Below are 144179 nucleotides of genomic sequence, written 5' to 3'. Positions count from 1 at the left end.
ACAGTGCATTAGGACAGACTCCAGCTCCCTGCTTACTAGCTGTGGGAATATAGGCAAGGCATTTACACTCATATCCTTAAAATAAGGCCAAGCAGTACCTAATCCCTTTAAAGAGGATTAAATGAGATAAAGCCTATGGAGCTTATAAAGCTCTTAGGTAATTTCTAAACCATTCTGTAAATGTTAGCTTTTGATGATTCCATAGGAAGCCAAGAATCTCTGCATCCACAGTGCTAAGAAGAGGCCTGCTCCATACTTTACAACCTTGTTTACTTGTGTATTAGAGAGAATACTACGGCCAAGAACGGTTACATATCTCTTCATGAGATGTTAATTATTACTGGAATTTATTGGGAAGAGTAACATGTTCCCATTTCTTGTAGTCAAAAGATACGAACTAAATAGACTGTAAGAACATGTCACTTATCTATAAAATACTTTTAATTTGGAAAACCTTTAGCCTAGGTAAGCATTTCACATTTAAACCATAGCATGTTTTTACATATGCACAATCACACACACACACATACACACACAGAAAAATATCACACACACCTACACACATACAATTGTGTTCATACATACTTCCTATTTTATTGCTTTTGGTCCAATACCACTATATAACTTTTCCTAATATTCAGCTTAAAGCAAGAGTTTTCATGAGTTTTCAGTTGCTTTTTCTTTGACAACAGAACCCTTTTATCAATGAACCACTGCCCACAGTACATCCCTGATATATCAGCAAATGAAAGAATTGTAAGTTCAAGAGCCAAGTGCTCTCTTCCCCTGGTCCCAGAGGCCCATCTTCAAAAACCTCAGGCTCCTCAGAACATCATGTAAAAATTCTTGGTCTGGATCATGTCATTCTCCATCCAAAGAAGTTCTACCATATTTTGGTGCTTGTGCAAAAGTTCCAAATACCATAACTTGGTATTTTAAGGTCTCCAAGATTTGCTCTGTATCAAATCACCTATCCTCTAGACAATAGGATTATTTCTTAATTTGTAAAAAGTCTCTGCTTCACATCCCCAACTTCATACCTGTTTTCAGAATGTTCTTTTGGATCCTCTGTGCATATCTGCCTACTAATACAAAACCATGCTTGATTTCCATCTCTTCCTAAATGTCTCCCATATCTCCCCATCTGGGGTACTCTTAGTTTCTCCTCTGTAACCTCACAGTAGCCTTCATGGAAATTTCAGTCATAGAATCTTATTATATTCTTTGCAATATATAAATTACTTTGAGAGACAGTTGTAGAGATGGGCAGTTATCCACCAAACCTAGTCTTCACCTCCCCCATACTCAGAAAGCAGTGGCTAGGTGCCTATAGGAACAACATTTCCCAAACTCCTTTGCATCTAAGTCTATGTGATTATGTTTTTCTGTGGAAAGTGAATTGAGTTGATGCCTGAAACTTCTAAACTTTGTTAAAATATGAGGTATGCTTTTCCACATTTTCTTTCCTCATCCTATGAGCTGGATCAAGGATGCATCTGCTTCCTAGATTCAACCATTAGTGAAGACAATATCCTAATTAGGGCAGAACAAAAAGACAGAAAGAACCTGATTCCCTGAATGACTCTTTGAGCAGAGCCTCTTTGCCAACGAGACCACTCACCTCAGAATTGGTTGTGAGAAAGAAATAAGCATCATTTTTCTTTCTTCACAGTATTTAGGTCTTCTTTGTATCCCAGGGCACATTGACCATGTCATACATATCTGTGAAGTGCCCCCATATCTATTATAAAGACTTATACAATAAAGTTGCTCTCATTAGTGTTTTGGGCTGAATTTCTCATCTAAAAATTTTATAGTAAGTCTAATTATATTAATTATAGATTAAACACAAAGTGCTGTTTATTATCATTTAACTGATATTATTCATCAATATAAAAATCTTAACATTTGTTATTGATGGCTTTGTTCTGCTGTATGTTATTCAGTTCCTAAAATGAGCAATTGATCTGATACATGAAGGTTCACATCTCATAAAGAGACTTGGATGAAATATATTAGACACAATGCTCCTAGGTTTCTTTTAATGTTCGGAGTTATCTCTGTGCCCTGTGTAGGTGCCTCAGTCAGTCTGGTTTTTATGCTCACATTATTGTTTCGCTTCCCTATAAACCAGAGAATGTTAGCACAAATGGAACGGGGTCCAGGAGTTACCTTTCCGGAAACCAGCTGTTGGAGCCAACAATACCTTTATTATAAATGACCCATGATGATAATAAAAAATGTCAGAAAGAAAAAAATAATCAGAAGTAAAAACCATTATGAACAATCAGCTAAAGTGAGAAAAATATAACTCATAAGGAAAGAAAATGAGTTTAAAAACTCAGAAGATATGTGCTAAATGCCTTCATTTAATCTGTTCTCTCTTTGGCTTCCAGGCACTGTGATCTCTTCTTGGTATTCCTCCTTACTGGTTCTCCTTCTCAGTCTCCCTGCTGGTGTCTTCTCTTTGCCCAGATTTCATACCATTGGAGTGAACCAGGACCCCAGCACTAGTCCCTCCACTTCCTGTATATACACAGTCAGTTGAAGTCATGTCTCTTGGCTTTAAAACCATCTACCCACTAAAATAGCTCACATCTTTAGCTCAACTCATTCTTCTAAATTGCAGACTCATATATCCAACTGCCTACTCAACGTCTCTACTTAGATGTCTAACAATCAACTCAAACTTAAGACATCCAGGTGAATCTTTTCATCTACATAACACAACACACTTGCTCTATATGCAGTTTCTCTGTCTCAAACCAATGGAAAAATTTATCCTCTCAGCTGTTCCACTTTGACTTCATCTACTAGTGTTTTCCCTCTGAGTTTTGTGTACCCACTGATCTTCTTGCTGTTTTCTGAATTTGTTAGGACCTTTGCCTAACTGTGTGTCTCACCCTGATAACTGATCCCTCCCTTCCTGCCAGTCTTTACTTAAACAGCACCTATTCTGGACCATCCTATTTATAATGGCAACTTCCAGCATTTTTAACTAGTTCCCTTGCTTTATTTTTTCAATAAAGCCATGCTTTAACATGCCATGTAACTTTTATTAAAATTAATAAGTAATTTTTATTAAAATTGTCTGTCTTAATGAGAATTTAAACTCCAAGAAAACAAGGACTTTTTCTTTTTCATTGACTGTTATGTTCCAAATATCTAAACTAATTCCTGACACATTGTAGGTAATCAACTTGCATTTGTTAAATTAATGAACAAACATTTACTAAATGCCTACTTTATGCTAGGCATAGTTAAGGCCTTGGGGACACACCATGAACAGCAGATATGAACTCTATTTTCCAGCAGCTTACAATATGATTGTGAGCTTCAAAAGGATTCCTCTGATAAACTCAGGCTTCTCTGTGGTGTTCAAGGAAACCAGAAAATGGATATATCAACAACTCCAATGAGATATAATGTAGGGACCTAGTACAGAGAGATTCTGAGGGGACCACCTTCCAGAATAGCCGAGGAAAATCTGAAATAATTATTCAGGGAGATGCAGAGGACAGAAACAGGTCTTCCATCCCCCCCCCAAAAATGAATGGTTTTCCACTCTGAGTACTTTATATTACAATGATTCTAAAATGTGTGACTTGTGCACAGAATCAAGAGCCTAAGAATTCTTGTCAGAAAGATAATTTAGCTCAGATAACACCGAGAGAGTATTATATTTTCCAACTTGGGGGGATATGGAGTATTATGGGTAGGAATGCACTCCAGAGATCCATGAAAATTCATGTGGTATTGAACTGGGAGGTTCCAGGGGTAGAGCTTGCAAGAAGAACTAAGATGTTGAAGGTTCAACATCAAAGCCAACACAGAATCAGGGTTTGTTGACAAGCTGATGGGTTTTACAGTTTCAACTGCCCACAAATCTCCAATACGTCCTAAGATGTCCCCTTATTTATTGCTGGACATACACATTATAGACTAATTTCTGTAACTGCAAGAGTTAATATAAGTTTTTGGAAGGAACACTGGTGTTTTCTCAGATAGTCCTAGGAGACCCATGAGAGAAGGTTCTGCTAACTTGAATGAAACTAATTACCTGGAGTAAGTTACTTAAACAAATGTACTGTTTAAAGTGCTGCACAATCCCAAAGGCAAGGGAGTGTCACATCCCTGCTGCAAGGATGACACAAGTTTTGGAAATCCAGGAGAGGTAGGAAAATGGACTTTTCCTTTTATACTCTTTCTTTAGAGAAGGCACCACCGTGGAAAAGACTGCACAAGGGACTTCCTCAGTTATGTTCAACACAGGCAATGAAAAAATACAGAATTGGCACACTGTTTCTTCTTGAGACAAGGGATATAATGCTTAATAGCCAAGAGGAAAAAAAATCTTCAACACTATTTTTCTTTCATCATTTCTGTCATAAAACAATTTGCAATCTGCAAAGATTAATACTGACACTGTACTTTAATTAAAAAGAATATTATGATGTGGCTGTGTCCCTGTAGTATGCTGTTTTTAAGTCCTTTGGGTATAGACTGAGGAGAGGGATAGCTGGGTCAAATGGTGGTTCCATTCCCAGATTTCCAAGGAATCTCCATACTGATTTCCATATTGGCTGCACCAATTTGCAGTCCCACCAGCAATGTATGAGTGTACCTTTTTCCCCACATCCTCACCAACATTTATTGTTGTTTGTCTTCATAATAGCTGCCATTCTGACTGGAGTGAGATAATATCTTAGAGTAGTTTTGATTTGCATTTCTACTACAGGGACACAGCCACATCAATGTTTACAGCAGCACAATTCACAATAACTAAACTGTGGAGCCAACCTAGATGCCCTTCAGTAGATGAATGGATAAAAAATGTGGCATATATATACAATGGAATTTTACTCAGCAATAAAAGAGAATAAAATCATGGCATTTGCAGGTTAACGGATGGCATTAGAGAAGATAATGCTAAGTGAAGTTAGCCAATCCCAAAAAACAAATGCCGAATGTTTTCTCTGATATAAGGAGGCTGACTCATAGTGGGTTAGGGAGGGGGAGCATGGGAGGAATAGACAAATTATAGATAGGGAAGAGGAATGGGAGGGGAAAGGAGGAGGCAGGGAATTAACAGGATGGTGGAATGTGATGGACATCATTATCCAAAGTACATGTATGAAGACACGAATTTGGTGTCAAACTACTTTATATACAGAGACATGAAAAATTATGGTATATATGTGTAATAAGAATTGTAATGCAAAAAAAGTACATGTATAAAGACATGAATTGGCGTGAAGACACTTTATATACAAAGATATGAAAAATTGTGCTTTATATGTGTAATGAGAATTATAATGCATTCTGCTGTTGTGTATTCAAAAAAATAAAATCAATTAAACAAAAAAAGAGTATTATGATATGAATTGTTCATTACTATCCCAATTTTTAAAATATAAACATGTAAACAGGTATGTATTTGCATGTGAAAGTTTGTGTGCACAGATATATGGGTGCAGTGGTATAAGGAAAACTAGAAATACATATCTCAAAATGCCGAAAGTAATCATCACTAGGTATTGGGAATAGGAGGTATTTTTTTCCTGATTTGGCATCTTTCTGTCTTATTACTTTTCTAATCAGAAAACTACATATAAAAGCACCTTAATAGGACAGCATTGTGCAAAGACAGATGAGGAGTGACAGAGTAAATAGCTGCAATGAATGAGCTGAGGTTTCCTGAACTGCACATCAAGGTCCCAGGATATAAAAAGAACATGCAGATGTGGCCACAGAATCAGTGTCAGTGATCCTAGAGGGATCCCAGAAAGAAGGCATGGTTCCAGAAGGTTGCAAACTTACAAATGCTGTCCAGATTCTCAAAAGAGGGGGACTAGTGAGTTTCAAAGACTGGATCCGGAGGCATATGACATCAACCCCTACATGGATTCAAGATTAGATTATTAAACAGATGGCTCTGAGCTCAGCACAGAGGAAGTAGTGGGCTCACTAGAAACACATCATGCCAAACTAAACTCATTTCTTTTTTGAGTGGACTAAGAGATTTCACAGGAGAGAGAGGCTGTTGTTTCAACAAGGCACCCAAAAGTCTATCCTGACATCTGGTAACTCTAGAGCTTTCTTCACCGGTGGAATCAGGCCAGTAGGAGAGAGAAGAGCAGACACACTCTCCAGGATGGAAGAGGCATTTGGGAAATTGAGCACGTGGCTGAGATGGGAATGGAAAGGAGAGGAAGGTTGGTCACAGCTCAGTTCTCTTTGCAAGAACATTTCCTGAGATGCTCACAAAACTGACTCATCACTCATATGGTGCCTCTGTAGGGAGGGCTCCCCAGACCACCTAATTTGAGGTCACCCTTACTTACCCCTCACTGGTCACTCTGTCCACTTGTTTTTCCTTTGAGGCCTCTCCCCCTCTCTGAAATTATCCGGGACTTGTTTGTAGTCTCCTTTCACTAGATTCTAAGTCCTACCTGACCAAGGACCATTTTGTTTAATGCTGAACGCCCAAGGCCCAGACACATAGGATTCAACAAATATCTGTTCAATGAATGAAATCTGCTTTTACTGTACATTCTGTTCCCTGGTAACATCCACAAAACTGAGTTATTTCAGAAAGCTGTTACCTATTTTGTCTCATCTGTGAGTGCCAAAGTTTACCTCCAGCATCACTATGCTGAATTCCTTTTCTTATTGCCCCTATCATTCTCCCTGATGTAAAGAAAGATATTTGGCCAAATTTCCAAACATCTAGATCCTTGTCCACCACTAATGACAATCACCTGTTTGTGAAACTGATAAAAGCAGGGGGACATTAGCAAATGGCATGCAGATTATGGTGAGCCAGATCTTTGGCCTCAAGCTCTAGTATGGAACATGTCGCTCTGGAGATCCAGGTTGGTCACAAGTTATTTGTATGGCACAGTGTAGGGTGGGCTTTCATCATCTCAGCAGCTAAACATAGCCATCCTTCTTCATGGAGATGAGCCAATTTGCAAGTTGTAGAAAAAGTAAATAGCTCTCCCTAGGAAAGGAACTGAGGTTCTCCCTTCCAGATACCAGGATGGCAAAGCAGGAGATGGGCACCCCCAGCAGCCTAAAATTCTGCCCTGCGCTGCGGATTCAAGTTCTCCAGGTTAAAGCTCAACCATCACAGTATACCCACTGCTTTGGCTTTACAGTTCATTAGACCAGATAGGAAGCAGACTGGTTTAGAAGTTGAGAGAACAGATTCTGGAGACAGGCTCACTATCTGTGTCACTATGAAAAGTCATTGAATCTCTCTGTGCTTCTGTTTCCACAACTTTGAACTGATTAGTTCACAGTGTCTACTTCACAGGGTTTTGGCAAAGATAACATGAATTAATAAATGTAAATTGCTTAGAATCATGGACACATATATTAAACACTGTAGAAAGATTTTGCCTACAAACATATGATAGTTCCATAAATAATCATAAGGGTCCATAACATGTATTAAGCACTGCATCTTTATTAATCACTGAGCTCAGCATTAAATTCCAGACACTACATTAAAAGAATAAGGACATGCAGGTACCACAGTGAAGGATACGAAAGAATACTAGTAAATGATCAAGATTCAAATTCTATTTCTGCCATGTTCTACATGCAAGACTTTGATCATGTCATTACTACTGTCTAATCATTTATCAAATTAAAAACTAGAGTTTGAATTTTCTCATGGGACTACTGTGGATCTCATTGAATACATGCATATTCTACTTTGCAAGGGAAAGTGTACTATTATTCAGACATAAAGTGTTCCCACTCACAATAGCACTTATAAACTAATCACCAAAAGGGGAAAGAAATGCAGTATATTAAATGCACAACAGATTAAGTAAGAATGTAGCAACTTTATTCATCCTCCTGGTTCTGGAACTAACTGGCTATGCAACCTTGTGACATTCTTTTAGGCTTTGGTTTACTCATCTGTGAAACATAGTAGAAAATTCCTAATGTTTCCTAGGAAAACTGCAAGGTAGGAACCTTTAATATATGGATCTTATGTATGACAGAGCATCAAACAGAAAATATTCACCTTTATAATTTAGCTAATAATCAATATGTTAGTGCATGATTACTGATTTGTACTAATAAATGTTTCTAAAAATGTCCTCACCAAACAGAGACATTGAGTTATTACTAAGCAGGAAGAATTTAATTCAAAGCATTCTCTGAAAGTAAGGAGCCTATTAAGATGGGTTTTATAAGTGCATTTGTCACAGAAAACAATCAGAAGTATAATTTATATAATGCCAAACTACTGTTGATGTAAAACTCATTCACTTCTCAAAATTTTTGCATACCTACAATTTGCTGGGTCCTGAGTAGGGGAGGAAAAAAAAAAAAAAAACAAGACCAGTAAAGTCCTGGGCTTAAGACACATTCTAATAGAGAAGACTTCCAGGACACTAGAGTGATAAATAGGCAAGATTATTACAAATAAGTGTTATGAACTTGATATATGGACAAGTGTGGTAAAAGGTAATTTCCAGAATTAGATGTGCCGTCTCAGAGAGGTATCATCAGGGAAGATGTCAGGGAAGAGGGTGACATTAAAATGCAAAACGTAAGAATTTCCACTTTGGAAAGGGATATGGGCAAGTATGTTAGGGAAAAGAGTAAGTGCCAAGAGGCTAAGTTAGAATGGAGCATGAAATGTCTGAGCACTTGAAATGGACCCATGTGAAAAAACCTAATGTGTGTGGGGAGAGAAGCAAGAGTTAAAAAGGAAAGGCCAGACTGGATAGAGCAGAACTTGGTACACCATGAAAGAAAATGAAGATATTATTCTAGAAGCCCTGAAGAATTTTGACTGCAGAACGTGCTATCAGTCCACCTCCCATGGGCTGAGTTCACATCATCTGTGATAATTCCCCCATTGTTCCTGTTACCCACCCTTGGGGCTCTCTTTTGTTCTACAGTTTACCAACAAGCTCCATTTGCTTTCTGGATGAATGTGTAGCATCTTGGATTATGCAAAAATATACCACTTATTCAAAAAGTGGGTCTAATGTTGGTGACAACTTTTATACCAGTCAGATGTTCAACCAACCTGGATGGGCTTATGACTAAATAATGCCAACTGTCTTCTGAGAATGCCCAAGGGTGATAGTGAACAGACATAAGACCAGCGAATAAAAGTTATATACAGGCAGATTTAGTACAAAATAAGAAAGGACTATTTATCAGCTACAAGTCTTACTCTTATCAGTATTGACCAGGAGTCCACAGACTCTTTCTTAAAGGTCCAGATAGTACATATTGCAGTTCTTGCAGGCCATGCCATCCCTGTGACAACATTGAACTCTGCCACTGTAGTGCAAAAGCGGCCACAGACAATACATAAATAAATGAGCAGGGCAGTGTTCCTAAAAATCTTGGTTTACAAAACAGGCACAAAGTACACTGAATTTGTCCTATTGGCCATAGTTTGCCCATTCTTGGAATAAGCCCAAAGAAGGCAAAATGGCAACTCGCAAATATCATGTAGCCACCAGACATGCTTTATTTGGCCCAAATTGTGTGCAAAAATAGAAAACATTCAACAGAGGATTTTACTAAAAATACAGGGTCTTTGCTTTCCTTGAGAAAGGGGAAGATTAGTAACCCAAGGCCCACATTCCTACATGTCAACAAATGTCAACAATTGTCTGGAACTGAGTAGCGAGTGCTGGCTTTATAAGGAGCACCAGCTCTGCAGATCACCACAGACACCTCCACACAGACCTACTGCCTGCCTGACATTGGAGCTTAGTATCAGTGACCACTCAGCTGCATGCTGACTCATTTTGTCCCTATGGTAGAGAATTATTTCCTAAACTGCATCTATATCAAATGTAGGAAAATAAAAGACAGATTGGGGGAAAAAAAATCCACATTTCGAGAAAAATGAGAGAAGGCATATGGGTTTAATATGCATACAAAGGATGTTGTGTTGAAAGAATCAATGTTTCTATTTTTCAATTTTGAATTTAAAATATTTACATATTTATATCATGTTACATTCTTATGCCACAGTTCAGTAACAATAAATATAGTTTGAATCTACTTCTGCATTTGATTTTCTTATTTCAGGCTTATTTTATTCATCTATGTGAACATGGCCAACTCCCATAGGTATTTGGGTTTGCACCCCTGGAATAGACCAGCACACAGTCAGTGAGCTTCCACCCCTGGAAGACTGAAAGCTGGTGAATGGCTCAATTGGAAACATTTGGGTTGTGGATCCCACCTTGGGCTAGAGCTGTGTTTGATCATCTCCAGTGCCTGTGATTCTAGATCACAGATTCTAGATCTGTGATTCTGGATCCCACTTATGTGGGGCAGAACAAGAAGTAGTGCAGTTATTCTCAGCACTGGACTCAGTAATTGATTGCCTCAATAGGACACCATCCGTTCTGCTAACGCAGGCATAGGTACTAGTTATGAATGCAGCTCACAGCAAAAGAGTTTCAGAAAATCTACTTAATGGAGCAGGAATGCCAAAACTAACTAGTTAGTCACAAGGCAGTTGAGGGCCACAAGGCAGTTGAGGGCCACAAGGCAGGCTGAGAAAATTCCTCATGCTAGGATATGGTGAAATGTTCACAGGCAAGGCCTTCTCCCTTTTCGTCTCCTAAGAATGCTCAGGTAAGATGCTTCCTTCCTTCTAGTATCTGGAGAGAGTACGTAGCCCAATTCATTTGCTTGGCTATAGCATTGTTCAATTTTATTCATTGGTCTTCTTTTTATTTCATGCTAAATGAGGGTACCAAAAAAGATGAAGTGAAAGAGGAAAGTTTGGGCACACATGTACACCTTTACAAGCATTCTTCAGCTTAAACAAATCCCAGTAAATGGAAAATTAATGATGGTGACAGCGACCATAAAAATTTACCCAATCCAAAACAATGATTCCAACTGTGTAACTCATATTTTTCACTGAGACATTGACTAGATACAACATGAGAAATGGAGACTAAAACCTTACAGGAGTTGAACATTGCTTTTAAATTCCCTATAATCTCACATTTTTTATTTTGTTACAATAAGCAAATAAAAGTTCAAGATGGCATAAAAAATATTAGAAGGAAAAATCATTTGTAACCAAGTAATGAGTAACCTCTATTGTGAATCTTGAATAACTGTGATGAGCATTTTAAAAAGACAAATTGAATAAGGACCTTGTTGTTGTTGTTTTGGGCAGTTAGAAACTGGGAAGGCAGTGGAAACGGCTGCTGTGGCAGTGGAGCACATCTGGTGAGGAAGCTTTGGGCAAGGCCTGTCACACAATTCAACAAGGGTTTGTGCTACAGCATAGGCTGGAATATTCTAAAGGAATTTCAGTTCACCTTTTCCTTGTCTAAAGATGCCACTGAATGTAACTATATTGCATGTGATTAAAGTGAGCATTCTCCAGACGATTTTTATAGGCCCAGACAAGCCTAATCATTTGATGAGCAAGAAAAAGCAAAAGAGGTGACAATCAAGTTTTGTCCTCCACTGACATAGCTTAAAGCATGAAGTTGCCCTCTCACCACTCATAAATGCACGGGCAACCCAGTCAGATGCAATATAAATAACTTACCTTGCACATTTCGCTTTGGATGGATGCTCATTAAATCTCTGTGACTCAGAATCATACGATTTTTATAAATTAAATAGAAATGGAAATGATCTAGATCAACTCATTGCCTTAACAGATCTCTGGGCTTGACTGACTGATTTGTAAGAGGTCATGCATATTCTTAGCACCAAAGTCAGGAATCTGGCCCTTTGTCTCCTTATTCAATTTCTGATGGAGCTCAGATATATCATCACCATTTAATAATGACAGTGATCATCAAAGACCACAGCAACTAGAACACAACATTGATTTTCATCAAACATGGATATATCTTCCTTATCCTCTTCTCATAGACAAAACAGTAACAATATTTACATTTTTTGTTTATCATTATTTGTTACATAATACATTAACTCTATAGAATATTATCAAATTATTTGGCATTTTGCAAAAACAGTTTAGATGTTTCTTGTAATACAGACAGAATCCTTGAAGAGGGCCTTTGCCTATGCAAGTGAGTAATTCACTCCACACCCCACAGAATCCAGAATGACTCATATGAGTAACACCAATGATACATTAATTACATTATAAAAATTATACCTGGGGCAACATTAGCCAGGGAAAATTTTAAATTAAGAGGTTATGCACACCTGGAAATTAATTTCTCATGCATGACTTTTCATCTGAAGCTCCATCAGCCAACTACCCTCAGTGAGTTTCTTGAAGTGCCCATGCCATGATTTCCCAAATAAACCACAATATCGACCACAGAAACCTCAATTTTTACACAACGAGCTTCTTCAGCCCTTCACGCCTCACCCCCACGCCCTTCCTTGTTATTTACTGCATTTGGCACATGTATTTTATTTCATGCCTTAATTATTCCAAGTCTTCCCTGCCCCCATTTCAGCAGTAACAAAAGAAGCTGTATCAAATCAATGAACTCCGAGCTGAGAAGCAGGGCCCAGCCCCTAGAACCCTTTCGACCCACCAGGCACGGGCTTGCCGAGTATAACCTGAAGTCTTATGACACCTTCTAGATCAGCCTGAAAGTACAATGGAGAGCTGGTTTGTCTCTCAAGTCAATGCTTAAAATGAAAAGTCTGGTGTTGTTTACGCTAGGGAAGAAAGCATGATAGACAGTAATCCTTCACCAAGGATTACTGGGAAAAGGAAAGAGGCATAGAAGTTCTGTTTTCACTTTCAAATTACAGAATTATGACAGGGAAGGAGGAAATGGGGAGGCTGGGCGTCTAGGAGGGAGCAGACAAGCTCAGTTTCGTGTGTTTGTCCTCTGGGCTCAGTTAACACACCTCACCATGGCTAAACTAAAAGGCCTGTGCTTTGCTGACAGATTGGCAGCAACCAATCTGTGTGGAACGTCAGCGACTCGGGGACCAAGAGGGCCAACTCAGCTCTGAAAGGTAGCTGACAACATGCATGGGCCATTCCACCTTTCTTCCAGAAACAAACTGAGTGATTTTCAAGGTAGACCCAGTTGGGCTGAGGCAGCAGTGTGTTCTTGATGTCTCTCAGTGGATGGTGGTTGATATATTAAACCAAATAACCACTGAGAAAGAAAGAAGCACCAGGAATCCTTTTCAGAGTGGAAACTCAGATTTCCATAGCAGAACATGCATGTGTTAGGGGTGTCACTCTCGTGCTCCAGAATTTATGTTCCATTGAGACTGCAACCCATGCATGATAGGTGAGGCCATGAGGCCTTGAGCCCCAACTTCCCACCCACTCTTCCCAGAGACAAGGTTTCTACTTCTGTAGAATAAAATTGCTAAGTTTTCTGGCCCTTGTTATGGATGGTCCTGGTCACTTGAGTGAAAAGGAATTAAGCTTAAGATGATACTTTATCCCATGCATGGTACAGAAGCAGCAGATGTATTCTAGCCCAAAGGGACACTGTGGCCAGTTCACTGAGTATTTTCATGGGGATGTGGGTAGAGAACTAAAGGGCAAGATCTCTAGGCATTTCAACATGTTTAGTATACAGAAAACTCCAAACAATAAGAAACACAAAGTACTCCATAGTATAAAAGTAAGGGGGCACAAATTAAAAGTTAAACTCATTTCTAGAAAATGCAGAGAAATCTCTATTTCTAGGAAATAGATTCTTGCTCTCTGCATGTGTGCATGTATACACACACACAAACACACACACACAGATTGGTTTCTATTTCCTTTATATCTCATCTCTAATATTATCTTTTGATTACTCTACAGGAGTTTCAAATCTATAGTGACTTTTTGCTTTTACCATTCTACGGATCTTTGCAGATATTCTGGGAATTCTAACTGATTTCTTACTTCCCCATGACACAGGGAATCATTTCATATGGGGTACCCAATGGGCATGACACTAAACAGCATACAGCATCCATGACTGCAAGGAGTGCAGCTGGGACTCTGGTTTCACAGAATTCAGGAGGTAGTTACTGTTTATGCACACCAACCTAAGTGCCATGGTGATTTTTTGATTGACTTGAGGTGGGTGCTCCTCTTCAGGCAACACAGCATAGCACCTGTCTACTTCAATCATGTGTGATTGTGTGAAGTTTCTTTGAAATACTTATAGCTAGTCCAATCTTCAAATACTGTTTTCCTCCTACCCAATTTTAATCAGTCAACCTGCAAACATTTAAGAAGTTCATGGTCCACAATCAAAGAATCCTAAGTTCAAATTCCAGCCCTGCTATTCACCATGTCATCCTGGGAAAGATAATTTCCTCCCTGAATACCAGACTTTTTCATTATAAAATGATAATTATAATACTTCCCTCACACATACTTTTGTAAGAATTAAAAATAAAGACTATATGATGACATCCATAGTGCTCATTGCATAGGAAATAGTTGGTAGAAGTTATTTTATACCATTTATAATTTTTAAAATTTTATATTCATAAACCTTAATTATATGCATATCATATAAATTATATAGAAGATATAAGTATATGTAAATATAATTTCTATACAATTATAAATGTTATATTCTATATAGTATTATTTTCCAGGTGCTAAGTAAAATTAATGGATAAAAAAGATATATATGCCCCTCCTTTCTAAGGAAAGAAATTCTATATACATGAAAAAACAATTCTCTATATAGTTTATATCAAGAAAAGAGATTTTAGGATTTTAGAGGCAAAAGTGGGCTTGGATCTTTTAATTCCCCCTTCAAGAGGGAATGTTTAGAATAGTTGCAACTTGGCTCTCAATCCTGTAACAAATAAGAATGGCATTGCTCTACTGGGAGTATTTTTCAAGAGAAAGAAATCAGAGGTGTGGGCTTAAGTGCCAGGAGTGTTTTTATAGCCCAGAGGCATGCAATTGTGGATCTGGGGACTACTCCAGGACTCATACACTCTTTTCCAGTGCCACAAAAACAAACAAACACAAAAATCACAGGTTCCTCCCTCCTGGAGATTTAGCATAATTCCTTTCCTACTGAGTATGGGATGGACTGGAGACTCACTTTTAACAACAGAATGTGAAAAGGAAGAAATCATAGCTATAGACAGAAGAAACCTGATAAACACCATTGCAACCAAGTGATAGGGTTAATCTCAGCAGAGGTTGAGTCCTGTTAATATCATGTGCCCTGGCTATGATGTAATAAGAGGGGAAGGAGGTATTTGTCTCCATGTTATGCTTCCAAAATCCATAACTCCAGTCTAAACTTGAGAAAACAACTGACAGTCTCAATTCAAATCCAGTCTATAAAACACCTGACAAGTACTCTTCAAAAGTATCAAGGTCATTAAGGTTTGGATAAGAGGTGTCCCCCAAAAGCTCCTATGTTATTCTGTTAATTCAGAAATATTTAGGAATATTCAGTGGTGAAATGTTTAGAATATGAGAGCTATAACCTAATCAATTCATCTTAGTTTGAATGGACAAACTGTGTGGTAACTGTAGGCAGATGGGCATAGCTGGAGGAGGTGGGTTACTGGGGGTGTGCCCTGGAAGGCTTCATCTTTCCTACAGCCCAGCCAGCCCCTTGTTCTCTTTCTCTACTCCAGGCTGCCATGAGCAGACCAGCATTTATCCACCACGACCTTCCACCATGCCATTCTGCCTCACCTCAGGCTCAGAGCAATGGAGTCAGCTGACCATGGACTGAACCTCTAAAACCATGAGTCAAACTAAACTTTCCTTCCTCTAAGTTGTTTTTGTCAGGTATTTATTCACAGTGATGAAAAGCTGACTAACACAAAGGCCATGAAAAACAAGAGATGACAGAGAAATAGTCACACACCAGAGAAGACTAGGAAGGCATAAGGACTGAATGCAATATGGCAAACCTGATTAGTCCTAGAGCAGAAACAAGCACTTTAGTAGGAAACGAACGGGAACTGCACGTAACAGTACTGTACCAATGTTAACTGCTGGTGCAGAGTGTTAACTTCAGGGGAAGATGGGCAAAGAGATATGAAGCTCTCTGTTATCATTGTAAATCTGTAATCTGTAAGTATTTCAAAATAAAATGGCATAAAATCAAATGATCAATAAATGTTGAAGAGTACAATTTTATGAGGCACAAATAAAACACATTTTTTATAGACTAACAAAAAATTAAATTTTCCACACAGATATTTTTATATACATGAGTATATATTTATAATAGAGTATATATAATTAATATATTTAATATATTATGTTTTGATATAATTATATATCATATATTTGCATATATATTTATTATGTATTACACATATATTATGTATTTATTATGTTTATTACATATATATGTACTCAGAATTATATATTTATAATAACATATAATATTATAATATATAAATTTATATCATCATTATTAAAAGTATAATAGAGGGGCTGGGGTTGTGGCTTAGTGGTAGAGTGCTTACTTAGCAGGTGCAAGGCTCTGAGTTCGATCCTCAGCACTACATAAAAATAAATAAAATAAAGGTATTGTGTACAACTATAACAAAAATAAATATAAAAAATAAATTCAGTTTTTAAAGAGTATAACAGATGCATGTATTCACACATAGTTATTTATATAATATATAGTATATGTTAATAATCATATTATTCATACTTTTATATTATACATATACATTATACATATGCATGTGCATACACACAAATATGAGCAGAGCATCTTAATTTATGATGTTGTGATTTTTTTTTAATCTCAGAAGATAATTTTTCAAAAGATATAACTGTCAATTATGTTACCATAGTCTATGTAATATAGAACATGGCTAAAATGGGATTAAATACTGACTGCAAATCCCATGTCCTTTGAAGCCTACAAAGTAAGGCAGAGTAGCACAGAAGGAAAAATGAAAGTTGTGGCATCAGAGAGAACTGCATTTAAATCCCACTTCTGCTAGCTGTTGTGCAATCTTAAACAAGTCATTGAACCCTCCTGAATCTGTGGTTCTTCATCTATAAATAACTGGTGATAATTGTATCCCAGAATTTTGACAAAAATTAAGTCAATGCTTAGAAAGCCCATTGTTGACAAAGTTCAGGCACAATACAATATCCATGCCTCCCTGAGTCATGTGCTTCTAAAGCATGAAGATAACATGACACGGTAGGCTGAGTCATGATGTTTGCTGAGCTGGGTGTTTCAGTTTGCTTTTTTGCTCCTGGGACCAAAAGACATAACAAGAACAATTTTAGAGGAGGAAAAGTTTATTTGGTGTTCATGGTTTCAAAGGTCTCAATTCATAAATGGCTTGCTTCATTGTTCTGGGCCCATACATGAGGCAGAATATCATGGTAGAAGAGTGTGGTAGAGGAACCAGCTCAGGACATGGCCACCAGGAAGCAGAAAAAGACTGATCCCTTCACCAGGTACAAAATATATACCCCAATGCCATGTCCCCAATGACATACTTCCTCAAGCCACACAGTTACTACTCTGTCAATCCCTATCAGGGGATTAATGCATTTATTAGGTTAAGACTCTCATAGCTCAATTATTTCACCTCTGAATTTCCTTGCATTATCTTACACATGAGCTTTGGGGGGACACCTAACATATAAACATAACAGTGCATTTAGGACTATCAATCAGTGAGAGTTATCCTAAACCACTTGAAAGACCTTATACAAATCCACATTGCTTACTTTATTTTGGGTTTCAGCTGCTGAGTTATCCAAGACTGTGTAACATCGGCCTAAAAGCTGGTGACTTAAAAAAAATAAGACTTATTTTGCTTTCACATCTGTGAATTGGGTCTGGATCAGTGAGGATGGTTCATCTCTGTTTCACATGGTATCATCAGGAGCAACTCCAAATCAGGGATTATCTCCAGCCTTGGTTCATTCACACATCTGGGGGCCTGACAACAGCTACTGATTAACAGCTCATCTGAAACCCTCAGCTGCAATGCTGTGGCTGGATTTTAAGGGCAAGCATGCCAAGAGAGTAAGAGGGAATGTGTACTTTCTACAACTTGGCATCAGAAGTCATGTAGCATGGGCTGGGGGTATAGCCTAGTGGTAGAGTGCTTACCTAGCATGCATGAGACTCTGGTTTGATTCCCAGTACTAGGTTGGGGGGTGGGGAAAGCATACAGCCACTTTCCACCATATTCTACCCATCAAGACAGTGGCAAAGGCTTACAAATGCTCAGGAGAAGGAAAGTAACATTCCTGACTTGGGATTGTTAAGATGTTCAAAGAGTATGAGAGATTGAAAATAACTGCTATGACCACTTCTGGAAAAATCATTTGACCACATCTTAAGAATGATGGACATTTAGGTTAGTAAAATTAAGAGGAGGAGAGTCAGGTGATTTCACATACTCTAGAACAGAAAAAAAGAAGCACAGCTGAGATCTGTGGCTCTGGGTGCCTTACCTGACCAAGTTCACCTTCACCACATTTCATGCCACATGTCTTCTCTATTTGTCTCTAGACACTTACCACATCCTTCAGCTTCTGTTCATTCATTAGTTTACATGAAACCTGAAACTTTGCCCTGGACTCTTCTTTTTAAATGTCTCACTGACAGCAAACCAACTCTATTAGGAGGCTCTGTCAGTGGCCTCCTTGCGGTCCCTCAGCCCCAAGGGTTTCCATACTGCCAGCCCATTTTTTTTTTCCATGCTAACATGTAACTCTGTATACCTGTGTTATTTCCAGTGCTTGGTTCTCCTCTGCCCATAGTTAGCTCATGTGAACTAAAACCCCCAGAGAGTGGCACTTAAGAAATAACCAAACCCAACTGACAAAAAATATCTTAGCTCCCTTGTCCCTTAGGGTGGAACCAGTCAGACACATTCCATACTGGGTGCCAGAGTCCACTAACTGGGTTAAGCCCTAGTTCTCAAGTGGTCACTAACTTGATAAGTTACCTCTTGTCAGCATCATTTCCTTCCCTATCTCACATTCTACTCCTTACAGGTGTTTCCGAGATCTCCTCTCTAATAAACAGCTGCACTCAAAGCCTTGCCTTGGAGTTTTGGAGAACACTAATTAAAACATTCAATCTCTCTCATTGGCTCAAATTAAACCTCTACAAGAAACAGAATGATTGGCCCAACCTTGGTCATGTTCCTCATCCAATCTTCTGTAATCAGGGGAATGAATCATGGAATAGCTTTTCAGACCTCATCAGGGACTATAAGGGGAGAAGTTCCCAAAGGAAAAGCTAAGAACCTAAAGTCACTCCGAGATACGGCCACCAAGTTCGCCATGGTAAAATTCTAATGTGCATTCAAAGTTCCTTTTATAGACAGACACTGCTACCCAAATTTTATCAAAGTAGTCTCCAAATTAAAACCAGAATGCCCAGACCTGAAATCCAGCCTTCACTATAAGTATAAAGTAAGGCCCTTAATTACTTCTGGACCTACCTGCTAGACATTTTACTTACAATCTATCATTTTATCCTCATGCAATTATACATTTTGAGAAGGTAAGACAGATAAGAAAAGGTCTTTAAATTGGAGAACTTTTAAAATTTAGCCAATGCATTTAAGCATGGTACAATATTATTTCAGACCACTAACCTCACTACAGATTACTATAAAGATTCATCACGATTTGAAAGGTCTTTTAAAAATACAATCAAACCCATAAAAAATATTATCTGGAAAGTTGTATGTGTTTGGCATCAACTGCTTTGTTATAAAATCTTACTTGTGAATATCAGTTAGAGAAACTCCCTGTGGGCTCCTAACTCTTCAGCCAAACCCTAGAATTCTTTAACACTTCAGTCTAAAGGGCTGCTTCCAAAGTGGTCACACTGATAAATTTCCCCTCAAAATATGTTTTATTATTAAAAGTTAAGTTCACAAAATAGAATTCAAAACCCCAAATTACACTAGTTTTAGCAGCCTCCACTCCCTGCCAATTAGATCTACCAGATGAGAACTGAGAAATTTCCTCAGTTTCTCTCAGTCGTTCCTGAGGTCCCCAATGTGAAACACTTTGTCAGCCACAATTCTTATTGGCCCCAATTCTTCCACTCCTTTCCAGCTGCACTTGAAGGAGCCTCCCTTATATCATGTGAACAGGTCCACATTGAACAGTGATGCTTAAAGCGATCAAGGAGCTGCTGCTTCCCCACAAGCTAGGACAGCACTGATTCCCAGCAGACTTGGGAAGACTGGCCTCTCTCACCTTGCCGTGCTCTACCTTCTGACCTCAGGCCACAACAGCATAACCTAAACCCAGCCTTTCCTATGATTTCAATTTCTTTCTCTCTCACTCTATCAAAAAGAAGGCTCAACTCCCAACCAAGGAGTCAGATGAGTAGCATATAACATATGAGGTTCTTTGTCCAACATTTCTTCCTCTATGCAAATAATGTTGGTTCTATGCATATTTATTGAGGCAAACAGACAGTGACAGGGTTGCGTACGTGGGCAAAGGTCATGAGGAGGATTTTCTCTATCAATGTCTGATCCCACTTTGCCAGACTTCTCACATCAAAAGCAATAGGATGTTATGCCCAAACATACTGGAATGTATTTAAGCAATGCTCTCTATGCCACTGGGGTGAACTCCCCATAGCACAGCAGACTATGAGACAACCCAAGAGGGACTATAGAGAAGTACTTGGAAGCAAAGAAAGCTGATGAAATGCTCCAAATACACAGTTAAGCAGAGCTGAAAATAATAGGACAAGCCTAAAGATGCCTGGGATTGAAATAGCAGCTCTGCCTGGTGGGTGACAATCATACTTAAGAAACAGAATTGCAAGTGACACCAGGTTCTGCATATAGTAACTGCCATTTCATACCCCAAAGCAACCTGTACATGCACACACCTTGGGATGCACAGATGCACCTTCAAGATGCACACACAGAGAATCCCACTTTTAAACCCCCTTTAAAATATGTGCAAGAACATTTTTTAAAAATCTCCATCTTTTCAAGGGCATATTATACATATATACTCTACACCTTGGTTACATTCCCCCTCATGCCCCTGCCATCCTGGTTAATTAAGTGCTCATGGTTATGAATATGGGATATGAACCTAATATTCACTCTCAGCTTCTTTCAAAACTAGTTTTTAAGCTAATATAAATTGAGTACTTTGTGCCAACACTCTTTAGTGTGCTACATATTTCACCTAAACTATCTCATTTAATCCCTTTAAAGACTTTATGAGGCACGTCATAGAATTCTGGGTTCAGAAAGGTTAGTGAGTTTCCCAATGTATTAATCCTAGGCACAACAGAGACAGGAATCAAATCCCAGCAAGCTAACTGCAGGTCCATCACACATGCTAGACCCCAGTGTGCTGCCTCTAGTTTTTTATGTTGTGCAGTGGGGCAAAGCCATGCAATGCAGAACACAGCCATCGTGCCTACCATGGCAAGGACCACTGTCCACTGCCCACTTCTTGTTTCTTCCTCCAACACATGAGCAGTGCCACTGGAGGAGGACAGGAGCCCATGTCCCTTGTTTAGGTATGTGCTGAGTATTCTTATCCACACATCTTATTGAGGCTTCACAAGAAGCTTCGGTGACTAATATCTCCCTCTATTTTACAAGTGGAAAAATGGAGATTTCAAGAAGATAAATATCGTGTTGAAGCTACACAATTCGTATCTAATTAGTGCCAAATTGACATAAGAACCCAAGTACAATGTTGAAGGTCAACTGTTCTTCCCAGGGACGAGGCAAGTTGTCAGACTTTTCTGACTTTGGTCTGTATATACTCAGGGGCCCTTCTGCGTTCATAAGGCATGTCATAAATATGCCATATGTAAAGAGTATGTCTGATTTAAGAACCAACTAAAAAGGAGAGGGAGAGAGAACCTAAGAGATGAGGAAACACACTTCTCCTGTCACCTCTCCACCCCAAATGTTTTCTTAGCTTTGACAACAACAAAGTAGATTTACTCCTAGTGTTGTCTGGGCTCTAAATATATTCAAATGTAAATCATATGGAAAAAATCATCCTTTTTGTAGCCTGAGAAGATGATGTTGTCTGTAGAACTAGCATCTCCTCCATTTCACCACTCCCTCAAGCCCACCTCTGACCCTAGAAATTAAGTCTGCAGACCTCTTACAGAGGCACTGCCGTTGCCTGGGAAATCTGGCAAAGAAAACAGTTGTTTCACACTGATCTGGAGGTGTAAAGTTTGAATGAGATCTCATATTTTAAAAATTGATTTTGTATACTCTTTGGGCCAACTTCCTGGGATTAGAAGTTTCTTTAACACTTCATGTTTTCTTCAGTCTTCTCAGATATCAGCAAAACTACAGAAAATGGAGACCATGGCAGAACAAAACCATAATTCAGAAGTTGGGTAATAGGTGAAAGATGCTAATCCCAGTTGAGAGGAGTTCATAAAAATGAATCCTGGCCCCCTTTGGGTAGCAGGAGTACTGCACCATGAATATTTATGGTGGAATATGGGAAGTGTTGGGAAACAAACCCAGCAGGGGCCAATCTACCCCAACAGCTGGGGATCATTTGGGTGTTAAAATGAAGTTTTAAGGGACACCATTCAGATAAAAATCATATTTGAAAAGAATTACGCCTGTGTTCCAAATATCATCGAGTGTAGAGCAATTTTGAATTTTATATGCTTTGCAAACATCTGCTTGCTTTTAAACTTTACTCATCTTGTACCATAAAGTTGGATTCAGTTTCAAAAATCTCCCATATTTTTATGATGGGGTGACCCAGCTAAAGGGGTTTATGAAACTGTTCAAAAGAAAAATATTGTATATACTGCTCTGTATATGTCATGAACTGACTTTTCAAACAGCATTAATTTTAAAGGGGTGATATGGATAGAGGTTAAGTGTACAGATTCTGCAGCCAGACTCCCTGAACCCAAGTCCCAGCTCCACTGCTCCCTACAGGCTGTGTGGCCCTAAGCAAGTTACCTAACTTCTCTGTGTTTTAGTTGCCCAGTCTATAACCATTAGGTCATAATAGTTCCTTCTCCCATGATACTTATAAAGATTAAATGAGTTTGTGATACATAATAAGCATTGTGATAGTATTAATTTTCATCAGTGTTATTAAATTTATTTATTAAAATTATTCTCATTTAATTGGAATACCTAGGTAAAGGGTGTATAATGGAAATTCTATACTTATCACAAAAAATTTTAAAATAATTAAAAGATAAAATGAGTACAGTACCTAGGCACATGCTATGTGCAGAGGCATTTGAGTGGAATTACTGGTTAGCCAAAACCCACTTTAAAAAATGAAGCAAACAAAAGCAAAAACCTACTTTCACCCTAACTCTTGTCATTGGGAGTTTTCAGAATGAATTTGACCTTTCTCCAACAAATGTAACTAAATCAAAGCCATCATTAATGGTTTAATACTGTGTCCATTTTCTCATGTTGACAATGTATTGGTGTTACCCGAGGGGATTGTTAGTATAGTAGAGACTGAGCAAAATTTCTTTTCACTCTAGGAGACACAAAATTTTCTCTTGCTCTCAAATGCTAATTTTGTTGTTTATATCCCATTCACTTACCCCCAAAAAAAAAGAAAAAGAAAGAAAGCCACTGATAGCTCCATTTAACTGGGATCCGATCGCTTACAGAATTATTATTGTTATTGTAGCTTAACTGTCAATTTCAGTGATGTAAAATTTCCAAATGTTGTGTGCATGATTAACAATCTCCATATACCCCTCTTCAGGAAACACCCCAAAGGAGGCCCACCAGTGTTTGAAATCCAGATTCCTGCAGGAATGAAGAATTCTGCATTTGGTCAGAGAGAAAATGATTCTCTCCCAACAGTCCGTTTGCTTTACAGCCGGAGCAAAAATGCAAATATGATCCTGTCATTTGACTGCCTAAACCCCTTTAATAACTGCCAAATTCCCTTAGGATGAAGATCAAAATCCCTCATGGGTGTTTGTGTTGTACCCTCAGACTGGCCTCCACCCCCAAACCCCGTATCTTCCACGTCACAGCTGTACCACCATTTACTTGGTTCTTCCAGCTGACCAACCTCCCTGCCTGGCAGACCCAGGCTCTGGGGCCCCTTCAAACAGTTACCCTCTAAATACTTGTTCTACCTGTATACTAATGAGAAGGGCTGAACCTGATTTTCTGTCACTATAGATTGTTTACATAAATAGCTTCTATACACCTTACTTCCCCTGGGCAAGGTGAAATCAATATTCAGAAAGATATGGCCTCTCTTCCTCTGTTCTCTAACTTTTGCTTCTACGGCTTTCTCGATTATTAAAGGGGAGGAGGGGACAATAAAAGAATTTTACGTTTTGATCCCAGAAACTGTCACTTACTCAACACTCTACGCTACACTACCACACTGTCACTATGCATGAGGTGGTCTTGGAATTCAGGTGAATGTCACTGCCAGGTCTAAACATATAGTTGTACCAAGAAGCCTTTGGAAATACACAGTAAAATCACTGAAGAGAAACAGACCAGTGGTGGTTTTATTTTATTTTCACTCAGAAGTGCCGCCAGCTTCTGTAAATGTGCATCCTACTCACATATCTCCAGGAAGGCAAGCCCTCACGTGCAGAAGCCAAGAGCCAGGTACCTCCTCTCATCTAATCTGGAGATGCTTGGGCAATCCTGCAGTTGGGTGCCCTGATAGGCCGTCCAGCCAACTGCCCCATAATCCAACCTACTTCTACCGGGATACACTCTTCCACCTCATCTTCTAAATAACTTCTTAGTTTTCAAATCTAAGCCTAAATGTCACCTCCTTCAAGAGAAAGCCACTGACCCTGAAGACCAAGCCAGATCATTGTGTGACTGTATTTTGTTGATTATTTTTATGCTCTCACATCACTGAAGTTAGGATATGACTTTCTAACTATGGGGTCTTCCAGCCTCGTTGGTCAGGTGCGTAACCTGACATGGTTCCTATTACATCATGAATGAGGATGTTAGCCCTGCCACAGCAAAGTCCTTGCCTTTCCGGTTAACAAGCCATTTGAGAGCCACTTGAGGAAAGATTATTAGTCCTTGCTGATGTTTGAAAAGCGCTGTGGGTACCATTGGTAAGATCAAGATGGTACCAGCCTCTAAACCCGGTGTCAGAGCTGGGAAGGAGACCTCACAGGGGATAGAGAGCACTCTTTATGAATTGCTGCTCCCTGAAAATCCTGATGGCCAGATGATGATGCTCTATAGAAAACTGCAGATATTGATGACACTCAGTCAAACAGTGATTCAAAAGAATACAGCTTTCAACATGAAAATGCTTTTAGAAATGCTTTATTTTACATTTTACTTTTTATGTAGGCACAAGGTGATTTATTATTTTAAAAACAATAAGTTGAAAATGAACACTTTCCATAAGTCTGAAATAAAATGTGTCAATACTAAGAATGCTTAGAGCTGTATCTTAATTGGCAGGGTTTTACCTTTCTTAGCAGTATAGTCCTGAACTTCATAACAACATTTTGGTTAATGGAAGACAATATATAAGGTAATAGTCCCACAGGATTCTGGTGAGGTTGCATCCTTCTTACTTTGTGTAAGAATATTTCATAGTCAGGTGTAGTGGCACACACCTATAATCCCAGAAGTTCAGGACGCTGAGGCAGGAGGATTTCAAGTTCAAAGCCAGCCTCACCAACTCAGTGAGACCCTGCCTCAAAGTAAAAAAAAAAAAAATTAAAAGGGCTGGGATGTGGATGACAACCCTGGATTCAATTCCCAGTACAAAAACAAAAAAACAAAAACAAAAACAAAAAAACACTATCTCATGATGTTCACATAGTTTCATGACAAAACTGCCTGATGATGCCTTTCTCAGAATGCATCCCTGTCATTAAAGGTTGCATGACTATTACTATGGTTTAGACATGAGATGTCTCTCAAAAGCTCATGTATGAGACAATGAAAGAATTTCAGAGGTGAAATGAGTTGGTCATGAGAGCCTTAACCTAAATAGTGGATCATTTCACTAATGTGGATTGACTGGGCAGTAACTGTAGACAGGTAAGGTGTGGCTGAAGGAGGTAAGTTACAGGTGACATGCCTTTGGGATTTCTATTTTGTCCCTGGTAAACAGCGCTCTCTCACTTTGCTTCCTTGTTGACATGCCTTGAACTGCTTTACTCTTTCATGCGTTTCCGCCATGATGTTTTGCCTCACCTTGGGGTCAGAGCTATGAAGTAGGCCATCTATGGACTGAGACCTCTGAAACTGTGAGCCAAAAATGAACTTCTCTGTGTTGCTCTTGTCAAGTTCTTTTGGTCAAAGTGTTGCAAAGCTAACTAAAGCAACTGGGTTTAAAATAGTGATGTGATTTACAAGCAAGCAAATTTTATGAACTGCAATGTACATTCTTACAGTTGATTGGGATTTTCATTCATTACAGTTTATCACAAATGTAATTCTATTTATGTGATTACTTGTTTAATATTCACTTTTCAGCTTCTCTATCAATATCTAGTGATACCTAGAATAAAAAAAGCACTCAAGAAATATTTTCAGTGAATAACTTGAATGTATACATTAATGAATGACTGAACAAAGTATGCTTGTACCTTTGTTCCTGGGTACACAAACATCTGCTAGGATTTTGCAGATTCACTTGCTGACCTCTGGCACAAGAGAGTTGCTAAATTGGAGCTACAAATATGTATTGCTTGATGGAATATACTCTTACTTTAAAAAAAAAATTGATGTCTCTAAAGTGGGGCATCATTCCTTCAGTTCAGAACCTCTATCACATTTTTTCCCTTTATATCTACATGATTTAATTGTCTCTTGAAGACTTTTGGGTTTAAGATATCTACTCTGTGTTTTTATATTAATACACAATAATCACATTCTTCATATGGTCTGAAGGATGGCTATTGATTTGTGGGAGAAGCCTCACCGAGGACAGGAATGTATCCATGAAACACTTTTTATTAGAAAATGTTTGGAATCTCAGACTCACCGGGTTGCCCAATGGTTGAACTAATAGCTTGAACTAATACCTCCCCTGGCCTGCAGCCTGCAGCATGTCAGCGCTAATGCTTGCAGCTGACTACAGGTGGCAGTGGTCCTTCACTATTGCAAAAGGTCCAAAATGCCAATGCTGCTTCAGGGCCTCCCAATCATGGGCTGGGAGATGATATCTGCACTGGGGCAGTGTGTCTGTCTTTATCCCTCCATCTCATTGGTTGTTGCCTGTTTGCAGTATTTAAATAGGCAAGCGATTCAGGCCCTGCGTGGTCATACAATGTACTTATATTGCTGAAAAATAATGGCAGTTTGCAACTGAAATGATATTTTTCCCATGTGGTTTATATTGAGTACATTTTCCAGGCTTTCTCCTCAAATAAGAGAGCAGAAAGGAAAAGCTGATTTTTGTTGTTTATTTTATTCCTTCCCTAGTTTCATCTTTCTTTTAGAATTATTCAAATGTATCTATGTATCTCAACTTTAGTTCTCAATATAAGGAACTGCAAAAATTAAGACATTTTTAAGAAAACATTATGCGTTTTTTCTTGGGAGTTTTACATTTTTAACATCACCCAAAGCTCAGATTTAAGGTGGATGAAATTAATACGTTAGGTCTAGCCAATTTTCACAGATAACTTAGCATTTGGTACATGTAAACTCTAAAAACACGGATTCTGTATTTTTTCTTTCTCTATTTAAATCTAGGCTGAATTTGTTCTGTTTATAACTCGGTTGCAAAAGTACTCAGGTTTTCTTAAGAACAGTCCCACAGTGTAAATATTCCTTAATGACACATGACAGTGTTTTAAATGCTTTTCTATTCCACCATGATATCACCTACAGCAAGGACTAAGTCACAGCAGATCATTTTCAATGGAATAACTCCCCCAGGGGAAAGTTAGACCCACTGTATATATGACCCTTACCAAGAGTATTTGTTGATGATGTCTGAATAAAATCATTTCTTGTAAGAGCAAAGAACTGTGTGGTTATAAAATCAATATTTGAATGCAGAGTCACCAACTCATTCCTTTTCAAGCAATGACCTTAAGAAATTCTTAACTATAGCCTTTTAAAAGGTATGCATTATTGAATAAATGGAACCTGTCTTAAACAGGCCACTTGAAATTGAAAAACCACCTGCAAAATTGTTCCTGTATTTCTCGATCAGGTGAAGCATGTTAAAGAAAAATGGTCCCACTTAGACTTTAAAATAAAGGGAAAGAAAAAGCTGATAAATAATAAATGTTAACAATTTTCTCCTTCTCTAATATGAGAGATTGACTTTCCCTTCAATCTCACTTGAAAGTAAAACAACCAGTGTGTGGTTTTTCCTGCTTTGGCTAAGTGGGCTTCCCCACCACAGCTGCATACATCTGAGCCCCACTTCAGGCCAACTGAATACCACCATGACACCAGTGAGAAACATTGTGTAGGAGACCCCTCTCCCCTCTCTTCAGGATCCTCCCATTATTTGTTTTTTTTTTTCATTTCACTATCATATTTACCCATTCTGCTCAACGCCAGTGGACTACCTTGCTGAACTTCCATAGAGTTAAATGTAGATTGCAGCTCTTTCAAGAAGGTATTGGATATGAGGAATGATACAATATAAAGCATGTTTTCTAACATGGAAACCAACACACTGCTTGAGTTAGATTTAAACTCAGCACGGGAGCAACACCTATAATAGCACTGTGTGGAGAGGCTGGGAAAGTGCTAATTTCCTTGAATTTAGGGACAGATCTTTCACCCAGCCCAATATCATTCTCTCAGGGATCCCAACTGGGTGAACAAGAACTCATAAACCTAAAAACAATATATTTTCTGTACACTGAACATGTTGAGATGCTTAGAGATCTCGACCTTGATTCTTCAACAAGGTCCCCATGGAAATACCCAGTGAGCTGGCCAAAGTGTCCCTTTAGGTTAAGATGCATCTGCTGCTTTACAATCATTCTCTCAATGAATTCTGAGAACAACAGTATGAAAAAAGTGTTATTAGTACCACTTCACAGGTGGCACATTTGAGATCCAGAGAAGTTCGCTAACTCACCTGCCAAGTCACCCACATTATTCCCTGCCAATTGTTAACCTAGTTTTATCGACTTCTGCATTCTGGAATCTTTCACTGCCCCACATCAAATGTCCCCTTATTCTGCTTAATTATCCCAAATCAATGTTTAATAATACCAACTTGGGAAATGATTATCCCAGTAGCTACAAAAGAATGAAACTATGAAATTTATTCCTTCCATTATTCTTTAAAGGAGCTTGGAGGTGGGTAGGAACTTGAAATCAACTATGGCTTTGAATATGGCAATTACCTTTACAATAAATATTATCCCCTTGAGTTCAGAAATAAGCATCCTTAACTTTACCGGAAAAGAGGGTCCTTTTCAGATTATAAGGATTGATTTCAGCATTATGATACATGTAAATTCAACCCCTACATTCTTAAATAATAATAATCATAGGTACTTAAGAGTCAGTCTATAACTATCACCAAAGCCCATCTCTTTCTGAAACCACTTTTTTTTAAATCTTCCTAGTGTCTGTAGCAAACAGCAATATTTTTCCCCCAAATAATTTTTAGGATGCGCAGCACTGTGGCAAAGCCTGAGATTCGTTTGGCTTCCATGTCCCAACTGATCAATGTAGAATTACAAAGAGATATGGAGAAGAAACGTGGAATTACAAAGAGCATAAGCTTTTCTACTGAGAGCTCTGGACAACTGAGCTACCAGGGTTCATACCTACTGAGTATAAAGCAGACTCCCTGACTTTCAAAGAGAATTTTAGATTGACAGCTTTCAAGGGGATGGGCATATATGTTAGTCTCTTAGATACAGCAATTAAACCAGAAATCTTCAGGTTTCTAGAACATTCTATTTGGCTTGGGGTTAGATATCAAAAGTGAAGTCTTCCTTATTCTGTTTGAACAAGGTTTCCAACTGCTAAAGACCTCCCTAGTCCAGTTTCAGCCCCTTACTCCCTCTGCTCAAAAAATACAGAAGCTCAAGAAACACCAAAATACTCATTGAACCACTCGCCTATAATTCTGAGCACCACAAAGGAAATTCACCCTCGTGATGTCTACTTTCTGAGACCTGGAGAATTCCATCCACCAAGAGCAGATATTTAAAAATAGATGAATTTGACAAATGCTGTGTGAGTTTTTGGACCGATAACTATATTGCATTTTTAGGACTTGGAACTTTATCAGAAAAAGAGACAGAATAATTTTCAGCCACCAAATCATTCCATATTCCTAAATGGAATATTCAGAGACTTGTAGACATCATCTCTATTTTCCTTATTCCTGTTCTCTGTCTCAAGTAGGAAATTTTGTGAAAGAAAATTAATTTATTTCCACCATCAATATTTTCTTTGAAGATGCCTGGCTATTATACAGATATATTTGTTGTTACAAAGACCACCAGTAGAATCTAAAAATCAGTTATACTCTGGGAGGATACTATGTAATCCAGATCAGATCGATTCCATTTGTTTATAGTGTGGACAAACCAATTTAATTAAATATTTTTTAAGAGCCCTGCTTCACTGAGATTATGACCTAAAACTTTCTATGATCACAAACATGTAAAGTTTCCTGGGGCACTCAAAAGGCCTGGAGTCCGAGAATGGAAAACACAAGCAGCCATCCACTTTTAGAATTATATCGTTATTGGATGATAGCCCCCAAAGTTGCAGTATTTCCAACCCTCAGTTTCCCTACCTATAAAGAAAACCCGGATGATCTCTAGGACCCTTTGAGTGTTAGTGTGTTTGTTTTAACCTATCAGGCACATTTTAAAATATACAGAATATGAAGAAAAAATTTTATCACTTTTTTTTAAAAACCCAGAACTAACATACCTAGATAAACATCACACCTAAATTATAAGGAAAGCAGAGTGGGGGTGCATGTGAGAGGTCATGGAGGGTAATTATTCTCACATTTTGAGAGTTCCCCTGAAAATCCACAATAACTAAGCAAGTGGAGATCCCTTTGCTTCCTCCAGCAAACGTCACAAGTGAGCCACAGGTTTGATCACTTTGATCCTCTGTCCCCAGCAGTGCCAAACAGAGAGGGTGTCTGTGCAGAGAGACGCTCAGATCCTAAGAGACCTTCTGTGCTTTGGTGGTTCTTTTCCAGTCCAGCAGATAGGGCATCCACCCAGCACAGCAGCTGAACAACACAGCCCTGGCTCCTATCCCACATGGATTACTGTGAAAATGGGGAGTGCAGAGACATTATTCCTCCTCACACTCAAGAGTTCAGTTACCCATGATCCTCTCTGGCATAGATAAGTGGAAACTCCAGTACTGAAGTGTACCCACCTGTCACAGGTGTTTATGAATGTAACTCAACCACGTTAACCATCAACACGGGCAGGCAAATGGAGGAGCAGGAGCTAGAAGTATTTGGGGGAGGCACCTTTTTTTCTCCAAAGGCTCCAACAACTTAGAGGAAAACAAAGTCCTTCTGTTAATTATTAGATGTTGCCTGCTAACAAACTTGAATGTCTCAATATCCAGTAAACACCTAAGAAATATGATTAAATGAAGCTATTTGACCAAATTAAATGAATTGGCTATTCCTATTTGGAGAGTTGAATTTCAGTAAAATCAAGTCCAACCCTCAGTTTTCCTACCTATAAAGGTAGGAAATTTCAGCCACTGTTTTACCAGCAATCTGGGTCTGCCTCTCTCTATACTCACTGTCACACACTAGTTCATGCCCGAATATGGAGATGCAGAGGGTCCTGTGACCTACTAGAAGTGGTGTTTGCACTGATGGAGAGTGCATACCAGGTGCATTTAAGGACAGATACCCTCCATCTGCCTGGTACAATTAGGGAAAATATGGAAAACTTAGTGCTCTGGGGCACAAGAGAAGGACAAGCAGGTATGTGTCTGCCAGACTGGCTTGGGGATATTAAGAGTGGCAGTGATATCTTAATAAAGTAAATGAGCAGAGACACAGAGAAAGTAGAGTCTGGTTTTATAGGTAAAGTTCAGAGACTGTGTAGCATTTTAGGATGATAACCAGGTAGGCAGGGTCAGATTATGCATCAGAAGTTAGCCCTGTGCTGATGGAGGGCTCCAGGCATCCCTAGCATTTGTTTTTAATAACTCTACCAGCTGCACCTTATAAGTAGGTAAAATTCAAGGTTAAAAAATCTGACACTGTGTCTTAGGTGTACCGTAAGAGGATGAAGAGTGTCCTCTTCACTAGGGCCTGGGGTGGAAAGGAACTTGGAGGTTCCAACAGCAGAGTTTACCTGTCACCCTTTAATGTGCCCTTATAGTGCTGCCTGATCCCCCTCATCTTAGGATCTCACTCTCCCTGATACATATTGCATATCCAACTCTCTGTGTCTTTTCAGGGCACTGACATGGATGAATGGAGCTATCCTGTAAAGTTTAAAATGGCATGGAATCAATTTCTTTCACCTAATTCAAGTTTTAGATGGAGTCATGCTGCTACTGATGATTTACCCTAACAAAAGGGAGCATGAGCAGCCAGTGGCAGATATATAGCAAAGGACAGCACCTGTGGTGCCACACACCCATTTGGCCATAATCACAATGCAGTGTTGCTGTCATGCATGTCAATACGTTGTGGAAATTATAGGAAGAATCCTTGTGGTCTCACAAAATTCATTCCAAGAAACACAGTGACAGAACCAGCATCAACTCAAATATTTGTTACATAAAAAAAAAACTTTTAATAATTTTCAGAATTATTAATTACTGTATTCCATATTCAAAGAAGCCAGAAGACCTAGTATATAAAAATTAGGACTTTTATATCTTCCCAAAGTCCAATTTTGAAGAAATAATATGTTCTCACAGAAGTTCTAATGCTATCCTTAAGCAGACATTCAGATTTCTGCTCAAGTACCCAGGAAAGCTATTACCTTATTACCTTGAATGGTCAAAAATATCAGGAATGAGAAGAAACCACTCCATGTGTGGTTGAATGGAGTCCCTGTCTTTCTACTTCTTTACATGTGTATGCACATACACGTATACACACACTCATTCACACATCCCAGGGCAAGTTATACTAAAAGACAGAATTAAAATTCCATTTTACTGAGACAATGAAATAGCTACAAAGTCAAGCCATAAGCTAAAATATCATATCTATGGAGAACACAGATCAAATGTGTCCCAAAGATGGTGAAGATCTGGGATTACTCTCTCTGACCTATAATTTCCTTCATGGAAGGAAGACTGTAGCCTACGGGAAAGAGAGGAATTAGACACACTCCCAATACTGGGACCCAGACAAGTCACTGTTATGGCTAGGAGAAGGAGTTGTGATACTCCTGCAGGGTCAGAGCTCTGACCCTGAGTAGGATCTGTTTCTAAGCTGGTATCCCTCAGGCCAGATGGAGACAACATGAAAATCCTCTGCCAGGAGGGGTGAGCAATCATAAGAAATAAATATAAAGAAAAGTCTACTGAAGATAATTATCCAACAAAAAATTGAAAAAAAAGCCTATTTTGGGGAAAGACAGCAAATAATAAAAAAACTGACAATCAAGAATATAGAAATAATAAGACATTTTGAAAGAACTAACAAATGTGTTTCTGAAAACTTCAAGAGGAAATTATTCATATCTATGAAACAAAGAAAGGAAGGTGTAGAACAAAAAGCATCTGGTAATAAATTCATGAATAGAAATTCCTGAAATCATTTTTAAAACTTCAATAGAGGGGGAAAATAATAAACTGGATATGATTAAAGAAATAATTAGTAAATTGGAAGATGAAATTGGTTAAATCACTCAGAACACAGCACAGAAAAATGAAGAGGATAAAATTAGGAAAGGGAAGTTGACAAAGAAAAGACATATCTGGAAGCTGATACAGGCGCTAATCAGTTTTGAGGAAATACAAAAAGTCAGAATGAAGTTTTGATTAAGGGTTAGTTGTTACACCATCTGTAATTTGCATAAACCAGAGAAGACTGGTATTGCATGTGGAATAACAGCATGTTGCCACATAACAGACCTGTGGTCTCACTGATAGTTTCCCCTTACTCATCCATTTCACAAGGCATGTTCAGTAGACACTATCTTTCTTTCATATTTGTCCCCTTGCTTGATGTGGTAAGGTACAGTGGTTCTACATTTGGCTTTCTGATCAGAAACGCCTTAGACCCAATTGAGCTCAATTTACCAGTTAACATAGTGCCTGTAAATCCTAGTTTTTAAAATAGTCAATGCAAAACAGTGTCCAGCAAAGCAGAGAACTGAGACAGAAGGGGTCATATTTAGAATCATTTTAAGATGATCTTCCTTTTTAACTGGTTCAGTAAAATTGCCACGAATTTCCCCTAGTGCTTTTAAAGCGCTAAACATCCTATAAAGACAACAAACACATTGTGGGGTCTGATATTTTGAGGCTACACACAGACCCTACATGGTAACTGATGCTCATATGGACAGTAAAGAATTCATCAGTGGTGGAAACAAAGGAAAGAACAAGAGTAGATCCCGGGAAGCCTCAGGAAGGCCTAAAGGGGTTGCAATGATCTTGGAATTGATTTCAAGAGGCTGAATCTACCTCACCTTGGAGATTAATTAATTCCAAAGTATTCTAGAGGTAGACCAAGAGGTTGGCACTGGAAGGTCCACTGGAAGGTTTCTGTGTCTGTTTTTTAACCCCAGTTAAGACTTCCTGCTCTTTTGAGAATTGTATTCTCTCCTGATATCATGTCATCAAAATACAGTCATGGTATCACTCCTGAAATCCTAAAAAAAAAAAAACCTCTATGTAAATGCCATAGGACAAAATAGTAATATAAAAATAAATAAATAAAATTCTAGTGGCATAAACAACACAAAACTTCCCAAAATGCCTTCACCAAAATTTGCCCCCTGCTTGTCTCTTGTAAACCACTAAAGAATTGACAGGCTGTAAGTAAGTCCTAGTTGTTATTATTTTGGCTAATTTGACTTCTTTATCATCCACATTTTTTTTGTACTGAGAATTGAATCCAGGGGTACTTTACCACTGAGCTTTATCCCCAATCCTTTTATTTTATTTTATTTTTTAAACTTTGAGACAGAGTCTCTCTGGGTTGTTGATGTTGGCCTTGAACTTGTGAACCTCCTGCCTCAACCTCCTGAGTAACAGGACAGGTACCACCACACCCAACCTCCATTCACTTTTTATCCCACTTTACCAATAAAATTTGGCTAGCCCACTGTGTAAGAATAATTACTTTCGGATCATTTTCTTTAATTACATTATCAAGCATTCCATAATATTTTTTCCTTACATATAAATTTACAACTTTCAAACTACTAGTATAATATACAAAAAAAAAACTACATAGAATTGCACAAACTCCCTTACAGAAAATTCTGATCTCTAAGAAAATGGAAATATCAAATTACATTGGCATGATGATAGCAATCTCTTGAATTCTGATTTTGAGTAGTAACATGTATTTCCTAATTAGGGCTTTTGTATTACCTCCCTGAAGTGATGTATGGTATTATGGCTTACAACTGCAATATCCTCCAAATATTCCCCTTTAACTCATTGTGTTGAAGTCTTGGTTCCCAATTCAGCACTGTTCAGAGTGGGGCTTTTAGGAAGTGATTAGATCATGAAGGTTCTGACCAGTGGATGAATCTGAATGGACTTCTGGGAGGTGGTGAAAACTGTAGACAGGTAGGGCATGGCTGGTGGAAGTATATCTTGCTCTGCCCCTTTCCTCTCTCTTTCTGCTTTCTTGCTGCCAGGAGCTGAGCTGCTTTCCTATGCTGCATCCTTCTACCATGATGTTTTACCTCACCTCTAGCCCAAAGCAAATGGAGCCCAACCAACCATGGACTGAAACCTTGAAACCATGAGCCAAAATAAACTTATCTTCTTTTTAAGTTGTTTGTGTCAGGTAATTTGGTTACAGTAAAAAAACAAAAACAAAAACAGCTGACTAACACGTATGGAATCTTATCCAGAACAGAAACACTGCTCATATTCACATGTAAGTTTCTAACTGTGCAACCCTTAAACACTCTTACTGCCATGTGACCCAGTTGGGACACAGATTTGCATTCAAAGTTCAATCTTCCCAGAATCCAAAAAATAATCATGGAGTTATGTGGTACAATACTGCAATCTCTTCAGAAAATGTCGAAAAATGATTCACTCATAATGTATGACCAAATTCTTAAAATTCTCTCTCCATACCTCCTTATCTTATTATCTTGCATTAACCGGAATTGTCCCCAAAGAACCTCTATTTCATCACTCTAAACCTCCCCCAAATCAGGCCACACTGACTTCTATGGCTTTTCTCCTTTTCATCCTTTTGGAATCCTTTCTCTCTCCATGATTTTCTAATTAAAATCAAATCAAGGCAGTCTCGATTCTCCTTAATTCTTCCCTGTATCCATTACCCAGAACATGTCCAACAGGGGTCTGGAGGACCCAGCAGACAATACCAGATTCTGGAAAAGGAGTTATGTTCCTGTAGTCAGTCATTAGATGGTATCTTTCTTGAATATTGACCAAATACTTGAGAACATGACTCCCATTTGGGTCACCAAGGAAGAATGGTCAATAATGCAGCACTCTGGAGTGTGTTTTCCTGAATTCAAAATGTGGCCAAACTCTGGGGCTGAAACCTTGAAACCATGAGCCAAAATAAACTTCTCTTCTTTTTAAGTTGTTTGTGTCAGGTAATTTGGTTACAGTAGCCATGAAAATAACCAGAGTCCTTAATATCAGTAATATAAACTCTGCCATAGGAGTTTATTATATCATTGAATAATATTGAATTGAATGATATAAAGTCAATGAACTTTATATCATTGACTATTGACTGACTTTTTCTCTCTTAGAATCTGAATTTCATATTCCTAGTGCCGCAGTCTGGCTGGGCACAATCAGGAGCCACTTGTCAAAAGAAACTAACTTTATTTTTAGAACCACACACGCCAAACTAAACAACCTCTCAGGAAAAACCCTCAGAGCCCCAACTGCCACCACCGGCTTTCCACAAGCCTCTCTCTCCAACACAAGCCTCTCTCCACCTCCCACAATCCTCCTGCTCTTGAGGCCGATTGGCTGGGTCACGTGGGCAGAGCCAAAAAAGTCCCCCAATGAGCAGCTCCATGGTCTGAAAGGGCAGGGAAACAGCCCAATGAGCATCACCGCAGAGGAGCCAATCAGCTAGATGTTGCTGGGGCCGCTGTGAGCCAATCATCAGCCGGCAGCTGAAAGTTTGCTGGCAGCTGGAAGTTTACTGGGGCCCCTTCGGCTGTGGCTCTCAACATCCTAGATGTTTAGGGAAAAAAACTGATGTAACTCCAACATCCTGCTGATGGGTTCACTCAGCTCTTCACATGCTACACTACTGTTTCCTGTGTTACACCCCACCCTGTTGGCAATGTTCTTGGCATGCATTCTGGGGGCAGCATACATAGTAGAAGCTTCCCTTTAATTCTCTGGTATATGAAAGGAGGCAGAATCACTTCTTGAATTACAGAAAGTACCTCTGTCAAAGGCAGGGGTTGGGGAGTTGAGTTTTGAACCTCACACAGAGAATGTTTCCATGAGACACCACTCAATCCCACAAAATTGCCACTTCAAGATAGATGTCACAATCTAACTCAATGGGGGCTCTTGTTTTTCAACTGTCTGTTTGGAAAGATATCATTTCCTGTCTTATGTGTGAGGGTGACAAACAGCTCGAAGCAGAGAATTGCTATTCAGTTTGTTTAAGGTTTTATTCACTGCTTCTTCTATTATTGTTTTTCTTCAAGGTAGAGGAAGCCTCTGGTCCTATTAACTCAAGGAACTGATTGACAACCAACTCCAGTATTTCTCTAAGTGGTCAGACATTCAGGCACAAAGTCTGTTTAATTCCAGGATGGAGTTACAGCCTGCTGTTGTCTACCAGTAACAACTGAAAGGAAGTTAGATGGCCTGTTCTTTTTATATGTATGTTTGGAACAATGAGTGGGGGTTAGTAAGAGAGATACTTTATTGTTTCTATAACAGGGAAACTTTTCTGAAGACATACTGTTATGCTTTGGATATGAAGTGTCCTCCAAAGACTCATACATGAGAGGCTTGATCCACAATGGACCAATGTGCAGAGGTGGGGATTTGGGGAAGTGACTGTATAATGAGGGTTCTGGCCTCATTGATGGATTAATCCATTGATAGGTTTGTAATTTGATGGCATTATTAGGAGATAGTAGAAACTGTAATAGGTGGGGCCTAATTAGAGGAAGTGGGTCACTGAAGCTGCACCCTAGAAGGGTTTATCTTGTTCCTGATCCCTTCCTTCTTCTCTCTCTACTTCACTGTTGCCATGAGGGGAGAAGCTTTCCTCCACCACACACTTCTGCCATGATGTTCTGCCTCATCTCAGCAATGGAGCTGCTGACCATGGACTGAAACCTCTGAAACCATGAACCAAAATAAACTTTTTCTCTGGGCTGGGGATGTGGCTCAAGTGGTAGCGCACTCGCCTGGCATGTGCAGGGCGCTGGGTTTGATCCTCAGCACAACATAAAAAATAAAAAAATAAAGATGTTGTGTCCAGCGAAAAACTAAAAAATAAATATTAAAAAATCCTCTCTCCCTCTCTCTCTCTCTCTCTAAAAAATAAATAAATAAAAAATAAATAAATCTTTTCTCCTCTCAAGCTGTTCCTCTCAGCTATTTTCTCTCTGCTGTGAAAAAACAAGCTGTTGTAAGGTGTTTTTAATAAACAATAATATAGATTTGAAACGCCAACTTACTGATGCCACAGTCTGGCTGGGCAATAATTCAGGAGCCACTTGTCAAAAGAAACAAACTTTATTTTTAGAACACACACACCACACCACACAGCTCCTCAGGAAAAACCTTCAGAGCCCAACTGCCACCACCGGCTTCCCACAAGCCTCTCCACCTCCCCCACTCCTCCTGCTCTTGAGGCCGATTGGCTGGGTCACATGGGCGGAGCCAAAAAGAGTCCCCCAATGAGCAGCTCCATGGTCTGAAAGGGTGGGAAAACAGCCCAATGAGCATCACCACAGAGGAGCCAATCAGTTGGCAGCTAGAAGTTTGCTGGGGCCGCTGTGAGCCAATCATCAGCTGGCAGCTGGAAGTTTGCTGGGGCCGCTGTGAGCCAATCATCAGCTGGCAGCTGGAAGTTGGCTGGCAGCTGGAAATTTGCTGGGGCCCCTTCAGCTATGGCTGTCAACATCTCCCCCTCTCTGTTTAAACAACAAGCATGTGGCTTAGGGACCGTGCCTGCCTTAGGTTGTCCATAGTACATATGGTCCTTACCCGTCATCGGATGAGCTGACCTCAAGGCGTCAGCCTCCTGTCTTAGGTTGGTGCCATTGCAATTGGATCTAACCCATCATTGACTACTGGTCCAGCATACAGCCACACCTGTGGATAGGTCTTTGTACCAGCAGGGGGGGTGAGGTTCTTTGCCTCACCTCTGTTGGCCCCCAAATTTTAGCTGAATGACCATGACAAGCAGAAGGGAGGAAGATACACCAAGCCAATTGACGGCTCCTTTTGGAAAAATTGTACCACTGATGACACCATCAGCAAAAATACCCCAACACTACCACAAGTCACTGCACCAACAGATAGTTCACAATGCATACAAGTGAGTTCACAATGCATACAAGTGATACATAGTCCAGGCAAGCAGACAATTGGGGAATCCCCGATTGAGTAAAATATCAGGGCACATACAGGATTGCCTGGAGCCCTTAGTTTGGGCAATGATTTAGCAGATAAAACTACACATGACATACATATTTTCTCTACACTAGAAGAAGCTACAAATTTTCATAAAAAGTTCCATGTCAATGCTAATACTTTATAAAAGCATTTTAAAATAACTAAGGAACAAGCTAGACAAATAATAAAACAATATCAAAATTGTGTGACCTTTTTACCACAAGTTAATCTTGGAGTCAATCCTAGAGGACTGATACCTAACCATATTTGGCAGATGGACATCACACACTTGCCAGAATTTGGAAAATTAAAATATTTGCATGTTACAGTTGATACTTCTTCTGGATTTTTGATGGGCTCCCTTCATGCTGGAGAAAAAACTAAAGATATTATAGCTCATTGCTTACAAAATTTTGCCACTGTGGGCGTTCCAAAACAGTTAAAAACAGATAATGCCCCTGGTTATACTTCTACCTCTTTTAAACAATTTTGCTCATCATTTGGCATTACTCATATAATAGGAATCCCATACAATCCACAGGGACAAGGCATAGTTGACAGAGCTCATCAAACTATTAAAATGTACTTATTAAAGCAAAAAGAGGGAATTGGGAAGGGGTATATATTCCCCAAAGATAAACTTAAAATAACCCTATCTAGAGATAGCAATAGATAAAGTACAATTAAATTTTCCAATTAATTATTTAGGAGTTCTATTATCCTCAACCATGGTCCGTCCACCAAAAATTCAAATACGAGTAGATCAACTCAAATCACTTAACAACTTTCAAAAGTTATTAGGAGACATAAATTGGATAAGGCCTTATGTAGGTATACCAACAGGAGAGTTGGGACCTTTATTTGATATCCTAAAAGGTCCATCAGATCCAAATTCACCCCGCATGCTAACGCCTGAAGCAAGAAAGGCATTAAAAATCATTGAAACATATATGGAAAATATGCATTTGGATAGAATTGATATAAGTTTGCCTTTATTATTTATTGTACTACCAACAAAAAATATTCCTACAGGAGTATTTTGGCAAGAAGGTCCATTATTATGGATACATTTATCTTATTCTCCTAACACTATTCTTACTAGGTATCCTGAGGCTGTAGGACAATTAATACTCAAAGGAATAAAAGCAGCAAAGGGAGTGTTTGAAATTTCTCCCAATAAAATTATTACTCCATATACTATGAATCAAATTGATGAGTTAGCTAATGAGTTAAATACTTGGGCAATAATCATGTGCAAATCTAATGTTTCATTTGATAACCACTTACCATCTAATCCTTTATTGTCTTTTTGGTCATCGCATCCTGTAATTCTTCCAAAAATGACAAGAAAAACACCTATCATGAATGCTCCAAATATATTCACTGATGGGTCAAATAATGGTACAGCAGCAATAGTTACACCTGATCAAACTTTTACATTTTTAGTACCCAAACAATCAGCTCAAAAGGTAGAGCTTAATGCGGTATTACAAGCTTTTGTGATGTTTAAAGATTCTGTATTTAATTTATTTTCCAATAGTCAGTATATAGTTAATGCTATAGTATCCCTTGAAGATGCTGGTAGGATTTCCCCTTCCTCTACTGTTGTCTCTTTGCTTTCCACTATACAAAATCTAATCTGGGACAGAAAAGATCCGTTCTTTATAGGACATATCTGGGCACAATTCAGGAGCCACTTGTCAAAAGAAACAAACTTTATTTTTAGAACACACACACCACACCACACAGCTCCTCAGGAAAAACCTTCAGGGCCCAACTGCCACCACCGGCTTCCCACAAGCCTCTCCACCTCCCCCACTCCTCCTGCTCTTGAGGCCAATTGGCTGGGTCATGTGGGCAGAGCCAAAAAGAGTCCCCCAATGAGCAGCTCCGTGGTCTGAAAGGGCGGGGAAACAGCCCAATGAGCATCACCACAGAGGAGCCAATCAGTTGGCAGTTAGAAGTTTGCTGGGGCCGCTGTGAGCCAATCATCAGCTGGCAGCTGGAAGTTTGCTGGCAGCTGGAAGTTTGCTGGGGCCCCTTCAGCTGTGGCTCTCAACATACTGATATTTTCTTACCTGGTTCCCCACATAAGCCATTGTGGGAACTTATACTTCAACAGGCAGGATGGGTAATGGAATTAGCAGCAGCTAATAACTCTGGGGCAGAAATCTTCACTGTACATTCAAAGCAACACCACCATACTGGTTTCGGGCCAACCCTGTTCACCGTTCTTTGCTGAGCGTTTGCTGTGTATCTGGTAATATATTCAGGGCTAAGGATACAAAGTGAATTAGAGAAACATGATCCCTACTCTCCTGAAGGAGAAACAGATCCAAAAATTTAAATGAAGAAATAAGATAATGACAAGTTTCAAGAAGTGCCATGAAGAAAATCAACAAATTGTAGATAATAGGAGAGACTAACTGTAAGTTAAGGGAATCAGAAAGGATCTTTCTAAGATGGATTTTTCTTTTCTGTAAAATTCTTTCAAATTTTTGAGACAGCAAATGCTTAAGAATAATCATATTCTTTTATGGGTAAAAGATGTGAAGGCCCCTTCCATACCTTCCTAGTCTACTTCTTGACATGGTTTTTCTATGCTAGGAAAAGAGTCCTAGAGTTTCCTGCTTAGAAGTCTTTTGGGGGAGGTACTATTGAAAGATATGCTAGAAAATTTTTGATCTTATGTCATTTCATGAGGAAAAAGCTCTAATTCAAAAATCTGACCTCCAAATTTTTGGTTGCCAACACTTCTAGGTCTCTAGAAAAAAAAGTATCTCTCTTAGCACAGTTGCAGGGCTAGCTGCTACCAGCTACCACCAGGAAGCCAAATACACGTTAATGTTTCCAAAGCTCTGATGTCTGAAAAGACTATCATCAAGTTGCTGTTCTCAAAACCATCATTTCTATCCACCTATCTTCTGCTCTTAACCTCTGTCCAGTTTACTTTCCACCTTCTCTTTAACCCCAGTGGGAAGGGATCACAAGGGTCTACTGAGATGTATGGAACACATGGAAAAGACAAGTACTGATTCTTGTTTATTCAACATTTGAGGTAGAACCTCATTCCCATTCCAAGATGTATAATATTTGACATTCTGAGTAAATAAAACCAATCTATTCAAAATGATGGAAACATTTTCAGTACAACAAAAAGATATTGATCATGCTATAAAAGAGGCATTAGTTTTATTTACTAAATACCTATTTCTGGGTTGGGTGGCAGCCAGGCAGAACTTCAAAAGATGTGAGCCCAACTGGTTTGCATATTGCCTTTTTAATTATAGTTTCTTCAATCTCCCAGGTCTGTAAACATTTACTCAATATTTTACTATGCTTCAAATTTAAGAATATAGTTGTCTCTTAACTAGTTTGTAAACCAAACAGAAAAAACAGTTCTTAAGATGGAGGAGATAGCATCTGATTGACACACTGAACCTGGATTACGTGTTAAATAAGAAATGCCCTCCTTGAGCCAAAATCATTGTGAAGTGAAAAACAAGTGAACTTCTCAGCCGACTATGCATCCATTAAATGTTTGGAAAGCTGCCCTGTTTGCACATGGAATCAGAAAATAAAGTGAAATAAAAAGAATCCATCCCATTCCTCTAATTTCATCGTCTTGCTACAGCCATCATCCCCAGGGCTTTCCTCTAACCCAGTTGCCAAGGAGGCGTGCGGGGTTATCCTCTCTGAAACACCATTAACCATTCAGCGGGTCCTCTTGGGGATGCTCCAAAAGCATTCTATAGGGAAACTGGCTGCTTCTCTGGGCTCATCATATGGAAAGTATATTTCTCAACACAGCTGGCAAACAAATCTCTTTGAAGGAGATAGCCAAGAGGCCTGAGATTGGCCCTCATATGATGAGTTCAGCATCTTTCACTCTCCCCAGCCTATAATATTCTTCCTCCCTTGTAGTTATTTATTATTGTTCAATATTTATGCAAGCTATAAATGTGCAGAGTACTGCACAATATCACAGAGAAGGCCAATAAAGACACCTTCTCCTAAGGAATAGAAAGGGACCCACAAGTCAAGTTCATGGGCAAAGGCTTCCCTGAAGAGTGGAAAGCAGGGAAACAGTGGAGAGCCAAAGTTATGTAGTGTCAGGGACCCAGGGTAGGATCGAGTATAATATGTTCTGCTGGATCAGAGCTCCTCTACCCCTGCAGAAGATTTAAGGAGGCAGGGACTTGACCTCTCCATGCCTTTGGCTATCCACACTTGTTTTGTAAATAGAGGTATAAATATTGGTTCAGAATTAAGACATGCACCATAAACTACAACTCATATTCCTAAGCCACACTGAAGGTAGTGGAAGCTATTCAAAGAGCAAGACTTTATCAAGTGGTGTTTCTAATCTGGGGTACATTAACCATGGAAAAGTCCCACCAATGCTTTCTGTATCATATTTGAAAATAAACTGCCATTCTGCCAGTCTCCAGCAAGCATGTCTTCTGTCTATCAGGAAAGGACTTCAATAAAGTCCAGGCCATGGAAAAACTATCCAAGATCACAATATCAGCAAATGACAGAGCTGAGGTCCACATTCCCTCCCTCAAGGTCACTGTTCCCCCTGGTGGAACTTCCACCTGTCTGCTCCTTCTTGGTTGCTCTAGGTCTTAGTTTCTCAGGTTTCTTTCTTTCTCATCAACTCTTTCCTCTGTTTTCCCCTAAATGGCTATCCATCTTTCACCTTAAACTTGAGGCTTTCTCTCGCCCCTGTGGATCTTTATTTCTCTATCTTGGAGCCTCTCTGATTTTTATTTCTATGTTCTTCCAGCCATTTTTTCTCACATCTCTATGTGGTGGACTCCACCATCTCTCCAGCCCTTCACCTAGGAGAGAGAAAAGCTTGTGAATCCTGAGTCAGACAAGCATGGAATGAAATATCAGCAATGAAACATACCACGTGTGAGGCCTTGTGAAGCTCTCCAGAACTATTTTTCATCTTTCACATGAGGATAATACTTACTGCATAGCTGAAGCAGAGATTCTGTTTGTGGTCTAATGTCTGTTCTCCTCTTTCTTACTAACAGAGCCCTAATTTATAGCTGAGTACAGTATAGCCAAGCTAAAATACCATTATAAACCTCTGTTTCAGTTTCATGTGACCACGCAATTATGTCTCAGCCAATGAGACATAAGCTGAGGTGTCAGCAGGATCATCCTTTATTCTACTTTCCTCCTTCCTAATCCTAGAATACACATATGATAGCTCCGCTTCATCAGCTGTTTTCTGTCTTGAGGAAAGCTTGAGAGTGGAAGCCATGTGCCAGAGATGGCTGAGCAGCAAGACACATAACTGGATCATTAAAGAGACTTCAAAGCTAATGAAGGTAGGGGAAGCTATTCAAAGAGCAAGTCCTTACAAATCTAGCTTAGACCACTACTTGTCAAGTTTTTCTCTCAAATACAGATGGAGCCAAATCTAGCCTATATATTGTAATTATTCCTCCTTTTTACTTGGAGAGGATGCTACAGAAGAGATAAAACAGCCACTGTTCCTGGGAAAGCAACTGTAAGCAGAAAGGAGAGAAATCTCTCTCTCTAACACTTTAATTTCCCATGCCTCCCAATGGCCCAAACCTAGCCAGAGGACATCTTCAAGGAAGCCTAGGAAATTCCTGGCAGGGGAAAGCCCCCTTCAAGGCAGAACAGAACAAATAAGGGCCAGACAACAGATCTGGGTACACACAGACAAATGACGTGGCCTTCCCAGAGACTGTGAGGTGAATGAAGACTTGTATGTGGAGAATTTAGCACAGTGCCTGTCACATATCGACTTTCTGTATATGCTGGCTCCTCCCCCTTCATTGACTTCGATTCCATCATAGATTCACAACATTCATCTCTACATCTCTCCAGACAGATGCTCCAGACCTACTCGCTCTGTCCAAGGCAGAACTCAATTCAACACCCTCTGCCTCTACAAAATTCCCTTACACCTGTGTTGCAACACAGGCAATAGGATCACTTGCATTTGAATCTCTCAGTGTTGAAATCTTCCAATCCTCTTAAACTCTTCCCCATATCCATCAACTTACCAAAACACATGTTCTGCCTCTATGGGTTCCCTAGATATCCCCTCCTATTTGTGGCCATGAATTGAAATCACCTTTAGTATCACTGTATCTTCTTCTCACATTCTTGGTCCTTCCCTGTTCTCATCTCTCTCTTCTTCATCACCAGTTACTTTTCTCCCCCCTTACATAAGGTTTTGAATTATTGTAGCTCAGACACAACCTCTTGGCCCCTTTTTGCCAAGAAGTTTTTTTTTTCAGTCAACTAGCAAATTGCTAATAAATCAAGTTTATGAAATAAAGAATTTGTTGTCCCCATTCATATTCTCTTGCTACACTCCATGTGTGACCTGTCTTCCATGGCTCATCCATTGGGGGCAGTGGGGAGAGGGTAGGCCATCACTAAAATCTCTGAAATAGTAATCCCACCACAGCTATGTCCACATGATCATAGTATCTTCCTGATCAAAACTCTACAGGTTTTTGATAACTAGTCACAACAGGAGGAAAAGAGCTTGCCTTATAAAATTTGTTTCCTTTATTCTAATTTGTTACATATGACAGCAGAATGCATTATAATTCATATTACATATATACAGCATAATTTTTCTTATCTCTGATTGTATATAAAATATATTCACACCATTGGTGTCTTCATACATGTACTTAGGGTAATGATGTCCATCTCATTCCACCATCTTTTTTACCTCCATGCCCCCTCCCTTTCCCTCCTACCCCTCTACCCTATCTAGTGTTTGTCTAATCCTCCCATGTTCCCCCTCCCAACCCCACTATTAATCATCATCCTTATATCAGAGAAAATATTCAGCATTTGGTTTTTTGAGATTGGCTAACTTCACTTAGCATTATATTCTCCAACTCCATCCATTTACCTGCAAAGGCCATGATTTTATTCTCTTTTTTATTCTCTTTTACTGCTGAGTAATGTTCTATTGTATGTATGTGTGTGTGTGTGTGTATGTATGTGTGTGTGTGTGTGTATGTGTGTATATATATATATATATATATATATATATATCACATTTTCTTTATCTATTTATCTACCGAGGGCACCAAGGTTGGTTCCACGGTTTAGCTATTGTGAATTGTGCTGCTATAAACATTGATGTGGCTGTGTCCCTGTGGTATGCTGTTTTTAAGTCCTTTGGGATAGACTGAGGAAGAGAGAGCTGGGTCAAATGGTGGTTCCTTTCCCAGATTTCCAAGGAATCTCCATACTGCTTTCCATATTGGTTGCACCAATTTGCAGTACCACCAGCAGTGTATGAGTGTGCCTTTTTCCCCACATCCTCACCAAAACTTTTTGTTTGTGTTATTAATAGCTGCCATTCTGACTAGAGTTAGATGAAATGTTAGAGTAGTTTTGATTTGCATTTCTCTAATTGCTAGAGATTTTAAACATTTTTTCATATATTTGTTGATTGATTATATATCATTTTCAGAGTTTAGTACCTTGGCCCATTTATTGATTGGGCTATTTGATAAAATGTAATTTTTAATGTTAATTTGTAATTTAATACTTCTAACAATAAGAAAAATATTTGTTGCCTCATGATTCATGAAATGGTAAGTGTGATAATAAGTGTGATAATTAATTTTGGCTATCAACCTGGCTAGATTGAAAAAAAGCCTAGAAATTTGGTAAATCATGACTTCTGGGTGTGTCTGTCAGAGTATTTCCAGTGATTCACGTGTAAATGAGCAAAGTGAGTAGGGAAGACTTACCCTCCGGGTGGCAGTCAGGCACGATCCAGTTGGCTACGGGCCTAGTTTCTTAGAGTGAGCCAAGCTACTACCCAGTTCTCAGGCCCTCCACCTTGCAGATGCCACCATGGAACTTTTCAGTTTCATTAACAACATGACCTAATAACATATTCACATTTTAAATATCTATCTATCTATGTACACACTATATACATACATACACATAAATACATATATATATATATATATATTGTTCCCCAACAGAAGACCTTAACTAAACTAGTAAATAAAGTGTCCTCACTGGGAATCTTACAGAACATGGAACAAATGATCAAAGAATCTTTCTACCCTCATTTTACACCCTAGCATATGGGATCCAATATTTGAGACTTACCCGGATTTAGCAAGTGCTCAACAATACTGGTGGCATAACCGTGTACCCTATTGTATCTCATCTCTCCCCGCATGTCTATTGTTTTGGTTACAGCCTGCCTTCAATTTCAGCATGTCAGTTCATGTTCCCAACCCCTAACAGGTAGTGAATAACAATATATCCTATTAATCTTGGCAGTTCCCATGTATCTAAGAGAGAACTTGAAATACACAGGTTCGTTAGAAATATTTGTGAAACTGAATAATTTATCTACTTCTTTGGTGGTCAAGAGAAAGATTTGAATATACTTTTCTTTCTTCCTAAAGAAAAAAATCAATACTTGAGGAGTCTGTGCTATGTATACAAGCCAGAAGTTCCTGACAGTCAAATCCAATCAAATTTGGATTTCTACATTCCTCAAGTACATTGTAAACTATAATAACTATTTCCATGGTTAGTGATGCATGTCACTAACTGCTTGCCTTTAGTACAAAAATGGGATATTCATAATGTCAAATTTTAGAAATAATACAAATATTTTTATTATGTGAGAAATAATCTTATTTAAGTCCTCTTTGCGAAGGATTCTTTTCAAAAACTAAATCAAAATTAATTTGGGGTATCATGTGATTAATGAATATAAGATGCTTGCAAAAACAATTATTGCTTTCAATATTTACTTTTTGGGGGGTGGGGGTACCGGGTACCAGGGGTTGAATTCAGGGGCAATTGACCACTGAGCTACATCCCCAGCCCTATTTTGTACTTTATTTAGAGACAGGGTCTCACTGAATTGCTTAGCATCTCACCTTTGCTGAGGCTGGCTTTGAAGAACCTGTGGTCCTCCTGCCTCCACCTCCCCAGCTGCTGGGTTTACCAGGTGTACACCACCGTGACCGGCTCAATATTCACATTTAATAATTTTAATAAATAAAAGTGAATGTGGAAAAAAAAAAGCCCTTTACTTAGTAACAATTTGGCCAATGGTAACATTGTGAGGAATTAAACTATACATTTTAGGATTTTGTTTTAAAGGTAAAAATGTACTCACTGCAGGAGAAATTAAGTTTTTTAAGAATGGAATGTTAATGTTAATGGAATGTTAATGGTGACGCATGCCTGTAATCCTAGTGACTCAATAGACTAATGCAGGAGAGGAGAGGATGGCAAGTTTGAGGCCAGCCTCAGCAGCTTAGTGAGACCCTGTCTCACAATAAAAAGTAAAAAAGGACTGGGGACGTCACTCAGTAATAAAGTATTACTGGATTCAACCCCCAGTACAAAAAAAAAAAAAAAAGAATCAAACAGGAGACCTATCCCTTGAAAATGATGATGAAGAATTAAAGAAAGTATTTATACTAATTTATATAAGATGAAGTTCAAGAAATAAGGAAGATATTTCTCTATTCTATCCATGCATCTTTGTCAACATAAAATCTGTCTTTCAAAGTTAAGTTCTGAAACTTTTGTCCCTCACTCCATCTTACACTCAGCTGCCTGCCCCTCTGACTTGCCTTCATGGTGCCACATCTCACCCTGAATGGTAATAATACTTCCCTGGTGGCCCCACCTTTCTCTGGAATTAAAACTCTAGGCTCTGCCTTGTGCTCGCTGGTTCTGTACAAAATGCAGACCCAGGAGGGTCTGCTTTGGGAGGTGCAGCCAGGGCCTGCTAGCTGCTCCTGCTCCCACTCTCCTCCTGAATAAGTCAAGTGGGACCAGCAGGCCAGCCTTTCCACTCAGCCTGTCTGCAGAGGGATTGGGGGGAGGCACCACATCGATTTCCATTTCATCTTTGCTGTTACAAAAGCTCATTGATATCCATCAGGGCCTCAAAACAGGCCTGTTAAAAGCATCTTTGGTGCATCAGTCTTCATTGTGTGAAACTGTTCTGAACATAATAGGATGTCTCACTTCTCTGCCTCCTCTCATTACATTCAAGGAATGCTCCCAGACATTAGTGGTAATGGACCCTTCCACACATTCCCCAACCCTCTACAAGGATGAGATAGGCCTTGTGACTAGGCCTCCTTTTGGTCAAAAATTAAAACTGGGGACAGCTGAATCTTAACATCCCACACAAATAGTAAATTATATATTTAAATAGTGGTATTGGTGCTGCTGCTGTCAATATGGCAGGAATGATTAAGAAAAATAAATCATTTTTACTTTTCTGGGACATAGAAGGCACAATTTAAAAATGACTCCTGTTCCACACCAAATTAAAAAAAAAAGTTCAAAGGAAAATATTATCTCTACTTAGGAGATTTACTGCTTCATAAACTCAAGAAATGGCAAGTGGAGTGTGCTCTTAGAGTCTTTTAGACCTCACCCCCATATTCCCCATCCCAAAAATGCACACGCAGAGGGAATGGTTTCCACTATAGATGAGTTATTTGCATTCATATGGACAATTTTGACAGTGGCAGAAAGGAAGGTTTTATTTGAGGGAAATGCATGCTGAAGACCAGCTTTTCAGGCAAATGCTTGTTAGTGTTGTGCTGCTCCTTGGGGGACAAGGAGGCATATCCTGAGGTTTAAGATTTAATGAGTATTCTTGGAGAACAGACCAAACTGTGGCCACAGAAGATAAATTACAGGCAATTAGGTCTACATATGATCCGTTATCCAGCATGCTAAGCCTCACTCACAACCTGTCTTCAGATTCACGTTTTTCTGCAAAAAGCAAACCTACTCTGCTTCTGAGAACATAGTTTACTGAAAAGAAATTTCTCTGAGTTGATACCCAGAAGTCCAGCCATAAACAAACCCAGATTATATTTGCAGGCAGCAAGGATTGGGTTACCGATTCCTTCCGGAGCATATTTGTTACAATCCTGTTGAAAGTCAGCTGGGCTGGCAAAGAAGCTCTCATTTGCAAAGTAGAAAACTGAGGGTTGTGCCAGTGGACAAGGCTACAGAGCCAGCAGGTGTTTTCAGCAATTACCAAACACTGACTCTCAACCTGGCTGCATCAACATCACCTGGAGAGAATGCTGGAAATACAGCTTTCCTGATTTCTATCTGTTTTAGACTGAATTATGTCCCCTACCTCTAATTTGTACCTTTGTATACCAGACACCAAGTACCTCAGAATGTGACTGTAAATGAAGACAGGATCTTTAAAGAGGAGCTTAAGGCTAAATGAGGTTATTGGGGTGGACCCTAAATATGACCAATGTCCTACCCAGAAGAGATTAGGACACAGATAACCTCAGAGGAAAGCTCATCTGAAGACAAACAGAAGACTGTGTCTTTTTCTTTTTTAATTGATTTTTTTAAAAATACACAACAGCAGAATGCTTTACAATTCTTATTACACATATAGAACACAATTTTTCATATCTTTGTATATAAGGCATGTTCACGCCAATTCATGTCTAACCTCCACGATCATACCTTGGGGGAGTGGCATGTCTAGGGACTGGAAGTCCAAGGCCACTCCCCAAGGTATGATCGTGGAGGATTACCATGCCCAGCTCAATTCAAGAAGACCAAGGCTATATTGCTCAGGAGTTTGCTCTGCATGGTCTAGTTGAACATTTGCTTTTGGTTAACCTGCAGAGATGTCTCATGTGAAAAGATCTTGAGTCTCCAGAATCCAAACATGCACAAGAGACAATTGTTTGGCTGGTCAAGTGCCTAAGCCTGGAAGGAAATTATGAACCCCCTCAATCCCCATTATTTGAATTATCCAGTTGGTTTCCTAACATCATGTTTCACGATTAGTGCTCCCTGCCCATAAGATTTGCAACTTTGCATTTTATTTGTCTAGAAGCAAATCTGACCAGTAATACCTCCTATCTGGGCACAGGTACAAGTGTTTCTGTGGCCCAACCCCACCCCAATTACCACCATCTAGTTACTACTCACCTACTGAATTTCCCAGTCCTGTATTTATTTGTTAAATCAATAAGTATTTATTGAATACCTATTATAAGTTAGGCACATTTCACATCCTAGACACACAGTAGTGACTATAGCTTACTAAATTCTTGGTCTCACAACCAATTTCTTGTGGTAAAAAGACAATAGTAAAATAAGTAAATATGAGAACAATTTAAGATAAATTCTGTAATAAAAATAAAGCAGGGTGAAGAAATAGAGCAGTGGACCCTGAATCCACAGAAGGAGCATCATGTGGGAACATGTAGAAAAGCAAATTCCCAGGCCTCATGCAACTCTTTTTGCATCAGATACTTAAGGGTGGGACCCAGCAATCTGGTGCATGCTGAAGTTTGAAAACCATGCTGCAGTAAAGAGTAATGAGGGGAGAATTCTCTAGAATGATAGTTAGGAATAACCCCATTATTGTGGAGAGATGACATCTGACTGAGACCTGAATGTCACATGAACCAGGATATATCTTAGTCTAAATTCTCCATCAATATCACTTAAGCTTTCCTAAAGTCTGTGGTCTTTACTTCATGCTTACCAAACACTTTCTGTTATACTTTCCCACTGACGCTGGCTTCATAGGTGTGTGACCAGTGCAGTTGCACAAGTCCCTGTGCTCAGCAGGGTCCCACACTTAGTTTAATGCTCTGGTTTTGCCACCTTGAAATTCTGTAATTTTACCTTTGAACTTGTATTTTATAAATGCAATCCAAAAAGCATGGAGCAGATATGGGCAGTACATGTGCCTTCCAATTCACAAAAATGCATTTGCATTCCCATGAGCACATGTCTGGAGGACCTGCAAAGTATGGACATTCAGGAAGAGTCAACATGCATTTAGTAAGTGTGCTACATCTATGGCTGAGTAAGCAGGGCAATGACAGTTCTCCATTCTGGCCTGAACTTTCTTCAAACACAGAAGGAATACAACAATATTCTAAGAAACAAGAACTACTCAGGAACCCCATTGTATTTTTTTCTTCTTCTGTTATTTTCCTGTGTTCACCAACCATGAATGATGGAAAAGAAAGTAAACAGGAAAACTAGTAGTTTATTTTCTTTTCAGTTCTTTCTTATCCTTCAGGGAGCCAAAGTGGGAAATCTTGGCACAATGTGAGTGGATCAAAAAATGAAGAAAAAACAATTGAGTTAGTTTTGTACAGTGATTCTACTCTCTGGTAAGAGCAAAATGTATATGTCAGCATGAGCTCTGAAATCATGATTTCAAAGATTCCCAGTATGAGTTACATCTTATTAAATTACACTTAAAACTATCATTGTATAATATAAATAGTAAAATATATATATATATATATATATATGTAGTAGTTTAAATTTATAATTTTTATTTAAAGTGACATTAAACAGCAAATTTAAAAGTATATGACAAGTTGAGAGAAAGACTATGGAAGAAAGGGAAGAGATTTATATTTTAATTCTCTCGGTGAAAAATTTTTTTCCAGGTTTTAAACAAGGAGTCTTACATTTTCATTCTTACTGGGCTCCAGAAACTCTGCAGCTGGCACTGTTTGCAATTAGAAATCTTCCATAAAGAAGCCGGCACTCACCCGCTGGCATGAGCATTCCAAGATATGCAGCAGCTGTATTTCCCTTTGTCACAATTGGGCCATCAAGTTGGGCATCCGCCCTGGGGAAGGTGCCAGGCAGTACTTCTTGTCAGAAGAGCACAGCTGCATCCATATCAGAGAGGAAGGTACAGTCTCTGTAAGTCAAAAAGGCAACTTTTCTCCCCAGCTCTACCTGTACCCCATGATAGTAGCAGCTTCTTTAGTCACAAGATAGTAGTTTCCAAGTCTGAATACAATTCTGAACCTCAAAAGAATTGACCTCTCTCGGGAGAGCCTGGGGCCACTTCTTTACAAGGCAAGGATGTAAATGGGACTAGCAACCCAGACACTGACTGGAAGAATAAACCCAGCATGAGAACATTAGCTAATTGACTAGGGCTTGTGAACACAGCCCAGTAAGATTTGAGGAGTGAGGATCCCATAGGTTTAAAATGATGAGGTTTGAGGCCCCTGTCATACTTCTACCTTCTCCTACAAACTTAAGTTGTACCCACATTTAATGGAAATGAGCTCCCCCTACTCTAATCCACTGCAACTTCCTGGCGTGCCTTTACCAACCATCCAATTCATGGTGGGGAGGAAAAGTTACCTTCACTTTGCCTGCTCAGGATTCAACATTGAACATTAAGGGGAAAATTCACTTACAGGCAGTTCCAAGACCTGGTGTGTGTCACCTCACACGATGGGATCCATCACCCCAGCCACTAGGATTCATGAGAAATCTGGAATCCTTCTCACACGTGGAGCCAGACAAGGCACAAAGGCTGTTTTCATGAACTTCAGCAGGTTTACGAGGCTAAAAGCGCCAAGATTTCAGGGTTACAGCACTATCCCACTCATTTCTTATTAAGATACTCCTTCATCATTGGAAATTCCTTTTAGTCCCAAATGACTTAAGTCCTGTTATTGAGCCATTAGTTAAAAGAAAAAAAAACTTAGAACCCAAATCCTTACCTCCCCCATCAAAACCATTAGCTTTTGGAGATCCATTTTTTACAAGTTGTCTAAATGCTGACTCCTGGGAATATGCTGTTCTATTAGGTGAAAACATGAGTAATGGATTTATTTTTCACCCTCAAAATAAAAAAAAAATAAATACCTTTAATTTAAATGTAATGTGAGGGAAACATTCTGGAAGAGTTCAAAGATACACTTTCTCCCCAACTCTGCTACAAAATACAGAGCTGCCTCTGGCATTGACCTTGCAAAGAGGTTGGAGGCCAGAGGAATGCCAGGAGCTGGAGTGCATGGCAGAGACAGGCTCTGCTCTTAGCCAGCCTTTTCTGCCCAACTAGCTTTCTCTGTCTGGCTCTCCATTTTTTCATCTTCAAATATGGACTAGGTCAGAGGTTTTCCAATTATGCTCCATGGAGTTCTTAATAAACAGGTTGTCAAACCTTACTTAGCAGAAAGAGTCACCTGGGAAGCTTGTTCACAGTCTGGATTCCTACCTCCAAGTCTCTGATTCAGCAGGTCAGGGAGGGAAGAGGACTCATTTGCCTAAATTACTAAGAAACTCTTTGGCTAATTCTTTTACTAGGATTATTGATGTGCCTCAAGTTGTGCAGAGAGAGGGTAGATATGAAAGGGTCTACCCCTCTCACCACCATATCAAGGAGAGCATCCCAGCTTTCCTGTGCATGATAACTAAGCACCTCATAAATTCTTGCCTGATAAGAGACTCAGAACCTAGCAAAAAGAATAAAAAAAACCAGGACTGAATGTCTTATAATGCTCTGTACAATGCCAATGTCTAGGACTCCAGAGGATGGGTTTAACTTGGGGCAGGTACATGTAGTACATTAGCAAACTCCTCTCTCCCAATGGGAAACTTCCAGAGTACATCAGAGGGAAATATTTCTCCTAGACTCCAGGGCATAAATCAAGCAAGTCTCCTTCCATAGTTGGAAAAATAATAATAGAGGCATTTCTCTTTAAAATAATTATTTCAAACAATTACTGTTGTGGATTGAAATATATTTCTCAAAAAAAAGTTATCCTAATCCCCAATATCTCAAAGTGAGACCTTACTTGCAGATGTGATAAGTTAAGATGAGGTCATGCTGGAGAAGGGTAAGCCCCTTAATCTGATTAATATGTCTATACCAAGACAATGTGGAGAAAAAGGGGAGAATGCCACATGACAGGGGAGGCAGATGTCTGTGACATCAGGAACAAAGAGAAAAATATGAAATATTCTCTTTCTGACACCTTGATTTCAACTTCCAGTCTCTGGCACTATGAGGATTAATTTCTGTTATTTATCTGCCCAGTTTATGGCATATCCTCATTGTGGTAATCACAAGGAAACTAACACAATTATTCAATTTGCAGATGATAAAAATGATTCTTGCAAAGGTCACTCTTTTATCTTAATTTGAGTTGTAGCACAGGAGTATGGCAGGTTATCCAAACTCTGCCCAGGCATCTATGAACCTTGTACTTACCATCATTCAAAAGCAACAAGGTCCATCTCTACACTGGCTCTCAATGGGTTGTTACAGCAATCTCCAGGTCACAGCAGGTTGTGTGGCCCCATCACCCTTGTATGTCTCATCCTTTCACAAAAAGAGGTCATTAATTACTTTTAGGCATGAAGTCTTTAAAAAAAACTGTATAAAAAGGAGTAAGTGTAGAAGTGCTCCAAAAAGTTCATGTTTCTCTGGGGGTGGGAAAACATTGTGCATTCTGAAAGTTCTGTGGAAATAGGCAACATTTCCATTTAGGGTATCAAAAAAAAAAAAAAAAAAAACTTTCCATTTTTAACTCATTGAATAACATTGGAATTAAAAATGCCCTGTCAAAATACCCCTTCACTGGTACTTATCAGCCACTATAGTCAAATAAACCTCTTATTATTAAAAAGCATAAAATGAATTTTAATATATTTTAAAAGTAGTATATGTTTGAATAGTGCCTTAATTTTTATAAAAGATTCAAAGGGAAACCTGTATTTCACACTTAAGACATTTATTTTTATTCTGAAAGAAAATACAATAAATAAGAATCCAATATTAGAAAAAAGATGTCCTAGTCCAATCTGATAAGTAAAACTAAGGGTGGCAGCTCTATTTTACATGTCAAAAATATACATGATCTAATGTAAAAGCTTTTTCATTCTGCTTTAAGATTTAAAACATTTTATCAAACATGTCATGCATATCTACAAATATATAAGATGAAAAATAAAAGGAACACTGGCATTCTTCCCATCTGGCTTGTGATATAGGTTGTTAACTGATCAATAAATCCCTGTGAAATATTCCCCTGCTGGATGAATCTCTTCCCTCCCTTGCTATTCTGAATTTCCTACTTTAATTTTTGGCAAGCACTAACCTGAGGTCTACAATCACATTCAGATAAGTTCCATTGTTTATACTAAGAAGTGTTTTCCCCTTGAACCTTGGCTTAAGCAAATTTGTTACATGGCAACTCAGACTCTCAGCAGTATAAGTTGGAGATAATAATCTCTAACAAAAAATAGTTCATATGAAACTCTTTTAAGTAACACCTGACATTAATATATTTAAATTCTGATTCAACAAACATAAATTCTGTTGTCATAAAACTTTCAGTACCTCTAGTAATATATAAATTGAAGTGCGAGGATTTGTATTTTCATGTACGTTCATTTGTTCCCCAAACTCTCAATGTATACCCACAGTGTGCCAAGAACCACTTGGCACAGGGAAACAGGAGAGTAAGATGCAAGCCTTAACATCAGAATACTTCATACAATCACATCTCATAAACAAGTACAATAGAAGTGAAGGAAATTGATACTCACTTTTGGAAAACAAAAACCTTGATAGCATACCGAGATTTTCCTAATGGCTGCATAAGAGTTAGCCTAGTTCTTGTACTTCTCTCCCCTCCTGTTTCCTGAACAAAAGGAAGGGACTGGGTCCGCCTGCATGCAGAGCAGGGAATCAACCCAACAGAAGAGTTGCGATTGCTGATTCAGAATGATCTGTAATATTGAAGAAATAAATGCATGTTTACCTTGCTGTGACCATTATACAATGTATACATGTACCCAAATATCACATGGTACTACTTAAAGTGTGTATAATATTTATGTTTTTGTGTTTCAGCAACAAATTTTTTTAAAAATGATTTAGGAAGGTCAAGGAACTACAGAGCTGAATTTTCTCCTTTACATGAAGTAAATCATAAATTTCAGCAAATGATAACTTTAAAATATTATTACTGGCACAGTTGTACAAAAGAACTAGATTCAGTTCTATGTTCTACACCATACTTTTTCAGTTCATCAGTATTTCCCAGTCACCCTATCCTTCGCATTCTCAACATGCACATTAAAATTAAAAACTGGTTATCTTGTATGTGTTTTTATCTCTGATAGTCTTGCATCTGCTATTGATGCCTTGGTTGCAAGAAACAGAAATAAATTCTAATTAATTTAAGAAGAAAAGTAGTAATTTATTGGAAACAAAGTTATTGAGAAAGACAGCTACTAAGACATCCCTAGATTCTCTATAACTGTTCAGTTCTCTACAAGGAGCTAATTTACTCCTAACTTGGCTCCAAGGATCCCTAAGCTCCTGACCATCCAGATTTTCAGAAGAAGAATCTAGTTGGCCTGGTCTGAATTAAGTGTCTGCCCTTACATCCATGGAGGATCAGTGTTCAACATACCTATTCACAAAGGGGGTAAAGGGCTGTGAACCTAGAAGCTGCTGTTACATTAAGCACATTTTAAAATATTCATATACTTTAAGGAGTTAAGTCTCTTGGTTTACCACACTGTTTCTTCTGTTAGACTTATTCTGGGTATAAGCCCAACAGCAATGAAGACTTACAAGAAGATGAACACACATAATCTGACGCTCTGCACTCGTCCCCACACATAAGAGTACTTTGTGATTTGTTCTTCATCCATGGACATGGGAGAGCCATTAACAGATTGGATGTTCCCAGTCGTTGAGACGGAATGAGGTTCCTCACTCAAAAGCACTACCTAAGGCATTCTGGTCCATTAAAATCTAAAAGAAAGGAACTGAACAGACACTTCACAGAAGAAATACAATCAATCCACGAATATATGAAAAAATGTTCAACATCTCTAACACTTGGAGAAATGCAAATTGAAACTACACTGAGATTTCATCTCATTCCTGTCAGAATGGCAATTATCAAGAATACAAGCAACAGGGGCTGGGGATGTGGCTCAAGCGGTAGCGCGCTCGCCTGGCATGCGTGCGGCCCGGGTTCGATCCTCAGCACCACATACAAACGAAGATGTTGTGTCCGCCAAATACTAAAAAAAATAAAGAATACAAGCAACAATAAGTGTGAGCAAGAATGTAGGGGTAAAGGTACACTCATATATTGCTGATGGGACTGAAAACTGGTGCTACCACTCTGGAAAGCATGGAGATTCCTCAGAAAACTTGGAATGGAACCACAATTTGACCCAGCTATCCTACTCCTCAGTTCAAACCCAGAGGACTTAAAATCAACATACTACAGTGACACAGCCACACTAATTTTACAGCAGCTCAATTCATAATAGCCAAACTATGGAACCAACATAGATGCCCTTCAACAGATGAATGGATAAAGAAAATGTGGTACATATACACAATGGAATATTACTTAGCCTTAGAGAAAAATGAAATTATGACATTGGCAGGCAAATGGATGGAGTTAGAGAATATCATGCTAAGCAAAATAAGTCAATCTCAAAAAACCAAAGGCCAGATATTTTCTCTAATATGTGGATGCTAATTCACAATAAAGCAGGGAAAAATATAAGTACTTTGGATTAGGCAGAGGGGAGTGAAGGGAGGGGAAGGGGTTTGTGGGTAGGAAAGATAGTGGAATGAATCAGCCATCATTACCCTATATACATATATGATTACACGGGTAGTATGATTCTACATTGTGTACAACCAGAAGAATGAGAAGTTATACTCGATTTATGTATGACGTGTTAAATGCATTCTACTGTCATGTATAACTAATTAGAACAATTAAAAAAAAGTTAGCAGAACCATCCTCCAAAATGTATCTGGTGAGATCCCCAATACGGCTCTGACAAGGAGACATGACCTTTCTATGTGATGGAGTATACATATAATATCTCTCTATATAGCTATATATTTATACATTATATATTGTATATATACAGTAATATATAAATATATATATTATATATATATATATATATATAGAGAGAGAGAGAGAGAGAGAGAGAAATCGACATATTTACTCTAAAAAATAGGATAAAGAGGAAGCAGGGATTCTGGATTGACATATGAAGACTGTCAAAATGTACAAATTTACTTCTTCAAGCAGCAAACGGGTCTACTGTTCCTTTATGTTGGGAAGGTTTCTTGATGAACTTGGTTTTGAATTACATGAAAAGACTCATACACAGTGAAAGCTTTGAGTCTAATGAGAAATGTCAAATGGAAAATGTAGGGAAAAAAGTCTTGTTCAAAAATCCCTGCTGATGAAACCTGAAATCAATATTGATGAATTTGGCTTGCCCAGATTTTGCTGAGTGGAATGAACTGGGTTGGGTGAAGTTATTTTAGCTGTATTTCCTCCACACGCCTATAGAGTTTTTTCCAGCGTTCTTCCAGCTACACATGTGGCATACATTTATTATTTACAATACACACACAGGAAGTGCTTGATTGATGAGATAACCCCTTTTTCAGAAAGATCTTTTCCAAATGGGCCTTTATACTGTATGTGTTAAATGAAGTACCATAAAGTCAGCAAGATATATTTTTTCACCGCTAGATTTTATTTCCGATAAAAATATTACAAGGGTGATTTTTTAGACAGTATGTGATATAAAATATGGTTACAGATAAATATAGATTGTGCCTCTAAATTTTTCTCTTACATGTTGTGTAGAGTGTGTACCTAGACTTATGCAAATTGAGAGAGGAGGAGAAAGAATGTGAATGAAAGAGAGGGGAGAGGTTGAGTGGGAACCGTTTCTGGAGAGAACACATTTATATAGTAGATCATTGCATTCATGTAGATTTTAATCCATACTCAGATATTTATATTTTGCTATGATGTTGAATGAGAACTATGAACATTTCAAGAGGCATCCGTGGAATTTCGTAAATGTTGTAAACTCAATGTTGAAATACTAGTATTGCCACAACAGGAATGTTCCCATTGAGTGTTCGAAAAAAAATTCTGTATTTGAATGAGGGAATAACTGTTAGGAAAATATCATATTTGTATCATTTGGTCTGCTATGAGCTATTAGTTTTAAATCTAAATACAGCTATGTCCTGCTTCAAACCTTACATATATATGTACATAACTATGCATGTATGTATATATGTGCATATATATGTATAAATTTTCTTTTTAAAAAATTCTTTCCCAAATCATTGCATTATGGACTTTCTCCCAACAGTACTCTCTCAGTATTACCTCATGGACAATTATATTGACAAAATACTCATATATTTACATGTATGTATGTGACACATACACACATGTAAATACATTTACATATGTACATATTTATTTATATGTAATATTTATTCATATATTCATTGACAAATAGAAACATGGGATATTATACATGAATATTTTTCACATATTTATACAGATAAATGTGTCTGGAATTTGTGATCTGACATAATAATATTTAACATACTTAACTACTAGCAATCATCATTCCAAATTACTACATGTATTCATTAATTTGCTATGCATGACAACGCCATAAAATAGGCATTATTATTGTTTCTATTTTATGAGTGATAAAACAAAGTCTCAGATTGGTTTTGTAAAGTGCCTTAAATCCCCTAGAAGACTCAGCCAAAGTGGTGACCCAGGGAACCAGAGGCAGGGCCTGCATGCTCACCCAGCGTGCCAGAGAGCAAGGTCGGCAAACTTGCTATAAAGGGCAGATGACACATATTTTAGGCTTTGTTAGCTACATGTGATTTGTCTTGCATTTTTTTAAACACTCATTTTTAAATGTCACTCAAGAATGATTACAAAAACAGGCCATGGGCCGGATTTGGCCCATAGAAGATAGCTTGCCAGACCTAGTTTATTGCCAAAATTTCTCATATAATAATTGTTAAAAAACATTTCTGCAATAAATATACAAACTGGCATTATTTTTATAGACATCTACTTTTTTTGACTACACAGTTTCATCCAAAGACCCTCCAGTCACCCTTTCTTGAGAACTGCCTTCTCATCATTTAACCACCCACATGGTTGGGCTTCTGATAGTCTAGTTCTTATAATGTCACCCCATGACACAGCCTCAGTTGATTGGTCAAGGGTGATCTGTGACCCAATTTGAGTCAGAGAATTACAAGTTTTACAATGTAAGTATTCTCCATCAATACTGAAGGTCCTTCTAAAAACCTAACTGGAGACTTTTCAACAATGGTGGTTTTTAACCACATGACTTGGAAAAGTAGGAAAAGCCAGTCTGAAAGGAGATAAAATATAGAGAAAGAAGATAAGAAATGACTGATGGAGAATGAATCCTGACAGTGAGTCTTTCATTCGGTTTGTTCCTTTTAGGAACTGAGAGCTTTTAGTAAACTGAGAGCTTATTTAAGTAAACAACAATTCATGAATTGGGCAGTTCCAAACCAGAAGGGGTTTAGGGAATGCAAAGGGGAGTCTTTTATAGTACGAACACAGAGGGAAAGAAAACATTTGATTGGTTATAGTCAGATAGTTACGTTACTGACAGGATCTATCCCATTGAGGAGTCTCTAGATGGTTGACTGTTTCTGATTGGCTAAGTCGGTTTTTCTTTAATAGAAGCATTTATAAGAAATGGCTCAAGTTAAGTTTTGCTAATATTTACAAATCAAGCAAGGTCATTGATGAGGCCTCATTGGCTTTCTCAATTCTCAGACCTCATCTCCATTTTCATTTACTTTAATAAGTAAAGATTCAATAAATGTATATTCTAGTGATTGTTTAAATTTTAGTAATACTCAAAAGGTGCCTGTTTATTTTGAAGAGGTTTTTAGTTCATGTAACTAGTTAGTTTAAAAATTCTTTATTTAAACCTGAAACTTTCCAAAAGGAAATAGATCACGGATAGAAATAAGGAAAAAAGGGAAATCATGTTGAAGAAAGGTTTTTTATTTTGGGTTTTTTTTTTTAGATGACTGTGCTTAAGTGAAGATGCAATGAATGTGACAACAAGGCTTTTATTTTTATTTTTTATGCTATTTAAAATAAATCAGGTTGCAACAATGCATATGGATAGAATTTTCAAATACTTTAAGAGCATGAAGTTGACATCCATGTATAGAATTAAACAAGGGCTATTTCTCCATCATACCTCCTTTGGAAGCCACAAAAAATAATCACACTTTCAGGAAAAATGTAAAAAATCACTGTTTTTCTAAATGTGTTTTGAAGAATGGACACGGGATCTGCCATCCTGGTGAGATGAGTCTCACTAGCTGCTTTCTTGAGTTTAGTTCCACCAGCCAAATGAATTGACTTGCATGGAGGGGATGTTGTATGGCAAAGTGATTTCTTTCTTTAAAAATTTCATAGGTGTAGTGTTTTTTTTTTTTTGTAAGCGAATAATCATATGGACTTTCCAGACTTTTGCCCTGTATCATCTTCCAAGGGCCAGCTTCATTACCTGTCCCCTTGAGCCCTCTAAATGGAACCAATGACATTGACGATAATTCACCCTCAAATATAGTTGGCCACAACACATTTGCTAGTGAATATTCTACATAGATGCCTGAGGACTTTTTATTTCAAACACAAAACACCAGAAGGCATATTCTGTCATTTCCGTAGCCAGTCTCACTTCATTTCCTGTACCACACAAGTGCCTTCGATTGCTCTTTAACTCTACCCTTTAAAGTCTAGAGGTTACTGGAAACAGTCCCATTTGAAAAGTTGGAATCCACATTTAAAATACAGAAACCCACTCTTCAAGGTTTGAAGGTATTTTTATTTGAGCATTCAGTCTATAATGACCATTGTCCATCAGTCACCAAACTACTTTTTTCTCCTGGGATCCTTATTCTTCCTTTCTTATTACATGGAATAACAGCTCTCCAGTACTCATTTCCTGAAGAAGATTACTTTTCAGGATCAGACGTCGCCAAAGAACCTTTTCCCAGTCAAGGACTACAAATCCACATAGTGGCTAGCTGTGGTGACTTTCCAGATGATACTAACTATAGGAGAAAATAAACAAGCAAGCAAGTCAACACGGAAGAGTGCAAGTGTTTGCCCAGCTTCTCCACTCAAATTTATGGCTGCTCATAAAGCAGCATTTTACTAGGTATCCTCATCTGAGAGTGAAAAGTTTAGCCAGAACAGTGATGCAACTCCCCAACCAGGATTTAGTTGCTCGCCAAAAAAAGAAAACAACATCTATGACTTAGAGAAAATTCATGTCAGTTAGAAGAGGGATGTGGAGTGTCTCAAAGGCTTTCAAGAGACCCCACTTGGTTGTAGGTGACTGCTTAACACAGAGAGTCACTCAGGCATGATCCAGACCCTAGATATAAATCCACACCCATGAAGTGGCTATCTTATGAAGGGGAGAAGGGATAAGGCAGTACATGACTTGGAGACAGTATCTGACTTTGAATCTGGAGTTTAGGAGTTAGATCTGGACTTGCTAGCTGATTGCACTGACAGGATATTCGACTGAGTGAGGGTCCATTTGTTCTATCTGTTAATGAAGTATCATATCTGGTTCATAGTCTTGATTCAAGAGCTAAATGAAAACAGTCTGGGAGGAAATGTGCAGCCAGTAAAATAGGCACACAGCAATGAATCAGATATTTCTCTAACAGCATCCATAGGGCAATGACAACTTGGGCCAACTCAAAGCAGCTGAAAAGCACAGCTGGCATGGCCACCAAGTCAGTCCATGGAAAAATGCAAATCCACACCAAGATGTCTTCCTCAGTGAACTTCTCCTGCAGCTGGGAATTAAAAGGATTTCTCTATCTTTAATTTATGTGCATTAAGGGGATAGAGAGATGCTATAATGCAGATGGTATACACTTAAAACCCAATGACATTATCAGGGAAAAGTCCCTCTATTAAAAACTGAAATTAATAAAACTCAATCCACAACAATCCAGAGCAGTGGGCATCCCTTGATTTGATTCAGATATCATTCATTTGCTGTAGTTGGGGTTTTGCAGGTGTCAGATTTTGAGGTGGAGATTTGCACAAAGGGAATTAAGTGGGAATAATCTTTTTGAGGGAATCGATGAATCATGACTGGACAAAAGAAAAATTAGACAATAGTGCAGGAGTACTAGCCTCTGCCAATTCCACAGGAGGCTCAGAAGGTAGAATGGCCCATCAGAGGTGTCCCAAATTGAGACAGAGGAGCCACACATCTGTCTCCATACCTTAACCAGTCATTTAATGTACACACACAGAGAGAGAGGGTAAAAACTGGGCTGAGATGGCTTTATTCTAAGGGGGTTTCCCCAGGGGGAACCCAGCTTTGAATAGTCTACAGCCATCACTGATGACACCTGGGGAAATAAGTATCTCTGTCCTAAAGTGGGACCTGGGTGTACCACAGAGTTACTTGAGACCAGGTCCTGCTTCTACAAACCACGTTCCTCTTATAATGAGTTCATTCCATCAGGAAAGAATCCCACAGGATCCTTTTTGGTTTATGTCTTTTCCTAAGGCAACTTCGAGGAAGACAGTTTTTAAGACAAATGAAATTTGTCCTTGCAGATGGTCATGAAAACATACCTGGTACTCACTGTATTCTGTTTTTCTACTACCCATTCTAGGCTCCTCCTACCCTGTGCTAGCACCTCCACAGCTTATCAAGTGGGGACCCAGGCCCTTGTCCCTGATCAATATACCATTTACAGAACATAACAACTACACTTGTCCAGTTACTATCAAAATTGTGTAGGAAAGAATAAGAAACATCCCCACTAGAGCACCTGGGTGCCAAAGGTACTCTTATCTGCCTCCATTTTATAAATGCAGCCCTGTCCTCTCCTAAAGATTATTATCAATTACTCCTGTTTGGATAATGACTCATTTCCTTACATGTTAATCTCTCAGAACAAGGATCCCATGTAAATTATGGCTGGTGGCAGCCAGAGTTACAATTATAATGGGATTCTGCAGGTCCCTAGATGGATGTGTTGTGCCTCTGAAAGCCTCTAAACCAACTGAAGAGCTTGGAGTTTCAAAACCATAAAACATAAATTCTTCCAGGTAAGTCACTAGAATAAAGATAAGGAAGGATACTTCTAACCCTTGGCTCCCAGACCCACGTGTTGGGCCTATTAGGGATACAGTCTATGTAAATTAATTTAGGGGGAGTATACCAATATGTAGGATGGTATTCCACCCCTTCAGGGTATCACATCCAAACTGGCACCTCAGATGTACCTTCAAAAAGCTGTCCCCACTTCCCATCTGAGTTGTAAATGATACAGGACTAGTGGATCCTATGGCCAAGTGACCTCTGCCACACCTCGTTTGATATATGTGAGCTCCATATCTGAAGCAATGTTACATGGCATCCTGTTTCAGTGAATGAAATGCTCTATCAGCATCAGATAGTGGTGTCTATTCTCTGCCATCAAGAAAGGCAATTCCCGTACCTGTAATCATATCAATTCCAATTAAGATGAATGCTCCCCATTTCAAAGTGAAAGGGGTCTACAGGGCCTGGCTTGTTTTGAGGGATGGTGCTATATCTGGTCTATAGGTTGGACAGATAGTAGGTTAAACATTCTGCAGCAACAAATTCCTAGGTCAGCATTGATGAGTAGAGTCCATGCTCCTGGGCTCCTACAGAGCTTCCCATACCTATCATCACGGATATTTGTTTATGAGCCCATTGTGGCAACAATAGAGTTGCCAATGACATTCTGGCTGACATAGACATCAAGTCATTCTGTGCAGCTCCTCTTCCTTAAAAGATGTTCTTTGCATCCTTGAAGTGATAGAAAGACCTTCAAACTTCATGCCCATCTCCAAAGATTTGTTACTTTCCAAACCACCTTGTCTCTAATATTCCTCTGAGCTCTTGGCAAACCACCAAACATATGCCAGTACCCATAAATCTATATAGATCCTTATATCAGGTCACATCCCCTCTCATACATATTCATCAGTCTTTCATCACTATAACAAAATTTCTGAGGCAGGCTAACTTTATAAATAGAAGAAGTTTATCTAGCATATAGGTTTAGAAGCTGAAAGTCCAAACAACACTGCACAGGCTCCCAGAAAGAGCCCCTCTTGGTAGAGATGCATGTTTGAGATAGAGATTATATCTCAAGCAGGAAGTCAGAGAGACTCAGGCCCCATAATCCCTTCCTTTGGTATGCCCCAAATGACGTAAGGACCTCACAATAGGCCCTACTTCTTAAAGGTTCTACTTCCTACTGCTGCACTAAGAACAAATTTCCAACACCTGAAACTTCAGGATTACAAACAACATTCAAACCATGAATTCTTCATATTTTTCTCCTCTGTTCCAAATAATAAGGTGCCATTACTATTGTGGACCGATGTAGGATTCTATAGAATGCCCAAATGAGTAGAATTCCCTTTAGACTGCACTATGACAGATGATGAGTCAGTATAAACAGTCTTAGGGCAAGATGGTGAATGTATTTGGTTTACCATTCCTTAAGAATGAAAACTGCACTGGCCTTCTTTCTTCACAGGAAAATAAAAGCCTAAGTCACTGGGCACATACTATGTACCTGAGGACATAATCACTGTAAAGGTTACCACACCTGACACTGCAGATTCAGGGGATTACTACTTGGTTCAGTATATGGAAATTCACTATCATTCTCTTAGGTTTTTTAAGTGCCAGAGTAGTAATTTAATTGAAATATGGCAGAGATCATTACCCCTCCATTAAGTAGGACTTTAAGATTGGCTCTCCTCTCTATAATTCTAGTGGAATGTATTATTATTTTTATTTACTATCCTCGATAGCAGGCATGAGGCAGATTCGGTGACCTCCAATTGGTCTTCTTCATTATAAAGGATTTTACCCTGAAGTCCATGAAACTAATGTGGGAGTTCTTCCTGTTACTACAGGTTTTCATTCCAACTATACATTTAAGAACAAAGGAAATGACCACTGATGAGAACTTGGAGCCAAACCTTGTCAAGAACCTAGCCCCCCTATATCCCTATTTTAATAACAGGGTAATGATGATATTGGGGCGGTGCCCAGAAATCAATGTCAACTTACACCATGTGTCTAATAGTATTCAGTTTAGGTACTTTCCCCAATACATCTTTTCCCAACTAAATATCCACATGTCCATGGTGGTAAGATTATAAATGTGTTTGGTTTGCCATTTCATGGCAATGAGAACTGCATCTGGCCTTTCTTCTCAGGGATGTAAAAGGGATTATTTGCCAAATCAATGGTTTTGGTGAATGACTAAGAGCATAATTAATGTTCACACTTGTCTTAGCATTAAAAGGTCCTTCTTTCTGAATACTCAACCTCTCCTCCAGTCACTAAGTTTCAACTCTAAAGCCTATCTCAGGTCCTGAAGCAAAGCTAGCAATTGTGACGTTTGACTAAGGAACATGGAAGATTAAGAGGGCTCTCACTGAACCGCCTCATTACAAAAACTCTTACCACAGAGCCCTTGGAAATAGTGTGAGAGTTCTTCAGCTGTCCTCACAAGCCTGAACAGCTATCTCTGATACTTTAACGAATGCTGTCATGGGCTGCTCTTCTATTTTACCCCCAGAGACTATGTTTTGTATTAGTCACCACCACAGCTTTCCATGGGTCACGATCCCCTGCTGTCATTTCTACTTGCTGTGAATTTCTAGAAGTGGCCATACCTTGCAAGAACCACCACTGGGCCCATAGCAGGCTCCTCTCAACCCCATTAATTGGAATCCAATTTTGTAACAACACCCCCTCCATCAGCCCTGTCTCAGAGGACAGGTAACACGCAAACTCCTTAACTGTGGAGTGCATTCTTTATCACTTTGGTAACTGAAGACTCCTTTAAATCCTTTAAATTCTCAGGCAGAATATTATTGGCTGGTGGATTTTTCAGACTTATGTAGTATCCACCCCAGCATTCCCACTCCTTGGAATGTTTTGATTCCTCTGTGCCCATTTGCCATAGTGATGTTGGCTTCTCTGTGCCATGCAGTGTGGACCATCACTGTCTCTAAGTTTTAAGAACAATTTTAGCTGCTTGAACATGAAACTCTTGGATCCTTTCCAGATGTTAGATCCTATATCATATAAGAATGATCCAATATCAATAAACTTCCCTTATATTCCCTGGTAGTTTCCCCGCCACACACACACACTCTTATTCTACACCCACAGGAGCCATACTTTCCTGGCTCCAACTGATGTAAGTTGGCAAACCCTTGTAGTTTTGAGGTCTAGTTTTTTTCCTCCCTGAGCACAGAGCACTTTCCCTGCTGCATTATGCTGTAAGCTGACCCTAATCACAGGTCTGCTGGCCAGGAAGCTGGTGAAGGTCAATCCTGCAAGGGCTACGTGTTATCACCTAAGACAAATACTTCTGCTTCTTCAAAAAGGAAGGAGTGCTAGCCCATCACAGGAAGGAGTGGGCCTGCAGAGCTCAGAGAGAAAGCCAGGGGCACAATATTTCCTACTGTGTTGTCACCATGCTGAAACTTAAAGTCACACTTTTTCCATTCAGAGTCCTAGCCTTGGCTCAGCAGACCAGCCAGGGTGCAGACTTTAGCCTTTCCTGTGCTCTGCTACCCTTACGATTGAGAATGAATTCTAGATCATCTGCTTTTTCTGTTCTCCACAGGCACAAGATGAGGAGTTTTGTATGCTGCCATGAACTTTCTGTCTTTCACCATTAGACCTAAACTGGTAAGTAATCATTCTCAGCCTCTCATTATCTTTTTCAAATGCTTCAGTGGGAACTAGCAAGAGCCATGTAATTCCCTAGTCCGTATAACTACTACATGAACCTCTCAGGAACTTGAAATACTGTACCCAGAGGTGCACCTCCTTCTATCTGTGTCTCATCCAAGTTCAACACTAGTAAAAATTTTAGCGATTGCTCTACAACCACATGCCAGGATTTGTCAATGCTTCATCTACCACCACTGAATAGGAACTCATCACAGCCAGCTGACTGGAGAGCCAGTTCCAGAATCTCACTTTGGAATCTACTTCCTAGGACAGTTTCTGGTACCAACCATCATAAATCTTAGGTCAGATTCCCTGGAAATGGACTCTAACATGAAGATTTGAGTGGAGGAAGTTTGGGGGTGGCTCATGAGAACAACACCTGTGTGGGAGCAAGGGAAATAGGTCTGAGCATAAGAGGTAAAGCTGTGATTCATTTGTAACTGAGGTCTGGTCTTGGGAGAAGTTCTGAAGCTGAAATGATTCTTCAGAGCTTTCCCTACACTCACTTGGACTAGTCTATGGATGTTGGTTTTCCTCAGGGAAGGAAGTGACCTCGAGTAAGGCAGCTCCCTCTGGCCAGAGCAATTCCCAGAAGTCAAACACAAGACTGCAGCAGTCAGGACTCCTGGGAGCTAGAGGAATGAGTTTCTTGGTGTTGAGCAGGCATCTGGAGATTTACCACAGCATCTGTTACATCATCTAGTGCCTAGATTTTAAAATAAACTGTAATGTGAGGAATTTTGAGGTATCATTCAGAAGGTAATGAATCTGCAGAAGGCAAAGAAGTAATAAATATCAAAGGAGAAAAGAAAAGAAGGAATATGAATTTTTCAATGTGCTTCAAGCATTATAGCCGGAAATTAGTGTCTTGATTCACATAATAAAAGCTAACTTTTATTTAACATGCACTCTTCTAAGAGCTTTACAAATATTTTCATTTACTCCACATATAACAATATTAATTACTATGACTGTCCCCACTTTCAGGGGAGAAAACCAGACCTAGAGAGACTAAGTTATCAAAACTACATCATCTAGTAAGTGGCAGCGCTGGGATTTGAATCCTAGCAATCTGTGTTCTTAATCACCCTGCTAAACTCGATTTCCTTACTTAATAATGTGTCAGATCTTAAGTATTTTACCTGCATTAATCATTTATTTATTATGAGGTTGGTTGTATTGTTAATTCCATTTTATGGAGTAGAAAACTCAGGCCAAGATTTATTTTGTTCAGTAAGAAGCCTCCAGTTTAGCACTTAATTTATCAAATAATCATGTTTAGAACTAAGAGTGCTGACGCCATCAATTATTAGCTGTGTCTATCTTAGTCCATTTTCTGTTGCTATAGCAAAATATCGGATACCTGAAAATCTATAAAGGATAGAAGTTTATTTGACTCAAAATTCTGTAGGCTGGGGAGTTCAAGAACATACCACTGGTCCCTGCTTGGCCTGAGTCTTCTTGTTGTACCATAACATTGCAGAGGGCATCACGTGGCAAGAAAGAACAAGCTCAGGCTCTCCTCCTCCTCCTCCTCCTCCTTTTCCTTCTCCTCCTACTTCAAAAACCACTCACCCCATTAAGAAGGCGCCTACCCTCATGACCTCAACTAATCTTAATTACCCATCAAAGGCCCCAAATCCAAAGAACATTCACATATGAATTTTGGCATTAAGTTTCTAACACATGAACTTTGAGGGACATAACTCAAACCATAGCAGTGATATCAGATAACTTAACCTCCAGACCCATTTTCTCATATAGGGACATACCCACTGGTTCATTGATACGTAAAGTTTTCCTATACCCAAATTAAGGACTCAATAACTATTGACTAGCATCATCATCAACATCATCATCAATGTTGTCATCCCTATCAAATGTCTAAATAAGCATTTCTGTTCATTTGACAGTTGTATTTCTTAGGGTACATAAATTAATTTTTATTATAATTTATTTATGAGGTTTTACAAGGTCAATAATTTGTTAATAGGTCTCAATACCCTGAGGTAAGCTGATAAAATGTTTTACTGAACTCACAAAGAATGAGACAGTATTTGGCCTCATATTGCATAAATTTGTTTCTAAGGAAATGAGCTCTCTGGCCTCCTGAAACCCAAACACTTTCCAAACAACAGTCCCACATTATTTTATGACCTTATCACTTCCTAAAGCCTCATCTTTCAGTATTATCACATTGGGGATCAAGTTTTACATCATGAATTTGGGCAGGGGCTCAGGGAGAAGCATTCAGACTTTACCATTGAAGGAGATGGTCTATTTTAATAACAAATCAATATGCAGTTTGTGGAAAATGTGTCACAACCACTCAAGACCCCTGTCCTGGAAATCTTGTGTTTACCATCCTCTGCCCTGCTCTGTACCCTGGAGAGCTAATTTATATAGACTGCATTATAATGAACTCCAATGCCTGTGGTTTGATAAATTAAAGGGAGATATTTTTCAGAGATCAGAGTGCTAGAGAACATTGAAATGAGAGTCGTGTTGGGTTTTCTTTCTTTGACTCCTTTCCTGCCAAATACCTGTATCTCCTGACAATAACCCCCTCCTAGACTTGAAGCTACTATTTCCAGGTTCCAGGGACTCCTAGATTCATTTTCCCCCTCTGCCCTTAAGGTCCCCACTGCTGCCAGCCCCAAGGAGTGGCAACATCAGTGCTGCCTTCCCTGAATCTTGGTCACACCTCTGCAAATTGTTCCTTTATGAAGTTGTCAGTTACCCAGTTACCCACTTGGAGTGTGCCATCCATTTCCTGTTGGAACCCTCACTGATAATACACAAAACAAATATGGGTCCTTTCACTCAAGTGCCTGTGTCCAAAACCCCCAGCCCCTTTCCTATCCTAGCTGTAAGCTCATCTGAACACTCTCAGTCAATTCTTGAAAGCCTTATCTTATCTACTACAGTGTGACTATTTCTAACATAGAAAAAGCAACTAGAAAAATTACTATCAATCCATTTTTGTCTTGATATCCCATTTGGTATGGTTTCAGACATAAGATCGATGTATTCAAGATGAACCTCTTTTTGTCGTGTCTAAACTCTTCAGTCTCCCAGCCTTAATTCTGGAGGGTGACTGGTGATTTCTGCTAACATCAAGGTGCTACCTCTTCACCCTTTCCCCGTGTGTTTTAGTCAGATTCTCATCGCTGTGACCAAAGACTTCACAAGAACAATATAAAGAAGGAAATTTTGTTTGGGACTCATGGTTTCAGGGGTCTCAGTTCAGAGATGGCCAGCTCTGGGCTGAAGGTGAGGCAGAACATCATGGCAGAAGAAAAGTAGCTTAAGACATGGCAACAAGAAAGGAGAGGAAAAAGCTCCATTCAGCAGGGACAAAATATAAACCCCAAAGGCCCAGTGACCTACCTCCTCAAGTCACAGGCTATCTGCCTACTGTTAACACCCCGTTAATCCATATCAGTGGATTAATACATTAATTAGGTTAAGGCTCTTATAACCCAATCATTTCTCCTCTTAACTTTCTTACCTTGTCTCACACATGAGCTTTTGGGGAATTCTTCATATCTAAACCATAATACCATGTCAATCTGCCCATGCTACAATCACATGTGCTGAAAAACTCATCCATTTAAAACAAACAAACCCCCCAAAAACACTTCACCACATTTTAGCGTGGATTCTCAAACATCTAATCTTCTTTTTCTACATTCCCAAAGCTCCTTCCCTTGATTCATGCCAGCATTTTTATGACCTTTCCTCTCAACTATGGCTTTATCTTTGCCATATGTGTATGCGTATTTACTCTTAAACACATGTGTGTATGAGTGGATACATACTTCTGCATATACATGGGAGAAACAACCTTGCCTAATTTACCACATCTCTGAACTGCAATTTATGATGATATAGGAATCATTAGGCTATATGGCATATCTCATCGGACTCTCCCACTGTCCCATCAATCACACACACACACACAGAGTCAAAAGCATAATGACACTTCAGGTCCTCAGTCTACAAGAGATGTCAGCTTTTCACTCTTTACCAGACATATACCAAGTGTCTAGAAACATACCGTGAGACCTCTTGTGAGAGTTGAGTATAACACCTAGCAAAAAATCAACCTGTTAAAAGAATCAAGTTTCTTCTCCTCAAACAATATTGCATGTAATAATAATAAAATTTTTAAAACCCATAAAAATGGGCATGTTGATTTAAAAGAGGCACAGGGAGATAAGAATACTCACTCAGGTTATGAGTTTAACAGGGCCCTGGTTTCCATACATATCCCTACATCATTATAGCAATTTTCCTCTAAGTGGAAAGGTGTACCACTACCCCCAAAGAGCCCAATCATCTAGCCACCTCATGGGTCAATGGACATGGAGGTCCAGCTTTTTTGTTTGATGTTATAAGAATGTTCAGGGGATTGAGGCCCAAGTATATGGATCAAGTCAGAGTAGAGACAAGTTTATTAACCAGTTTCCCTTGACCTCCCTACAAACAGTTTTTTCTGGTTTTTCTATCAAGATCCCAATAGTTTGAAATGCTAAGGGCATGGTTTGAGAGGGACTTTTCATGTGTTAAAATCCAGGCCAAATATTTGAATTCTAAAGAAGAGGAAAAAATCCTATTTGTTATTATACTACTTGTGAGGAAATATTCCAAAGATCTTCTAGTGAGTTTGGGGATGTACATTATTTTTTGCCTTTGATACCAAGAAGGGAGGTTGCACACCATTGTTAAATAATGGGGTCACTCAGCCATGATGAAGTTCTTTCAGATGAGCAAACTCCTATGACCAGATGTACGGACCCTGGGTAAGCTGAGCTGCTAACTTGTAGAAGTAGATCCTTTTCTTTCCCCCAATTCACATTATAAGACTGAGATGCCATGCGTCCTCTGAGTTAAACTCCATTCATTATTTTATGTTTAATTTTCCCAAAGTTGATGTTTACTTACTAGTCACAAATGTACTTCATTTAAAAATTAATAATGCTAAAGATATGCAACAAGAAACAACAGCTCTGTGAATCACCCTCCTTACTCACCACTCTTTTGTGCAGTCTGGAGCTGTTTTTCTTTTTTTCTAAGTATTTAAAAATATTACAGTTATGTCATTCTTTTCCCACTTCAGTTTAAACATGATTATTGACTTCTCATTATGGTAGAGGAGACTTTAGTCCTTTTATACCACTCGGCGCTCATTGCTCCATTTACCTTGTCCACACCACACTGAAAAAACACACTTTACATCTTTACATTATCACTTAATATACACATGATTGTCACTACTGAATATTACTCATGGCTGCAAAAAGTATTAAGCAATATATTTCTTATATCATAAAATCTTTGGCTTTTCCTGGGGTTTTCTGGGCATATATGCTAAACAATTCCTCCATTCTCTCATAACTCCTCAGTATAATAAATATCAAGAAAGGAGGTAAATTCCCCAGATTTTTTTTCCATGCCCTCTCTTCTTGCTCCAAACTGTACTGTGGCTCTCCTGTCTTGCCAGGATGCCCTGGGGTTTTCCTTCCTGTCGTCCTGGAAACTACTTTCACTACTTAACTATATTGCATTTGCTGTTTTCTGGACCCAGATCTTCCTCCATAGCTTCTATGAAGCATGGGAAGTAGGTTCCTGGAAAACTTGCTTATCTGAGAGTTTCTGACCTTTTCATACCATACTTGATTCTGAGTCTCTCTAGGTATACAATTATATGTTAGAAATAATTTTCTTTCTAATTTTTGAAGGTGTGGCTCTATTAGGTTTCAGATCAATTCCACTATTGCTGTTGAACAATGCCATCTTAGCTTCTCATCTTTTCTGAGTTATGCTTTACTCTCTGAACAGTTTGGAATCTCCTCTTCATTCCTGTTCTAGTTCTGGTAAGAGTTTAGGGACTAAGTGGACATTTTACAATATAAAGATTTGTGGTTCTTATATTGCAGAATTTTTTTTCTTATATTATTATTATTATTATTTTAAATTCTCTCATTCTCCTATGGAAATACTAGTGTTTTTGGTTATTCCCCAGTTTCTACACCAATTCCCTAATTTGCTGAAGCATCCTGTCTTATGGATATCACTTAGGGACAATTCTTGACTTCATCTTCATGCTTATCCCTTTTATTAGATTTTTATATTGCACATAGTTATTTCAATTTTCAAATTTTCTTTCTTCTTGTCCCTTTCTGAGGTGCCTTTATATATTTTTTTCCATTTTGTAGATGTGACATCTTTCCAGTCTGAATGTAGAGAATTTTTTAGAGTCTCGTTATTTCCTGCTGTCCATTGCTCTTTGATTATCTATTTATATTGATAAGTAAAGAATAAAAACTCTGTTTTTTGTTCTAGGACCGGAAGTGTCTAGGCTTTATTTTAGGCCTTTGTTTAGGGCCTCTTGCCCCATGACCATAACTGTATATCTTTTCTTCTAAGCCTGTTTCTTCAAAGGGGAGTTTTCTAACTCCCTATCTGGCCAGGCTTCTAATACCCTAGAAATTTTTTCATGATTTTTTTTAAACAGAGGAACAGCTAATTTCTTTTCAGTATTCTTCCCTATATAGAGGTATTTTCATCTTTCTCTGAAATTAAAAAAACAAAATCAGTTACCTGTCCTCCATCTGTTTCTCATCCTCCAAAAATTTGTTATCATCATCCATTTGTATCACTGCTCTTGTTTTTGCCCTTATGCATTTGTTTTGCATTCTTTTACTTCCATTTTAAGTAAGGATTTTGAAAATGCACGAAGAAAATATGTGTTTAAATTGCCATCTTGACATGGAAACCCCCATTTTTTATCATATAGACATTTCTGAATACCTACTGTGCTCCTGGTTCTGTGCTAGGTGGGTCTACACAATGCTAAGCAAGATGGAAGTTAAAGTCAAGGAGAAGAAGCAGATACTGCACACTTAAGGATATAAAATTTATGAAAAGAAAAGAAGGTAGATGAGAAAGATTGTCCAGGAAGCGATTGACCATGCAAAGACCTTTATGCAGAAAAAAAAAGTTTTAAGATAAGCTGAAGGATGAGTAGGTATTGGCCAAGTTCTTAGGAATGGGTGTGGGTGAGAGAAGGAGTATTCCAGGATAGGAGACATGAGGAGACATGAGATAAAAAGATTAAGAGTTCAAGGAAATAGAAGAAGGCAGGGTAACTAAACTACAGTTAGTAAGTGACAGGGAGAATGGAGCAGAGCAAAGTTGAAGAGGTGAGCAAAAGCCAGATCACAGATAGGATTTTAAATGAAGTTAAGACATCTGCATATTATTCTAGTTGCAATGAGAAACATGGAAAATTTAAAACTTACCTTCTGAATCACAACTTTCTGCTACATCATGAAGAATTGATGCAAAGCGATAAAAGCAGAAACAGGGACAACTGTTAAAAAGTGTGTGGGGTGGCATGGTGGCTTAAAATAGTAATAAGAAGATGAAGAAAATTATACAGATCTGAGATAATAAAATGGATTTGAGTAAAATAAAAAGAATTTGAAAACAGAATACAGAGAATAAAGAGTCAAATATCTATTCTCAGGTAATGGCCTGAGTAGCTAGATATAGGGTAGAGCCCTTCTGAGACCAGAAGACTGAGGGAGGAACTGTACAGGGGATGAAGATGAGCAATTCCATTTGGGGAATGGTAAGCAGTAGACTTCCATGGGTCACTCACCGACTTCAAGCCTTTTATGCCCTCTCTACCCATTTAAATTCCATGGGCCACCTTTAAAATCATTCCCTTGCACATGCCTCAACTCACTTGCCCCCTCTCCCTTTATTGTATGTTTTTGGAAAACTCCAGACCTCAGTTAAAAATTGTACATCTGCCTATTGTGCATCACCAACTCCATTGAATGTCTTTAAAGAAAAGCTCATAATCAAGTTGGCTCATTTTAACTTCCCCACCTAAATTTAAAATGGGTTTTTAGTGCTACCTGGCAACCGCCTTACCTCTGCTCTACTTACTCTCTCATGCCTTGTCCTCCTCAAACCTCCACCAATCTTCTGTACCTTGCTTTTAGCTACTATCTTTCTTTTTGTTTTACTGACAAGATGAAAGCAATCAGGGAAGACATTCTACATGAAGCCATTACCTGCATCTGTGCCATTCCTTCAGTCAGCAGTTACTGACTGATTGCCCACCATGTGTCAGGTATACAGGATAGAAGTTAACAAAGCACAGAAAACCTCTGCCCTCAGTGTTGACCTAGTACTCACCTGCTTTCCTCTCCTTGTTCATGTCAAAGAGAAACCTTTCCGCTCACACAGCAACCCTCACTCCCTCTTACCTATACCACCCTGTCAGTGTCCCCTTTAGTCCACATCAACTTTTTCCTCTCTCCTTGATCATAATCATCATCACCAAAAGCGCTATAATCTCTCCCATCTTAAAAATAAATAAGCCGGTGGGATGGTATACACCTGTAATCCCAGTGGCTGGGGGGATGAGGGGGGCTGAGACAGGAGGATCATGAGTTCAAAGCCAACTTCAGCAAAAGTGAGGCATCAAGCAATTCAGTGAGACCCTGTGCCTAAATAAAATACAAAATAGGGTAGGGATGTGGCTCAGTGGTCAAGTGTCCCTGAGTTCAATCCATAATACCTAAATAAATAAAACCTCTCTTAACCCCAAATCTCTCTCCAACCAAGGCCTAAATTTTCTTCTCCTATTTTCATTAAGAGGCTCCAAATAGTAGTTTATCATCAATTTGTCTCCTCCACAACCCATTCCAATTAGGTTTTGTACCATCATGGTCACCAATGACCTCCCCATACATAAACACAATGGCCATTTTTAGTCTTTATCTTACTTGATTCAGCAGCAGTATTTGAAGCATTTGATCATACTCTTTCACTTGGCTTTGGACATCATTTTTTTCTTAGTTCTTTTGCTATATCACTGGCCACTGCTTCTCACAAGTCTTTGTTGGTCTTTTGTCCACACCCTCTAAATGTGGACATCTCTCAGGGCTCCATCCTCAGATTTCTCTCCTCTCTGCACACACTTCCTCAATGACTTCAACCAATCTCATGGCTTACACAGTATATATAAACTAACTTATTCAAAAATTATATACTTATATTTGATCTCTTCTATGAACTCCATATTTTCATATCCCCTACTTGGCACCTTGAATATCTAATAGGCATCTTCAACAGCATGCTCAAAAACCAATCTCTGATATTTCCCCATACTCTGAAATCTAGTGCTTCTATGATATTTCAGCAAGTCACAAGTTTATTCTTATATCTGCTGAAGTCAGAAACTTTGGTATCCTTCTTGATACTTTTCTTCTCTCCACATCCAAATCATTGGCAAATACTGTTGTTTCAACCTTCAAGGTGTATCTGGAATCCAACCATTTATTCCTACCTCTACTACTCTTATCTAAGACACAATTAACTTGCTCCTAGAAAAATAAAAATAAAAAGTTTCTGAATTTCCTCACTTCTTCTCTCCCTAAATATATAAATTATGTCATTTTCCATTTCGGATCAAAACCTTCCAAGAGCTTCCCATGTTACTCAGAGCAGAGGCTGCAGTGCTTATAATTGGCCTCAAGATTCTATGGCTTCCATTTCCCACTGGAACATCATCTTCTTCCAGTCTCTTCCCCTTTCTTGTTCCATGTTAGCTATGCTGAGATTCTTGCTGATCCTCAAACACTTTTAAGTGAACTCCCTTCTCAAGCAGCTAGACATCCTGCCTGGAATGTTCCAAGGTCTCCATACAACAAGTACTCAAGTATTACTTTGTCAGTTGGGCCTTCCCTTAATATTTATGAAACACTGTAATATTCTCTCCTACTGACACACCTTACCCCCTTATGTTTTCATTTTTCTCCATAAAATTTTTATCATCCAATCCTCTCCATGCAGTATTCATTTACTTATTATCATATATCTTCCTTGAAGGTCTACATTTTATCTGGGATTTTTTTTCTGCCATATTTCCAAATACGATAATAATGAAACTAGTAGATGTCAATATATATATATATATATTAGTTAAAATAGATGAATGCACAAGTAAAGGAATGAAGAGTCAGGGCTCAAATGGCAGCAAGAAGACATTGTTTTGAGAAACTTGAGTTAAACAAGGGTTCTCAAAGTTGCCTAAATCCAAGATGGCTTAGCTCTACAGGCTAGGATAAAGCTGAGACTTTGGGTAGGCAGCAAGCAGTGAGGTAAAATTCATATCAAGAATTTTTTGACCACAAAATCAAAAATAAAGGTAATGCAAGGCATAGCAGAAAAAAAAGCAAACGGCTTCAGGACATTATAAGAAGTGGGCAGGGTAACCTTCACACAAAGATGGCAACAGCATTCAAGCCATCATTTCCTCATCCTCTTAACCCTTCCAGAAAGAACTCCAAAAACATTCAACTAAGCAAGTTCCCACCATTTGCAATGCCAAAAGAGGGGCGGGGGTCACAGGCTTGCTCTAGGATCCCTAAAGAAATGGAGGACAATAAGTTCCAAAGAGATTTTACAAAGATGGATAAGAGAGAAAGAGAGACAGACAGAAGATATGCAAACCATACACCTTAGTTGGCTAGGAAAAACAGCCATACATTCTGAGAAACCAGAAGGGAATCTGAGATCTGCAAGGGCCCCACTGCCTCATGCTCTCTTTCCCAACCACTTTCTTCCTCAGATCCAATAAAACTTTTCATCTCTTTTCAAGCTGTCTAGAGGGAGCCATAAAAAAGCAGTCCTGACAGATGCTCGTGTCAGCTTAACACTACCAAATGAGCAAGCACACATCAGGGCCTGCAGCTCCCTGGCATGTCACGTGAAGGTTTGTTCACTTGGGTGTCCCTCCAGGACAAACAAAGTGGACCAGTTGGAACTCACTGGGGTCACATGAAGAAGCTCTCTGGAGTCTCCCCATTCAGAGAAGCAGTCCTGTATTGTGGAGTTTGCTAAATGCTCAAGAGCATAGAAGCTTCAGCATAAATAAGACAAACCAGCACATAGGAAAGCTCAGAGACTGCAGTAGTAAATGCTTCCAGGGGAAACACTCTACTTTGACATTTATAAGCTGCTGGTTGCCCCTCTTCCTTCTTTTAGGGGACTCATAGAGATGTCAATGATAATATGATGGAGAGTATTTAAAAAATAGTTGATTTGTTGCCCAGTTTCTTCTTTACTGATATCTAATCAAAATGTCAGAGATAGGGGAAAAGAAGAGGAAAGACAAATTTCAAAAATGATTATCCTCTTAGTGAAAGAGGTGTAAAACTTGTTAATAGGCAGCAAGAACAGTAGGGACTGCCCAGGTGTTCACTTCTTCAAGACTGTGACTTCTAAAGATGAGAGCAAAGATAAAGTATGTGTCCTTATTCACACAGCCTCTTCCACCTGGAGGTCTCTCCTGCCTCTTCCACAACCAAATCTTATCCAACTTCTAAGGCCCAGACCAACAGCTTCAGCTGAAAAACCAAAGTCCCATCATCCTGTTTTAGTTAAATACTTTCTTTAAAAGGAGTTATATTTTCAACTCCTTTACTAAACAACTTGTTTCTTAATTTCAGTATTCATGTCTAGTTCATGTTCATTTCATGTCTCCCCTACAGTATCTCATGATGCCCTGACTAAAACAGATTCCCAGTGAAGCCTTCTTCAAAAAATGAATAAATGAGAACAAATGAAGAGCTCAAGATAACCCTGTAAGTACCCTGGGAAAATCCAGGAACCTCTTTATAAAAGTGGAGACTGTGACTTTCCAGAGGAAAATCAGGAATCAGGAAATTCCTGAGTGGCCAAAGCATTAAGAGAGGCTTCCATTAACCACATATTTATGGTATTTCTTTACTCAACAATAAGAGCAATGTTCCCAAATGTGAAATTCAACAGAGATGACTGGAGAAATCCAAGTAAAGGTAGTTTTCACCATCAGGGCCAGGGTAGTGGCTCAGGAACCTGAGACCAGTGGAGTCCTCACATATTCATGGGGTCAGTACTCCATAAGAGCAGCATACACTTAAGAAAACAGCCCCAAATTGAGGGCATGAATATGAGTACCTGTGATACCTCTAACACAAACTCTGATCTTGGGCAGTCTAATCATCCATTTGACACACAAGACCCTCAGAACCTCCCCTATCAATGAAGATCTTGACTGAATGACTGTGAGGTTCCTTTCAACTCTAGAATTCCATGATTTTCCATCTGTTCCACATCAGAAAAGCATTTCAGCTCTGTCCAAAATGCAATCAGCCTCAAAATAATTTTTTTAAAAAAATTCACGTCTTCTAAATTCTTTGTAATCTCTGAAGATTTAGCATTGCCAAGATACATATGACCATTTAGGTGGCCCAACTTCAAGTTTGGGCACCTCCTTGTAGATGCCTTGGGTTCCTCCTCTAAGTCCCCAGCAACCTGCCAAGGTCCCTCTGCAACTCTGCCACATCTCGCCCAACCCCTTGTTAACATATGGCCTCCTTAACTCACAGAATTGTCTGCCCCACTTTTTGTAAAGCTACTAGTAAAAAGTTCCAAAATAGAAACCAGATGCACACATGCACCTTGGGATGTATGTATTATGAAGATGAAACTGACACATCTCTTCCCAGTTGGCTTTGCCTCTTTTTTCCCCACCTGGTCATGTGGTGTGCACCTGCAATACATTGACAAGGCTTTAGATTACAACATGAATGGTTATATCGGGTTCCAGGATGGCCTTGGGTTTTAATCCCAAGTGAGTTGTGCATGCATCAAGGGTTTTTATTCCCACCTCATCTTTATGATTCTCCTGGCTTCCTCTTGCAGTCAAGCTAATATTTCATGTGGACAAACAAGCCCCTTATTCATTCCCCTCTTCCAATTTTCAAAGTTTTTTTTTTTTTTTTCAAAATTGGTTTCCTTTCCAAGCCCTTCTTAATTGTTAGTAGAAATATTGTGGTATGAAGTGAACATATGTCATGATAGGGGACATCATTCTCATATAAAATTGCATACTTCTTTCAGTAGATTATCTCACATTGCAAAAATGCCTTCAATCCTATTGACCAGAGGAAATCTCAGTCATAGAGTGATACAAGGTCCTCAAAAGCTCATGTGTGAGAAAATGCAAGAATGTTTAGAGGCAAAATGATTAAGTTATAAGAGTGGTAACCTAAAAACTATAACTCATCTGGGGATGAGTCCATTTGGCTGGATTAACAGGGTGGTAACTATGGGCAGGTAGGGTGTGCTAGGTCACTGTGGGCATGCCTTTGGGGTTTCTATTTTGTCTCTGGCGAGTAGAACTCTCTCTCTCTGCTTCATGGTTTTCATGAACAGAGCAGCTTTCCTTTGTCATGCCTTCTCTCCATTGTGTTCTGCCTCATCTTGGTTCTAGAGCTATGGAGTTGGCCAACTGTGGGCTGAACCACAGCAACTATAAGCTAATATAAATTTCTCCTCCTCCAGGTTGTTCTTGTTGGGTCTTGTGTGTCTTTTGTTCACAGAGTGTATCTTTACTGACACCTTCAAAAAAGAAATAAAAGTGCCTATTAAGAAAAAAAGAAAGAAAGGAAGGAAGAAAGAAAGAAAGAAAGAAAAGAAAAGAAAACTATGTGATTCTAAATAATTCCATGAAACTCAAATGTCACAGAGCTAGCCATGGGAAGACTATAGAGAAATGATGTATAAATACAGTGACCAGATTTTATAAATTAAAATAGAACATGATTTAATGAATATAGTGAGACTAGATAGAATATTTCAAAGTAAAAACATTTTGGAGAATCTAAAATGTAAAGTCACATAGGTTAAAAGTCACAGACTAAAAAACCTGACTCATGAAGCTTATATCAACAATTTCAAGTACTTACTATGTATTTGACACTGTACCCCGGTCTTTGCTTATTTCTGTTTATAATTCAGATGTCAAGTAATAATCCTATAGGAATAAACATACTCTAAATACCTTTTCTCCTGCAGCCTCCATGAAATCTTTGCCCTTTATCCTATGTAGAAGCAGAGCTCTTCTCCACTGCTTTGACTCTAGATTAGACTGTGACTTCTCAGATCCATATAATGTTTTGGAAATGATTGTTATGGTTGATCTTGGTTGTCAAGTTGTCTGGATTGAGAGATGCCTAGAAAGTTGGTAAAGTGTACTTCTGGATGTGTCTATGAGGGTGTTTTTTAGATAAGATTGACACATTGGTCAGCAAACAGAGATGAGAAGACCCATCCTGATGAAGGTAGAGGCACCATGCAATAGGCCAGGGGTCTAGATTGAACAAAAACGTAAAAGGAGGGGAAGCTCACATGTGCATGCAGGCTCAGCAATTCTGGAGGAGGCATGTCTTTCTGCTGTTCTGTTGTTGTCACCCATGGACATCAAATTCCAGATTCTTCGACCTTTGGACAAGGACTGGCAGCCCACCTTTCCCAGAGGCTTTTGGGCCTCCAGCCTCAGACTAGGGTTCTGCATCATTGGCCTCTTGTTCTCAGGCTCCAGCTTCTTAGGCTGAGCAGTTTCTGGTTTGCCTGGATCTCCAGTCTACAGACGGTCATTGTGGGGCGGGTCAGCCTTTGATTGTGTAAACCAATCTAATAAATCCTCCCTTATTATTCATATTTCTTTATTTTTGTTTTTTTTTTCTCTAGAGAACCCTGACTAATGTGATGTTGCTGAGTAACTTTCTGAAACTGGGCCCTAAAGAACTACAATCTCTATTTTTGTTTTAACACTCTTTTTCAGAACCTCTTGAAATCATGATGGAGAAGCCCACAGAATGTGAATAAACCACATGGAGAAAAACCAAGACACTACAACTAGCAGCCCAACTGAGCTCCCAGTTAGTAGTACCAGCTACCAACTATGTGAAAGAACCACCTTGGGTCTACCAGTGGATGTAGCCCCAGCTGACATCACATGCCCCATAAGAAATCCCTAGATAAGCTCTGTCCTTCCACCAAATTAGGAAGGAGAGTAAATGAGTATTTACTTTAAGCTACTATGTTTGGGATGGCCTATTCATAGCAATAGATAATGTACATACTTCCTCCTCTCAAACTGATTCTATTGTTTATGTGGGGTAACTTGCCTATAAACCCAGGTTTCTTCTAAACTCTATTCCTTCTGTTTATATCTAATTGTGATTATGTATATTTAGCTATCACATAGATTCTCACCTCTAAATCTACCCCTTAATGGTAAAGAACTAAAAAATACTTATAAATTAGTATTTTTCCCTGACTATCCCTCTTGTGTCTGTGAGAACATAATAAAATTTGTTTTCCACCAGACATGTCTATAGTCAGTTCAAGTTTTAAGCAAAGGCAAATTTACTCAAAAGTTAATGAAACCTAAGCTCATGTGCACCAGTCCCTCCCAAGGCTTTAGGAGAGGGCCTTCTGTCTCTGTCATAAGTCAATTTACAAAAGCACACTACGTTAACCGTAATTGATTAAAGGTGCCGTCTGTCTCCCCTCTGGTTACTCCTCTGTGACAGTTACTCTCCTACTAGGTGACTTCTGAGCAGCCAACATTTTGGGGATCTGATGAATGGAAAATCAACAAAGATAAAGAGGTTTGTTTATGTGGTTGGCAGTCACTTTGGCACTTAGTTATTTCTAGCCCTGGTATAGAAATGACTGTCAGGGAGTCTCCTGGAGCCCACAATGCCAACTCTCCTAAAAGAGGTACAAGGCTAAATGTCATGCCACAATACAAGTCCTTTTATTATGGGTTTACTGAAAAGTGAAGGACAGACAGGGTTTGAAATGTCCACCATCAGAAGTTGGTTCATGAGATATCCTCTGTGTCAACAAAAGTGTAAAATTTGTAATCAGAGTAATCCTTACAGTCAAAATGTAAATTCTCCCTCTCAGGAGCAAATTTCCCCATATTCTGATGCTATCATTAACACTTCATGGGTTGTTTTTTTATTTTTTTTTTTTATGGAAATGACATGAAATCACATCTAACAGAATTCTTGGGTTTGTAGGCAAAGAAGGAGCCTGTCTCTAAATGAAATTCCAGAATTTTTTGTGTATTGTTACCATTTAAAAATCAAATCTCATCAACCACTCTATAACTAAGATTGAAAACTTTCTCTTCCCCCTATGGGACAGCGATATTATAAAAGGACACAGGAAAAGGAAACCCAAAAGATGCAGACAAATAATGTGGGGTGGTATCAGAAAAGTGTCCTAGACAATAAATTGATTTTAAAAAGTGTATCAGTATTATATCCATGTTCTAGACAAGAAGAAAGAGGTAAATGTTACATGTCAGGTGGATCTATTTTCTTTCAAATTTTCTTTTCTAGAAACCTCATCCTTCAAGATCTGCTAACTTCTCCTAGGCCGAAAACAAGTCACAAGACCACCCTAGGAGTAAGAAGTGAAAGTATTTCTTTTATTTTCTCAGTGCATGCTTGTCTCCCCAATCCAAATCCTTATTCTGATACTAAAGAAGAACAAGAAAATGCATACTGGGGAGGTGACCAGCAGCATTTTTCTCAGACTAAAAATCTAATCCAGCCTCAGGTGACAGAGGTATTTCTGCTCACTAATGTTGAGAAAAAGAGTCTTTTGCTTCAGCTAATAGCCTCAACCACCAATGAACACAAGCTCATTTTTAGTTCACTAGATGTATCCATCACCTATTAACCTGATCAGGTACTGAAATACTTAGGGAAGACAGTTCATCAGCCATAATGGTTCAAAATAGAACTTTCAAAGAGAATTCAGCAAAATTAGAGTTATATTTGCCTTGCTCCTACTCTCTGCCTTTTCAATTATAATTGCACACACTAAGGTAATTAAATATTTAACAGACAGTCCTACTGATACAGCAAATAATCTTTCCATGGTATTTTCTTAGTTCCTATCATTTTCAAATATCACATGGCAAGATACTTTTAGGTTTGCTTCCCATTAGAAAATATTTGCTTCTTTACTTTACTCAAGTAAAGTTTTAATTTGCTTATTGAATTTCTAGTAAAGTTGATATGCTATATGGCACTTCCTCACCAACACAGAGTCCCACAGTAGCCTAGAGATATACCTTGTTTCACCCGCACACTGTTTTAGAAATAATTGAAATAGTCATTAAATTTGAAAAATAGGAACTTTGCTCAAAAGTCTTAATTTCTGCCTCTTCTTGAATAATATAAAGTATGGTATCCATGGCTTGAATTCATGAATAACAATTACCTATGACTGGTGGCCACTCACTGAGCAGAGTAAAACATTAAATACAGTTAAAAGTATTGAAATAGATAGAGGTTAAGCTTCATAATTAAGTCTGGGGTTGTCTGGATTTATGAACTATAACCTCTACTCACTCCCATCATTTTAGCTATCACAGAAAAAAATTATTAAAATTATTTCAGGAATTTACATAAATCCATTAATCAACAACATCCTTATGAAAGAAGCAACATAAGAAGTAGTTCATGAATTGGAAAATTCACAAAGTCTAAAAATGTGGCAAAAAAACTTGAACAGAAATAGTAAAAATAAACACTTGAAAAGAAACATCATAAGTATTAAGACATACATCTGGTGAGACAGAGAATAAATGGCCAGTGATAATTCCACAGTAGCTAGAGACGTACACATATTTTTTTTTGTAATACAAAAAACAAATGCAACAAAAAAAAATGAACATCCAGAGAGAGATCTTGCTTCCTCTCTCAGCCTTACACAGCATCTGTCTTTACTGTTGGCCAAGTTCTGAAGCATTCTATTATCCTAGCAGATTGGACACTCTCAGCCTGTTCCATCGGTGTTCCAATGCTCCGCTAGAGGAGGCAACCATGGGCAGAGAGGTACATGGTGGAGGTCAAAAGAAAATTTTCCAACTCTATGTTGGGAAACTAACAGCTCATTTGTTCCCCAAATGTTACCCTTTCTTAACAGAAATAAATATTGGAGATAGGTAATACATTTCTTTGACTTTTAATCACATGCCAAAATGAGCAATGATTTATATATTTTTCCAATTGTCATGTGTCAGATAATGCTGATGGAGCTCTTTCAATGAGCTAGGTACTAGGTTAAGAAAATAAAAGGCATCATCTTATTTACTTCAGTCTTCATAAAGACCCCATGATAGAAATAAAATAAATAAATAACCCGAGGCAAAGAGCATGAAGTAAATTGTCCCAAAAGCTTTTAATGCCTGCAATTTGACACCTGTTGAACAGTGGAGTCAGACTGACCTGACAAGTGTATCTTGTGCTTGTGCAATAATTAAAGCAATAAATACTATTGAAAAATACTTACAAATGCTTACAAAATGTCCTAACATATATTTGTTCATCTGATTCTATCCATTTGGGGGCAGGCATAATATATTGATAAATATGATATTTTTGTCTGTAGGGAAAAAAGATTAATAAGCAATGGCTGAACATTTAACCAACTGCAAAATATGACATGAAGGTAGATGTGTAAGAAACGGTTCTGATCCAATACAGAGCACCACTAATGCAAGAACAAAGAGCTCTTACAACTCCTGGGAGAATTAAATCAATCCTTTCACAAAAATACAAATAAAATTGCAATGAGAGCTCAGAGAATTCAGTGATCCTCTCTGATTGGAGGAATTTGCGGGCTTCACACAATCAAAGGGTAGGAATTCTACCAGCAGGGGTGAGTGCGCAGCAGATTTATTCCTACCAACTTAATCACTCACTAGGATGCCCTAAAAGAGGGGGAAAAATAAGATGTGTTTGGTTGTATAGGTCAGGTTAGATGCAGAGGAGGCAACTCAGCAACACACATGAAATAATAGGTGCAGTGTGCTTATTGCTGACAGATCCTAGAGAGGAGAAAGCAACAAGCCCACAAGACCAATGGGAAGAGGCCAGGGGCTGGGGTGGCATCCAGGACACATACACTCAATTTGCAGGTGGGAAACAAAAGAAAAAACAGAGCAATTTGTGGGCCAAAGCTTTTACTGAGGTCCAGAGCATTGCCCAAGCAGGTTTCCCAAAGGCAGTTCTAACTAGTGGGTTTCGAGCAGCAGACTCTGGTTCCCTAGAGTCACTCTGTGCATGAGTACGGGTCAATGCAGTATCCATGCAGTTCACACAGAGGGTAGGAATCAATGGGCTGAGTCAAGCAGGTTGCGAGAGCTGCCCATAGGGATAGAATCTGGGTCAATCACCTTGAGGAACTGAGAGGACACTCAAAACTAGAAACCATGTAAAGGGTAACTAAACCCTGCTTCTGGTGCAAGCAAGTCCAGCTTATATTCAAAATGGATGCTGAGGCAACATAAAATTATAGGAATTAACTATATGGGGTTTCTCAACCTCAGCACTATTGATATATGGGCCAAATATTTCTTTGTGTTAGGATGGCTATACTATGCATTGTGGGATATGTAGCAGCTTCCCAGGTCCCTACTTACCAGATGCCAGTATCGTCCCCAATCCCTGCAATGTGACAATCCAAACTGTGTCCAAACAATCCTCCCAGGCTAAGAGCCACTGGGAAATGATAATAATAGTAATTGTCAAACACTTGATCAAAACCTAATCACAGAAATACTTACAAATGAAAAACGGTCAATAAAAGATAAACACAGCCATAGTAAAAAAGTCAGTATCCTGTTCCATGGAGATTCTATTTGACTGATGTCTGTGAAAGTGGAGGTGAAGTCAGCCTCAAGAGCAGTGATTGAGGTCAGGGCAACATAAGCAGCTCAGATGAAGGAGTTTGATGTGTCACAGAGCATTCTGTATCTATTTTTGTGTCTGAGGCTGCATGAAGTTCTAATCTGCTTAGATCTGATTGGATGGCCCTTTGATTGCTCTATTCATCTGTTCATTTGAAATCTTTCATGCCAGAGTTTTCTGACTACACTCATAACCCAGCAATCATCCCAGCTATACCAAGCAGGATAATGTGGCTTTGCTTTAAGCTGAGATACTCCACAAAGCATAAAGAGGAGATTTAGATTCAGTTGAAGTTTCTGAAAGTTAAGAACGCAGCAGGAGTTACCATTTAAGCAACAAACACCACAAGGCCCTGGTTTAGCTTTTCCTCCAGTTGCAAACATAATACTTTCATGTTTTCTTAGATCCTTTTCATTAAGTTAGACCTTTCATGTCAAGATTCCCCCTGGATTCATCCCTGGCTTCTGTATGGAGTGGTATTTGGTAGCTGACAGATGAAATACTTTAATGCACATCATCTGTAGCCACAGCACCCCCCAGAATTAGCCCCCTGTTGGATCTCACTGTAACACCATTCTATGCACTGCTAAGGATCAGCTTGTTTCCAGAAGAACAGCATATTTTCATGTCATAAACAAGAGAGGCAAGATCATCATACCACCCAGTGTAGCTGCTACCAGACAAAAGCCACCCATGGAATGTACCATTTAACCCATGCCCAGTGAAGAATTCTAACTGATCTTCTACTCCTATCAGCATCCCAGTCACTCTCACACCCTTACAGTGGCCCACAGCACCTCTGCTGGCTTCTACCTCCGCCCAGGCATAGAGTGATGGCAGAAGCATATGAGGAAGTCAGTTGACTTCTTGACCCCACCCAATCATTTGGTGGCTGTCACAGGGATACAAAATGTGAAGCAGAAGGTTGTCAAAGACGAGCTAGGTTCTGAACGAAGTTCTGAGGGCAATGGAAAGCCTAAAGAGCCTCCAGGGATCCTCTATCTTCCTGAAGAGTCTTGTGAACTGCAATTTAGAATCAGGTGCGCCATCTTGAGAAAGCATCCCACATTCTGAGAAAATTAGTTTAATGTTCCCACATAAAAAGGTCCCAAGCCAGGTGGAAGATCATTATATGAGCACACACCGTGGAACTAAAAAGGTTTGCATGCTGCTGGAAGGAATTTATGGGAAAATTTATTACAGATCCATTTCTTATGTAAATTGTGTCCCCATATGATGAGCTCAGTGGAAGTAGCAAGGCCAAGAAAGGTTACTGGGGCCAAATATCATTAGAGTTATCCCTTTGAGAAATAAGATATTCTTCATCCAGATATTCTTATGTGTCCCATGAAAGGAAAGAAGGCAGGAAAAAAAATATCCAAATCTTCTGTAAGGATAACTCCTTTTTCTTTGAGGGAAAATGTCTATTTCTAAGTTTTTTTCCTGTAAATTGGATTAACTTAGAGTACAGAAGGGGTAAATAAAGTCTGAGAAATGGCACAGATTGACAAAAATCACAGTACTAAGGTAGGAAGAGAATCTTTAATAGTTCAGATTCGTTTTCTTCCATTGTAAGCTGTTGGAGATTGATAATCCTTTTTATTCTTAAAAGACTGAGTAACAGGACAGCACAATGGAATGCCAAAATATGGGCTTGGATGCTAAACAGATCCAGAGACTATTTCTGGCCTTACCATCTGCTAACAGGTCATTCTAATAAGGGAAAACAACAAAAACTAACAACAACCAGATTATGTGACTTTTATACTTCATGTCTCCATTGGGACCCATTTTATCTGGAGGGAAAGCCAAGACCCTGAATAACTTCGTCCTTGTTCTCTCTCCATGCACGCTACTGTGCCTCCTCTCCAACTCCTGTGTCGTTTCTGGAACATGCAGAGCACAGTACTGTCTCAGGCCTTTGCACAAGTCACCTCTGAAATATTCTTTCTCAGATCTTTCAGATCTTTGCTCACATGTCAGCTTGTCAGAGGAGACTTCTTTATTCTGAAATGACAAGGGCCTCCACCCATCTCTCTCTTTCCTGCTACAGAATTTCTATACCTCAGTCCTGCTTTGTTTTTATCCATGATGCTTATTACCAACTGAAATACATATAGTCATTTGTTCATAAGCTATATGCATCCTACAAAAGGAAGGGCATGAGGGAAGGGTTTATGTATTTTCTTTACTGTCATATCCTTAGTACCTAGAACAATGCCTGGTATGGGGCAGAACATCCATGCGGATGGATGTGATTGACCACCTACTATGTTGCCAAATACTTTACAGAGGCAAGCTTCTCTGTATCTCACAATGATACTGCCAGATAGATTCGAACAGTGAACCAATTATAACCAGATGTTGACAGAGGCAAACCAACTTGTAGTAATTTGCATTTATTTAAGCTCAGCTAATTATGCCATTCTAGTAACACAGAACTTTCAAATCAGCACAGAAAATGCACCTCTAGCAATGTTTTTTCAGGAATTCTCTTCCAGTTATCTATCCCTACATAACAAATTTCCCCCAATGTTTGCCAGCTTATAAAAACCCTTTCATTGTATTTACCACTTCTGTTAGTCAAGAATCCTTACAAGTCTCTTCTGGATGATTCTACATTTTCATATGGCATCAATGGAAGTTGCTGAGTGATACTCAGTAAAACAGACTGGTCTGGAAGTCACTTTGCCTCAAGTGCACATCTGACACTTCAGTAGAGAGAAGTTCACTACTGTCAATAGAAGTAGCTATGTCATAAAGCCAGACCAAAAATTAATAAGAATAAGGAATCTCAAAATATTTTCAACAATAGTATTACTGAAATGGCATTTGTTTTCCAGAGAATATGACATTACATGTACAAGTTCAATATGCCTCTTGGAACAGTAAATCTTGTAATTTGATGTCATGTTTCACACACTTACTTATTTAATCCTCAAAAATAACTGATATATGGAGAAGAACAGTTTCTAGGCACAAATAAAATGAAAAGTTAACTTTGTAACTTTGAAATCAAGCTCAACAGGAAGAACCTTCAAATTTAGCTACCATGTAAGTAAAAGCATGAAGATTTTGTGACCCCAGAACAACATGATGAAAGATAAAAGGGCCAAACAGCCCACCTGAGCCATGTCAGACATTTTAGAGTTGGATATATTCTACAATCTCAGGTTGAAGTGACAAACAACTGTGATGGTTTCTTAAAGAACAAAAGGGCTCATGCTCAAGAGCTCCTCTACAACTTCTTACACCTTTACAATGTTGGGGTGGAGGTAGGGAACATAATTCAAAGAAGGTCAGAGAGGCCAGACTTCCATTTAAAAAAAAAAAATCTTGATCCATGATTTCACTTAAGAGTCCTCAAAAATACCTCTTCAAAGCCCCTGCCCACAGAAAATTTTCTGTCTCTCAAGAAGCATACAACATGCTCCTTCCTCTATTCAGACACAATCAGGCAAGATGTTGCTGTGCGTGGCCAAAAGCATGATGTCCAGCACTGTGTATTTGTTTAGCATCTCTGAGTATCAGTAAGTTGACATGGGCACCGAGGGAGAATGAGGGGAGAAGGCTTATTCAATCTCAGGAACTGGGCTTCTCCAGAAAGGGCCTGTGTTAGGCAGCTTTGTGTCACTGTTTCCAAAATACCCAACAAGAACAATTAAGAGGAGGAGAAGTTCATTTTGTCTCAAAGTTCCAGGGATTTAGTCCATGGTCAGCCAATTCCTGTTGCTCTGGCTAAGGCAGGACATCATGGAAGAAGGGTTGGGGGGAGTGGGCAGAACTCTGCCTTATTCATGGCAACCAGGAAGCAGAAAGAGGGAGAAAAGGGGAAGGGACCAAAGGGCCGAAGAACCCTGTCAAGGCACTCCCCTAGAGATCTACCTCTTCCAGCTTCGCCTCACCTGCCTATAGTTACCATCCAGTCATTCAAACTGGGATGGACTGTTTAGGTTACAGCCCTCATAATCCCATCTCTTCACCTCCAAACATTCCTGCATTAACACAGAAGCTTTTAGGGGAGGGGACACCTCATATCCAAACTGTAACAGGACCAGAGCCTGCAGTCCTCCTGCCTAGTCTACTCCCCTCTCTTTGTCTCCATAAGCAGCACTTTTAAACTTTTCTTTTTTCTTCCACTTTCTCAAATAGAGCTGGAAGGTTTTGGTGAAATGGGCTTCTTTTTTAAAAAAAAGTGTACATAGTCTCTAAAGTAGAATGGAAATCCTCCTTTCTGCCATTTGATACTGGAATTTATCTTGTCTATTATTGCTGCATATTAGCAATAATCTTTACTATAATGAAAACCAAATTAACTAAGCAAAGTCTATATGTCAGACACATCAAAGTGCTTTACATGTGTGAACTCATTAACGTTTTACAGTAACTCTATGAGGTCAATACCACTGTTTTCTTCATTGTTCAATGGGAAAATTGGGGCCCAGAGAGTTCAGAAATGCTCCTAACGTCACTCAATTCATGAGGGTAAAGATGATGGGAGAGTGTGGACAAACTTTCCAAAGCTGGCAGTCCTGCTATATATGCCAAACCTATATTCATGCAGATATCAGCCTTTAAAGCATGAGTTTCTTTTAATCTGAGTAAAAGTTATGAAAATGTAATGAGCCTGTGTGCAGAGCATACCATACCATGGATTTAAGCTCTATTAGAGCTAAGTGCCTTTGAAGATACCTAGGCCATCTGCCTTGGTATGACTCCTGAATGTGTATTTTCAGCCTTGACCTCATCACTGAATTCCAGGGTCCTTTATCCACCTGAAAATTCAATGTAAGGATCTCTACCTGTTTTGTTCACTGGCATATCTCAGTCTTTGCAAGTATTTGGCACATGGTAGGCACTCAAATGGCATATGTTGAACCAATGAACTGATGTTTAAAAGTCATCATAAATTAAATAGTCAAAATACAGCTTTTCACTACTTTTCCCTAAAAATTTATTCTTCTTTCATACCTAATCCTTTTACTCACTTGTTAGATCCAAACCCTCAGAATCATTCCTATGTACTCTCTGGGTCACTGCCACCACCAATCCATCAACAATTAGTGTTTTTACTAATAGCACAGTGTGTCCCCAACCTGCCCCTTCTCTCTGTCTCCCTGCTATTCCCCAAGTCTCACCTCTAAATAGGCTTCCCTCTCTTCATTCTTTCTCAGGCCTATCTCTAAAATCCATTCTTTCCTCAGCACCCTGACTAATCTTTTATAAACACGAATCAAGCCACACCCCTTTTTGCTATTTAAGCAAATGACCAATAGCTGGTCATGACACACTGAACCAAACCTAAACTCCCAGCTTCCCTTGCAAAGACCCTGTGTGATCTTCCCCCTCCTCCAGATCCTCCCTCACACTGCACACCACATACCGGCCGCATTCCCTTCCATTATTCTATTCTTTGAACACGCAAGATATTTCTACTCCTATCCTGGGGTGGGAGGCAGTTGAGTACAAAATATTTGTGCATGTATTTATGTGTATGTGCATGAGAGAGAATGTGCATGTGTATACAAAAGTTAACTGCAGTTAGCACTTAAAGTACGTATATCAGATGTCAATGCACCAGGGATGGTTAACTAAATATAAAACATCCTAATCAAATATTAGCTACTTAGTACTTAAAGTGTTATTATTCAAAAGCCAGGTTAATTATCAGAAGAGAGATATTTGATCAGTATTATTGGTGAAAATGAGAGGATTTTAATATAGGTGAATGGCTGGAAATTTTATAAAGGTTTTGCCCTAAGATGAGCAAAGTATAAAGAGTTGCACTAACTCCAGCAATGCGGTACTCAAATTTCTAACCTGGTTGACTGAATCCCCCATTTCATGGATACCCTGTGGCCTGACTAACCATGAGACTGCCTGTTCCCATTATCAGAGTTTTTTTGTATCTGCCACAGACTAGGTATTCCATTCAAGGCGTTAGCTAGAGGAGATGGGTAGAACTACAGAACTTTTTGCATACCTCTCTTGTGCCTGTTTGTAAAATGGTTGGGCAATTGTCAGAAGCTGAGCTTGCTTTTATTATGACAGTCTTAGTTTGAATTCCCCAAGAAGCAGATATTGAAATAAGGATTTGAATCCTATTTATTTATTTGGGGAGGGGAGTTGTGGAAGCATGTGTAGGAGTGTAGAATAAAGGGAAAGGAGGGCAATCAATAAAGGGTACATTAGCAAGCCACCTACTACTGTGAGTGACTGAAGTTTAATCCCCAGAGAAACTTGGAATTTATGCAAAACAGACACCTATGATTGATTTCACCAACATGCAAGGGAACCTGGGTATTTAAACACTGAGCAGAGCACACTGAAGTGCACTCTAAGGTGTGAGGCTACAGGCCAGATATCGACCGCATCTGCTGCAGCCATGTGTCACCTGACTCAGCAGCCCTAAGTGAAGACTCAGGACATGGCACTTGCTTCTATCTTCCCTAGGTTGCCCGTAGGTACTGTAAGAATCTGCTGATGTTTGCTGATGTGGGGCCTAGGCCAGAGTTCACACCTTCCTGAAGGAGCTTGCACTTGCTGTTCCCTCTGCCTGGAATGTCTGCAGGCTACGCTTCAAGAAATACAATCTTATGAACTTGAGAGTAGAAAGCTCGAAATAGTTTATTACTCCTCTCCTTTCCCTGAGGACCTTTATGGGAGTTCCTCCAAAGCAAAATGCACACCCTAGGCAAACCCCAACCCTCATCGCCCCAAGTTCTACTGCAGAGGAGACTTTTCAAAATGCTTTCTAAGGGAGAAAAAGCTTTGCTGCTCTGTCCAAAGGTTCCACTCTAGTGGGACAGGGGGATGCAGCATAGGGTATTTTCTTTGATGCATGTCAGACACCCCTTCTGAATAAGGTGGAGTCAAAAGGAAAGAACAGGTATGGAAACCATATCATAAGGAGTCACTGCTCTAAAGTGCTGTACCAATTGCCTAGCACTGCCATACTGCTGTGTAACAAACAACTGCATAGACCCTGACATATAACAGCAAGTTTATTACTTATGTGTCTGAGGTCAGTTAGAGGTTATTAGCTAGATGACCCTTGCCTGGGGCAACTGGGACTCTCTGATCCATCAGTTTCTCATCTTTCAGGAGGCTTATCCAGGCAATTCTCATGGCAATGGTTAAGGAGCAAGAATAAGCAAGTCCACTCTCCTAAGTGCCTTTTAAACCTCTCTTTGTTTTATATTTGCTAACATCTTATTGGCCCAAAGTAGCAGTTTGCTGGAGCAGGCTCCTCCAACTTGCAAGCGCCAGTTTTTAAATATTCAGGAACTTTGTGAGTTGGATTTTGTAGATTGATATACAATATAAGGACTTTATTTTCCCAGAAAACTGGTACACCACTGGCTCAAAGCAAGCCACGTGCCTAAGGTCAGGAGGAAAGGATAATTCAGATCTACACACCCAGAGGGGAAGGGTTCTATGAATTTACATGGAAAGGGGAAGAATCTGAGGAGTGGTGAAGAATTGGGGCCCATTTTTGGAATTCATCACAGGTATTCAATTATGCCAGAAGAGCTGGGTTCTATTCCAGGTTACTAAGCACAAGCACCAATCAAGTCCCTCTTTATTTTTACTTTTTAATTTTTTTTTATTAGGCCACTTGAAGCCTCATGCTGATTCTTCACTTTGGCAAACTTTCTTATTCTCATAAAGGTTGATGTGGTCTTGGATGTTAAAAGAGCACTTTAAGTCTTTCCAAGAGCTATGGCTAATAAAAAGCAGGGACCTGTTTCTTAGTGTCTGAAAAACGCCAAGAGCTCTAGGGTTGAGATTGCAACCACTGCAGAGATGGAAACATATCTGGGAAAACTGAAGGTGGAATCCATCCAAAATCATAGTAAGAGCTGCAAAGAGGCCTCACAAGTTCAAGCTCTGGGATGCATCCATGTGCCAGCTTTGGGACAGGCACATAGGAAAACTCCTCATTACTGAGCTAGTGTTTGCTTCCCTCATGTGTCAGGTAAATATCTGCAAGCTCCACATTAATATGCTTTTCTAACAAGTTATTGTACTCCATTACATACTGAAGGGGAAGTTGCTGTCCCTGGATTAGCTGGGTGTGGAAACTTGGTGTGTTAAGTGTCATGGCCCAATGCAATAGGGAACTGGTTTCTCTTGGATCCACTTCATTCTGCCAAAAGGGATTTAGAATGATGTATATTATACCTTCATCCTTTTGTGTTATATTGCCATTAGCATGTAGAAGCTCTGAGAAGTCTGGCAGGAAGGGAAATTGTTTTACTGAATAGCCCAGCATTTTTATATTTATCTGACTACAGAATTTTGGAGTATGCATCACCACCACATGGGACACTAGTGGAGTAGAACACTGGAGGACACAGTTTGAGACTGCCCTGTTTCAGTGGATGCTGAAGTAGGGATCCTAGGGAGCAGAGGATCACTGAAGAGCAAAAGGTACAACAAAGATGCCGGTCCTGGGAATGTTTCAGAAATGTCTAACTAGTCTCCTGGTCTCTAATCAGGAGAAGCTCACAAAATAATCCCCAAGTCTCAGAAGCTTTAAACAATGTCAATTTGTAATCACACTCCTGTCCTTTATGACTCAATAGGAAACTCAGTTTAGTGGTTACTCAGAGACTCAGGTGCAATGATCAATTTTTGTGTGTTAATTTGATGGGGCAAAGAGTTTTTACCAATAACTGGTAGAGCATTATTTATGGGCATGTCCATGAAGGGCATTTCTATGAGACTATCATTTCAAATGGTAGACCAAGTGCAGAAAATACCCTCACTAATGTGGGTGGACATGATCCAACTGGGCTAGTCTTTGGATAATAGACCTAAATATAAAAGTGTTCCTGCTCTTGGAATCCGTGCTCCTGGTGTTCAGGTCTTTTGATTCAGAATGGGACTTATGCCATCAGTCCCCAGATTAAGAACACAAGCCCCTTTACTGGTGCTCAGCTCATAGATGGAGGATCATGAGACTTCTTGATTTCCATAGCAGTGTAAGTTAAGTCTCACAGGAGATCTCCCTCTCTCCTTCTCTCCCTCTTCTCCTTCTTCTCCCTCTCTCCCTCTCTCCCTCTCTCTCCTCTCTTCTCTTCTCTTCTCTTCTCTTCTCTTCTCTCTCTCTCTCTCTCTCTCTCTCTCTCTCTCTCTCTATATATATATATATATATATATATATATATATATATATATACATCCTCTAACACACCAGGATAGTAAGGCAGCCACCCTCTGCAAATCTGTCCATCTCTAAAGGCAAAAGATAACATGGAAAAGCAGGCACTAGCTCTTAATGACACTCATCACCCCCATGCACATGCCATCAGCCAATGCAGGCCCTTAGCTCCATCTAATTGGGCAGGAAAATACAGCCCCACTATATTAGTTTCCTGAGGCTGGTGCAACAAATTACCACAAACCCGGTGGTTTAAAACCAATTGATATCATTTGCTTAGAGCCAAGGTGTTGGTAGTACCTTGTTCTCTCTGAGGACTCTACTCCTTGCTTCTGGTAGCTGCAGGCACTCCTTGACATGTGCCCACCTCTCTCCAATCCTTACAGTCAGCATTTTCAAATCCTTTTCTGCTCAGTCTTCCCAGGTTTTCTATATGTGTGTCAAGTATCTGCCTCTCTGATAAGCATACATGTGATTTAATTTATGGCTTATCTGGATGATTCAGGACAATCCCCCTAACTTAAAAAATTCACATTTACAAAGACTTTTTCCAAAATAAAGCAGAATCTAAAGGTTTTCAGAAGCATTTAGGACCAATAACTTTAGAGGGGTATTGTTCAATCTAAGAAAATAATTTTCTAATTTGGTTGATATTTTATATTTGCTCTATAATATTTTATGCTATTTTTCTAAACAAATTTCAAATTTATAACAAAAAGTACATGCACTTTTAATTATTATTACATCTCACATAGCAAAAATATTTTGTTATAAACTGTCAAAAATATAGAAAGAACTGGGTATAGGGGTGCACACCTGAGGAGGTGGCTGGGGAGGGGCTGGGGAGGGGCTGGGGAGGCTGAGACAAGAGGATCATAAGTTCAAAGCCAGCCTCAGCAACTTAGTAAGGCCCTAAGCAACTTAGTGAGGCCCTAAGCAACTTAGTGAGACCCTGTCTCTAAATGAAAAAAAAAATTTAAAAGACTAGAGACACATCTCAGTGGTTAAGTGCCCCTGGGCTCAATCCCTGGTACAAAAAAAAAAAAAAAAAAAAAAAGTCTTTTCTCTATGTGGACATGTATTTATATATATATATATATATATATATATATATATATATATATATATATATATATATACACACACACACACACACACATACATATATATAAATAAAATATGCTTGTTTATATGTATATATACAATATACACATGTAAAAAATTTATTTACATAAATGGTATAAATTTTATACCAACTTAAGTGATTTTTTGTTGTTGTTGTTGTTTTCAATTCTTCCCTTAGGTATAAAGGTGTAAAGCTTTGGGTTTAATCCCCAGCACAGGAAAAAAAAAAAAAAGAAAAGAAATCAATCCTCCCCTTAACCAATCAATGTTTTAGATATTTGCCATCAAATAAATGCTATTCCTTTTAGCTCTCCTGTTTGATCTTAGAGTGAATTAGAGTGAAGTAATAATCCTAATACATAGGTTGTCATGTAAAGGTCTTCCATGTTACACCTTTGGAGCTGAATCAATCAGAAAAATAACTGTGAATTAAGTAGCATTTTTATAAAAGAGCTGTGTCTGAAAATCAGCAAAAAAACAAAAATAATGAGCATATTGCAACAGAAATCACATTGATTCAAATTAAGAAAGCCTGCATTTAGAAATGCTCAGGAAAAACATGTATGTGAAAATAACTGTCAAACTCCTTTTAAAGTGGAGCAATAACCATGGGCATTAGAATCTAAAGATTAAAAAAATAATAAGCCAAAATAGATACATAGGAATTTCTAAGCTGAAGGGTTTAAGTACTGACAAATACAATTCTAGCATTCTTCACTGAATTTCATTTTCCCATACACTCTTCACTCCTACCATTCTGGATATCTTTCAATATCCTCACTTCCTTTTCTATCTTCAAATGTGTCTTTCTTTTCCCTGGGATATTCTTCTTTCAAACAAGTCACATTCTACCTCCAACTCGAATTCTCTCAACTATAAAATTGGCTAATAATTGTCCCTATTCATGTGAGGGTATAAAAAAGCAGAAATGTGTACTACTACAACAAAATACCTGAAATAATAAACTTAAAAAGAAAAAAGGTTTATTTGGCTCACTGTTTTAGAGGTTTCAGTCCACAGTTGGTTGGACCATTGTTTTCAGGCCTATGAAGAGGAAGGCTATCATGGTGGGAGTGTGTGGTGGAGGAAGCTGCTCATCTTATGGCTGTTGGGAAGCAGAAAGAGAGAGATAAGAAGGGTCTAAGGTTTCAATATCCCTTTCAAGGGCATGCCCTTGATGATCCAGTTTCCTCATAGTAGGCTCCAGTTCTTGAAGGTTCTACCACCTTCCAATGGAGCCATAGCAGGATGGGATGGGGATCAGGTCTTTAAAACATGGGACTTTAAAACATGATGACATTTTAGATCCAAATTATAGCAAATGCTTAGTCCCTTGTGGGCACATGGTGAAGGCTGAACAAACATTCCTTCTTATGCTCGCCATTGATATTCTTGAATAAATAGGCTAAAATGACAGTGTCACTTGGATAATAAATATGCTACAGTGACCATCAGGGCATCGGACAGGCCAATGGGCAGATGTTTGGAAGCATGTAATTCCCTTGGGGACCTGAAATTTCTAGAACAAACATTATGTGTATCTAAGGGTCACTTTACTTGAGTTACTTCCAAGTGGAGAATAACCCAGATTAAGAAAGCACAAACTAACCAGGCACAGCGGCCTACAGCTGTGATCCCAGCTATTAGGGAAGCTAAGGCAGGAGGATGGCAAGATTGAGGTGAGCCTTGGCAACTTAGTGAGACCCTGTCTCAAAATTAAAAAAAAAAAAAAAATAGCAAGGCCTGGGGATGCAGCTCAGTGGTAAAGTGCCCCCGAGTTTAATCGCAGTGCTAGAGGAGGGTAGGGAGGAGGGAAGGAAAATAAATGCAAAAAAAGGGTAAAGGAAAAGAAAATCTAGGAGTGAAGGGATTTACTTGGACAATTCTTGGTCTAGCTCTGGGGGCTCCTCACTTTGCCTCAGGAAGAAAATTCTTTCTGTCAACAGATATTTATTAAATACCTATTATGTGCCAGGACCTACCTGGAATATAGGCCTTGGGGAAACAACATCTAACTATATAGACTACAATTCTTACCCTGAAGGAGCTTATCTTCTAAAGGACGTAGGCAGACAGTTAAGAAAATGAATTAATAAAGATTTACTTAATAACATTTTAGAAAGTGCTGTGGAGAAAAACTGAAGCAAGGTAAGCGGTCTCAGAAGATCTTTGAGGAGAGGTGGCAGTTTTAAATAGGGTTTTCAGGGCACACTTAGCTGTGAAAATGATACCTGATCAAAGACTTGGTGATGGAAAGGAATAAGACTGGTGGGCATCTGGAGGAAGACAGTCCAAGCAGAAGTGACGGCCATTGCAGGGCCCTGGTAGGAGTTTGCCCTGGGTTCAAAGGACAGGAAGGAGGCCAGCTTGATGCAGCATGGTGAACCAGAGGAGTTTGGGGGGCCTTCATGAAGGGCCTTGTAAGACAGGTCAGTCACTGGTTTCTCCTTTGGTCGGATGGAAGCCACTGAAGTGCTCTGAGCAGAGATGTAATGAGATCTGACTTAGGCTGCTAAAAGAGAGTGTTGCTGTAACAACACAATCTATATACAGACAACCCTAAAGACTCCACCAAAAAAAACATTATAATAAATAAATTCAGTAAAGTGGCAAGATACAAAAATCAGCCGTTTTTCTATACTCTACCAACAGACTATCTAAAAAAAAAAAAAATCAAGAAACAAACACATTTACAATAGCTACAGAATAAAATGCTTATGAATAAATTTAACCGAGGAGGTCAAACTTATATACATTGAAAACTATAAAATACTGATTAAATAAGTTGAAGAAGAGAGAAACAAATGTAAGACATTTTGTGTTCATAGATTGGAAGAGTTAACATTGATACTACCTGAAGTGATCTGCAGACTCAATACAATCCCTCTCAAAATTCCAAAGGTAATTTGTAAAGAAATAGAAAAAAAACCAATTCTGAAATGTGTATAGAATCACAAAAGACCCCAAATAACCAGAAAAGAGCTAGAGGCATTACAGTACCTGACTTCAAAATACACTACAAAGTTATAGTAATCAAACTGCAGGGTACTGGCATAAAAGCAGGTACACAGACTAATGGAACAGGATTCCAAAAAACCCATGCAGTTAACAGTCATTGAACTTTCGAAAAAGATGCCAAGAAATCACAATGAACAAAGGACAATCTCTTCAATAAACAATGAGAGAATGAAATTAGACCCCTATCTCACACCATATGCAGAAATCAAATCAAAATTGATTCAAGTCTTAAAACAGAAACTGTAAAATTACTAGGAGAAAAGCTCCATGACTTTGGGCATTAGTGTTTCAACATATGAATTTTAGGAGGTAACAATTCAGTGCATAGCAGGTTGGTTGCCCTTTCATGAATTTCAAAGCAGCTGAAGTGCTTGACTTTGGAAGGTTCATTCCATACCATATTCTTTCCAAATTATTTATTTGTATTTTTCTTAAATCAACAAATAAAAGTTGCACATAATTATCGTCTATGACATATTGAGCATATTTTTACATACTCGTGGTCATTTGCCTGTCTTCTTTTGAAAAATTCCTATTTACTTCCATGCCCCACTATATAATTATGTGTTTTCATGCTTTTGATTAGTTTGAGCGCCACATATATTTTAAATACTAACCTTTTATCAGATACATGGTTGCAAACATTTTTTCCCATTTCACTAATGATCTCTTAACTCTCTAGGTTGTTTTCTTTGCTATGTAGCAAGTTTTCAGTTTAATATAATTCAATTTGCCTAGTTTTTGTTTCATTGCCTGTGCTTTTAGGATCATATCATTGTCAAGACCAATGTTATTCAGGGTTAGATGAGGCTTTGAGGGTGGGGCTTTAAGGGTGGGGCACTCATCATGATACAGTATTCTACGTAGATGAAGAAGAGAGACAGACAGCTCTCTCCTCCGTGAAAGGCACTGGAAGCTGACTGTCTACAAGCTGGAAGAGAGCCCTCACCAGAACCCAGCCATGCTGGAACCCTGATCTCAGACTTTCAGGCTCCGAAAGGGTGATAACAAATGCCTTATGTTTTACTCACCAGTCTATAATATTTTATTGTAGAAACTCAAGAAGACTAAGTCACATCCCTTTAGGTGCATGCCCTTCCATCTGCTTGGGACATAAAATCGCAGGAGAGACAGAATACTGCAAGCCCAGGAAAGCCAGGACCTTCAGAATCAGTGAGCTCAACCTGTACCTGCAGAGAGAGTGACTCATCCTTCCACATTTGTAGGTCAACTCCTTTAACCAGGGATTTGAAATCATTTGAAGCTTTTCTGAATGCCTGCCATGTGCCTGCAAGACACTGCAAGTCACCAAGAGGGGAACAAGTAGCCAAAAACTTTCCTGGCAGTTCCAATGACTTCATTCCAATCATGGTCAGCATCAGAGAAAATTTTGAAGTGTAATGGGTTCTTTTTCTCTAGCTCTTTAATAAACCTTAGATATGCAAGGAACTACCTGGAGATATCATAGCTTTCTTTTGAAGTAACAGGATATTTTCATTCCTCCTCTGAGAAACATAATTAGGCTCCATTTTAGGTTCCAAGTTAATTGATTCAACAAGCCATGAAGAGGAGAATCTTCTGGTGCACCTTAATCATAATGAAAACAAATGAGTTTAACATACCACCTTCTTTCCTTTCCAAATTGCTTTAGCGTGATTCTTTATTGAGGGGGAAAAAAAATGAGGCTGAGATACACATCTCTTTATGGCTATCACCAAATAGAAGAACCTGATTCAACAGTACCAGGGATCGAAACTATTTTTAAGTCTTCAACTGGCCAAATAAAACTGCAATGTGGGAGATACTCTCTTCATTTTATGTTGTTCTTTCACCCCTCATCTCCTTTCACCCTCCCTATCTCATTGATTTTGGGATACTACCTTGGGCTACAGTCCTTGAGTAAGATATCTGAAATTGTTCTAATACTACTTTGTGAGTTAATTTAATATTGCTATCATGTGTATTGATATCTTAAAAAAAAAAAAAAAAAAAAAAAAAAAAAAACCTTTGGGTGAATAGTCCTCTCCTTGAATGGTTACATTCTGTATTTCCAACCCAAAATTTCCTGCAAGCTCCCAGACACACATGTCTAGCTAAAAAACATAGGTGATGGTTGGTAAGGTGGTAAATAACATTAGGTGAACTACACCCCCAGACACTCGGTACTGGGGATTGAACCCAGGGGTACTCCACTACTGAGCCACATCCCCATCTCTTTTTATTATGAGACAGAATCTCACTAAATTGCTGAGGCTGGCCTTGAACTCACAATTTTCCTGCCTCAGCCTCCCAAGCAGCTGGGGTTACAGGCATGCACCAGTGCACCTGACCTAAAATCTTAAATTCTCCTTGAAGTTATTAACTTATTGAGTATCTCAATTAGAATGTTAGAGCTTCATCTCAAAACACCAAATAGGATAATCCAGATAATCCAAACTGGAATTATCATCTTCCACCCAAGGGATGCTCTGTTTCCTTTGTGCCAGCCTCAGCAGTTTAGTGAGGCCTAAGCAATTTAACAAAATAAGTTGTCTCTATTTTTTTTTTTTTAATTTTTTATTGTTGGCTGTTCAAAACATTACATAGTTCTTGATATATCATATTTCACAATTTGATTCAAGTGGGTTATGAGCTCCCATTTTTACCCCATATACAGATTGCAGAATCACATCAGTTACACATCCATTGATTTACATATTGCCATACTAGTGTCTGTTGTATTCTGCTGCCTTTCCTATCCTCTACTATCCCCCCTCCCCTCCCCTCCCCTCCCCTCCCCTCTTCTCTCTCTGCTCCCTCTACTGACATTCGTTTGTCCCCCTTATATTATTTTTCCCCTTCCCCTCACTTCCTCTTGTATGTACTTTTGTATAACTCTGAGGGTCTCCTTCCATTTCCATGCATTTTCCCTTCTCTCTCCCTTTCCCTCCCACCTCTCATCCCTGTTTAATGTTAATCTTCTTCTCATGCTCTTCGACCCTACTCTGTTCTTAGTTACTCTCCTTATATCAAAGAAGACATTTGGCATTTGTTTTTTAGGGATTGGCTAGCTTCACTTAGCATAATCTGCTCTAATGCCATCCATTTCCCTGTAAATTCTATGATTTTGTCATTTTTTAATGCAGAGTAATACTCCATTGTGTATAAATGCCACATTTTTTTTATCCATTCATCCATTGAAGGGCATCTAGGTTGGTTCCACAGTCTAGCTATTGTGAATTGTGCTGCTATGAACATCGATGTAGCAGTGTCCCTGTAGCATGCTCTTTTTAGGTCTTTAGGGAATAGACCGAGAAGGGGAATAGCTGGGTCAAATGGTGGCTCCATTCCCAGCTTTCCAAGAAATCTCCATACTGCTTTCCAAATTGGCTGCACCAATTTGCAGTCCCACCAGCAATGTACAAGTGTACCCTTTTCCCCACATCCTCGCCAGCACTTGTTGTTGTTTGACTTCATAATGGCTGCCAATCTAACTGGAGTGAGATGGTATATTAGGGTGGTTTTGATTTGCATTTCTCTGACTGCTAGAGATGGTGAGCATTTTTTCATGTACTTGTTGATTGATTGTATGTCCTCCTCTGAGAAGTGTCTGTTCAGGTCCTTGGCCCATTTGTTGATTGGGTTGTTTGTTCTCTTATTGTCTAATTTTTTGAGTTCTTTGTATACTCTGGATATTAGGGCTCTATCTGAAGTGTGAGGAGTAAAGATTTGTTCCCAGGATGTAGGCTCTCTATTTACCTCTCTTATTGTATCTTTTGCTGAGAAAAAACTTTTTAGTTTGAGTAAGTCCCATTTGTTGATTCTAGTTATTAAATTTTGTGCTATGGGTGTCCTATTGAGGAATTTGGAGCCCGACCCCACAGTATGTAGATCGTAGCCAACTTTTTCTTCTATCAGACGGCGTGTCTCTGATTTGATATCAAGCTCCTTGATCCATTGTGAATTCACTTTTGTGCATGGCGAGAGAAAGGGATTCAGTTTCATTTTGTTGCATATGGATTTCCAGTTTTCCCAGCACCATTTGTTGAAGATGCTATCCTTCCTCCATTGCATGCTTTTAGCCCCTTTATCAAATATAAGGTAGTTGTAGTTTTGTGGATTGGTTTCTGTGTCCTCTATTCTGTACCATTGGTCCACCCGCCTGTTTTGGTACCAGTACCATGCTGTTTTTGTTACTATTGCTCTGTAGTATAGTTTGAAGTCTGGTATCGCTATACCGCCTGATTCACACTTCCTGCTTAGCATTGTTTTTGCTATTCTGGGTCTTTTGTTTTTCCATATGAATTTCATGATTGCTTTCTCTATTTCTACAAGAAATGCCGTTGGGATTTTGATTGGCATTGCATTAAACCTATAGAGAACTTTTGGTAATATCGCCATTTTGATGATGTTAGTTCTGCCTATCCATGAACAGGGTATATTTTTCCATCTTCTAAGATCTTCTTCTATTTCTCTCTTTAGGGTTCTGTAGTTTTCATTGTATAAGTCTTTCACCTCTTTTGTTAGGTTGATTCCCAAGTATTTTATTTTTTTTGAAGATATTGTGAATGGAGTGGTTGTCCTCATTTCCATTTCAGAGGATTTGTCGCTGATATACAGGAATGCCTTTGATTTATGCGTGTTGATTTTATATCCTGCCACTTTGCTGAATTCATTTATTAGCTCTAATAGTTTCTTTGTAGACCCTTTTGGGTCTGCTAGGTATAGAATCATATCATCTGCAAATAGTGATAATTTAAGTTCTTCTTTTCCTATTTTGATGCCTTTAATTTCTTTTGTCTAATTGCTCTGGCCAGTGTTTCGAGAACTATGTTGAACAGAAGTGGTGAGAGAGGGCATCCCTGTCTTGTTCCAGATTTTAGAGGGAATGCCTTCAATTTTTCTCCATTCAGAATGATGCTAGCCTGAGGCTTAGCATAGATTGCTTTTACAATATTGAGGAATGTTCCTGTTATCCCTAGTTTTTCTAGAGTTTTGAACATAAAGGGATGCTGTACTTTGTCGAATGCTTTTTCTGCATCTATTGAGATGATCATATGATTCTTATTTTTAAGTCTATTGATGTGGTGAATAACATTTATTGATTTCCGTATATTGAACCAGCCTTGCATCCCAGGGATGAATCCTACTTGATCATGGTGCACAATTTTTTTGATAAGTTTTTGTATCCGAGTGGCCAGAATTTTATTGAGGATTTTTGCATCTAGGTTCATTAGAGATATTGGTCTGTAGTTTTCTTTCTTTGAAGTGTCTTTGTCTGGTTTAGGTATCAGGGTGATGTTGGCCTCGTAGAATGAATTTGGAAGTTCTCCCTCTTTTTCTATTTCCCGAAGTAGCTTGAAAAGTATTGGTATTAGTTCCTCTTTAAAGGTTTTGTAAAACTCTGCTGTATACCCATCCGGTCCTGGGCTTTTCTTAGTTGGTAGTCTTTTGATGGTTTCTTCTATTTCCTCAATTGATATTGGTCTGTTTAGGTTGTCTATATCCTCCTGACTCAATCTGGGCAGATCATATGACTTAAGAAATTTATCGATGCCTTCACTATCTTCTAATTTATTGGAGTATAAGGATTCAAAATAATTTTTGATTATCTTCTGTATTTCTGAAGTGTCTGTTGTGATATTGCCTCTTTCATCCCGTATGTTAGTAATTTGAGTTCTCTCTCTTCTTCTCTTTGCTAGCATGGCTAAGGGTCTGTCGATTTTGTTTATTTTTTCAAAGAACCAACTTTTAGTTTTGTCAATTTTTTCAATTGTTTCTTTTGTTTCGATTTCATTTATTTCAGCTCTGATTTTCATTATTTCTTGCCTTCTACTTCTTTTGCTGTTGTTTTGCTCTTCTTTTTCTAGGATTTTGAGATGAAGTATGAGATCATTTATTTGTTGGTTTTTTCTTTTTTTAAGGAATGAACTCCAAGCAATGAATTTTCCTCTTAGAACTGCTTTCAATGTGTCCCATAGATTCCGATATGTTGTGTCTGTGTTTTCATTAATCTCTAAGAATTTTTTAATTTCTTCCTTGATGTCTTCTATAACCCATTGATCCTTCAGTAACCTATTGTTCATTCTCCAAGTGATGTATTCTTTTCCCTTCCTTCTTTTATCATTGATTTTCAGTTCCATTCCATTATGATCAGATAGGATGCATGGTATTATCTCTACTCCTTTATATTGTCTAAGAGTTTCCCTGTGACATAATATATGATCTATTTTTGAGAAGGATCCATGTGCTGCTGAGAAAAAAGTGTAACTGCTTGATGTTGGGTGGTATATTCTATATATGTCAATTAAGTCTAGGTTATTAATTGTGTTATTGAGTTCTATAGTTTCCTTATTCAACTTTTGTTTGGAAGATCTGTCCAGTGGTGATAGAGGTGTGTTGAAGTCTCCCATGATTATTGTATGGTGGTCTATTAGACTCTTGAACTTGAGAAGAGTTTGTTTGATGAACATAGCTGCACCATTGTTTGGGGCATATATATTTATGATTGTTATGTCTTGTTGGTGTATGGTTCCCTTGAGCAGTATGTAGTGTCCCTCTTTATCCCTTTTGATTAACTTTGGCTTGAAATCTGTTTTATTTGATATGAGTATGGATACTCCTGCTTGTTTCCGAAGTCCATATGAGTGATATGATTTTTCCCAACCTTTCACCTTCAGCCTATGTATGTCTTTTCCTATCAAATGCGTCTCCTGTAGGCAGCATATTGTTGGGTCTTGTTTTGTGATGCATTCTACTAGCCTGTGTCTCTTGATTGGTGAGTTTAAGCCATTAACATTTAGGGTTATTATTGAGATATGGGTTGTTCTTCCAGCCATATTTGTTTATTTATGTTACTAAACATGGTTTGTTTTCCTCTTTGATTATTTTCCCCCCTTTAGTGTCCTACCTCCCACTGTTGGTTTTCATTGTTATTTTCCATTTCCTCTTCCTGTAATGTTTTGCCAAGGATGTTTTGAAGAGATGGTTTTCTAGCTGCAAATTCTTTTAACTTTTGTTTATCGTGGAAGGTTTTAATTTCATCTTCCATCCTGAAGCTTAATTTCGCTGGAAACACAATTCTTGGTTGGAACCCATTTTCTTTCAGTGTTTGAAATATGTTATTCCAGGATCTTCTAGCTTTCAGAGTCTGTGTTGAAAGATCAGCTGTTATCCTGATTGGCTTACCCCTAAATGTGATCTGCTTCCTTTCTCTTGTAGCTTTTAAAATTCTCTCCTTATTCTGTATGTTGGGCATCTTCATTATAATGTGTCTAGGTGTGGGTCTCTTATGATTTTGCACATTCGGCGTCCTGTAGGCTTCTAGGATTTGGGGTTCTGTCTCATTCTTCAAGTCTGGGAAGTTTTCTCGTATTATTTCATTGAATAGATTGCTCATTCCTTTGGTTTGAAACTCTGTCCCTTCCTGTATCCCAATGACTCTTAAATTTGGTCTCTTGATGTTATCCCATATTTCTTGGATGTTCTGCTCATGGTTTCTTAACAGTCTTGCTGAGCTGTCTATGTTCTTTTCAAGTTGAAATACTTTATCTTCATTGTCTGATGTTCTGTCTTCTAAGTGTTCTACTCTGCTGGTAGTATTCTCAATTGAGTTTTTAAGTTGGCTTATTGCTTCCTGCATTTCTAGGATTTCTGTTTGTTTGTTTTTTATAACCTCTATTTCCCTGTATAGTTGATCTTTTGCTTCTTGGATTTGTTTATGTAATTCATTGTTGAAGTGATCTTTCATTGTCTGATTTTGCTGTCTGATGTCTTCCTTGAGACTCCAGATCATCTGAAGCATGTATATCCTGAATTCTTTATCTGACATTCCATCTGCTGCAGCTATTACCTCTTCTAACGTTGAGTTGACCTGCAATGCTTGTGGTCCTTTCTTTCCTTGTCTCTTCATACTGTTCGCGTTCCTTTCTACTTGGTGAAACTGTTGTGCTATTGAATTTTCCCCCTATATATTTATATTGGTCTTGTATAGTTGCAAAGTCTCCCTCGCAGGTGCGGGCGGCGGCTCTGTCCCTCTGCGGGCCGCTAGGCTTGTTCTGTCGGTGGTCACAGTTCTGTCTACTTTGCAGGCGCAGGCAGTGGCACTGCCCCTCTGCAGGCCTCTGGGGCTGTACTGCCAATGGGTCGAAGGTGCGCCTACCTTGCAGGCGCGGGGGGGGGGGGGGCGGCTCTACCCTTCCTCAGGCCACTGGGCCTGTTCTGTCTCTTGGTTGCAGGTCTGGCCTGTTCTGATGGTGGTCACAGTTCCATCTACCTTGCAGGCGCTGGGGGGAGGGGGCGGCTCTGCCTCTCAGCAGGTCGCTGCTCCTCTTCTGCCGGTGGGTTGCAGGCCCGCCTACCTTGCAGGAGTGATTGGAAGCTCTGTCCCGCCGCGGGCCACTGGGCCTTTTCTGTCGGTGGTCACAGTTCCCCTACCTGGCAGACGCGGGGGGTGTGGGGCGGCTCTGCCCCTCAGCAGGCCGCTGGGCCTGCTCCGTGCATGGTCACAGTTCCCTCTACTTTGCCGGCACAGGGGGAGGGGGCGGCTCAGCCTCTCAGCAGGCCGCTGCTCCTCTTCTGCCGGTGGGTCACAGGCCCGCCTACCTTGCAGGAGTGATTGGAAGCTCTGTCCCGCCGCGGGCCACTGGGCCTTTTCTGTCGGTGGTCACCGTTCCACCTACCTGGGAGGCGCGGGGGGTGGGGGGCGGCTCTGCCCCTCAGCAGGCCGCTGGGCCTGCTCTGTGCGTGGTCACAGTTCCCTCTACCTTGCCGGCGCAGGGGGAGGGGGCGGCTCAGCCTCTCAGCAGGCCGCTGCTCCTCTTCTGCCGGTGGGTCGCAGGCCCGCCTACCTTGCAGGAGTGATTGGAAGCTCTGTCCCGCCGCGGGCCCCTGGGCCTTTTCTGTCCGTGGTCACAGTTCCACCTACCTGGCAGGCGCGGGTGGTGGGGGGCAGCTCTGCCCCTCAGCAGGCCGCTGGGCCTGCTCTGTGCGTGGTCACAGTTCCCTCTACTTTGCCGGCGCAGGGGGAGGGGGCGGCTCAGCCTCTCAGCAGGACGCTGCTCCTATTCTGCCGGTGGGTCGCAGGCCCGCCTACCTTGCAGGAGTGATTGGAAGCTCTGTCCCGCCGCGGGCCACTGGGCCTCTTCTGTCCGTGGTCACAGTTCCACCTACCTGGCAGGCGCAGGGGGTGGGGGGCGGTTCTGCCCCTCAGCAGGCCGCTGGGCCTGCTCTGTGCGTGGTCACAGTTCCCTCTACCTTGCCGGTGCAGGGGGAGGGGGCGGCTCAGCCTCTCAGCAGGTCGCTGCTCCTCTTCTGCCGGTGGGTCGCAGGCCCGCCTACCTTGCAGGATTGATTGGAAGCTCTGTCCCACTGCGGGCCACTGGGCCTTTTCTGTCGGTGGTCACCTGGCAGGCGCGGGGGGTGGGGGGTGGCTCTGCCCCTCAGCAGGCCTCTGGGCCTGCTCTGTGCGTGGTCACAGTTCCCTCTACCTTGCCGGTGCAGGGGGAGGGGGCGGCTCTGTGTCTCAGCAGGTCGCTGCTCCTCTTCTGCCGGTGGGTCGCAGGCCCGCCTACCTTGCAGGAGTGATTGGAAGCTCTGTCCCGCCGCGGGCCCCTGGGCCTTTTCTGTCCGTGGTCACAGTTCCACCTACCTGGCAGGCGCGGGGGGTGGGGGGCGGCTCTGCCCCTCAGCAGGCCGCTGGGCCTGCTCTGTGCGTGGTCACAGTTCCCTCTACTTTGCGGGCGCAGGGGGAGGGGGCGGCTCAGACTCTCAGTAGGACGCTGCTCTTCTTTTGCCGGTGGGTCTCAGGCCCGCCTACCTTGCCCAAAATGAGAATTCTGACTCAAACCCAGACAGCAATCCCTGAGTTAGCCAGGAGCACAGGAAGCCTTAGTGAAGGGAGGGATTGTTGAGGTTCCAGCCAAGAAAACCCAGTTGGGTCAGCCAGCCACTGGTCCAAAGGACATGAATAAGGCTGGCCAAATCTCCTGCGGAGCACTCCTCTTCTTTTCTTTAAGCAGCCAGGTAAGTTCACACCCCGCCCCATCCGAACTTGCAACTTGCGGGGCACAGCGAAGGTAAGGGCGGGCAGACTTCCATTGATGAGATCAGGCCAGCTGTCACCCCTGCTCGGGTCGCGGCCCCTATCTCCTTCTTGGTCCCAGTCAGGTGCAATGTCCCCCACACCCAGCCCCCCCAACCACATGCAGGATCACTTGGGTTCTTTTGGACAACTCCATGCTTTCAGACGCTGCACCCATACATTCGTGTGACTCCCTCCAAGGCACACATCTTCAGCCCTCCATGCAAGCACATATGCTCGCCACATGCATCCGCACCACACACCTGAAACTATCAATTAAAAGGCACACAGAATCCTCACATACACAAACCTTTGAACACATACACACCTTAAATAGACGTAAAGAGATACCTTGCTCATGGACGTACACACTGCACAAAAAACACCACCTGCAAATCCACCTTGACACACAGCATTTAAGGCTAAGCACACACCCAATATACATATGCACACAAGCTTAAGCTAGTACACACTCACCACAGCATGATCACAAACCCTGAAACACACATTGAACACACCCACACCCAGACCGCACCCTCAGTCACACTGATTATAATCAGGCAGAAACATACAACCTACAAGCGTGCATGCACAAGCACATGCCTCATACCAGAGCTCGAACCAAATGCATACCACACCAAACACTTGGGCTAAAACATGCACCGCATACACACCCCATATACACCGGTCCACACACTGAACACACAGACGTACCGCACCCGAGCGCGCACACACGCGTACATGCATACATACATACACACACAGCCCGCCCCCGCCTTCTCTCTGGGCGGAAGAGCAAGTTGTCTCTAAATAAAAATAAAAAAGGGGTGGGATATGGCTCAATGGTTAAGCACCCCTGAGTTCAATCCCCAGTACCAAAAAAAAAAAAAAATCTAAAGCAAAATGTGTCCTTCCAAAAAAAAAAAAAAAGCCTTTTTCTACCTCTCGTAGCATTCTCTGCACACAATCCATATAAGTGCTTGCCCAATTTTGTTCCAGAATTTAAATATTTATCTTCATCACTATACTATGAGTCCCACTGTAGAAGCAATCTGGTCTTGTTAATCTTTGTATCCCAGATGCCTGGCACAGAATCTGGTACATAGTAAATATTCAGGATGTGTTTGTTGGGTAAACGTAGAACTATAGCAAAATTATCCGTGCCCATTGAAACACTGTAACATCTACCCCAAAGAGTATTTTGGATTGGAGGGGCTATCCTAAGTCCTACAGAGTAAGTCATCATATATGTAGTGACCTAAGATATAACTCTTCAGCAAACAACATTGTTCTAAATATTGCACCTATCAATTGCTATGATATGTATATTATTTTCTGATATAATTAGGCTGGTGGAGTTGCTTTTTTGGAAGGTTTTGAAGCCTACCCAATAAAAATACACACTGGCTTGAAGACTAGCTTATGCATAGTCAGGACCCCTAAGAACCCTGGGCTGAACAGCATCATGGACTGCACCATTCTCCAAGTTCTACTTCTCTCTCATGAGTTGATCTTCCAACTTCTCATTACAGGTGACAATGGCTATTCTTTTCAAAGATTTAAAAAATAAAAATCACACATGAATGTGAATGACTTTCCCACTTACAACCTCCCACTTCCTTCTAGAATTGAAGGCAACAAGAAGAGAGCAAAGTAAAACACAGAATGATGTAAACAATTTGAGATTCAGGGATTCAGAGAGCCCACCGAGGTACATGACAAGGTAAGTCCTGGAGGTTGGTGGGGAGGTAATTCCTGGAACATGGGAATTGTTCAACAATAAAAAAGAAAACTCCTTCAGAGGAACTGCCATTCAGAAGGCATTAAAAACTATGAAGAGCAACTGGAAGAAAAATTGAATGTTCTATAGAAAGTGGCCTCACCTTAAGTTCATAACTGAGCAACTGCCATCTCTCCTATGGACCAAGTAGCAATGTGCACCATGAAAGTATTAATGACAAATTCACCTTGTTTTCAAGTATCCTCTGGGTTGGGCTGTGGGTCCATTGTTAGGACAGTGCTGGAAAAGCCTGTGGAAGTCAAGACAGGCATGTCCAGGACACAGATAACTCACTGGTCCACAGCCCATAGATGAGTTGTGTAAATGCCCACATATCCTCCTGCATGCAGGTTTTAAATTCCTCAGCTAAGATTAAAGTCAGCTTTTGATTATAAAACTAGGAGAGACTCTGAAAAGGAGGAAAATCAGCAATGATTCTCAACTATGGTGTTTATCAGAATTAGTTGGAGAGTTAACAGCTCTCAGGCCCCAGCTCACTGGGGGAGAACTGGCTGAGCCCTGGGTTTTTACCAAGTCACCAGGTGATTCTGGCACACATAGGTGTTTAAAGACCACCAATATAGAGCACTCACTCTCAAATTTGGCAACCCATTTTTGAGGGGAGGGTAAGAATGGAATAATTACTGATAGCTAGGTCTCCTGAAGAGATTCTGATTTCAGGGGCCTAGGTAGAGCTTGGGCATCAGAATTTTTTAAAGGTCCCCAGGGGCAGCCGAGATTGAACACCACTGATAGGGTTGGATCGTTGCTATCTCCAAAGGAGAATAACTGGTCCCCAGATATTCAAAAACCCCATCAATCATAGTTTGAATTCCATATTCTTATCCACCCTGTTTAAAAGCAGAATCCACAAATTTGTTGGTGATGATTATCATTTCCCTTCAATAGAATATAATACAATCATAGAATAATTAAAAGGGAAAACCATTAAAAACCACCATTACCCTTGCTTCTTATCATGAATAGTGTTAACCCTAGCTGTGCCCTCACCATGTACACTGGAGATATTGTACTAATTACCTGAAAGAGGGCGGAAAAGGGCCACTTCTCCGAACTGTCCTTCACTGTTCTGACAGCTAAGCTGACGCCAAGTTTATTGTAAATCTCTTCACCAGTTTACTAGATGGGAACATCTACCCCCAGAGAGGGGCCAGCAGGTAGGAGCAGCTCTCCTCTTACCTTCTTAGCACTCATTTTACTCCTGCTTAATTCTCCACTGCAGTTTCCTGAGATGTGCACCTGGAGTATGAACGGAGAGAAGGAACGGGGCCCAGGACTTGTATTCTAAAGCAATTTGGTTGCTCATTAACTCTGTGACTGCAGCCAACTTACTAAGCCTTTCTGAGCCATATCCTCCTCATTTGTAAAAGGAGGTAATACCAAGCATGGAGGCATGCTGGGGTGACTAAGTGAGACCTTGCAGCTCATGCACTAGTGCAGGGTCTGGCACACAGCAAGTGTCCCAGTGCCAGGCACCCAGTAGGCACCACAAAAGTGCCATCTATTGTGGTTTCTGCTTTTGATGATGGCATTGTTCTATAAAGTACAAAAGGGAAACCACTACCCATAAATCTTACCTGTTTATTACAGGAACAAAGTTAATTTTTTTTTTTTTTTTGCTTCCTCCCTCTTAGGAAATCTCAAGATTGCCTCAGGAAGAAAGGAAGATTCAGGTCAATGATCTACATGAGAGATGAAAAGTGCTGAAATGAGCTACTGGTGATGTTGTCACCTTTGGGTCCCATTACCAGCAGGGCTTTTTCTGTTTTGATTCTCAGTGCCAGAAAGGTTTCTGGAGATCATAAAGCCTAGTACGTTTTACTCATAGAGAAATGGAGTTCCCAACACCAATAATAATAATAATAATAATAATAATAACAATAATAACCACCCAATCAATACATGGGCTAAGGAAATGAACAGACAACAGAACAAGAAATACAATTGATCAACAAATATATGAAAAAATGTTCAACATCTCTAGCAATCAGAAAAATGCAAATCAAAATTACTCTAAGATTCCATCTCACAACAGTCAGAATGGCAATTATCAAGAATACAGCAACAATAAATGTTGGCCAGGATGTGGGGGAAAAGGTACACTCATACATTGCTGCTGGAACTGAAAATTAGTGCAACTACTATGAAAAGCAGTATGGAGATTCCTCAGAAAACTCGGAATGGAACCACCATTTGACCCAATTATTCCACTCCTCAGGTTACACCTGAAGGACTTTAAAACAGCATACTATGGTGATGCAACCACATCAATGTTTATAACAGTTCAATTAACAATAGCCCAGCCATGGAACCAACCTAGATGCCCTTCAATAGATGAATGGATAAATGAAATGTGGTATATATACACGATGGAATATTACTCAGCCTTAAAGAAGAATGAAATTATGGCATTTGCATGTAAATGGATGGAGTTGTAGAATATCATGCTAAGCAAAATAAGCCAATCCCCAAAAAACACAGAACAAAGTTTTTTTTGATGGATACTAATTCACAAAGGTGCGGGGGTGGGAGGGTTAGGGAAGAATAGAGGTACTTTAGATTAGACAGAGGGCGGTGAAGGAAGGGGAATGGGTATGGGGTTAAGGATAGTAGAATGAATCAGACATTATTACCCTAAGCACATATATGATTACATGATTGGTGTGATTCTACATCATGTACAATTAGAAGAATAAGAAGTTATACTCCATTCATGTATGACATATCAAAATGCTTTCCACAGTCATGTGTAACTAATTAGAACAAATTTTTTAAAAAGGAAAAAAAATAAATGGAGTTCCAAGTTTAAATGGTACTTACAGCATGTTGGATACTATCTAGTTAGAGTCAGAATTAGCACTCAGGTGTGGAAGAAGCTATAGTAACGTCTGATATTTTTATAACACTAAAGAGTTTACAAAGCACCTAAGCAAAATATCTCTTCAACATTACCTCTCCATCAGGATTTCTCAGCCTTAACACCACAGACACATGCTGCTAGATACTTCTTTGTGTTTCAGGCTGTCCTGGGCATCGGGTTGTCTAACACCATCCTGGGCCTCTACTCACTGGATGCCCTATACAGTGACAACAGAAAACCTCTCCAGACACTGCCAAATGTCCTCTGGAAGGGAAAACTGTTCACAAGGACAGCTCAAATGCACAAAGCCAAGTCCACAGAGGCTCAGCAACTTGCCCCAGGCAGATCTGGAAAGGGGGAGTTAGGGGAAAGATAAACAAAAATCCAGTGATTATTCTAGATTCCCCTCTGCTGAGTAAAGGTGGCTTTCATGCCATGCTTTTCCTCCTGTGGAAGACAAAAACACTGTAAACAAGAACCTGAAAAGCTTGCTGAGGCCAATTGTTTCAAACATGCTGTTCATGAAATATCAATGGTCCCCATCACAAGATCCAGAAAGTGAGTTTACTATAATTATTTTTAGCTGAAGCTATTGAAGGTAAATAACCCACAGGGTATTTTGTACACATACTGGAGTTTTTCCTGACCCTGGTACATAATGAAGTCAAATTCTTCCAGACGCAATTGCCACCCAGGTGAGCCAAGGAGGATTCCATTTTAGCTGGAGGAAAAATGTTCTTCCTAATACAAGGGGCCCACAAATTCCATGAGAGGCTGTTACAAACATTTGGTGCAGCCAAACCACATTAAAGTAGTTAGAAATTATTTTAACTTCCAGGAGATTGAGGAACTAGTACTGATGGTGTGAGTGTGGGTAAACATGTTAAGGCTGAGAGAAAATGGAAATAAGACTTGACTTTGTCAAGGTGACAGATGTTATCTTAAGTAGGAAGCAAACAGCGTGCCCTCTGGAAATGCAAGGGGTGTTGGCTGAGTGAGTGAAGAGTGGCTTGGGATGTGACCCGTAGAGCAGCGAGACATTTTTCCTCTGGGTTCACTCTATGAGGAGACATTTCGTGTTCCTCTCATTCCTGGTCCGTGTGCTATCGTAGCAATTTCTGAAAAAAGCACAATAGCAGTGAACCTGCAAGCATCTGAATGTCCCACCTGAAAAAAGACAAAACAAAATTTAAAACAGAAGAGAATAACAACCTTCGACAAAAGCAAACCAAAGAGAGGTGTAGATGAAATATCCTTTAGCTACTCGTAAGCCTTGGTGGGAAAGTAAGGGACCATTTGCACATGAAGCTTGGAAACATTCAGAATAATTTTGTGAGTCAACAAAACCAAACAGAGGTCCAGCCTAACCCTTTGGCACAGCTATAACTGAGATATTGATTAGCTATGTGTGCTTCTGCCATGTGTCACCTGTCCCAGAGCCTCAGTTTTACCATTTGTACCGTGGAGATGATACAGCAACTCTGAATAGATGCCATCATGTATACACATTTCCTAGCACACTGCCTGGCACTGAGAAATTATTCTCTAACTGTCCTGCTTTCCTTCCTTTCCAGATCCATGCTAGGAAACGAAAGCTGAGAGAGAAGTGTATGTGTTAGGTTTTGTCTGGTTTGTTTTCAACCATCAAGCCTTTCCTTCAATCTCTGTTTTAGTTAGTTTTCGCATCACTGTGACCAAAGTACCTGACAAGAACAACTTAGAGGAGGAAAAGTTTATTGGAAACTCGGTTTCAGAGATCTCCCTAACTCCAGGCCCAAGGTAAGAGAGAAGATCATGACCAAATGGTGTGGCAGAGGAAAGCAGCTCAGGACATGGCAACAAGGATGTAGAAACAAGAGCTCTACTCACCAGGGAAAGAATATATACCCCAATGTCACACCTCCCATGATCTACCAGTCACACCCTACGTGCTACTAACAGTTACCATCCAGTTAATCCATATCAGTGAGTTAGTCCACTGATTAGGTTACACCTTTTATGACCTAATGATTTTACCACTGAAAATTCATGCATCACCTCACACGTGAGCTTTTGGGGTACACCTCATATCTAAACCATAACATGGGGAAAGGTATGATGGAGGGAATGGGCTCTCCCCATGGCAGCAAGGAAGCAGGGGTGGGGAAGGGGCCACAGAGGAAATGAGCCCCTCCAGGGCATGCCCCTGATGACCCTCCTCCTCCAGCTAGGCCCCACCAGAATGGACTGATTAGGTTTCAGCTCTCACCATGCACTGCTCTACCACTGAATATTCCTCATGAGGTCCATGGAAGACACTGCATCTCCAGAAAGGGTATGGGTTCTTCCTGCTCCAGCCGGAGTAGCCAGTATACCATCCAGTACCCAGACTGGGGTTATTAAGTTGACAGCAAAGAAATCATGTCAGATACAGAGGTGGTAGTCAAGGGCAAGGCAGAAACATCAGAATTCCAAATTAGCAGTAGAGTGGGGGAAAGTAGAGGACAGCCTGATCTCTTAGTCCAAAGATGAAGGACCAGCTCCTCAGCCAACTTCAAATAGTGGCCCCTTTGCCTGACACTTGTCTGTTTAGAGCTAAAAGCAACTGTAGATTTCACAAAATCCTTGGCTCCATGATTTTCTTTTTTTTTATTTTTATTTTTTTATTTGTTTTAATTAGTTACACATGACAATACAATGACCTTGACATATCATACATTTGAATCACATGGGATACAATATCTCATTTTTCTGAGTACACAGGTTGCAGAATCACATTGGTCATGCATTCATATATATATACACACAGTAATAATAATGTCTGTTTCATTCTACTATCCTTCCTATCTCCCCAACCCCTCCCCTCCCCTCCCATCACTTCTCTTGGCTTCATAATTTTCAATAAGCAATTTGACATCAAGATATTTATAATTTATCCAATGTCATACAGTTGGAAATTTGTTTTAAAACCCTTGGCCTCCAAAACAGAGCTCCTTTACCAAACCAGGACTTCTTCTCCTAGGCTTTGCTCTTCACAGCCCTGAAACAACAGGAATTACCCTTGTTCAAAGAACAAGGAGACAGCCCAGTACTTGGAGATACTGCGCTATCCTTCAGAATGGCGTCATTTCACTCAGTAGAATAATTGTACTTCTGAAGGTGAGGATTATGGTGACATCCCCAGAGACCTTCTCCTTCTAGCCATTCAAGTCTGCAGGGGCCCCAAAGCACACACAGTTCATCAAACATCACTCAAATAAAGAGATAGTCATATACTACACATAAAGGTAGTGTGTGGAACAGTATAGATGGGGACACACACAAACAAGCAGCCATGAGCACCCCGGGGGCTGGGTCTGAAGGAGTGTATCACTGCAGCCCCTTGAGAAGCAGGGCCTGTCATGGTGGAGGAGGTAAAGCAACCATCTCCTCTCCATCTGCTGCTGGTTTTACTGCTGACCAAGCACATTTGAAAATCAGAACGTGCAAGATACTGGAAATGTAGTGAACAGAAGCTCATTACCATGACAGACAGAGAACAGGGAAGGAAGATGATTGGTGATGTGGCATCAGTTGCCAGTGGAAGTTAACCAGTTAACCAGTGAAACCCTCAATATGGGACTTGGGAAGGCCCTTCTTTGATGGATTCTCAGACACCACAGAGGGTGGCTAAGGCAGAAGTCTCCAAACAGAGGCAGACCTTTGGAAGAATATTAGAAGTGGAAAAGGGGGCCATAAAGAAAAATCAGGAAAGGAATTGTCACTGAAAGAAAAATCAGCAACAAGCCACAGGCAGAGAGCCAGGCCTTTTCAGAAGAAATCCACCCCTGGTGTAATGCAGAGAGGCACTGTGGAGGAAATTAAGGTGCCTTACAGTTGGGGCCAGGAAGCAGCCTGCTAGAAATGTCCTGCAAAATAAGTCTCATAGTCATAAACTGTAGAGTTATCAACAGTGTAGAAATGAGGATGCTACAGGTACAGGTGCAAACAGAAGGGGCACGCAGCAGGGAGCACAGGGAAGAGACTGCAGGCACACCAGTTTCTACCCAACCTGCCCGAATGCACACTCTGCCCTCCATGCACAACAGTCTTGCATCACATTGCGTCCCAAAGCACCACCCTCTGGTGAAAGCAGCAAAAGTGGATGCTCCTTCCCACTCTTTCCAAGCCTGTTCTGTCTCTTGACTTCTCCACCTAAGGACACATGTGGTCCTCCTGCTGCCCTCATGGTACCAAGCAGACCTGCATGCACCCCTTGAGCTGAGTGAGTCTCAGGCTCCAGGAGTGTTCTTCCCTTTTACCCTAATCTGGACCATGGGTCTTAAGTCTGTCTTCTATTATCATCCACACTGCAACACTAGAAGTACTCCATATTTGCATATTGAACAGCAAGAATCTCTGATACACTTTCATAGTAGCTATGGACTGAAAGTCTGTTTTCCCCCAAATTCGTATGTTGAAGCCAGATCCCCAATGCAAGGGTATTGTGGGGTGGGCTTTTGAAAGGTTATTAGGTCTTGAGGGTGAAGGTCTCAGGAATGGGATCAGTGTCTTTGTAAGAAGCAACACATGGTATCTATCACGTGAGGATACAGAGAATAAACAGTGATATGCAAACCTTCACCAGACACCAATCTGTATCTGCACCTTGATCTTGGCCTTCCCAGCCTCCAGAAGTGTGAGAAACAAATTTGTGATATTTAAGCCACCTATGGTATTCTATTATAGCACCAAAACTGACAACAGTCAACTAAGGAGGGAAAGAAGGAAGGGAGGGAGGGAGGGAGGGAGGGAGCCATCAGCCTTAAGGGATTCACCAGGACATTTCAGGCGGCCTTTTCTCGTTAGTAACTCCCAGGCTACTGCAAAACAGGAACCAGTTTTCCTAGAGAGAAAACCCTGACTATGCAAATCTTGGTCTTTCCATATTAATAGTCCAGGGCCTGGTTTGTCATGGCATCAAAAAGACTTGAATTTAACCCAAGTCCACTTGCTAACTGCATGAAGACTTGGGGAGTTATTAAACCTCTTGGCCTCAGATCCACTGTCTAGGAAACAGAGATGAGGCCTCCCTCCCTACAGAGTGCTGCAGGTTGGATAAGATGCTACTGGCAAAGCACCTGCACACACGTCCAGCACAGGCACCCTATGTTCCCCCTCACCCCTCCTCCTTTCTTTGCTAACAAGATGCAGCAACCAATGACAGCCAACTTCCTAGGATGCCAACCTCCTACTCAAGGGAACTTTACCCAAGGATACCTGGGCAAAGTCCATGCCAAGGGTAGATCAGTGGTGGATGCCTGGTGAGACAAGTGAAGAAAAGCAAGGAATTCAGGAGGAAAATGGAACCCTTTGTCCCCCACACACTTCCTCCTTCTCCAAGTCTTCTGTGCTTCTGTGCTTAGTCATATCCTTTGACAGCCTTGTTGTGAAGCTATTTCCACCCTGGTTCTCAATTGGGATGCATTCCCCCAGAAGAGGGGGCTCTTCTGGGTCCTTCTTGATGCTTGGCTTAGTGTTATGACCATGAAAAGGGAATGTTGAATGTAGGAAGTTCCAACTAACCCTGAAAGTTTCAAGTTGACATCACACATTTAGTGTTCGCCAACGCTACTTTAAAAAAAAATTATCATTTATTATGCTTCTTGTGCTTGAAAGGTTTGGATTTGTCCTAAAATATTTTCTGGAAGAGAATCAAGTAAATTATAGCTGAAGAATTTTGCCAGCTCTCAGAATCAGTGATGCTTTGCCATTAATATGGTCCCTAAATCCCAACAAAGTTAAAGTGATTAAAGTTAAGAAAATAATTTGTGGAAAGAATCAAGCCTACTTAATATTTAATGGTATTATCCGAGAAATGCAGCGAGGAATCCCTCTGCTGCTCAGATGGCCACAGAGAAGTAATTTGTCCCGCCGAGTCACAGAAAGTGGGGATTCCATAATCATGGCAGAAAGGCTGTGTTCAGCAGAAAAACTAACACAGCAGAGAAAGGAGAAAGCCTGGGACAGAAGAGTAGACACAGAGAAACAGCTGCAGGGACCTGTTCTCAAATGCCACCAGGGTTAACAAGTCAGCAAACTGACAGCATTTTGCAGGACATGCCAGAGAGCATCAAAGCCTTCTTTGTAAATCATCTGCTAAAGACTCCCCTCTGAGCTGATTCAAAGGCAGAAACTCAGGAGTAATGGCCTTAAAACCAACAAAGGGGGCAAAGAGGGCCAGGACTCTTGCCTCTTTGGACAAAATACAACACAGAGGAATGGAAAAAAAAAAAAAAAAAAAAAACCTCAGTAGAATCTGGGACAAGAAAAAAGCTGGCACACCCAAGTGTTTTAGTCCATTTTTGTGTTGCTATAACAAAATGCAGTAGGCTGGGGGATTCATAAGGAACAGAAGTTTTGGTCTCATTTTTATGGAGGATAGGAAGTTCAAGGTCAAGGAGCAAGGTTTGGTCACCTCATAAGGGCTGCTTCCAAGATGGTACCTCACTGTTGCATCCTCCATGTCCTCATATGGCAGGATGAACAAAAGCAAGTTAGCCAGAGTCCTTCCATCAAGGTGTTTCATAGGAGCACTAAGTTAATCCCATTCACAAAGGGGAGCCCTTGTGCCCTAATTTCTTCCTTAAGCCTCCACTTCTTAATACTAGCACATTAGCAACTCCCGAATTTTGGAGGGAACCCATTCAAACCATAAACACTAAGAAAATAACCAATGCTTTAAACTACCTTGCTGGTTGTCCTTAGTACAGAGGTTTTATGATTTAATATGCATCTGCACTCATTCCTTTAAATATACAGTTTATGTTGCTCTCAATCAGTGAAGATTCAGATATCTTTCCTAAAACATTTTATAATATAGATAATAATCATAGCCTCCCTTGTAACCAGGCATGGGAGTACACACCTATAATCCCAGTTACTCTGGAGACTGAGACAGGAGAACTGCAAGTTTGAAGTCAACCTTGGCAACTTAGCAAGACCCTGTCTCAAAATTATAGAAAAAGGGACTGTGGATATAGCTCAGTGGTATAATGCCCCTGGGTTCATCCTGAATATTTGGTATTGGCACCAAAATAGACATGTAGACCAATGGTACAGAATAGAAAACACAGAGACAAACTCACATAAATACAGTTATCTCATACTAGACAAAGGCACTAAAAACACACACAAAAAACAAGTTGTCAAAGGATGTGATAAGCACAGAGAAAAGATGGCCTCTTCAAAAAAATGGTGCTGGGAAAATTGAAAATCCATACACAGCAAAATGAAATTAAACCACTATCTCTTTCCTAGCATGAAACTAAACTCAAAGTGGATCAAGGACCTAGGAATTAGACCCTGCACCTAATAGAAGAAAGAGTAGGCCCAAATCTTCATCATGTCGGCTTAGGAACTAACATCATTAACAAGACTCCTAAAGCACAAGAAATAAAATCAAGAATCAATAAATGGGATGAATTCAAACTCTCTTCTCAGCAAAGGAAACAATCAATAATGGGGAGAGAGAGCCTACAGAATGGGAGAAGATCTTTACCACACATAAATCAGATAAAGCACTAATCTTCAGGATAAACAAAGAATTCAAAAGACTTAACACCAAAAAAACAAACAACCCAGTCAATAAATGGGCCGAGGAACTGAGCTGACACTTCACAAAAGAAGATATACAATCGATCAACAAATATATTAAAAAAATTCAACATCTCTAGCAATTAGAGAAATGCAAATTAAAACTACTCTAAGATTTCATCTCACTCCAGTCAAATGGCAATTATCAAAAATATAAGCAACAATAAGTGTGAGCAAGGATGTGTGGATAAAGGTACACTCACATTTTGCTGGTGGGACTGAAAATTGGTGCAACTACTCTGGAAAACAGTATGGAGATTCCTTAGAAAATTGGAATGGAACCACCATTTAACCCAGCTATCCCACTCCTCATTCTATACTCAAAGGACTTAAAATCAGCATACTACAGTGATGCTGTCACATCAATGTTTAGAGCAGCTCAATTCATAATTGCTAAACTGTGGAAGCAAGCTAGATGTCCTTCAATAGATGAATGGATAAAGAAACTGTGGTTTATGTACACAATGGAATATTACTCAGCCTTAAAGAAGAATGAAATTATGGCATTTGCAGGTAAATGGATGGAGTTGGAGAATATCATGCTAAGCAAAATAAGCCAATCCCAGAAAAGCAAAGGCCAAATGTTTTCTCTGATGTGTGGATGCTGATCCATAATGGGGGGTGGTGCAAGAATGGATGAACTTTGGATTGGGAAGAAGGGAGTGAGGGGAGGGGAGAGGGCATGGGGATGGGAAAGATGGTGGAATGAGACAGACATTGTTACCCTATATACATGTATGACTGCACAAATAGTGTGACTATCGTGTACAACAAGAAAAATGAAAAGTTGTGCTCCATTTGTGTACAATGAGTCAAAATGCATTCTGCTGTCATGTATAACTAATTAAAACAATTTTTTTAAAAAATTAGAAAAGGGGCTATGGCTATAGCTCAGTGACATAATGCCCCTAGGTTCATCCTGAGTACCACAAAAATAAGTAAGTAAGTAGATAATCATAGAAGAACCCCAAATTAATTATTGTTTTGTGTAAACCCAATATTGGAATAAGTGCCTCATAGCATTACCTCATTTAATGATCAATACAAACCCAAAAGGTGAGCAGCAACATTATTCCTGTTTTGAGGGTAAGGAAAGTGGGACTCTGGAGCTTAAAGAGCTTTTCTTGATCACATGATTAAAAGGGGGTAGACCCAGATTTGAACACAGGTGTGCTTGCTATGGAGACAATAAAATTAACTATAAGAGCAGAGGCATCTGTATTTCAGCAGGGGTTATCTGGACATCTGGAAAACACTGCAGACTGTCAGCCCTCCCTCCCAGAGTTTTAGATTCAGTGGGACTGTGGTGAGTGCTGGATCTCCAGCATGCTCTAGGTGGTTCTGATGCATGTGGTCTGCAGGCAGACTTTGCTCCATACCATACGGAACCATAATCCCACATTTGGTCATCTTCAAAACGTCCCATTTTAATATGTCACTCCAAGTATTAGGTGTGGCCATCTAGACTGGTTCCAGAAGCCCAGAGTGGCCAACGGCTACCACTCCGGGGGGAACCTTCTCTCCCTGTGACTTGCTTTGCCTGGGTTGCTCCATGGCAGTAGGATTTGCCCCTTTATTTCAAAAGGGAAGGCAGCAGAAGAGCATTACCAGGAGTCAGCTAGTAAAACCACAAGAAGGATCAATAAAACATCTATACCTGCTCCAACTGGCTCTGCTGCTTCTATCCCTGAGATGAATCCAAGAACTGAAAGTTTCAACTTGAAGACTTCAAGAGTTTCCATACCATCATTTTTTGACACTTAGAATTTTTTTTTTCATTTGAAAGTCTAATAATAGGTAGATTTTAAAATAATTTTTAAATATGTGAGGCTTGACCAATTTGGCCAGTTTAAAAAAATAACTTCTTTGTTACATAGGAATGTTTTTATACTGTTGGGAATGGCTCTGTTTTGTTTTGTTTTGGCTAGGAAAGCTGTCTCAAGATTGTCTATTTTTCCTAATTATGTATACTTTTCCTAGTTACATTTCCTATGTTTGTGATACCAATGTCACTCCTAGTTTTATACTTTTAAAAAGTGAATTTTCTAAGTAAAATTCCATCTAGAATTTTCTATTGCCTCTGCTAATGCTTTTTTTCAATTGTAAAAATTACAGTTGATAAAACTAAAGTGTCTCTACTGAAAGAACACACTTTCCTAACTTCCCCTGCAAAGAACTCAGGGCTCTTTAAAAATGCTTATCTCCTTTATCTTGCCAGCTGAATAGCTCCACCAATTATTACTCCCATTGAGCTGAAAATGAGTTTACTAATGCTTCTAGAAAAGCAACCACTTTTGATTTGTCATTTTAAAAACTTATGTTTCTTCATGCTGCATAAAAAAAGTAATGTAAAAGGCCACTGTTACAAGCCACTCTCTCCTCTTATTCTCTGACCAGCATAACACAGTCTGGGCATTTCTGCATTGCTAGAGTAAATATTGTAAAGTCTCTTCTTCTATTCTGCTCTTCAAAAAGTGATAACAGAATTGTGGACCAAAAGCAGAAGATGGCATTTTAAAAGATGCTTTTCCCATTCATTTTGTATTATTGACACCATATACTTTTACCATCATAAGCTCCAACGTTCACCTATTCATTTCAATGACCTCTGCCACCTCTCTGAAGTCAGCATCATTCAATACTAAGTCCAGATATTATCACAGAATCTGTATGTATGTATGTATGTAGAGCCTCTGAAATCAGTTCTGTTTCTGATCACCTGGGCCAACCATGAATTCAAAACCTCATCAAACTCAGGTAGAGCTTTGAAGGGCAAGCCAGAGTGATCTGTCAGGACTGTGTGAACTCACCGGGACCCTCCTGAAGGTCTGTTCCCCAGAGTGCCTTTCTGTGTAATTGACGAACTCAGCTCAGGAAGAAATCATGGACATCCTGTGGGGAGGCCTGTGGCACAGAAGTGTCAAGAAGCACCTGCTTTCTCCTTGAATGGCATCCTCAGCAGCCCTAGAAATTGGAGAACTGGGACAATGACTGAAAGAGCCCAAGGAACCTAGAAGTGAAACCACACTTTGGTATCACTGAGTTCAATACCAGGGATTGAACTCAGGGGCCCTTGACCACTAAGTCACATGCCCAGCCCTATTTTGTATTTTATTTAGAGAAAAGGGTCTCACTGTGTTGCTGAGTGCTTTGCTTTGCTTTTGCTGGGGCTGGTTTTGAACTTGCAATCCTCCTGCCTCAGTGTCCTTAGCAGTTGGGATTACAGGCTTGCACCAACACACCTGGCACCAATTACTTTTAAAAGAAAACTCTAGTGACCATATTACACAGTCCCCAAGAATTAAAACGCACAAAGCATGTACAGGCCCTTAAGCAGACAAAGCAGAGAATATAGGCTCTGTGTGACCACTTCATACCTCTGAAATGAACAGAGACAACTCTTCAGGTTTTAAAATATATTTAAAATAATATAGATTAGGGAAACTGCCCAACTTCTTCATAAATAAGCAGTATTTGTCAAACACTAAAAGACAGATGAAAGCAACAGAGAGAAAGATCTCATTTCCACATAAATTTCTAGTTAATTGATGGCAAAAGAAACTTGGAGCATCTCAAATGCTGATGACTGGGACAAACAAGATAACATAAGCTTATGTAGACTCTAAGAACATCATCAGGAGACTTGAAGTGACCTAGAATTTTTAAAACCAAAAAGGGCTAAAAGAGTTTCTAATAAGACCTGTTAATTTCACAGATGAGAAAACTAGTTTATGGTTGGCCCAATATCTTCTGCTTTTACACTAAGCAAGATTTAAGTCAAAGAGTAAAGAACATGTCAGGGCTTTCAACACAGACAACCAGAGGCCAGCAAAGTTTGAAAATGGAAAGTACAATGCAAACACAGAGAAAGAACTGAGATTGGAGCCGCACTGTTCTAAAGTGATTATACATGGATTGATTGGAAATTGGCAGTCTGGGGAGAAAGAGAATCCTCCTTAGAACTCATGGAATGTTGGACCAGAGAGAAACCCTACAGCTCAACTACTTTAACCACCTCTTTACACAGATAAGAAAACTGAGGCGTGGGCAATAAAGGAGACTGACCCATAATCACCAGCCAATTAAGAGCAGAGTCAGGCCCAATATCCAAGTCTCCCAATGCTCAAGCGATGATCTTTCCAGCCAATCATTTTTATGTACAGAGCTCACATTGAAGTGCATATTCTTAGACTGCAGAAAAAGAATAAAGTCAAATAAAGCAAAAAGGAGAGGACACACACACACATATAGTGTTTGTCACTATGTATACATATATATGAATATATATATGAATATACACATATATATGAATATACAATATATTCATATTCCATATCTTATGGAAACTGGTTCAGTGAGTCATTGGTTAATAATAGAAATGAACATCTATAATAGGGAAGGGTCAGCAATACAGAATTGAAAGAAAATAATCCCAGCTTGCCACTTTTCACTTGAAATAATGACCAAGCTACAGATGGAAGCAGTGTGTTCAGTATGAATCCACAATAGGAAAACTGAATGAAAGAAGTTCCATGTTTTTACTGATTTGAAGTAGAAAATCTACTCAAATGAAAGGCCCCATTTTCTCCATTATCTGGGCTTCTACCCATGACTGGGCAAAGGTTTCCTTACATTTTCTACATTTAAAACAAAAAAGATTTAGAGGTGACTCTGTATATCTTTCCATACTTGTTATTTTTGTAGTTTCCCCAGAAAAAAATCTCCCCAAGATAAATGGAAGGATTCTGCTACATGGGGTCCCTTGGAGCCTGATCACTGCTGAGATGCCTGGGGTCAACACCCCAGGTACATATCCAGCCTCCTCTGAATCTTTATTGAAATTGTGGATGTTTTTTTTTTTTTTCATCCTGGAAATTTTGCATCAATTTTTACTTTTAAAAAGTAATGCATTAAAATATTATTTATCTTGAGAGCAGAGTTTTTGGAGTCCCCTCCAGTCTTATGCACAAGTCAAAGGCTTCACTTGCCTTCCCTACTCACACCCTTCCTTATAAACATGTGAGACAGTAGGTCACAGGTCATAACCTGTCATGAAATCCTCACACACTGTGAGGCTCTGACTCCTCTCTAGTGTGGGGGAAATCTCTCTCCTCCACCACTCTGCACCTGTCCCACCTCCTTTATTTGCCTGTCTTCCACTCCCCAGAGCATAACTCTCTCCAGGAGTTTAAGCTCTCTGAGGGCAGGAGCCAGAAATGGAGGAGGGCAGAGGGAACAGCTCCAAGCACTTCATCTTCAGGCCCATCTACAATCTTCCCCAAGGCACAGAAGTCAAAGTCAGGCTCAGAATGGATTTGGGGAAGAAGCCACTAGGAGGAAAATGGTAAAGGAAGACAAACACAAACATCTCACAATGAATGGTCGTGAAGGACAGTGACATGAGAGTGAAACTGCAGAACCCTGTGTCAAAAGGAAGATGACACAGCTGGAGAAAAGTGACTGTGGTAAGTGATCTCCCCCAGTGGGGAGGGCAACATCTTTGTTTAACAATGGAAAGGGCAAGAGTGATGGAGAGAGAAGAGAGATAGTGAAAGGAAGCCAGACTATTAAAATTGTGTTAGCATATTCCCAAGCTTTGGGACCAAAACAGAAATCAAAACTCTAGATTCCCTATGAAGATGTAGGAAATGCAAAAAAAAAGAAAGAAAGAAAATGGGGAGGGACTACCTGGGAGGAGATGGATGCTGAGTAGGCAGCCAAAAAAGTTGGTGATAGGTTAATGAGGAGACGTGGGGAGAAGGTGGAGAAAGGCAAGACAAATAAAGAGGAAAAGTCAAGTGAGAACAATGTCTCAGGTCCTCAAACTGGAGAGGGCTGGTGGGGAGAGAAACCAGCTCTGCAGGAAGAGGCATGAGATTGCTGTTAAACTCGAGTCTGGGGACTTCTGGCTCAATGAAAGCAGAGCAGGGGAGACATTAGCCTGAGGGGAAGCTCTGGAGGGGAACCAGGGACAGACTGTTGAGTTGCTTCGTGTGAGGAGACACAGGGTCTGGAACTCCTATGCAAACAGTTTAAAGAGGTGCATGCAGGAGAAGAGTGGGAGAGAAGTGGGGTTCTCGAGAGGAACACAGATCCCCTTGAGACTAGAATTAATTAGACCTAACAGGGTGCAAAGGAGGAGGAGCAAGGACAGAGAACGAGACAGAAAATGAGGCTGAATAAAGAAAAGTTACAGAAAGAAATACAAAAGGCAGGTTAGTGGCTTTGACCAACACTACTTTGGAAATGGTAGAAAGTAGAATTACCCACTGGGAACATATATAAATATATATGTTCCCAGTGGGTAATTTTATATATATATATATATATATATATATATATATATATATATATTTCTTTTCATAAAATATTCTTGACCCAAAATTTAGCCAAAATATGGCTATTCAGCTGGGAAAGATAGTAGTAGATATAGCCTTTAATCACTAAATTTCCCAGGCTAACAGTGCATTCTGAAGCCAACACATTCAATAAGCCAAGTCAGAAAGTTACAAACAGACGAGGAATACAGCAAACATATTCTCTACATTGCGGTCATTTCAATATTACCTTATCATGGGAACTCATTAGAGTTTGGAGCACTCATTATAAATGCTACAGGCAATTTATTTAGTGAAGACAAATGAGCATAATCCTCAAAAGATGGTTTTGTTGAATGAACAATTCCTTTAAGAGCATTAAGTAACAGTTAAATCCTGCCATATTGCCTGCTCTCCAAAGATGGCAACAGATAAATTATAATAAACTTCACAGGTTATTATCAAGAGATGAAAAAGGGTGTAAGTTATCGGCGCTGAGTGTCTAAATCTGTCAGCAAATACTCAGACCTCAGCTAGGTGAGCCCCACAGCAATAATACAATATGCTTGCTCCATCTCTGTGGAAACAGCATGAGTATGGAGTCAAAAGCCCCAGATTCCAATCCCAACTCACTCTGTCTTACTGACTCAGTTTCCTTCTGAATAAAAGGAAAGGTTTAGATTGAACAGGCCCCTGAGTCAAGTAAGGTGGAAGCTGTGGGAGACTGGGGAACTCCTGCCCATAAAAGGGGGGAGCCACTGCTTCTCCAGAATCATCTGTTGGCCCACTTTGTGAAGCATGCACCCAACTCTGCCAGGTTTGCAGTTTTTCAAGAGAAGCCAGAAACCTACACTTGAATATGATGTTTCCTACCACTTAATCTATTAGCAATGGATTAAACTGTTTCGGGAAAAGAAAATCCATGGGGAGAACTACTGTGTCTGGTTAAGAAGCATCACAGGGTTGAGGCTTTCTTGTCTCTCAACCAACAAAAATGCAAAATATGTGAAGTCAGGTTTTCAAGACACGGAATAGGAGTTGAGAAGGAATAGTGGCCTGTGAGAAGCAGAGTGAGTCCTATGATTGACCCAGCTTGAGAGTGTCACAGAAATTTGATGGGTAAGGGTGGTCTATCCGAAAAAATGGTACTGGGAACAATTTGACATTCATGTGAGGTAAAAATGAAGTTCCATAGATATCTCAGTGCATGCACAAAAATAAACTTAAATGGATTTAGGGTGCAATGTATTGTCTACATTATAAAACTTCTAGAAGTAAACAAAAGAGTAAAGCTATCATTATTAACATTTGGGAATGAATCACAAAGTAATTATGCTGAAAGAAGCCAGACAGAAGAAAAATATATTGTGTGATTTTATTTATAGAAATTTTTATAAAATGAAAACTAACTTCTAATGAAAGAGAGCAAATCAATGATGACCCAGAGGGGTTCGGGACAGGAAAGGGGGAACAACAGAGGGGAAGGAAGAAACTTCCGGTGTTACTGAATATGATAATTATCTTGACTAAACTGGTGGTTTCATCAGTGTATACCTTTATCCAAATAATGGATTTCACTGATGCCTATCTTTATTCAAACATTTCAAACTCTACAGTGTATGTGCAGCTTATTTTATGTCAATTATACCTCAATAAATCTGTTAAACGCACACACACACACACACACACACGTACCAAATGGTCAAACAAATCAAAACTGCATGCAAAATGTGGCGTGCTGGCTGCTAATTTTCAATTTCTGAGTTCTATGGCATCTGGAGTCACTTTCTTTGAAGTTTATCCAAGCCTATAGCTAACATATCATTTCCATAGATAGTAGATATAACTATAGAGAAGCATTGTGGAAAAAAAACTTTCAATGGAAAATGTGGATATATTCAATGTGTGCATTAGCATATATAATTGTTACATATTCATAATAGTGTGTCATCATTCATAAAATAGAATGTTTCTTTTCAACAGATCCTTATTTCCTTGCCATTTGGCAAAGTCCATAATTTTCTCAGTGGTCAGGGAGAAAAATTATGCAAAATCTATTTTGTGCTACATTCCAGGACATTCATCTTCTAATATCCCAGGGAATATTGTGGAAGATATGCTAAGAAATCCTGCCTTTAACATCAGTTCTGATGCATAGGAATACTGTAAAAGTTACACATTCTATACACATAATAAAACTCAGTTTGGGACTTTGTTCATTCTATAGCTATAGAAGCACTGTTTTCAGAGTGTTGTGGAGAATGCTTTGACTATACATATCCTTATATCTCCATAAATACACACATAAAAATAGAGCCACATTATAGCATGTATATGCACAAACCTGCATGCACACACAATCATTATATACCTAATCATCTCTGCATGACTACTTAGTATATATCATGGAAAGAACACACGTGTATAACTGCCTATTTTTCTTGTATAAATTTATGGAATTGTAGGTATGTCACTGCTCATAAGCATTTTTCCAGGTTCAAATTAAACTGCTCAAAGAACTTAGAAACAGAGAAGAATGGCTGTCTGGTAACCAAATTGTCATTACCTTCCCCGACAGTATCAGTTTTCATTTGCCATCAGATAAGCCTGAAAGTGCCGGACTTGATATAACCCAGTTCTGCAGGTAAAGTGTACCAGCAGATTTCATGGCAGAGTGTTACTTGAAAAGGGGTCTGAGGAATGTCATCAGTCCTCTGTCAAAACAATACAATAAAGAGATCTATTGTTGATGGGTCACCCCCATTCTGATCAGCTTAATGTAGGTGGAGTCCCATAAAACCCCTTTCTGGAATGCTGTCCATTTGTGCAAAGGGGCACCACTTGCAAGTTGTGTGCTTTCATTTTCTTCTTTTAAGTTGTGGTTTTTAAAAAACTGCTGGTGGCATTAAGAACACTGAGACACAGACAATTTTCACAGCTCGAATTACTTGTAGAATAAGTTTCTTCTATACCTTGTTGGTGGAAGTCCAGACGAGTTCCTAGCAGGAGAGGTAAATAACAATTCCCCACCATTGTTCACCATCTCCCTCTCTGCTTCCATTAATTAATACTGATTAGCAACTGTCCTGATTTGGTTCTAAATAATTCATTTAATACCTGACCACTGAAAATTTTCAATCACCACCTTTAAAACAGAAAACTAAGGGAAAGTCCATTTTCTTGTTTAAGACACATTGAGGAAAACTGATTCAAGGGTATTTGTTCTGCAAAGTCAGTTTGAAGATGTCTAATTAAGCATTCTTCTACAAATGCACTGTACATTGAGTTCCCCTCTCAGTTCTTAAGGGAGGAAATGCAGGAAAAAAAAGTGTGTGTGTGTGCGTGTGTGTCTCATTTAAAGTACATAGTATTTAATCAAAATTCATAAGAAATAACTAGGACGTTTACGTGAAAACAGAAAGATCTCCTGAGCATTAAATGCAGTTAATAGAATTGCCATTCCAGGGGGTGGGGAAACTAAAATAGAAGATTTCTCTAAGAAGGTAAAAAAAAAATCTAACTTTAGTAAACAGTTCTGTTGCTAAGATGGTGGTGAGAATTTAATGACTAGATAAAGAAAATATACCTTTCATCCTAAAATAATAAAAATACATGATACTGATGTACCATTTATTATGTGCTAGGTGCTTCTCTAAACATTCTTTGTATATTAACTTGCTCAATCATCAAGACAGTGCTATGAGGCAGGCACTATTATTAGCTTTGTTTTATGAATGAGGAATCTACAGTTGACAGTAGTTGGGAAACTTGCCCATCACACGGCTAACTGGCAGACACAGGAATTGACCTGGCCTGTCTCCTTCAAGTCCAAGGCCTCACCCATCACACTGCCCTGCCCCTTGAGCCTGTATAAAATGACCTTACTTGACAGGACCTCCATAACCACGGGTAAGTATGAGCTGTTGGAACATAGTCAGTTCTCTCCAGCCTGCCACTACCTCGTTCCACCGCACACCTCTATCCATGTGCCTTTTGGCAAATCATCTTTAGCACTGAAAACAATTATTTTCCAGTTATGTTTAAGGGTGAACCAGGTTCTAAGAGCATATTTTAATGAGAAGAAGGTATTTGAGAAAAACAATGGATTCCTGGGGATGAGAGACAGCAACTCTAGAGATGGAAGAAGAGGAATGAAAAGAAAAAGAGAAGGGCCAATCTAACCTCATATGGAACTTTCAGGAAATGATTCCTAGGGGTTTAGCACAACTCTGGCTACTGACTTATAGATGGCTGTTCAATTCTGCACAACATTGATCTATCAAGGACTGCACTAAAACCAGACAGTCAAAAGGATGAGTGGATGCAGGATATTCCTCTACTTTGACCTAGAACAAGTTTAACATGAAGCCAGGTCCGCCTAAAAAACTCAAAATAGAAAGAGGGTCTTCAAGAGAATACATGATAATTCCACAGCTGGTAGTCTGGAAGAAGAATATTTCTCAGTAAATTGCATCACCTGGGAGGGAACTTATCAAGGTCGTCTTTGAAGGGTACTGTTCTCTGACAGCAGTGGAGAGATACACCTGCTTTCTACACAAGAGGCCTAGAAAAGTTTAGTTAATTTCTGTCTTTGCCATATCATTTTCCTATCCTCACCTAAATTTGGAAGACTAGGTCTAGGAAGGCAGACAGCAGGAACAAATATGTATGATCTTCATTTTTTCATCTCCTACCCTGGCACCCAACATTGATGAAATGTCATTCCCAATGGCTTCATATGATTACAAAGACATCTGAATGTCCACATATATCATCCATTATAGAATATGAAATAATGTAGGGACGGTTTGTAGACAGGTCTTTGAGTAGAATATGTGCGATGTGGCACGGACATTTTTAAAAGTCAAACTTGTGAATGTCCACTCCTGTAAGACTGAACAATCATACAGTCTTAATATCAAACACATGGATTGTGCTTAATTAAATGTCAGCCCCCTCCTTCATCAGGGCACAATGGTCTGTTGTATGATAGCCTATGAATTTTTTTAAAGTTTCTACTTGATGTTGTACTTATATGGTTTCACCATATATAATTTGATGATATTATCTGACTTTTATAATTATGTTAAAAAGTGTCAGCAGTTCAATTCTGAAACAAAAATATTGAATAGTCCTCCTTTAGGGTTCTAAATCAGCTTCATTAAAAAGGATCTTGAAACTGTGTAAAATGTTGAAACCCTTCATTTTTCAAACTACTGATCTTTAAAACGCAGGATTTTTCTCAATGCTTTAAAACCAAAACATCATTTTTAATCATGTCAACAAAGCATTATTTAAAAATCTGTAATCATGATTTCAAATTTTTATTCTCATTAAAATGGTTTCACTGATTTCACTAAAATCAATGATTCCTCAAAGAGAAGTTTAAAATTTTATTTTAAAAAAGAAATTTGTACTAATAAATGTTCCAAAACTCCTTTTTGTGGAATCTCTTGCCAAAATGTTTCCATCAGCTTTGGAGTTGACTTTCTTCTCCAACTCCCCATTCCTCGGTTCAGGCTTCTAATGCTCCCTCTGCCATACCATCCATCCTAGGGCACTGGAGACCACCCCCCTAGAAGTCCACACGCACCTATGTCATCAGTCTGGGGTTGTTTGGGGTCATTTACCCTCCAGTTTATGTGATCCTTGAATCTTCCCTTTCATGTCTGAGTAGAAAGGTGAAGAATGGCAGGGAAAGCCAGCCTCCATAGATAACAGAATTTAGCCTGACTTTTACGACTTCTGGGGTGGAACAGGCCCGGGTACAGCAGACACAGATGTGAAGTGCTCCTAATGAAAAGAGCAGTTGTTAGAGCATTTATTATGATGATATTGGCAGGCCCCAGCCGCACTTGCCATCCAAGAAGGTGATAGAAAAAGGACTCTCTGGACAGAGGTCACCTCCTCTCCTCCCTTCTGCATCTGCATCATCATCTGTCTAAGCTGCCCTGGAAATGCAGGCAGGTCAGGACAGCAGTGAGTGGGCAGAGGGTAGCATCCAATGGGGCTTGCAGCATATGCTTTGAGGCAGGTGAGCTCACAGGCGGGTCAGCTGACCCCCTTTCCAGCTGTAAGAGCCTTTTCTCCACAGCCCCTGAAGAGAGGATCAGAGATTATTTTGGTTCCTGTATAAACAAAAACTTCTGGAAAAGTATGCTTAGGAATGGAAAGACCCAAATCTGAAATCCTCTACCAGGGCTATGCATATTTCTTTATAACCAGGCAAATGCTGATTAACTGCATGATATTTAGCCCTTCGTTGATGCTGCCTTTTAGGCCTATCTTAGCCCGCCTGACCTAGCAGCTGTTTCACTTGGCTCCAGGCATTTATGACTTTATTTTGAACAAATCTTGAACATTTTCATTTCATTTTTCCCAACTTGACTATGCAACTCAAAATTTGTTTTAAATTTTACGGTCTTTTTTTTTAAACAACTCCCTCCTCCCTTTTTTTCCCTTTAATTCTTACAGCTGTAGCTTTGGAATTTGAGTGGGTTTTCTGTTGTTGTTTTTTGTTTTTTTTAAGCAGCAGCAGATTTTGTGATGCTGAAGAAAGGATGTTTACATAAGGGAAGGAGAATGGGGACTGTCCCTTTACTAATCTTTGGAACCCCTCAGAAAAAGTTAAGCCTAATATTATATAAATATAAAGTGCACAGTAGAGTCAAAGTATTCAATAAACATTTACTGTGAATGGAGGCATAGGGAAGGCCTAGGCCCCGCCTGAATTCCCATGAAATTTGTAAATATTCCTTTCATTTGTTCTCCATTTACAATTAGCTGCGGTCAAGCTGATCAAAGCCAGAAGAGGCCTGTTGCCTGTGAACCCGCATCCCTCACAATGACATCCACAAAGCAGAATGAAATATGGAATATCAGGTTTCCACGGATGTATGAACTTGTAAAAATCTGAAAGAATAGGAGGTTTTTCACACTGAGTAATGTGAAACATTTGGTGCAGATTGTAGGCCTCTGAAGAGGGAAAGGGAGCGCCAAAATCCATCAGGCTATAAAACAGAAGCAGGCCCAGGCCTGAGCAAGCGCCAGGGTCTTCCCTGGGCATCCAGTGATTTAACTGTCACAGACTCTATTTTCCAGAGGTCCTGGCAAGGAAACTCCTCCAGCAGAGGAGAGCCCCCGAGCAACCCAGGGGTCCACTTGGTGTGACTTTTTTTTTCAGTGGTTCCTTCTTGGCTCCATCCCTCCTCCCTCTCTTTTGGAAGTTTCTAGATTGTTGAATTACTACTCCCCCACTCCAGCCAAGCTCACTCACCCCTTTACACTAACACATTGACAAACCACTCCCAACAAGACAGGGGTTAAAAGTCATTGGGCAAGCACAGTCACATGCCACATAATGTGTAGGTCAAGGAAGACCCTTTACACTAAAGTGTCCTGTAAGGTTATACAGCCAGGTGACATCATGGCCACCGTATATCTGTGTCAGTACACCCTGTGATGTGTACACAAGGACAAATCACCTAAAGTCACATTTCTCAGTTTTACCCTGATTGATAAACAACACATAACTGTACTTGGGTGAGATCCTCCTGTGTATGAGACACTATGTAAATTACCCCAAGTAGATCCAGAAATATTCACTACACGAAGCCCCAAAAGCCACATTCATCTATTTTCCTGGCTCCCTCTCCCTCTCCCCTCCTCCTCCTCCCCTCACCGTCAGCTGGGGCTGGGCTCTCCTTTTGTGACTAATACCATACCGGGTGTTTTAACTGCTTCCTATGCTTTTCCCAGCTGTCGGGTCATAATGGGGTCTGATGTGGGGACGTGGGGGCTTAAGCAAGTTTACATTCTTTCACCTCCAGAAACTTGTAAGGCCATGAGGCATTGTCTCTTCCCTTATTAGAAAACTGCACAGCCACTACTGCTGCTAGTGTAATAAGGACACCACAGTAATTCACAAAATGGTCAGGAGGAAACAGGCAGCATTATTCACCAAGGGTTTCCAGCCAGCAGGAGCAGGCACATGGAGCACTTGAAGCTCCCTTTGGAAAACACAAACAATCCTCCCACCACTCATTACTCAACTCTCTCCTCACCAAAGGAACTGCAATTCAACCTCCTCTCCTCCCCAGATTTTTGAGGTGGACATACTTTTCCTAGCACCACAACACCAGGAGAGAAGGATGCTGAAATCCACTGTATTTTACCAAGATGGGGAAAGGTTTGTTGGGAGGATTAGGGAATAGAAGGGAGGAGGCAGGGGTAAAGAAAGAGTAAGTAGAACCCATTCTCTGTGGAAACAGCCTCCACCCCTCTCACACCCACCCCAGCTCTCACCCTCATTGACTCAAGTGATTAGAGGAAGGACCAGTAGCCTGTACAAACAGCAGATGACCTTGGAGGGAGCAAGGAAGGGTCACCTTTGAACTGAAAGCCACTGTGGAAACGCCAAGCTGTTCTTGCAGAAGGAGATTTCCAAAGCCCAAAGTGGGAGCTGTCCTGAGCCCCTGCAGCAGAATGGAAGGCTGCTCCCCCTGGCTCAGGAGAATTGTTATAAAGCAATATGCAGTGCAGAAGGGGAGAGATCCTGACGTTCATGAAATCCAAATAAAGGAATGACCTTCAATGGAAGCCTTCAGCTTAGAAAAAAATTGAATCTTTCCAACCCTTGTGAATTTACAGCACAGGGCAGAAGGAGAATGACGTTAAATAGTCTCATAAATAGTCTCCGAAGACCTCATGAAAGAAGTAGTTGTGCCAAAATCAGATATCAGCAAATTGGTTACAAATGATTTGAAATGCTATGAGTTAGGTTTGTTTTCAAATGAACATGGATTGATACTTTTGAAGAGGCATGTTCAACTGGAAAACCACAACTGGAGACATGGCTAAAACTAGTTTTTTAGCTTTAGATGGACATCTTTTTCCAGGATGGGGGTAATGACAGATTCACTGGACCATCCAGTGCCATCCAGCCCCACACAGAGGTCACTGCAGTTTTTTTTAAAGTAGACACTCACTCCCCATTCCAAGAAACTGAACATTAGGATACCCAGAAACCATTTATACCTCACCACAACCCATTCCTCTTCTTTAGAGATAATCACCATATTTAATGGTGGTAACTTATACTATTTATCATTTATGCAACTATCCCTAAAAATGTTACTGTCTATGTTTGAACATTACAATCATGGAATTACCACAATATTCTTTTTTACAGCTCGTTTACTCAATACCCTTGTGTTTTTCATATTCATTCTTGTCAATACACATAAATGTTCCTCCATATCTATAGCTATATAGTATTCCAGTGTATGAACACAGTATACATCTTTCTATTGATGAACAATTGAGTCACTTATATATTGTTTATGTATAACATATAAATATGTTACATGTTTTTGTTTATAAATATTTATAAATATCTCTGTCTCATAGGGTACATGCAGGATTTTCTCTAATGCTCATGGAATTGGTAGGTCATAGGATATTCTCATGATTCTACATTTCCAAAATAGTTATACCACTTTCTATATCCCAAAGTAACAGATGAGAATTCCTATATCTCCAGGTTTTAGTTAACATATGGTATTGATCAATAATTGTCTATAAAGGGGTAGGTTTTAATTTATATTTCTCAGACTGTGCAATTGAATACTCATCTGTTATATGAAATTGATCCTGTAAAATTGTTATTTATTTCATTGTCCATTTTCTATTATGTTATTTCTCTTTCTTATAGGTTAGCAGGAATCTGTCCATTCTGGATAATATTTTCACCCAATTTATGATGTCTTTTAGGAACAAAAATTCTTAATTTGTTGTCTTTAATGAATAAAAATTCTAACTATAGGCTAATTTAATCAATATTTCCTCTTATAGATTATGCTTTTTTGTCTTAGTTAAGTAATCCTTCTCCACCCTGATGTCATAATAATTCTCTATAATTTTGAAACATGTTATACTCTTGCCTTTAATATTAGGACCATTAATGTAACTGAAATTAATGTTTTGTATATAGTGTGAGGTAGGAGTCAAATTTCACATATTTTCCAAATAGATAACCAATTTTCTCAGCATCATGTGTTTTAAAAACATACTTTTATTCAACTCTGCCAAATAATCCATATATTCAGGGCCCATTTCTATTCTCTCCATTCTTTCAAGTAGTCTATTTTCTACTCCTGTGGCAACAACCATCTACTGGGTGAGGAAAATTTCAGGAAAAGAGATTTAATACCTTCACATGAACAATAGCCAGATGATCTACGAGAAATACTGGAAGAAAATAAAGGGGAAAATAATGTGCCCAGATAGGGTTTCTTCCTGTTTTTCCTGTTTGAGGATTGTAGCATTTCTTGAAACTTCAGCTTGAGGTCTTCCTCTATTTTGGAATACTCTCACCCATATTTCTTCAAATAATGCTTCTGCCACATTCTCTTTCACCAGATTCTAATAGTCCTTCTTTCTTGTCCCTAACATCTCCTATACTCTTTATGTAATTGTCCACTCATTCTCTTCCATATCATAAGATAAGAATAAATATTTTATTCTTATCTATCTTCCAGTTCGCTCATTTTCTTATCTGTTGTGTCTAATGCTGGACGTATGCATTGAGTTCTTAAGTTCTATACTAAATTTGTCTATTTTACAATTTTCTTTTGTCTTTTTTTTGTTTGTTTCCCATGCTTTGTCAACTTTTTCCATATTTTCTTTTTGGCAGGGATGGGGAGGTAGTACCAGGGGTTGAACTCAAGGGCACTCGACCACTGAGCCACATCCCAAGCCTTATTTTGTATTTTATTTAGAGACAGGGTCTTACTGAGTTACTTAGTGCCTCACTTGTGCTGATAGCTTTGAACTCATGATCCTTCTCCCTCAGCCTCCTGAGCCATTGGGATTACAGGCATGTGCCACTGTGCCCAGCTCCATATTTTCTTTTAACTCTTTTATACACTGTTTTATATTATTTTAAGGTCTATGTCTGATAACTTTTAATAACTGGACATCTCTGTTTATATGTATTTTTTCTCTTGTTTTTTGATTAAATCTTGCTTTGTTTGTTGAATTTGGGGGGTTTGTATACCTAATTATTTTTGACAGCATACTAGACATTATGTAAGAAATAATTATAGTGATAATATGCTCTTCTGTAAGATGTTATTATCCTTCACAGAGGATTAAATTTTATACTTAATTTTTCAGGCAGTTAAAATAGGAGGATATCCTCATAATCCAATCAGAACTAAGCTGGTTTGATCTCAAGTCTTGTGAGGACTTTTCTGCACTTTCACTCCTAGGATGTAGTTCTTGGCATCCTAACTAAAATCTTGGAGTGATATCAGAGTACTTTGTTCTCAGTAGGCCTTTTCTCTCCAGCACTATGAGAGTAAAAAAAAAAAAAAGCTAAGGTCAGCTTCTGGGTCTCTTAGCCATTGCTTTGTTGTTGTTGTTTTTAGTTATACCTGACAGTAATACAAAAATACATTTATGAAGATTTGAATTTGGTGTCAACATACCTTATATACAAACAGAGATATGAAAAATCGTGGTATATATGTGTATTAAGAATTGCATTCCTAAAAAAAGAGAGTACATGTATAATGGCATAATTTGGCATGAACATACTTTATATACAGAGTTATGAAAAATTGTGCTGTATATGGGTAATAATGAGTATAAGGCATTCCACTATTGTCATGTATTTAAAAATAAATTTAAAAATCAATTTTAACACATTTATATGAACATGGAGTATATCTTATTCTAATTAGTATCCCAGTCTTGTGGAAGTACATGATGTGGAGATTCACAGTGATGTGTTCATATATGTACGTAGGAAATTTACATCAGATCCATTCCACTGTCTTTCTTATTCCTGTCCTCTCTCCCTTCCCTTCATTCTCCTTTGTCTAATCTACTGAACATCTATTCTTCCCCCCGCCCATCCCTGTTGTGTATTAGCATCCACATATCAGACAGAACATGTGACCTTTGGTTTTGGGGATTGGCTTATTTCACTTGGCGTGATAATCTCCAGTTGCTTCCATTTACTAGCAACTGTCATAAAGTCATTCTTCTTAATAGCTGAGTACTGTACACCACCTTTTCCAATCATCTGATGAAGGGCACCTATGTTGGTTCCATAGCATAGCTATTGTGAATTGAGCTTCAATAAATATTGATGTGGCTGCATTGTTGTAGTAGGCTGATTTTAACCCTTTTGGATATATACTGAGAAGTGGTCTAACTGGGTCAAATGGTGATTCCATTCCTAGTTTTTGAGGAATATCCATACTGTTTTCCAGAGTGGTTGCACTAATTTTCAGTGCCACCAGCAATACATGAGTGCTCTCCCATGTTCTTGAATAGGCAGAATTAACATTGTCAAAATGACCATACTACCAAAAGCGTTATACAGATTTAATGCAATTCCTATTAAAATCCCAATAACATTTTTCATAAAAATAGAGAAAGCAGTCATAAAATTCATTTGGAAAGTAAGAGGACCAGAATAGCCAAAGCAATCCTTAGCAAGAAAAGTGAAGCTGGAGGCATCACAGTATCAGACTTTAAATTCTACTATAGAGCCACAGTAACAAAACCAGCATAGTATTGTCAACAAAACAGGAATGAAGACTAATGGTACAGAACAGAAGACACAGAGACAACACCACATAAACACAGTTATCTCATAGTAGACAAAGGCACCAAAACATACATTGGAGAAAAAATAGCTTCTTCAACAAATGGTGCTGGGAGAACTGGAAATCCATTAATAGTAGAATGATATTGAACACCTATTTCTCACCTTGTACAAAACTCAACTCAAAGCCTCTCGAAGGTTTGTTGGGTGTTCTAGATGGAGACTTAAGCACACACATCACAAACACCTGAGTGTCAGCAGTTCATATGCAGACCTTGACTTGTCAGGCCCCTGCCCTCCCTAGTAACCTTCTAGAAAAATAGAAAATAATTATTTTCAGAAGACTGAGACACTATGCAAGCCCCTCTGCCTGAGCTCTGTGTGCTTTGAATTCTATTGTAAATGCTCCTCATTTATAGACCTTCTTCCCTCTACCCCAACATTAGAGTCATTCTTTTCACCAATAGCATCCAGCATCTGGATTCAGGGATGTCTAAATAATGTGAAGTCTGCCGTCAGTATACTTAAGGATGCCTTGGCATATTGAGGAACAGAGTTATAAGATCTTTTTTAGGAGGAAACCGAGAGTCTTAAATTAAGGAAAGCAGAAATCCCAGGGCAGTCATTTTCCAGTTATGTGATCTTAACAAGGTGATTGCTCAGAACTTCACTTTCCTCATCTGTAAAATGGTGCTAACAGAAACTCCCCCACAGGGCTGCTGTAAAAGCTACATGAGATGCACATGAAGTGCTGGCACAGCTCCTGGGGACGGCAGGGGCCTGATAAGTCAAAT

The 144179-nt window shown here is 39.6% G+C and overlaps 1 long non-coding RNA gene across 4 annotated transcripts; it reads right to left on the bottom strand.

Annotated features, from left to right (window-relative positions):
• Positions 1-42680: 42680 nt before the first annotated feature.
• On the bottom strand, positions 42681-115432 carry LOC124103023 (uncharacterized). Of its 4 annotated transcripts, XR_009228210.1 has the most exons (7): positions 58088-59331; positions 57052-57234; positions 55712-55822; positions 53910-54060; positions 53244-53366; positions 47427-47564; positions 42681-44495 (listed from the first exon to the last, which is right to left on the bottom strand). It is a non-coding gene; the product is annotated as an uncharacterized LOC124103023 (long non-coding RNA). The 4 variants fall into 4 exon arrangements; XR_009228209.1 differs by lacking the exons at positions 42681-44495; positions 47427-47564 and adding an exon at positions 115158-115432 and having other exon boundaries at positions 53004-53366; positions 58088-58545; XR_006855055.2 differs by lacking the exons at positions 42681-44495; positions 47427-47564 and having other exon boundaries at positions 53004-53398.
• Positions 115433-144179: the final 28747 nt, after the last annotated feature.

This window comes from Marmota monax, unplaced genomic scaffold, assembly GCF_021218885.2.
Source record: "Marmota monax isolate L192 unplaced genomic scaffold, Marmota_monax_Labrador192_F-V1.1 WCK01_AAM20220418_F8-fsc00059, whole genome shotgun sequence".
Classification (NCBI taxonomy): domain Eukaryota; kingdom Metazoa; phylum Chordata; class Mammalia; order Rodentia; family Sciuridae; genus Marmota; species Marmota monax.
The sequence above is the reverse complement of the archived record's forward strand: the minus strand, read 5'-3'. Positions and strand labels throughout refer to the sequence as shown.